At 42.3% G+C, this 104,922-nt stretch overlaps 1 protein-coding gene across 1 annotated transcript; it reads right to left on the bottom strand.

Annotated features, from left to right (window-relative positions):
• Positions 1-9,370: 9,370 nt before the first annotated feature.
• On the bottom strand, positions 9,371-96,411 carry TOP1 (DNA topoisomerase I). The gene is made up of 21 exons (XM_090286406.1): positions 96,119-96,411; positions 95,801-95,825; positions 64,387-64,489; positions 53,114-53,237; positions 51,863-51,918; positions 49,092-49,187; positions 48,030-48,105; positions 44,311-44,417; positions 37,447-37,562; positions 33,831-33,952; positions 32,804-32,926; positions 30,138-30,325; positions 29,721-29,865; positions 19,422-19,565; positions 18,304-18,489; positions 17,237-17,305; positions 16,576-16,690; positions 15,500-15,627; positions 12,006-12,100; positions 11,563-11,712; positions 9,371-10,656 (listed from the first exon to the last, which is right to left on the bottom strand). Exons 1-21 carry the CDS (start codon positions 96,149-96,151, stop codon positions 10,554-10,556), a joined length of 2,304 nt encoding a protein of 767 aa, XP_090142532.1. The 5' UTR covers positions 96,152-96,411; the 3' UTR covers positions 9,371-10,553.
• Positions 96,412-104,922: the final 8,511 nt, after the last annotated feature.

The raw sequence follows: 104,922 nt of genomic DNA, 5'->3' as shown, positions 1-104,922 counted from the left end.
TCTTCTAAGCTTTGGCTTACACGACCTGACTCCCCTTGTTTCCCTCCTTCCTCGCTGGCTACTGCCTTTCGACCTCAGAAGCTTATCTGCCTCTGGGCTGGGTCCTGAGCCAGTTCCCAAGACGACCTGACGTTTCACAGGGCTTCACACCCGCCCCACCCCCAGGGACCCGCAGCACGGGCTCTGGATCTGCCCTGCAGCCCCCTGCCTGCTCCCGTCCCCGGTGACCGCGGGCCTCTCGCTCCCTCCTCAAACCGCTCCTCCCACAGTCCCACTTTTTTAGAACAGGGCACTTAAATGTGAGGTGCTTGGGCTAAAACCCCTGGAGATACCTTGGATTCCTCTCTCTGCATCAACCTCACAGCAATTCACCAAGCTCCCTTCACTCGGCGCTTAAATATCTCCGCCCACCGGCAAGACCAGGACCGGTTTTTTCTCATCCAGGTTTTATCCTTTGTTCTTGCTTTCTTTAATCTTCAAAAGGAAATTAAATCATGACTCCTCACGTCCACCTCAAACCTTCCATGACTTCCCACTGCTCGGCCCCTTTCTCTCCCACTTCATCTCTCACCACCATCCCCTCACTCTGTTCTCCGGTCCCCAGGGCCTTTTTGTGGCTACAGGTGGACCTCGTTTTAGTGCTCGTGGCTTTTTTTGTGCATCACAGGGGGTGCGTTTTTTACAAACCCGAGGCAAGATTCTCCACCAGCAAAAAGATTACCACTCACTTGATCACGATACCGGTTTTATTATGGTTGTCTGGACCCAAACCCGCCAACATTTCTGAGACATGCCTGTATTTGAATAATTCACACTCTCTGTCTTCCTGAAGGTATTCTCCAGGTTCGCCCCTGCTGGCACAATCGCCCAAACCGAAGACTCCTGCGGTCACAGTGGAGCTGGTCAGACAGATTCTGAACCAGGCAGAGCAGGACAATTTACTGCATTTCAGAGGTGAGGGGCCCAGCGGAGCAGCCAGCAGATGCCAGAGATCCAGGTTTCCTGAAATTTGTGAGTGTGTAACTGTGTGCTCAGGCCACCTACCTGGCTGGGTGGTGACTAGTGTCTGGAGCTGCCTCTGATTTGGTCTTGCTGTAGTGGTAACTTGTGTGTGTGTGTTTATATGTTTTGATTTCCTCAAACGCAGCCCCTAAGAGGCTGAGGTCCAAGTCCCCTGTGCTAGGAGGCTCCAGCCACAGGAGGGATGGCGAAGTGGCTGAGATGGACTGCCATCTAGTGACAGGCCTTTAAAGTGGGAAGGAGGGAACTAAAGTTGACCTAATGCCTGGCCCAGTGCTGTAGCACTTACACATGTGGTCACACCTAGTCCTCATAATTACCCTCTAATCAGGGATTATGTCCCCAATTTTCTGATGAGGAAACTGAGATCCAGAGAAGTGCTGTAACTTGCCCCGAGGCCACATAACTAGCAAGTGGGGATTTGAATCCAAGCCGGTCTGACTGTGCATATTCTGCCTCAAAGAGAGCCACTCACTGGCTTAAGCAGGTCTTTGTCAGTGGGCACGGAGGCTAGCTGGTTAATCAGTGTGGGTGAAGGGAGGCCTTAGGTGTGGCTGGCCTGGGGCACGTGGAACTCACAAAACATGAGTGCTCATAAAGTGTGGCTTGGGCTGGCTTGGGTTTCAAGTGGTGCTGCCTTTGTCTGCATCCAGGTGGCATGAGCTGGGACAATGAGAAACCCAGTGCAAGCCCCCCAGGAGTTCACAGGCATTAAACAGATAAACACTCAAGTAAGGCAAATTGTGGTGAGAGCTGCAGAGGAAAGGAACGGAGAGCGAGGAGATAAACATTAGAGAGCCCTACTTCAGCTCTAGTAGACAAGAAATAGCTCTCTAGGACTCAGCAGAGGCCCAGAGGATGTGAGTAGACAGCCAGATGAATTATCAGGAATTGGCTGGAGGAAAGTATGTACTTTGCAGGCAGTGGTAACAGCATGTGCAAAGGCCCTATGGCCAGAAAGAGCTTAGGGAATGTAGGAATAGAAAGAAGGCCAGAGTTTACAAACTGTGGCAGCGCATTTGGGGTGATGAGGTAAGGAAGGCAGGTGGGGGCTGAGTGGGGCCTCTTCCTGCCCATCTGATCTTGTCCATTTTTCTCGGGGGACCCCTCTTAAGGCCTGCAGCCCTCCTTGAGCTTCTTGCATCAACTTGGGCAGCCTGTGTGCTGTGATGCACTTTTAAAATACTTTTTTCTCTTTTCTGAAGCTTCCCAATATGCATCCCATGCCTCCTTGCTTTTGACTGTCTTTTTGCCTCTGGGACCGGGCCCCTAGGGACCAACAGGAGCTCATATTTTCAGTCGGCTGCCAAGCCCTTCATCGGGAAACAGGGCCCCATTTCCTCCTGGGACTTCTGAGTGAGCATCCCAGGCCTCAGGTGCTTCCTTCTACCAAAGGAGGTTCAGGAAAATCAGGACGCACAAAGGGTGCAGCTGGGATGGGCTCCCCCTAGCTCAGCATATATATGGGTATGTGGGTGTCACTGGCAGTGTGTGCGGCTGCACTGGATGGGAGGGAGCAGCCCAGCACCCACACAAGGCACATGCCGATGACATCAGTCAGGCTGGTCCTGCTTGGGCCTATTTCTGCCAATACTCATGCCTCAACATGCCCTGGCCCACGTCAGTACCTGTGCCTGAAGCCTGGGGAGGAGTCTCAGCCCACATGACCTGCTGGCCCTGGGGCCTGTCCTCACAGGTATTCAGGTACCAAAACACTTGGAACAGCATGTAGCATATAGTAGACCTAATATAACTGCTTTACTCACATTGGCTCCTTTACTCCTCATTGTAGCACTGAGGTAAGTGCTCTTATTCATTCTATGGATGAAAAAGTGAGGTATAGAGAGATCACGGGACATGTTCATGGACACACAGTTAAGGTGGCAGAGATGGGATTCCAACCCAGAGAGCCTGGCTCGAGTTAATGCCGTGTTACCTTCCATGTAGGTAGGTATGAACATTTTATTGTGTATCCTCACCCCTTCCCATAACACCCATACCTAATGGGTTTTCTGTTCTTTAGTTATTTGGTTAAATGTCACAAGTTGGTTCCTTGGGAAGCAGACTCTACAGAGGTTAGTGCGCAGTATGTTTATTAGGGAGTACCCTTGGTTGGGATCAGCACTGTGGGAGGAGGCGGCACAGGGAGAAGCTAAGCTGTGATGTAAGCCAGTCCCCAGGGAGCCCCCACCTCAATCAGCTGTAGCGAGAGGCCTGTCCTGGGAAGGGCACCACCCCAGCCACTAAGGTGACCTTCGGGGGCCGACAGCTCTCCTAGCAGTTGGGGCTACAAGTACTTCCTTGAAGGGGAACTGGGGGGCACACATCACTATGCCGACCCCAAATCTATTCTTTTCCAGTCCTTGTTTAGAGTACTTAAAAACAAAAGACAAAAACACTGTCGTACAGAAATGGGATTTGCAGTTATAAAAGGAGGTTAATATGGGTTAACATAGCTACTATGATTAAGAGTCAGATGTGGCGAGCTTCCTGGTAGCCAAAGCAAAAACTTTCTATTCTGATAACTGATGAAAAATTATCCTGGGGCTCAATTATAAAAGAACTTTCTCATATGGACACTTACTTGATTGAAATAATGGAGAATGTTCTCAACAAATTAACAGCAAATGCTGACAGTTTATTTGTTCCTGGTAATAACCTTGAGTGTATATATAAGGTATTATATAAAAGTATAGTTCAGTGAAGCTCCTTCCACAATTGAAGGTAAGCAGATTTATAGATTGACGATATTTAATTTGATCCATACATAGAACTTCATCCCCTTTCTTTAAACTATTCTTTAATTTTGACTCAGTAGTTTCTTATGTTAGACATCTAACCAGCCGTTCTCAAGTGTTTCTGAGCCAGCCAGCCTGCACCTCAGCATCCAGTTAGTACTGAGTAAGAATTCACTGCAGTGCACCTTGAGCTCCACCCCACAACCTTCAGTCTGGGCTCCTTGACCTCTAGCCCCCAATATCTATGCCTCCAACTTAGTCGTTGGGCCTCACACTTCTTATGTGATGTCCTCCTGCTTGACTCTTCACCTGGGAGGTACTCTCAGCTCCTTGAGAGCCTCGTGTTTCCTATCAGTCAGGGCAAAAGAAGGCCTGGCCCTGCCGCTCCCAGCGACTGCTGCCTTCTCTTTGCTGAGGGGTCTGTATGCGGGGACCCAGAGAGGCGGGAGAGCTGGGCTCCAGATGTACCTTCTTCTGGAAGGTGGCAGGGATTACATAATTGCTTCACTGAAGGAAAAGAAGGTTGAGCCCTTGTTAGCAACTGGCCCAGGCCAGGGCAGACCCATTTTTCCCACAAATACTCCTGATGCCTCCTCTGTAGCAATAACACAGCAGAGATGAATCAGACCAAGTTCCCACTCCGGTAGTGGATACAGAAATACCAAGAGAGGACAATTCAGTGTGATAAGGGCCCCTGGAGCCCTGAGAAGGGACACCAGACCTTACGTAGACCATTGGTGGCTGTGGGGAGGGAGGAAAGAGAGAGACGGGGTACTGTGTGCTTGAAAACACAGCAGGTCCAAATAAGGGGATCATTCACTTTTGCAATGTCAATCTGGGTATTCTATGGCTTTTTTTGCAACTAAAATATAAACATTTTTAGAGATTCATGATTCAAATGCTCACATATAACAGTCTATTTAGTTACATGTACACATTATAAATCACATATTATTTGAAACAATACATTAATTTATGAATATCGATTTTTCCCACTCTTACCTTTGCAGTAATGTTCAAACTCTTTACATGAACTTTGATTTCTTTGTAGAAATCACCGGGGCCACTTTTTGAGTTATCTAATTTCTGCAAGCACATTCACTGCCTTCCACATTGTCTGAGAGAAAGCACTTTTGAAAAACCAAGTTTATTGAGGAATAATTCACATAGAATTAAAGGCACTCATATTAAGGGTAAAGTGTGGTGAGCTTTGACCAATGGAAACCACCCAGTTGAGATATAGAACATTTCCCTCAGCCCCAAATGTCCCCTGGTGCCCCTTTGCAGTCAGTCTCCCCTGCCCCCATCTGGCAATCACTAATCTATATGATACTTTCCATTACCACAGATTAGTTTTGCCTGCTCTAGAATTTCATATCAATGAAATCATTAGCATACGCACCATTGTGTCTAAGTTCAGCATAATGTTTTTGAGATTCATTCACGCTGCTGCAGAGGATACTTTTTGAATCAGTATGTGATGCTATCACTGGAAATTTTAACCTAAGCATGAATACCTTTTCTGTGTAACATTAAAACAGGTTTCTTTTCCATTCTCCGATAGCTATATATTAGTATTCAATGGGCCAGGAGACCCACAGACCCCTTCCATAATGTTTTGACACAAATCTTAACTCTATAATATTACCCATAAATACTTGAGTTTTTCTAAGAGCCTTTTAAAAAACATATAAAGAACTACAGTACTATTATCAAACCTAAAAAAAAATCAATACCATAGTGCTATTTAAAGGGATCATTAACAGGCCTGTTTACATGTAATACTTAGAATTGTGAGAAATAACTAAGTCTGTGGTACATTTCTTTGCCTCCTTGTTTGTTGATTTTGTCAGGGGACTACTTATAATCATCTAAAACCAGCTTGACTGAGGTCATTTCAGGGTAATGTGTTTTCTCCAAAAAGTGCTTTTTGGTTCAAAACAAGTTTAGAGAGCATCCCATTGTATGAAGGATTTTGTAAGAACCAAAACATAAGTAAACTCTTTTCTCAGAAGAAAAATTAGTTTACGTTTCCTGTGGGGAAATACATGTACTTGGTGTATATTATTTAGGTGACTTCAGTCACCGGTTTACCGGGTGGGGAAGTGAGAGCGTGGAGTGGAGGAGGACGGCTACCCTTCCGGCCCGTGGAGCATGTGTAGGTACTGAGCTCAGGCCAAGACTTGAGGTTGTGTAGCCCACGGGCCTCACTGCAGAGCTGTGCCTGGCACTCGGGAAAGGGGTCCAGGCTGGGGTCAGAGGTACGGGCACCGTCACGTTCAGGTGTGGATGCAGTTGGGCTGAGGGAGCAGCAGCGGCCTGAGAGCGGAGGAATAAAAGCAGAAGGTGGCGTGGAAGCCACAGAGAAGCGCTTTAAGGAGGGAGCGGTCCTGTATTGTATGACTCCATGTCTGTGAGGTGTCCCGTAAAGACGATTTATAGAGAATGTGCATTTGTGAAGGTCGAGGGGGTAGGAGGGGTGTGAGGGATCCGACTGGGTGGATGATGTTCAAAACTGACTTATGGCGATGGTTGCACCACTCAGTAGTTACTGAAAATTACCATGCCTGTTTCAGTAGGTAGGTTTTATATATAAAACATACTTCAATAGAGCTGTAAAAAAGAAGAGGTCACTGTCCAGTGCCACAAAGAGCTTAAGCAGGATGCAGAGCCCATTGACTGGTTTGGTCCCTCATTCATGGGTGCATTTGGTCAGGATGGAGGGAGAGTCGGGGGCAAGATGGGGCAGAAGCTAGCTGCCGTGGGTGGGGGAGTGACACGGCTGTGTCCTCAAGTACACGTTCCAGGGCCTTGTTTGTGAAATGAAGAGGGGAGGAGGAGGTGGCCAGGAAGGGCTGGGAGCTGTGCTTTCTTTTTGCACGTTTTAAATGTGTAAGAGGCCTCAGGGAGCCCTGGCAGAGAGAACTGACAAGGCCTGTGGCCTCTGTGTGAGGGCTGAGGTGGCGGGAAGAGCCACGGCAGCGCTGAGCTGTCCCGCATGGGAAGTGGTGCATGGAGGCAGTCTCCTTTGCCCACAGCTGGACTCGAGCATCACAGGAAGGCCTGACAGGAAGGAGTTGTCAGACCCTGCCCATCTGGCCTCTCCTGGACATGGCTGGGAGGAGGGAACCAACCAGCGGGTGAGTAGGCGGGGGTGGGGGGGGTGTCTCCTGACTCCATGCTCAAGCATCCTTCAGGGCCCTCGCCTGCCTGCCCAGCCTCTTCCCTCATGCCCAGCGGCCAGTCAGCTTCCCACCCTCTGGCTTCCTCTCCGGGACCTGGTGCCGCCATCCAGGACACACCCTCCACAGTCATTCTGCATAACATCTGTGTAGTTGACTTGCACCTGCTCTCAGAGGTCCTGCAGAAAGGTCCTCGCTGGAAAAGGTAGGCCCATATTCCTGCTTATTAGTAAAATCTCCTGCCTGCAACGCCTGTCCCTGATTCCTAGTTGTGGACCAAGTTTGTGCCCTACTTGTGGCAGGTCTTGCTCAAGTCCCAAACTTGTGGTCCACTTTGTCACCCACCCACCAACCATAAAGCTTACCAGCTGGGCGCTGGAAGACCCTCTGTTGCTATTTCTTACCCTCAGTGGCCTAGCTACACCACCACAGAATCCATTCAGAAATACCTGGCTGCAACCTCTTGTTCCAAAGCCATGATGTCAATATAACCGCCTTTATTCCCTGGGGTGAATGCTACCTCCCTCACTGGCCAATGAAATGCAAGCTGCCAAAAACGACGCCCTCCAGGATTGCCTGCAGTGGACTCAGTCCATGCCCAGCTCCCAGCCCCAGGGAGTTCAGAGACCATCAAGGAGATGGCTCTTTCCAGAACACTCGTGCACATGCAGGCAAGTTAGAGGGCCTCCAGCTAAGCGACCAATTCTGACCACTCTAGCCTTCCTGCTCCGTTTGACCAGAGATCTCACTCTTCACCCTGAATGTCAGACTTAGCTGTAACCTAAGGATGAGGAAAGACACAATTTTTGTAGTGTCCCTGACCAGCCTGGGTGCCAGAGCACGGGGAAGTGGTCACAAATCACTCTATCAACCAGTCAATGCAGGGAGGAGTTGGCATTCTACCTGGGAGAGGGCTGCTGGGATCCGGTGTCCTGACTGGCTTAGCGCCATCGATTCCTGCCATCCTGAATGTTAAGCACAGCCACACAAGCAAACCCAAAGAAGCTCCCTACTGCTTTCTGGCCAGCACACATGGAAAGCACTCCTGAAATCTGCTTCCCAAGGGGGACCCAAAAAACCCTAGATATTGATTAAGAATTGTGTATTATTCTTACATGTATAAACTTCAGTCATCTTCAAAGTACTCACCATTTGATGCAATACACTTAAGAGACATTTTATCCACTGCTCCAAAGTTTTTGAACTCATTTTGATGCCTTTTAGTGCTTAAATGCTGTTTTTTGTTTCACCTCTTCCACATCGTTAAAACATTTTGAGAACTTTTTCATCATCCAGGGAAACAAAAAATTGCTCAGGATGAGATCAAGTGAATAGGGAGGGCGGGGCATGCCATTTTGGGTCAAAAACTACTGACTGCTGAACACTCAGTGTGGTGTGGGCAGGTGTGCTTGTAAATCACCTATCATGAAATGAACAAATGCATTCAAAGAGTCTTCAAAAGAGTTCACTGAAGCCGAATGCAGCCTCTCACAATGCCAGCTGGTGCAGATACAGATGGGTTCCTAAAACACTCACTGAGCAGGGGGAAACCTGTACTACAAGGGCCCACCCTCCAGAAGATAATTTTTGGTGGTGGTGGGGGGCCCGCTCACACACGTGCTCCATAAACATGACCCACACTAGGCTTCTGTTGGGTTGGCCAAAAAGTTCTTTTGGTTTTTTTTTTCTGTAAGATGGCTCTAGTAGTGCTGAGCTGTCTTGAACTTCCTTCAAAAAATTTTGTTAGATTGTATTGTGACAGCTGTCATATCAGTGTGCATTTAAAAAAATTATCAAAATTGAACTTTTGTGTAGCCATTTTAATACTGAAGATCCAAGAAAATAAGCAACATTTTTGGTATATTATGCCTTATTATTTCAAGAAAGGTAAAAATGCAACTGAAATGCAAACAAAGATTTGTGCAGTGTATGGAGAAGGTGCTGATTGAATGTGTCAAAAGTGGTTTGTGAAGTTTCGTGCTGCAGATTTCTCACTGGACGATGCTCCAGTCAAGTAGGCCAGTTGAAGTTGACAGCGATCAAACTGAGACATTAACTGAGAACAATCAATTAAGTGTGTCAGGAGATAGCCAATGTACTCAAAATATCCAAATCAATAGTTACTGGTGAAAATGAAAAATCTTATTTTACAGAAAAAACTAAACAGACTTTTTGGCCAACCCACTAATACAGTGCCTGCACCCCATCTGTTCCTGTAGGTTCTCTGCACCTTCCCTCACTGCCTGGGCCTGCCTTTATCTAAGGGTGTGGGCTTCAGCTCCCTGTGACCCACACCCAGGGCAGCAGGACTCCTGGGGAGGGAGCCATCCTTGCTGACCTGAGCAGCCAGACCACATTCCAAGCCAAGTCCCAGCCCCAGAGCCACACTCTGGCCTGGGGCTCTGGGTAACAAAGAGACGGACACTTAAGTTTCTGTTAGGTTGTAGGAATTTATTTTAAATAACCTACAGTTGATTAAAAGGGAGTTCATGATAAAAATAGAAGATACTTGAGGAAAGATGTGGGAAATGGACTCTGCACACACACTAAACTAACAATGCCTCTAAAACTAATGATTATAGCAAAAAAATGTTTTCACATTAAAATTCTGCTTTTTATGTTTTTTTCCCATTTTTTACACAATTACAAAAGAAAAAATAATAGCCCTAAAATCTTGATTATTTTTCTTTTTTGGACCAAATACTCATTTTCCTCTAGATTTATTGACCTGTGGAACTTTTATACAATAAAATCTTTCAAGTGAAAGACAGGTTTAAAATGAAAAAAGATGGCTATCTAAGAGGGTACAGAAAATGCTCAGAACAAAGATGATGGGAAAATGGTTTCAGTCACTGATTATTTCATTATCCTTAGACTCACTCACCCCTCATTCCCCCCAACCCCAATCTACACGATCTTTAAGATCAAGAAAAATGTTTAAATATTTTAAAATAATTAAAAAGAAATAAAAATTCACATTTAAAAAGGAACACTCAAGTCAGGAAATATTTTCCCATCATGCTTTTCTGTGAATAGGTGTCTGAACCAAAACACTGCCAATGTCACAACTGCTTCAAGTTTAATGAAAATTGATTCCCATGACAATATTGACGACTCTTAACAGGTGCGCTGGGTTTTTGTTCTACTTAATTTTAAATTCCTGAAATGGGGGAAAGGGGAGGGAGTTTAGGAATTCATTTCTATTAAAATATAGAAGTTATTGCAAAACCCTAACTGTAAAAACGCACCAATATAATCGGACTTCGCATACAGTAGCTAAGAGAATCCAAATGCTTCAGTGAAACAATGAATTTGCCTGGCAGAACTCTGACAAATTCCCATCCACTTGCCCTCTTGAAAATAAAAACAAAATTCAAAACAAATCATACAGCTAGAATTTTGATATCTGAAATATTTTTAAATAAGTTGTCCATAGGACAACTGGCTCAGCTCTCCCTTATAATATCTTCAGGTTTATCTTTTCTCAAAGATGTTGGTTTGTTAAGACTTGCAGCCTCTCCCTCAGGTGCAAGGGCAAGCGAGGCTCACAGTTTATCCATCTTCCCCAAAGCACACTGTCCCTTTTTCACAGAATGCGGCTCCTTGAGGCTGGCTAGAACTCGTAGTCCTCGTCAGCCATGTCGATGGCCCAGGCGAATTTCTCCCGCTGGGTTTTATTGTAGATTTTCTCAATTGGGACCCCCCACTTCTTGCACCTGCAAACAAGGGAGAAAAAGGAGGATTAGTGTCTCGGGGAGCGATGGCCCAGACCTGGGGCCAGGGGCTTGACATGCTGCCTTCTCCTTCACCTCCATCTGGAAAGAATGAGGATTCAGGTGCTCAACTCATTTAACCTCGACAATGACCTCTAAAGTAGGTGCCACTACAGATGCACAAATGGAAAAGGTACAAATGAAAAGACTTAAAGACAGAACGGATATGTTCTCATGTAGCTGAAAACTGAACTCACGCAGTCTAGCTCTAAAGTCCACAGTGCCTTTCAAGATAACCAATCCCCTGGGACCAAACAGGCCACAAAGAGTAGAGAGGGCACAAGAGGGGTGTGGGAACCTTGGCCCAGAGGAGCAGGTGTCACAGGGGATGATGATTCCTCCACTTAGGCCCAGAACTTAGCAACTCAAGGTAACAAGTATCTTCAACAAGCTACTTTAAGATTTTTAAAAATAAGTGTGTGTGTGTGTGTGTGTGTGTGTGTGTGTGGTGGGGGACAGGAAAAGTGGGCAAACAAATTTATCTGCCTTTGTTCCTATTTTTTTTTTCCTTGTTCCTACCTTTCTTCCTTCACTTGTAAAAACAATTAAAACGTTTTGTTAAAGTGAAGGGCTCTTTTATATTTTCCCTTCAATGTGGGCAAAGAGTTTCCATTCCTGTCCTGAAGTTCCAAAGGCATGGGGACTGCACTTGCCTTTTAAAAACAGACATAAACACGCTTAAAGGTAGCGTAACAGCACTGACCACTGAGGACCACACAGAATGTCCCAGTGCCTTTGTAGCGCGCACGTCCAAGTTCTGGCAGAGGTGTCCCAGAGGACTGGAAGTGCGCAGCGCTCTCACGACCCTGCCACCCTCCTCGAGCCAGCAGTAAAGGGCTCAGTGCTTACCAAGCCACTGAGATCCTTGGGTCCAGGTAATTGAGCTTGGAGGTTCCCAAAGCAATCTGTTTATTCTCCTCTCTGTCTGTGGCTTGAACTTCAAGCTTCATCAACTGTTCCTCCAGTCTCTGCACAGCCTTCTTCTTTGACTCAACCACCCTGGAAGAATGGAGGTCATCAGGAACAGGCCTGCCCTCTGGACAAGAACACTGACTGCACCACCACCCTGCCACTGAGAGGGCAGTAAAAGCAGAACTTCCCAAGACAGAGATTTCCAAAAGACATCACTGAGAAACCCTGGAAGTGTGGAGCCCCGGGGGACCTGGCTGGTGCTGCACACGGCTTTCTCTCCGCTCCCCCAGCTTTACACACCAGCAGCACATACGTCCTGGCTGGTACTGCACACGCCTTTCTCTCAGCCACCCCCAGCTCTGCACACCAGTGGCACATACTTCCTGGTCTTGGCATCCTTCATGACCTTGGCATCGGCTTTAGCACTTTTCAGGTCTCTCCGAGCATCTGCTAGCTGTTCCTTCTTGGCATCAATCTGGGTGGGGAAGAACATCAGTCAGTTTTAAGAATTAAAAAAGCCCAGAGAGACTAAAAGAACAGCTACATTAGAGAAGATGAAGCCTGGATGTTGTCACCACCAGGCAGGCCATCTCTGTTGGTAGCCTGCCAGGTAAAACACCCAGGAGTAGCTTCGTGAAAGCAGAGTAGGTGCACAGGGACTGCTGAATTCAAATGCTCTTTGTCCATTTAGTGACCCATCAAGAAATAAGCATTCCATAGACAGAGATCCAGGGCCCCATTAAGCCAGATGCTTGGGGAAAAGAAGCCGCTGGGACTGGGAATGTGGGTGCTAATCTTTCAGAGATCACTTTGGCTTTAGACACCTAAGAGGGCTATAGATGAGAACTGTTCATCAAATGGAACCTGTGCCAAGCTATAGCCTTCATTCCAAGAACAGTACAGGAGATATTCTTTATGTAACTGAGACAGAATCCTTCATCTACTGAGCCCAGCTCACTCCTCAGATTCTCCCAGCACTCTGGAAGGAGCTGCCAGCTTCTCAAGAAAAAAGGGTACATGAAGAGAATATCCAAGGGTCTTAAAAAAGGGCAATTAAAAGGTCAACCAGTCTGTTCCAAGCTGATACATGGCATGCCTGTCTTTGGCATTCTGTTTTCAAAAGGAGACAGGGTTGAGATGGGAAGAAAATTAAGTCTTCCTCAGAAACAGAAATTTGAAAACATTTAAGCTGTGGGGCTCTTTTTCCAGAAGAATCTCATGGAGTTGCAGCCTTCCTCGCTGACAGAGCCCTCGAAGCACCTTTTGAGAACCTAAGTCTTCTCTAGGAGTTCCTGTCTGGGGATGGCAGCAGGCCACACCATGGAACTAGAGCCCAAACCTGGGAGCTTCCACTGCTGAACACAGTGGGAACCCCAGACCTGCTCACCTTGATAGCCTGTGAGGTCAAGGGAACCTCTGCAGAGTATACACATGCCTGAGTCACACACACTGGGCTGTTGCTCTCAGCCTAGAATTGTCTGTTAGATACACACACAGCCCCAGATTGGAAACAGAGGCTACTATTGTGAGGCGATCATTAAGTGCATTTTACTAGGAATGGCTTACTTCCAATGCTTATGTTGTCCAAAGGCAAGCTGAAGGGATTGCTTTCTATACACAAAAGCATCAGACACCACGAGCCAGATTTTTCTTAGGCTAGAAATGCAACACACCACAAACTTTTAACCATTTCTGCGAATGCTAAATTTGCAGGTTATGTCAAGTTCTCTCCACGCATCAAAGACTTCATTGATTCACTTGGCAAACGGGTGTGTTTGCTCTGTGGGCACACAGGAGAGGGTCCCTGGCTTGGAGGGCTCGTCTGGCAGGCAGCCTGGGCTGCCCAGACAGTGGTTCCAGAGTGAAGTCGACAAAAGACCTCCTCATGCTCCAGGAGGGATCTGCTGAGTTAGGTAAACAACACCTGAATATTCATGCTTTTATTTCTGGCTCAGAACAACATGAGGAGAGTAAATGATAACAGGCGACCGCCATTTAACAGAGTGGCAGCAAATGGGAGCTGCTGGAAGGACGGCCTGCAGGGTTCTTTGCCTGCCAACCGTACAGACTTGAGAGCTCTATGGACATGTATTCATTTACTGTGGCACTGGTAGGCTGTACGTATCTTTTGACCCAGATGTACTACTCCTAGGTATTTATCTTGAATGTATTTCAACAGAATGAATTTTTCCCCCCAACAGAATGAAATTTCAACATGTGCCTGAAAATGTGTGTGTGGTCTCATTCTATAGCAGCTTTTAAACTCGTCCTGGTACAGAATTCTGCGAATGTGGATGAAAAAGAATCACATCTGTAATCTCATTAACCTCTAGTTGAAATTCATTACTTCTTCAATTATGTGGGCAACAAAACTATAGTGATACCAATATTAACTATGATTTTATCAGCAATAGATAATACAGATATTTTCATATCATAATATTGCAGAAATATTAAAGTACCATTTATATTAATTACTACCTTGAAATTTATAGAGGTTATTAGAACTACCTTAAGATCTTAGTAAGTTAATAAGGAAGCACATTTATTACTACATCATACTTTAAAATATATTTGGCAAGTATATTTTAATGTATCTGTTCTGCAATGAATACTGTAAATTTTCATTGTGGGTTAATATCAGGTTGGCCAAAAATTTCATTTACTTTTTTTCTGTACAATAGCTCTAGCAGTGCTTGAACTTCATTCAAAACAATTTTGTTAGATTGTATTGTGACAACTGTCATACCAGCATGCATTAAAAACAAAACAAAACATCAAAATTGGTAAATTTTTGTGCAGCCATTTAAAAATTGAAGATGGAAGAAAATACCCAACATTTTCAGTATATTATATGCTTTATTATTTCAAGAAAGGTAAAAATGTGACTGAAACAGAAAAAAAGAATTGTACAGTACATGTAGAAGGTGCTGTGACTGATCGAATGTGTCAAAAGTGGCTTGCGAGGTTTCATAGTACTATTGACATTTTGGCCAAATCAGTTCTTTGCTGTAGGGCTGTCTCATGCATTGGAAGATGTTTATTTAGCAGCACCTCTGGCCTCTATCCACCAGAAGCCAACAGCAGGAGATAGCTAACATACTCAGAATATCCAAATCAATAAAGTTATTGGTGAAAATGAAAAATGTGCCTTTTATTTTACGAAAAAAAGTCACGAACTTTTTAGCCAACCCAATATGTTAGAATGGATTAGGTCTGTTAGCCACTGCTCACACACAAATGCTCATCAAATGTTAAGTGTCTTGTAGCTTAAAAGCTCAGTACCAGGCAGAGTAGAGGGAGGAAAAGAGGCACATCTATTTATACATCAGTTTCTCCCTATTATTCAAAAGATGTTTGATGAAGAACTACATAAAATATGATTATTGTGGAATGTGTAAAAATAAAAATAGTTGTGCTAGAATTGGGGGAAAATGAAATATCACTTTTTCATTCTCTTTTCAATTTGAAACAATCTAATTTGGAAATAGTTTTATTTCTGGGTTTGGCAAGGATCTATGAAGACTCTATATCCATTATCTTCTTATATAATAAGGACGACAATCAGCAATATTTCCAAGGGGGCATATCAAACTCAGCTTTTCAAAATGGCCAGTGCAGACCTTCTGTCCAGAGAGTGAACACCTGAACAACGGGCACCTGATATTCAGTATCTTGATCAGGGGTAACTACTATCACAGTTCCATTTGTTTAGCTTTATCGTGGCCCTTTCTTCCAGAACAGACTCAACACTGGCCTTCTCATATCCCTGCTTGGAAGGCTGGATTGTAAATGCCTCTCGTTTTCAGATGATCAGCCCACAGCAGACACCGTGTTCTTCATTTGGCTACCCTACCAGCCAGCTCCAAGATACCTTAGTTTGCAAGTTCATCATGGACTTCTCAAAAGTTTTTGGTGGTGCCCTCTGATGGTTACAAAGAATTGCAACAGCTCGGTTGGCACGGTTATAAGATAGGATCTTCGCGGGGATGTTTTCATCCGCTGTAAAGAAAGCAACGTGACAGTAAACAAGAGTCAGTCTGTACAAGAGAGAGCACACCACGTGCCTCCTCAGTGCTTCATCCTCGTGATTCTACTGCCCCGCATGTCACTCAGAGGATCAATTCAAGTTTCCCCAAGCCACAGGCCAAAATCTGAGAGTCAACACTCATCTGCTCGCTGCAGTGCCTGCCTCTGCAACCTGCCCACCCAATGTAACCTGGAGAAAATAGGGACTTGGGACAGAGGAGGATAAGACAAAGGGACTGTGAGCTCTGCGTTTTAAAACCCTGAAGGCAATATATTTTAAAAAATGAAATAAAAAGTCAAGGAATGTTCTTACTTGTGTCATTCTTTATCCTGCCCTAAAACACTGACCTTCCATACACCCATGTTTGGTTTTTCTGGCTCATATTCTAAAGCCATTTGACCTATTTATAGAGGACAATGGGAATTTAGCAGTAACCGGGCCCCAGGAAAAAAGGTTGCAGATCTTGGTGATACCTTCTGCAGCTGTTTAGAATACTACCTACTCTTAAGGGGAAAAAATGACAGAAACCTCAAGGAAAGAATTTGCTCTACTATTTTTTAGTAACCATGACAACTTTACTCTCTCCAATTTAACAGAGCATTACAGCACTATGTCTTCCCTCTGTGAGCTTTTAAATGACATACATTTTATAGAACAGAAAATGCAGGCATTTTCAAAGCAGATAGAAAGCCCCTGTCAGCATTCTATAAAGTGAATCCAGAAGCTGGGATACAAATGGGGAAATAGCACTGGTTTTATGTTTATACAAACTACGCCTTTGCTTTCTATTAGAGGTGTGCAGGGGAAGTTTGCAGTCACAATGTTAAGGAGAAAAAGTGGAACAGATCTAGGACTTAGCAGAACAAGGACATGGACTTTCTCTGTGGGGTGTGGGCCCTGTGTGGCCAAGCAGTACTTACGGGCTGTGAGCTCTTTTAGCTGCTGCTGTAACGTGATGGAGGCGTTGTATGTACGGAACACCTTGGCTGTCAAGCCCTCCATGAGATCCTGAAGATGCTTATTTAAAATAGCAGTCTGGATGAGAAAAAGCAACAAAGAGGATGTCAGGATTGACGGAGAAGCCATACAACCCTGCCCCTGATGGCAAGCTCCAGGACACCGATGCCCGTGTGATCACAACCTCGCCACGCTCACTGCTCTGCCAGAGGGAAGCTGGGAAGAGGGAAGAGAATTCCAGGACACGGGGTTGCATGATACCTCCCTGAGAAGTACTTCAATCTTAAGCAGGCTAATAAAGCACATTTGTCCTTCCCTGTTAACATCTTCCCTCATCAGTTATCAAGGTCAGGCCTTGGGTCTCCGGCGGAGACGGCTGGCATCTAGCCAAGGGAAGGGAAGGGAAGGCTTTGCAGGAATCAGAGGAGAAAGGCAGGGCTGGTCTACCTGTCTTAGGGTTTTGGCCCTGGATTCTCCGTGTGCTGAGGGAAGAAGAGCACATCGGATGCCTCAGGACAAGCTGAAGGAGAGACCCCGAGTCAGCCCCAGGCACACCTCTCCTTTAGGAGCGTGTGAGGCTGTGGCTGGGCCCCCCCTTCAACCCGGTGCACTCTGGCCACTCACATTGAGTCTGTCGAAAAGATCGTCCTCAGGCTGCTTGTTCTCCATAAATAACTGTAAGTTCTTAAAAACCTAAAAGAAATAAGCAGAGCCTGATTATTATTTTTAAAACCTGTATTTTGGAAACAATTGCAACCTGAAGCACAAGGAACACCCACATCCTTTACCCAGATGCACCTATCATTAACATATGACCTGGCTCACCAGCGGTGCAGTGTGCTTGTCTGCTCACATTTTCTCTCTCCACAGGTGTGTATGTACTAATTACTTGCTCTGAACCATCAGTAAGTAGATCCTTACACAGGGTAGAGATTCCCTGCGTACACAGTACTTACCAACTTCCTAAGTTTGCATTGATACCTACTTTCAGCTAATCTATTGTCCATATTCCAATTTTATCAGCTGACCTAGTGATGTCCTCTGCCCCACGCCAGTGTGGAATCTAATCTAAGCCCAGGCATTACGTTTGTCAGGTTTCCTTCGCTTTGTTTCATCTGGAGTGTTTCCACAAGCCAGCAAAGCTGAAGTACTCATTTAACATCAGACTAAAGGGCTGGATTATGGGGCCCTATACTCTATAGGTCTCTGATTCAAGCCCAATCTTTTGGGGGGACCACTGAATTGCAATACCCTCTTCAGCTACAAGTTCAGAGATCTGAGGAGCAAAGGGCTACCTTTTCATTCAGTCAGGAACTGGGGAGAAAGTGAGGAAAGCTACAAATGACAGATGTGCACATGACCAGGGATTATGGAAATACAGTTAAATCGTTACAACAACGTGGTGGATTAAATCTTAAGTTGTCTGTTGTGAGGGCAAACCTCCACAGTGTCCTCTGTTGAATACTGCTATGCAAGATGGCCCTCATTCTCAGCAAGGCAGCACCAGTGCTGGAGGTGAGGGCAGGGACTAAAAGGAGGCACACAGGACACCAAAGAATACCTCTCCCCTCTCTTTCAAGTCATTTTTTTCTAGTGCCCAGCAAAGCAGAGCACACAAAAAGCACTCAACAAATGCTTGCTGAATGAATGGATAAGATGGATGGATGGAAAAGGAGGCCACATTAACTTACTCGTTTCTCAACAGGGACTTTGTTGTAGTATCTGATTGAGTCTTTCCCGAGGAAGTCGAACTCGACCACGTATTCCTGGCCGTCCAACTCTGGGTGCAGGTTGATGTGCTCCACGCGAAGCGAGCAGCAGCCCACAGTGTCCGCTGTCTCCCCCTCCTCCTTCTCATTGCCCGCTCTCAGAGCAAGCTGCCAGGGAGGGGAGAGAGAGAAGGAAAAAACAAGATGAGCATAAATGAAGAAACTTCAATCTTGTACAATCTCTAGGAAACCAAACTCAGAAGCCTCCCAATTCCCCTTGGGAACAGAGCATTAGTCTGCAAGGCCTGAGAAGTCTGGATTCTGCACCATTGCTCCTTCCCCTATGAAATTAAGTATAGAGAGCCATGGGGACACTGAACTTCCCTATAAATCCAACCTTCTCTTTACTCTGTCTTCTCAAGTGGGAATGGAGGAAAGAAACCTTTTTTCTTTTTTTTAAAGCAGCACTGAGGGAGTGTTTCTAATCTTGGCCATTAGACTCAAAAAGCTAGTCTCTTAATTTTGCTCAATTTTTGAGACAACTCAGAATTTGTACTCAAATATAAGCAATGCAAAACTGGTAGAAAAACATGAAATCTTTTTCTCCTAAATACTGCAAACTGATCTCCAGAGTAGTCTTTCAAACTATACTTGTGGTCTATTAGCAGACTGTTAAACCAATTTTAAGCGTTATAATCTTTTTTAAACATGAAACAAACAAACAAAATCAGAATTCACTTCTTATAGAAAGGCTAAAGTATTATTTTGTGTAACTTGTTTTTCACTTACCACGGGCATAAATATATTTGTGTGCTGGGTTGTGATGTCAAATCATTTCTGGTGGCTCATAGAAACAGTTTGAAAATGTCACAGTATTTCTGGCACATTCAGACTCAGGCAAACCCTCCTGATCAGGCAGACTGTATTCGGACATCAGCAGATGCTGACTGACCCTCTCCCCACTTCCACCTTCCCCGCTGGACCAGACATTGAGTCCGGGCTGCTACCACCTCTCCAGTACTTAGCACGGGGCCCAGAGGAGTAAACGCTCCTGACGTTTTTGTGAAGCTGAACACGATGTGGCAGGCACACACACTCACCTTGTCAATGAAGTACAGGGCCACAGCTCTCTGCCGGACTTTCATCTCTTTGGACTTCCAGTCTTCTCGATACTGGTTCCGGATCTTGTCCACACACTTCTTCAGCCGCCGAGCGGTCTCATATTTCTGCCAGTCTTTCTCACCCTGCAAAGACCCAATTCCAAAGGATTGCTTAGGGTGAGGTAAAGACAGACTGTAAGTATCCAAGTTCAGCGCTCTGAACCAAAGGGAAGGAACTTGAGCTTGAGCACGGTAGAAGAAGGGTACTGGAGAGAGATTTTAGGGCATTTAACCCAGTGAGCGATCATGCTGTCCCGCTTCACGGTAAAGCACAACGGCTCCTGCAGGATGACTAAGAAGGCCTCTGGCTTTCAGCCTGTAAAATGTTTATGTTCTTGGGAAAAGCCCACATGGCATGTCCCAAAAACTGACTTCTGTCAGCACAAAGGGTATAGAGATCCCCATCACAGTTTACCGCTGAATCTGTGACCCAAAAGCAGTTTCCTGCCAGAGCTGATTCTCATTAAATTCAAGAAACCATTTACAGTCTGATGGAAGAAATTGTCAAGGATTACATGTAATTACAAAGGAACACAATGATTTCTAGGAACAGGCATAATTGTTCACCATTTTCTAACTTCTGCATTTAAAAGTATTCTTGGTTAGACTGAGGAAACAACATTCCTGGGAAGCCTTTTCTTTTTAAACATCAGAGCTTTTTGTGGAAGGTTTTAAGGTTGAATTCTAAGCCAATTAAAGGTTTTTAAGAGTGTGAAAAGACTGACTATAATCAATAGTGACGGAAGATTGCTGCCAGCAAGTACTAATAGTATTATGACGTGAGAAAGGTTAAGGAAGAAAAAACATATCCAAGGTATCTAAGAGGGCCGAGGAGTATTGTAAGGCCTGAAGAGACTATATGACATGAACACAGGGATGAAATTTAAGAACCAAGAATCTCTGCCCGTAATTGCTCCACCCCACATCAAAAAGTGGGGCAGTAAGTCTCCTGATGTATGCCCGGTTCCTGCCTGTGACGCAGACACGTGGTCCTTGAGGCATAAGAACTATGGGTAAGGTAACTTGTGCTCTGAGCGTGAAGGGGTGTCGGGTACATGGAACGAGAAACGTCTTCTACTTCTAACGAACGCTCAGAAATGACAGCTTACCCAGGTAAGCTAAGGAGTCACCAGCACTCTCCCACAGCTGTGCGTGGACTAAGTTACATGTGCTTGTTTGGCTATAAAACAAAGAGGTACAGTAACTACATGTTATAGGTAGTAGTTTGGTAATACAGAAGAAATATCTAAGTTCTATTTCCTGACAATGGGAAGCTGAAAATTTCTCCCTGATTTTCCTAAGTGCATTCTGACACTGAAGAGTGAATAAGAAAAGGTGTGGTACAAGCTGTCCTTATGTACAAGTCGGTAACACATCTCCACGGCGTTACACTTGCACGAGACTGGATCCAAAAGGCTCGTCTTCAACAACACCGTCCCCAACCTTTTTGGCACCAGAGACCAGTTTCGTGGAAGACAATTTTTCCACTGACGGGGGCGAGGGAGATGGTTTCGGGATGATTCAAGCACATTACGCTCCAGCTCAGCTCCTGCTGTGCAGCCCGGTTCCTAACAGGCCCGGACAGGTACTGGTCCGCGGCCCAGAGGCTGGGGCACACAGGCCTACCAAAGCCCGACTCTGACTCTTCCAAGTCCTGTAGAACTTATTTCCTCAGTCCCTTAGTCGTGCCACTGAAACAAGGTTTAGAAAGCCCAACAAATAATTCATTCACAGAGATCACAAGACCCACTTTTCTTCATGTGCTGGTTGGGCTCCCGGCACCGGATCAAGGATTCTCTCAAACGAGAACACAGAGATGAGGTGGAGGAAGAAGCTACCGTGTCTACAGAGGTCTGGCAGGGGAGGGCAGGCCTCCAGGGAGTATGTTTATCCTTGCTGCCTTCAGTTTCCCTGAACAGAATCCAGAGGAAACTGCACTACACAGTATTTTTAGAATACTTCTAGAAAATAATATATTTGTTCTGGTCTTTCAAGCAAGGTCTTTACCAAAACCACCTCAGTAAAACATGGTGACCACTGCAGAGGGGCTGCCTTTAGCCCCCTTTCCTCTTCCCCTACTCATCAACCCTCAGTAATGGACAAGAATCCAATTTGACTAGTTGTACAAAACATTCTTTGGGTAACTTTTTTATTTTAAACTAGTGGGCCCACCCCATTTTCTTTCTCCTTCATAACTGCTTACCCATTAAGCACAGTGGGTCAGTGGGTACCAGAGCTGGATTCAGGAGAGCAAAGTGGGAGGTGAGCGAATCCTGTTCACTAATCCTTTCTTAGAGATTTGTACTGGGCAAAGATGATATTTACCAATATTTCTTAAGAGGCTCTTTCTTTACTTCTCACTTGGTAAACCCTATGTGAGTTTGCCACTGTATAGAGCACCAAAGAAAGAGTGAATGGCTTTCTGAACTGCAAACATGTTATCATTTAAACAAAAGACACAACGAACTGGTCCTATATATTCATACCATGTTTAAAGATAAAATACAACCACCTGTCTATCTGTCCCCATTTAAAAATATATTTATCCTTTTTTTTATTGATTTATAGGGAATTTATATTTTTTTTATTCAAATCCTTTTCCAGATATAAGTAGTGTTTCCTTCCAATCCTTTCTACTCACCTTTTATTTGAATAAATCTTTAAAAGCTTTTATGTTATACATATTTAAGTGCACAGTTTAATCAGTTTTGGTCCATTATACCTACCCATCATGACAGAATATTTTTAGTCATTCCAGTAAGTTCCCTCATGCCTCTTTCCAGTTAATCACCAAATAAGCAACTACTGATCCTCTGATTTGATTGCTATAATCATACATTAGTTTTCCCTACTCTATAATATTATATAAATGGCATCATACATACAGTACAGACTCTTATGCCTGGCTTCTCAATGTGTTTTTAAGATTCACCTGTGTTGCTGCATTTATTGCAGATCACGCCTTTTAATTGCTGGTAACACCCTAAGGCTATCCTTAATGTGCTGGACTATACCACAATGTGTTTACCTGTTATGCTGATGGACCCCTGAGAAGTTTTCAGGTTGGGACTCTGAGGAATACAGCGGTGCTGTGAAATTCTTGTGCGAGTGTTTTGTGGACTTACGCTTTCACTTCACTGGGGGCAAAAGTACCTAGAACTGAAATGAGTATCTCATTGTGGCTTAAATATGAATGATCGCAGGACAATCTTTTTAGTACCTGGAACACATTTACTGTGGCTCTCAAAAGCCCTGACCCTTCCAATGACCTATGAGGCTGGAAGCAGTATAACCCTGGATACGAATGCACGTAAGGCAGTCCAAGCTCCAGAGCAAGGACAGGACACATCAGAAGGACAACATACTTGAGCTCTTTTTACCCTCAACTCACCAAATGTCAAAAACCAGTTAAATCACATTATGCTTGAGCTAAATTTCTTGACGAAGCAGAGGTGGAGTAGAACGGTACAATAATAATATATGGGGGAAATGAATGAGTAAAATACAGACACAAGACCCAGCAAAGAATCTCAGACTAGAAGAAATCTCTGAAGGCTGAGCAGAAAGATGCAGAACAAAGCCCCATGATGTTAGCCTCTCATAAATTGGACCCAATGTCCTCCAGGAAGTAAAATCACCAATTTCTAAGCCTTCACAGTCTAATACAAAAACTTATTTTTATAGATGTTTGGGTCAGATCAGGTCAGTGGACTCATGCTTTAATCATCCATAGCAAGAGAAGTGCTCCATGCAGGAAGGAGACCTGCAGCCAGAGGCTGTGGTAGCTCGGGCTGAGATGGGCTGGAAGACTCCCTCTGAGACAGGAGGAGTGAGCAGAGAGGTGGACAGCAAAGAGGAGAGAAAGGGAATGATACACAGACCAACACCACCTCTCAGTCAAAAGGGTTTACAAACAGAACAAGGAAAATGGCTTAGAAAAGCTGCAAAACAACTAGGACCTGAAGTCACTTCAAGTAACATTTTAAAGAACAATCTAACAAAGACTTTCGAGTAAATATATTTAATATATATAAAAAGATATAACACCCACTAAAAAGCACATTAAATAATAATAAAAAAAAACAGAAATGAAATGAAATAAAATCAGGTAGATATGAAATAAAAATAATCAGAAATCGTGAAAGCAAAATAGTGACAAAATAAATTACAGACCGGATAAACTTTAGCTTGAATAAAATCAAAGAGAATTAGTGAACTGGAAGTGAGTCCTAGAGAACTACCCCCAAATGAAGACCAGACCTAAAAAAATAAAGAATATGAAAATGTAGTTTAAAAAAATTTGTAGATTGAGAAGCTTCAATATTCATCTAATATGAATTCTAAAAGGAGCAGATGGAAGGAAGGGCCTAGGGGCTATGGAAGAAATAATGGCTGAGTTTTCTAGAATAAAGATATGACTATACTTAGATACAGCATAGTGAAACCACAAAGCACCAATAATAAAGGCACATTCTTTATTTAAAGATAGTCATGAGGATGAAAATAAATTTTCGGGTAAACAAAAGGAGAATATGCCAGGCATGGATCCCCACTAAAGAAACGGTAAAGGGTGTATTTCAACAACAAAAAGTAAACCCAGTGGGAAGGTACTGAGTGTAGAAATTAATCAAATATTTGTCAACTAAAAAAACGATGGGAGTTTTATGGATTCATGTGGTTGTTTGTTTTGTTTTTAAATAAAAAGTAGCCTTGGCCAGGTGGCTCAGCTGATTGGAGCATCATCCTGCACACTGAAAGGTTGTGGGTTTAATTCCCAGTCAGGCACATACCTAGGTTGCAGGTTCGATCCCCAGTCGGGACACATATGGGATGCAACCAATCAATTTCTCTCTCTCTCTCAAAAATTAATAAAAACATATCCTTAGGTGATGATTTGAAAAAATAATAATAAAGTATAACTTAAGCAAAAGAAATATGAGGCATAAGAACTAGAAATAAAGAGTTAAGACTTAGAGGATGTTCCTGTGTCAATGTCTTAGAATAAAGTCAGGCCCTGGTCAGTTAGCACAGTAAGTTAGTGTCATTCCCATATGTCAAGGTTGAGGGTTCAATTCCCTGGTCAGAGCACATACATGTATCAACCAATGAATGCATAAACAAGTGGAATAACAAACTGTAGTTTCTCCCTGCTCACCCCAACTTCTCTTTCTTTAAAAAACAAAAACAATAACAATAAATAAAAAACAATATTTATCTCTCACATTGATGTATCTCTCCCTCCCTTCCTCTCTCTCTAAACATATCCTAGGGTAAGGATTTAAAAAAATAAAACCCAACTCTTGACCTCTGACTTCCAGTCAAGATGGAGGTGTAGGCAGACATGCTGCATTTCCCTCCACAACTAAGAAGGAATACACCTACTTCGAAACTAAAAATAAGAAGTTGGAGCTGCATGCAAATCCAATAAACAAAGATATAAAGAAGAAATAGTCATCCAGACAGGTACGAGGGGTAGAGGGAATACAGTGTGGAGGTGGCAGCAGAGGCGGCAACAGTGGCTGTGGCAGGCTGGCAGAAAGCACAGTCACACATTTTAAAAAGTAGGGAGGGTCACCTGGGGAGCGCTCCCAGCACCAGACCAGACCATGCAGCTCATGGCTCCAGCGCTGGGAAAATAAAGCCTCATTGCTTCTGACTGTGAAAACCAGTGGGGGTTGGGGCAGAGGAAGAAACTGCTGGACTCTCAGCAGAGTCCACCTGTTTAGAGGGTCCCCACGGTCCTAGAACATCCGCAAACTTACCCACTCTGGGAACCATGGCCAGGGCAACAGCTAGAGGGGTGCCAGGCCCATATGGGAAGTGGCAGAAATGCCTAGAAAAGGGGTGAATGCTGAGCAAGTGGCATTGTTCCTTCTCAGTCCCCTCCCCCACATATAGCATTCACAACGTGGAGAAACAGGTTGCCCTGTTCCAACAAATACCTAAGGCTCCACCCCTTACAATGTAACAGGTGCAACAGCTCCACCTAAGACACAGAGGCAAACACAGGAGCCTGTCAAGTTGAGGAGACAGAGACGTACAGCCCAAAAGAGGGAACAGATAAAGGTTCCAGTAGGAGAACTAAGTGATACAGAGATAGCCAACACAACAGATGAGGAGACAGCCAACCTAACAGGTGCAGAGTTCCAAACACTGGTGATAAAGATGCTCACAGGCTTGACAGATATACTTAAGTATGACAAATGCATAAGGGAAGATGTGAAGGGTAGGCTAAATGAAACAAAGAAAAATCCACACAAAACCATTGGTGAAGAGAATAGGGTTCAAATCAATGATTTGGAACATAAGGAAGAAAAAAAACAGTCAACCAGTACAGAACGAGGCAGCAAGAATTAAAAAAAAAAAAAAAAAAAGTCTTAGAAACCCCTGGGACAACTTTAAATGTGCCGACATCTGAATCATAGGGGTGCCAGAAGGAGAAGAGGAAGAGCAAGAAATTGAAAACTTACGTGAAAAAATAATGAAAGAAAACTTCTCAAATTTGGCAAAGGAAATGAACATAAAAGTCCAGGAAGCACAGAGTCCCAAACAAGCTAGACCCAAAGAGGACCACACCAAAACACATAATTAAAATGCCAAAGGCGAAAGATAATCTTAAAAGTAGTAAGAAAAGAGTTACCTACAAAGGGATTCCTATAAGACTATCAGCTGACTTCTCAAAAGAAACTTTGCAGGCAAGAAGGGACTGACAAAAGTATTCAAACTGATGAAAAGCAAGGCCCTACAACCAAGATGACTCTATCCAGCAAAGCTATCATTTAGAATGGAAGGGCAGATAAAGTGCTTCCCAGACAAGGTAAAGTTAAAGGAGTTCATCGTCACCAAGCCCTTATCATATGAAATGTTAAAGGGACTTATTTAAGAAAAAGAGGATCAAAACTATGAACATTAAAATGGCAACAAATTCACAACTATCAACAACAGAACCTAAAAAAATAAAAACAAACTAAGCAAACAACCAGAACAGGAACAGAATCATAGGTGTGGGGATCATCTGGAGGGTTATCAGCTGGGAGGGGGAAGGGGGAGAAATGGGGAAATGGTGCAGGGACTAAGAAGCATAATTGGTAGGTACAAAATAAGGGGAAGTTAATAATATAGCAAAGGGTGAAGCCAAAGAACTTATATGCATGGCCCATGGACATGAACTAAGGGGGGTGGGATTGCTGGAAGGAAGTGGGGTATTGGATGGAGGAGAGCAAAGGGAAAAAATATTGGGACTACTGTCATTATCAACAATATACACTTAAAAAATCTCAGGTCTTCATTGGAACTTGACAAATTCATCTCAAAATTAATATGAAACAGCAAAGGGCTAAGAATAACCAAGACAATGTTGAAGAATGAGATGAAGGAAACTTGTTCCACTCAATAGTAAAACTTTACAAAGCTATAGTAGTTAAGACAGTATGCACATAATGAATAAATGAATGAAATAAATTAAAACAGGACGGAGCTCAGAAACAGTGAGACATATATGTACAAATTTGATATATGACAGAGGGGGTAATACAACTAAATACTTCTGGGACAACCGGTTATTCATCTGAAAAACATACTAGATCTCAACCTCATACCATATATGAAAATACATCCTTGTGGATTAAAGACCAAAATATAAAAAGCAAAGCTTTAGAAGTGTTGGCAGTTACGGAAAAGGAACTTGTATGCCCTGCTGTGGGAATGGTGGTATGTAACCTGGCTCAAGTACTTCAGAGAACAACTTGGATATGTAAAGACTCTTTGAGGGAAATTTTCATCCATATAAACAAGGAAAATGTGTTTATTTTAGCACAGTTTGTAACTGCAAAAGATTAGAAACAACTTGAATGTCTGACAAGTGAAGTTTTCTGTGTAATAGGATACTGTGTAGGAAACAAAAATGGCGAGATTAGAATGTAGGTCAAAATAATAAAATCTCAAAACCAAAGCTGGGTGAAATAAACAAGTTTCAGAATGATCTTAATAACATACCTATTTTAAAGTTAAACCTTATAAAACAATATGACGTATTATTTATGCACACATATACTGCAAAAAAAAAAAAACCACGAGAATGAAAACATTAAAATTCATTACAGTGATCTCCAGGGAAGGAGATAAATGTTACACAGGGGTTTCAGCTGTTAATCAAAATAACTTTTTATGAAATGAAGGAGTTCAACAGGACATGATGTCAAGGTCAGACAAATCCAGATGGTGGGCATGAATGTTCACTATATTATCTGTTCTTGTATATTTGAAATATTTTATTAAAAACAAAACATGAAATGCTTAAATCTTTCTATTTTATCTAAAAAAAGAACGCTTCTCATGCTGGTTGTGCAGTTAAAAACTATTCAAAGCACCACCAAACCCAGGCCCCTGAGGATCTCACTGCTTTGCCGAGTGCGAAAGAGCCAAGGAGAACTGATATAGAAAGCTGAAGGAACCACACTTCCATTTCTGTCAACCGTACCACTTGCCAAGCCTTTCACTATCTTCTTGATTCTTAGGATCCCAACCCAGCTGACTTGAGCTGGCCACGCTGTCCTGGGTGTAAGGTTCCGGGCAGAGCCTACATCTGGGTAACGTCTACGTTCAGTACTGTTAACCACCACCCAGAAACCTGCACAAATCCCTGGGGTGCCTAGACATTGTCTGCAATGAACTGGTTGGCTCTCTGCCCTTGAGGTATTCCACCTGGTTTTCTAACAAGGACCACAATGCTCAGAGACTCTCCCACAACCCCCTCCAGTCCTGTCTGAAGAGTGCACAGGGTGCATATCTCAGGGATCAGGTCGCCTCCCTCCGTCCCCACTGCCACCGTCTTGTTTGGGTCACCACCACCACCACTTCCTGCCTGGAGTACCACAAGAGCCTCCTGCTGGTCTCCCTGCTTCTTATTTGTGTCTAATCCAGTCTCCACAGAGCAGCTGGCAGGATGATCATTTATGTCACAAGTTTCTAAAACAAAAATCTGGTATATTCACCCTCTTTTAAACCTAGTGGCCTCCTATTGGATTTAGAATATAAAAAAATTTTACAAAAATGTTCTAAAGATCTGGCCTAAATCCTTCTCTATCCTCTCCTGAATTCCCTTCACGAAGCTGTTTCTGTTCTTAACTGCGGGGAATAACAGATTTACTTATCTAAAGCTTTTAACATTTACCTTTCCTCTAATATAACTGAATCCTTACCTTGTGGTATTTCAGAGGGGAATACAACAGGTTTCTTTACATGGGTTGACTTTTGCTCACCATGAGGGTTCTCTTTCTGATTCTATACTTACTCTAAACTAGAATTTTTGAGATGAAGAAAACATATAGATGGGCAGTTTTCATTAGAACACAGGACTGACTATAAGCTAGAAAACATGCAGTTTAGTCTCACGAAGACACATAGCCTTTTGAGCTGAGGCTTTACTATTTTAACAAATGTTTAATGGCCTACAAAGATTAAGAAGGTCTTCAGTCCCGGTCCCCTGCATGTGAACAGTCAACGTCTATAAAGAGCCAATTCCTTGCCTGCTTTCTCATGGAGATCATCTCTCTTTTAGGCTGCTGTTCACATTTCCCCAGCGTATCTCAGGCAGGAAGTTTGTGGGACCCTCCTAAGTGGGGTACGCCTGGTGGCTAACAAGAACTGACTGCCCTTCCAAAAGTTTTCTCCTTTCAATGACAGCACTGATAAATAACAACACGTGGGTGTACAGCGTTCGTGACGTGTTTTCATATGCATTACCCCATATGGCCCCGGTGGAACCTACCCAGATGAAACCTTGGGAAGTCAGAGTACGTAAGATTTTATAACTTCTGGATTCACAGCAATTACGTCCCCTTCCTCAGAGCCAGGAAAGGTGAGGAAGAGGAAATATACATTTATTTACCATATTCTTCATCACATTCTGAGCACTGGATAGTAAGCAGTGTGAAGGCAGAGACTGCAAATGTCTTGTTTACCAATAAAATTCCTAGTGTCAGCCATATCTGTGCCAGGCGCATATTGGGATTCCAGCAAATATTTGTGAACGAGTAAGATTACAGTGCGATGCAGAAAACAGATACATCTTAGGAAGGTCACCGGATAATGCTAACCATGAAAGTACTTGCCTTCTTTTTGTGTGTGTGTGTGGGGGGGTTAATTTGTCAAAGTGACTCTAGAGGCCGAGAACACTACATTTCAACAATAAGAGACGAGCAGCCCCACTCACCAGGGCAGCCCTGAGCCGCCCCTTACCTTGATTCGTGAACTGGGGTTCAACATGATGTATTTAATGGAACCTTGGATGTTCTCTGTCCAGGAGACGAGCCAAGTAACCTTGTTATCATGTCGGACTTCTTTCCATTTATGTCCTGGAGGGGGAGAAGGGATCTTGGAATCTCTGTGGAAATAACCAAAGAGGAGGGCAGTGAAATGAGGAGAGGCGAGGAACAGCTTCCCCTTTCAGGACCTGATGTGGATAAATGTGCTGAGCTTCTCTGTTCAAGCTTCCTCCTCACCAGTCAATACATGAAAAACACTTGGAGATCTACTCACGGAGATACTGTGCTGCCCTAATCAGTTCTCTGTAATGTGGGAAATGTGCCCAACTACTAAGAACAAAGGAAGCCCCTACTTCATTTCTGGCCCAAAGGGTGAATGAACTGGGCTCACTTGCTACAGTTGATGATTATATCCTCGGGCATGATCCGTCTCTTCAGCATGCCCATCTTGGGGTGGTTGCCACGGCCACGGAAAAGCCCAGGTGGTTCTATCTTGAAGTTGGCAATCCTCTCTTTGTGGTTATCCATAACACAGAAGCCATACTCTTTTAGTAATTTTTCATTCTCCTCTTTGATTTTCTGGAACACAGCAAGGAAGTACTCAAAATGGGTTCAAATGGCTGTTCTCTACACATATATTATTATTATTATTTTATTTTAGAGAGATAAGGGAAGGAGAAAGAGTGGGAGAGAAACATCGATGTACGAGAGAAACATCGACTGGTTGCCTTTCACACGCCCCCAACCGGGGACCTGGCCCACAACCCACGCATGTGCCCTACTGGGAATTGAACCAGCAACTCTTTGGTTTGCAGGCCAGCACTCAATCCACTGAGCCACACCAGCCAGGACTCGACTCATATATTCTTATCTTCGTGTGAGAACAGGTCAAGGTAAAGAAAAAGTCTAAAAATTACTAAGAAATGAATTCAGGTAAGAGAAAACCTCTAACAGTGTTTTCAAACTTAAATACAATTCAAGTCCCATGAAGATCTACCTATAAGTATTTACTTCAATTATAAATTCAAAACTGATTACCTTGTCTTTAAAGATAGCGTATTCCCTCACTTATCGCGGGTATTACGTTCTAGACACCCCCGCAAGAGGTGAAAACCCACGAAGTAGGAACCTTACAGTTATTTTAGTATTTATATATATTATAAGGCTTTATAAACCCTTCCCACACACTTATAAACCATTCCCAGTCCCTTATTAACCTTTTCCACACTTTTATAAACACTACTTATGTTCTTAAACATATTCTACACTCTTAAACTTACGTAACTTTAACAACATACATATACAGTACCGCAAAATCCCATGATATAGTGAAAAATCCGCGATAAATAATTAAATGTAATATTTTTAAAAATCCCGCGATACAGTGAGGCCGCGATAAGTGAACTGTGATAAAGAGAGGGACTACTGTATATGTTTATAAATATTTTTAAATGCAACTTTAACAATAACACTGTTTTATTGAGTAGGGTTGAAGTGGGGGCTGGAGAAGTGTCTCCATGACAGGGCCTCAGAAGCAGCAACCAATGTTCTCTAACAGGTTCCAGGGACATGGGGTTGAACAGCCTTTCGCATGGATTCTCAAGCTCAAACCAACCTGTTATGGACTCTCTCCTAGGTATGTGGTTAGGGACACCATGGCCCCTGCCCCAGCAAGGCGAGAGAAAGGCTTTGAAGCCTCCTGACCCTCTGCAGCTTCTTCATTCATTATTATCCTTAGCAATTCAATTTAACTAAGTCCTGCTGCCCTGTGGTGGAACCAGATTCAGAATTAGCTGGAAGCAGGTGTCCTTGGCAGGAGCTCTGAAACCTCCCTATCTTTGAATCAACATTCCAAGAACAAAACACCAAAGTGGTTTTTAACTTTAGAAACACCACTGAAGTGAGTAATAAACCAAACTTCACTCATCTGGAATACTGAGGAGAAGGCTAAACCAACACTGAAAAGTCTGATGCAGCTACCATTCTTAGAGTAACTCATCATTTTAAACCTACAGGTCAAACAGGCACCATCAAACAATGAACTGCAGAAATACAATGGCCTAAATTATAGAAAGATGCAAGTCTTTTAAAATACTGAAACTACAGGGCTTTGAAGTGCAAAGAATTTCTTAAATTCTTAACTTCTGGACCTCCAATTTGAAAAAAATGAAACTTCAGCTTGCACTCTAGATCAGACGTTGGTAAACCTTTTCTGGATAGAAAATACTTTAGCCTTGAGGTCCACAAGATCTCTGTTGCAACTTCTCAACTGTCACATGGATGTACCCATAGGTAACACATAAATAAGTAGATGTGGTTATGTTCCAATAAAACTTAAAAAAAAAAATTATTTATTTGTTTTATTTTATTGTTTAGAGAGAAGGGAAAGGAGAAAGAGAGGGAGAGAAACATCACTGTGTGGTTGCCTCTCACTTGCGCTCCTAACTGGGGACCTGACATGCAACCTAGTCATGTGCCCTGACTGGGAATCGAACCAGTGACACTTGGCTCCACTGACCCACAGCAGCCACGGCCAATAAAACTTTTTTATAAAGACAAGCAGCCTATAGTTTGCCTACTGATGCTCTGAAAGAAAATGACATCCCAGCTGGATACCGAAAAGATTCTTTAGGAAAAAGGTTGGTCAAGGCGGAAAGATGGATATAAATGAGCATTGCTAGATTCTAGTGTAAATAGATCGAAGAAGAGGGAGGTACATGACCAATAGTATTTTCTCTGTCATAACTCTCTAGTATCCAGAAGCCACAGTGGGGCAGATCTGTCCATCCTTAAACACTACGTTATTGGACTGACTGGTTTTCTGGTCGGCAGCACCGAAGTTCCTATACTGAGACATTAAACAAAGTGCTTATTCACAGCGTTCAGTCTACACAAAACCCTGAAGAAAATTTAGAGTCCATTACATTGAGAACCCTAAATCTTCAGTACAGAGCCATGTGTTGAGTAAGAAAGTCAAAGCTGTTTTATAAGAACCAAGAAGAAAATGGGATGAACTAATCATTATTCCAAACTCCTATGGAGGCTTAAAAATTGTACCAGTTTCTCTTCCTTGCTCATCTGTTTCCGAGCTTCGGTCTGGGCTTTGAAATACTGGCTCATCTGGTTAAAATCACATTTGCTTAGGTTGGTGATAATATTCTTCTCTTCATTAGTCATTTCCTAGTCAGAAGAAAAGAGGGAGATAGAAGAAGAAGGTAAATACACTAATAAGCCCTCAAGCTTCCTTGTAATTATAGCAAAGCACCCTTTTTTCAGTCAAAGGTATTAATAGGTAAGATAATCTAAATTAGTAGGTTTTGAAAAAAAGAAATATAATTTTATTACTTCCTTTTGTTATAAAATATGTATTTGATATAAAAATGTTTAAAATAAGTTATCATTGAAAAAGGTAGCTCTCACGTAGTGTCTTGAATTCCTTGGCAAATCACCACACTCCCCCAGATCTATGAATACCACAGGTGGATAAACAGGAAAATGTCGTTTATTTTAGTAACAAGAGAAATATTCCCATACTCAGTCGCTCTCTTAGAAACATTACTCTTGCTCTGTTCACTTAATAAACCTTATTTCCGGAACTACTCAGAATGTAAACTTCAGCTTAGCCTCTGTCTGCATTATCCACATTGAGAATAACAAGAATGTTTAGAATCACCTCGGCAAATACAAGATATGTGGCTTTAAGAGCAGAAAGTACCTAAAGCAAATAAGCAAGAATCCAAGAGGGACTGGGACACCACACTGACATCTCTCTGCAAGAGCAGACAGAGCACAGCCCCACAGAGAGGAACTCTCCCTTTTCAACTGGAGCTGAGACTTCCTGTTTGGCCTAATCTAATAAACTCCCTCCTACAGCCGTATGACAGCTGCGAGGAAAGAAATGTAAGCATTCTCGCTGGACAGAAACCCTATATAACATAGTAAATGAGCAGGAAAAGAGTACCTTTAACATAATACAAATCATAAACTCAAATTTTCTACCTGGGGATTTGTTGTAAAATTACAGTTTATTACTTAGTAGTTGATCAATATTTTTTGCAAGGTGCTAGAATATTAGTACATATACCTTTCTCCAGTCTTTAAAGAAATTTTTCCTAAATATTTCCTTAGTAGTATATTCATGGTCGAGCATTTTTGCAAAGAACGTAGCTACTTCTTCTGCTTTGGGGCTCAGCTTCATGACTTTACCTAGAAAAAAAAAGTGGTTCCAAAAATATAAGGTATAGTATTCATGTTCTGAGTATAAACACTGAGCTCTGGAGAAATCTGCTTTAATAACGGTTTACCTGCCCAACGTATATAAAGGTCTGGTGACACATGGTAACAGCAACAAATACAATATTCTGATTTCTATCTACTTATGTAACTGTCCCTTCTCTTTAGCAGATATTTACCTGGGTCATTCTCTGGAGACTATTTCAGTAAATTGTTCCCAGGTGCCTGCTCAGGACAGGGATGACCTGGGGGAGGCCCAGTCACTCTTCCTTTTCCTTTCAGCAAGCAGGGTCCTTTACACCTCTTCAATGGTTTTTAAAAATCAAATCCTCAGAGGACTCCTGCCACTGCTAAACTAAGCAGCTTCTGTTCAAGAAGGGGAGGAAAGGATAGGGCAGGGAGTGGAAGAAAGGAATTGTGGGGAAAAGAAATAGGCATCTTTCTTCTTTAAGGTTAGGTGGGTGGAATATGAATAAAAAGTATATATCCATAGCAGGCAAGCCCAGATATCCCATATGAAAAGCCTAAGTAAGATCTTCCTCTACAACCTTGCTCCTCAAAGTGTGGCTCACAGACCAACAGCTTTGACATCAAGTGGAAGTCTGTTAGAAATGCAGAATCTCAGGCCCCACCCAGACCTGCTGAATCAGCAGGTGCATTTTAACAAGCCCCACGTGGCTTGTGTGCACACCCAAGTTTGAGACACATTGCCCTGGAACATGGGCACTGGGAGGCTGCCTCATTCGGGGAACCAGGACCCCTCCAGACAAAACGGATGACTGGGTCCTCGGCATAGTATGCATGTCGGGTAAAAGCCTTTCTCAAGGAGTCCTGATGCTACACAGCATTCAGTAAATCTGAATGGGGCCTTGGGGTTTTGTGTACCTTAAGTAGTTAATAAAGGAAAAGTACTTGGGAGTTTAATCTACTTTTCAAATACAGTACTTTTAACAGTACCGTTAGGGCCCATTTCCATTAATTTCTTGAAAATCCAACTTTACAATACCATCCATGGCATAATAATTTGGCTATATTAAAAACAGGTTAAATAATATACCACTGCCTTGTTATTACACAGGTACTAGTAATTCATCAAGGATTTTCACATTTATTACAGAAAACTAAAACTTAACCAGAAATCCAGCTCATTTCAAAACTCAGAAGACATCTTATCTCACAGATGGGAGGTTACTGTCCCTGACTGTAGGGATGTAGGGGTGTAAGGCACTGCCATGGTCCACAGCAAGAACCAGCTTGGAAGCCACATAACTTAAAGGGCCAACAGGTGGCGCTGCTTCCCCCTTAAACGCGAAGAGGGCAAGGGATGAGGATGAGCTGCTGGCTTGCAAGGCCCTTCTGCATTTCGGCAGAACTCCCTGATTCAGGTCTGAACCACAGTTGCCAGTAAAGTTGTAACATGCTTCTAATGTAAAGGAAACCATTAAATCACTAAGAATAAAATAAATAAAATAAAATAAATGGCAAGAAAGAATGTGAACTGTTTTCAGGTCTGTTTGGTATTTTCTTTTAAATGGAGACTCATCGGGCAATTTTACTGAATTCTGTCCCAACAGAGGAAGCAATTTTGACAGCTCCTGTTTTAGATGAGCCGTCAAAAGGTGAAATCACAACTCCCAGCAGCAGCGGGGGGGAGGATGACTCGAAGGTTCCCGGCAATGGTAGTGCTTTGTGCGAAAGGCTGACCTCCAGAAAGAAGAAACTGCTGAGTCAGAGCTGAAAACTGGAGATTCTCAGAGGCAATTCACTGCTTCAGCCAGCCCGTGCCCCACCTTGCTGGCAGATTCTAAAGGAGCCTGAGAATTCTCTTCCCTAGAGAGTAGGCAGGACTTACAGAACCAATTTGAACTAGTGAGACAAATGCGACTTCCTGACTTGCTGCAGAGTGGGAGCTTACATAATCAAAGGAAATCAATTCCAGAGGAAAGACTGAGAAAACACTATAGCCTTGGAGCTGGAGCTCCTATCCTGTGATGGAGGACGGGGCAAGAATGGGGGAAGGGACTATGGCGGCCAGTTCAGGCTGTGGCTTCCAATCTTGAGAAGAGAAACCTAAACACTAGGGAATCTAGATTCCCCTCAAATCACTTTGAACCTCAAGAGTGAGGCTTGACCACTTGACCTTTCTAAAGCTCTCAGTAACCCCAGACTAGTGCTACAGAATAACTGTACTTCATGATTGTCTTCATCAAGGTCCTAGACTCTTTCTTTTCTTAATGGAGTTAAGGCTTTGAGTCACACTGAAAAGTCTCCAGAAATGACCCCCTGTGAGGGCGGAGAGAACTTTGTCCTGTGCTCCCCAGTGAACACAGGCCAGAATGTTTATCCGGTGCAAGCAATTGTCACTGAGGCTATGCAGCCCTGCTAGAAACACCATGAGATCAAGGATTCATCAAGACTGACCACTGCTGGGTCTCGGTATCTGAACACACACAGTGAATGAACAGAGTTTAAAAAAAACTATTCCAGTTTGTCATTCAGTGTAAACTATCACCTTGACCTAAGAGCACCGTGGCCCTGAGGCTACTGCTGGTGGACGGAGGTGCACCGGAACTGAGTGTTCACCACTGATCTTTCAGCAGTTCTGTGGAGCGTTTCTCAAAGTTTGGTCAGCAGACCAGTTGCTTCAGAAGCACCCAATACCACTCCACACCTATTAAATGGGCTCAGATCCACCTGGGGTTAAGCGTGTAAAAGTTTGAAGAATAATGCTGCAGCCACTGCTGGACAGAAATCTTGGAATGAGGGAAATCAGTTGAGCATTACTATCTGCATACTGCTACACGGCCAGTAGGAGGAGTGTCAAAGACTACTCTCAAATTCTTCAACCCAAGGACAGTATATGATAGTTAATGGACAATTCTGAAGGTTCTCTGAGAACTAGGCAGGGCATGTCTTCGAAGCAGCTCTGAGACTGGACTGCACATACAGCAAAGGCACAGTGTCCTGCTATGCTGAGTGAGTGACAGACACAGAAAAGCCCTACCTAGAGGCTGATGGCAATCCTCAACCAAACACTAGTATTATTTCTAGTGATGAGTAGCTTGTCAAATGTGCATTATATTGCTAAAATAAAACATTATTATTCCAGTAAGGCTTTTCTAATAATTCTTACAAAGAGTAGCTCCTTAGAAATCAAGTTCAGATAAAAAAAGCATTTAGTCTGTGGATCCAGTACTATGAGTTATGTAGAGGAACTGTTTGGAGACCATGTAGCTAAGACGTTAACAGCCCCTTTCTTACGGCACCTTTTCAGCAGGAAATAGGTCTTTGAGAGTTAAGTAAGTAAGTACCTTATGACCCTTCCCCCAAACCATATGATGACAATAAAACAAAATGAAATAAACAAAAAGGATTACACAGCACAGAATCCTCCCTAGCTTTCTATTCCTAAAATAGAATCAGATTCTTTTCTAGGCCAAGAAATGGACAACCTTGTAACAACTCACCATCATAGTAAAACTTGACACTCTCTGGAAGAGGCTCATATGGTGGAGCAAATACAGGACCTTTATGTTCTAGGAATTTCCACTTGATGCCCTCAGGATAACGCTCTTCTTCCCACCTTTAGAAGACAAGGTACAATCTCACTTAGTGATCACTTTACCTACTAATAGAGGTTATCACCTATTAAATGCCAAAATCATTATCTCTTCAATTGACTGATGCTTTAGAATGACTCAGAACCCCATGTTCAAGGCCTGGATCAAAATGACCAGCGTCTTTCACAACAAATAAGATGAAATGGACAGAAATACATGTCAACAGTTTGTTTCAAAGATATTGCATACAAGAGGTCATCGTCACTCAAGGAGCTCAGCAACAAGTGGGGCTATGGAAATGACAACAGTTGTGCTATCACAATGGTGTAACAGCAAACCACAATGGAACATGTGACATTTATGCTGTTGATACATAAGAAAAGGCCTCCTGGGAGTGATGCCAGTTGAAGGTATAGAGGAAAACAACCCTATGAGAAAGTACATAACGGAACAGAAGACTGGGAAATTATAGTTCAGTTGAGTTATATTGAGTTTATGGTATTTATTGGTTATCCAGAGCTACCTAGCAGACAATGATAAGTGAATATAAATTTCAGTAGAAAGAGCTTTTAAAAAACCTTTTTATTTTAAAAATCATCAAATACAGAAAAACAAAGAATGATACACAGAACACCACATACCATCACCTATATACAAAATTGTTATTATGCTAAATTTCCTTTCCCCAAATCATTCAAAGTAAATTGCAGCTATAATACCTCACCCATAAACATTTCAGCAAACACCTCTATAAAAATAAAAATATTCTCTCTGTTAGCTATAAAACAATTATCACATGTAACAAAATTAATAATTCCCTGGTAGCATTCTAATACCCAGACCATATTACAAACTTTCCAATTATATCCAAAATATACTTAATAAACTCAAATCTAATTAAGGACTATACACTGCAGTTGACTGACATTTCAAAGTCTTTCTTTCTCTAGAATTAGGCAGACTGTCTCGCCACCACCACCAACTTGTTCTTTTTAAGAGTCAGTCATCTGTCCTGGAGAGATTTAAAACTTCACAGATTTTAATCTTCACTTAAAATAAAAAGCCCTACGGTTCTGCAGAATCATTCCAAAGGCCAATTATCTACACTCTATTACATGTACTTCACATTATCTTCCAATTCCAATGTTTTAAATAAAGTTCAGAAACATCAAATAAAAATAACATGTATCAAACTGCGTGCTATAACAATAGTATACTATAAAATCAGAATAAATATATACAGTCAAATCATTTTTGACAGGGTGCCAAGATCATTCAATGGAAAGAGGACAGTGTTTCCAACAAATGGTTTTGTGAAGACTGGATTTATACGTGCAAAAGAATGAAGCTGGGCTCTTCTTTTAAACTATTTACAAGAATAAGCTCAGAATGAATCAAAGGCCCAAACATAAGAGCTAAAATTATAAAACTCTTTTAAAAAAAATAAGGAAAAGGCTTTAGAACACTGGATTCAGCAATGCCTTCTTAGCTATGACACCAAAAATACAGGCAACAAGAGAAAAATTAAATTGGGACTATAAAATTTAAAACTGTGCATCAACCGAAGAGGAAAAAAGCAATCCATGGAATGCTTTGCAAATATTGTGATAAGGGGTTAATACCCAGAATATATGAAGAACCACAAATTCAACAACAAAAAATAACCCATTTAAAAAATAGGCAAAGGACTTGAATAGACATTTATCCAAAGATACACAAATGACCAATGAACATCTGGAAAAAAGCTCAACATCACCTATAATTAGGAAAATTTAAGTCACACCCACCAAGATGGCTATTATTAAAAACAAAAACAAACTAGAAATAAGTGTTGACGAGGATGTGGAGAAACTGACGCTCCTGTGCCCTGTTGGTGGGAATACAGACGGGTACAGCTGCCGTGGAAAACAGCATGGCAGGGCCACAAGAGTAAACACGGATCTACTAAACGATCCAGCAATGTCATTACGAGGGATTATGACCCAAAGAACTGAAAGCCGGTATTCACACAAATACGGGTACACTAATGATCACGGCAGCACTATTCACAACCACCAAAAGGTACAAACTAAAGTAGATGAATGGATGAACAAAATGTGGTCTATCATTCAGCTGCATAAAGGAAGGACTGTCTGACACGTACAATATGGATGAACCTCGAAGACACTATGCTCAGTGAAACAAGTGCGTCACAAAAGGGGAGATGCTGTTATGGTTCCACTTGTATAAGGTACCCGGGAAACCACACTCACAGAGACAGAAAGCGGAACGGTGGAAAAGAACACAGAGGAAGGGTAGGATGAGGAAGAGTGATTTTCCATAGCGTTTCCAGTTTTTAAGGTGAAGAGAGTTGTGGAGATGGATGGTGGCGATGGGCACACAACGTGGACGTACTTAATGCCACCACTTCACTGAAACTTGAAAATGGTTAAGATGGTAAGTTTTATGTTATTTTACCACAATTAAAGATAATTTGAAAAAATAAACCTCAAGGTCACGATAGTAATACAAAGATATTAGAAAGAACATTAAACATCCTCTATGACCAACCTGCCACTTAACAGCTATGAAACTGGCAGGATCTCCCTACTAGACGCTGGCATAAAAAGGCCTAGATGCAAGCCCTGGCTGGTGTGGCTCAGTTGGTTGGTGTGTGATCCCAGAAACCGAATGGTCTCAAGTTCGAGTCCTGGTCAGGGCACATGCCTAGGTTATAAATTCAGTCCCTGGTTGGGGCACGTGCAGTTGGGGTGCATGTGAGAGGCAACCTATCAATACTTTTCTCTCCCTCATTTTCCCTCCTTTCCCCTCTCTCTAAAATCAGTAAACATGTCTTCGGGTGAGGGTTTTTATTAAAAAAAGGCCTGGCCCTGACCAGTGTGGCTTTGTTGGTTGGTGTCGTCCAGCAAATTGAAAGGTCACTGGTCCACTTTCTGGTCAGGGCACATGCTGGGGGTTGTAGGTTCGGTACCTGTCAAGGCGTCTATGAGAGGCAACTGATTGATGTTCATTTCTCACACTGATGTTTATCACTCTCTTTCTCCCTCCCTTGTCAGACAGACAGATAGATAGATAGATAGATAGATAGATAGATAAAAATAATAATTTTAAGAAGGCCTAGATGCAGGAACCCATTCAAACCCGAGTCTATTCTTCTCTAAATCAGTTTAAACAGAACATATCTCCCAACAGGGTGATATCATTGGATCAACAGCTCTCCCTGTACAAATGTCTCTGACAGTACTGTTGCCCGTTTAGGCCCCCATCAATGGTTCACAACAGAATTAAAACAAACAAACAAACACGCAGACATCAAAATGACTCCTCTATGGCTGGCTTGACTTACTAACTCAAGTTAGGTATAAATTTGACAATAAAATGTGCTTGGATAAAGGAAAGTGGGAAAGTGCTAGAAATGTGTGTACGACAGGAGAGTAAACATCCACAGACTCTCTGAAATCAAATTCCCTTGCAGTTAACAAACACCCCACAGTATACATTGTAAAATGCACATTTAATTTTTAAAATTTTGGAAATAAAGGTCACATGCCACAGCTTTCTGGAAGCTAATCTATGAAATCAAGGACAGTTTCTCTGGATTGAGGAGAATGTCAATTCATATTTCATTAATTTCTTATCACTCTTATTCATTATAGTCGAGTCCTGGTCTTTCAACACAAATTCCCTACATTATAATCCTTTGAGTCATTTTGCTAAAAAAAAAAGACTCAAAACCCCACTTAAAGTCACCCCTAACACCAGCAACAAACTAGTCTCAAGGTCTTTTGGGAAAGAGTCACCTGTATAGCATAAACATGGGCCCGATGTTCTAACAGGTCAGCCCTGACACAAAAGTGTACTTGACTGGAGGACCAGCTGAAACCCTATACAGCTACACTGGGCACCAGTTAAAATAGGGGGATCTGGGTTAAATAGATTTTCGTGGAACTAAGCCTGAGCATACTGCTGGCACTTGTAACATTGCTTCTGTGGGGAAAACATGATACAGTGAAGAAACCCAGAGGGATCGCTACCATTTCCCCATCCCCACCATTACCAAAGAGAGGGAGATAGAGATCAGAGTTCACTTTTGGCAGGATAAACAAGTCTGCAGACTCTGGGGGGAGCAAAAGATCTATACATTGGCCAAACTAGTCAAGTGCGTAATTCTTTTAGTGAAACAGCAAGAGGAACAGTACAAAATGAGAGCATCTGCCATTCAAGTTCCCTGACTACACTGTCAACGGCTGTCACTGAGGACGGGATCATCGTCTTGAGAGTGTAAAAGGCATCCAACGGTGACAGAGGAAAGGGCAAGTTCTCAGCTAAGAGGCCCATCATTCCTGTCCTCTACTTCTAAAATGTACACTGTACCCCGAAGCACTGTGCTTAACAATCAGACCTGAAAGCACAGAGGCTCCAGCAAAGACTGCTTAACCCCACAGCAACCACCCTCAGTTAAAGACTAACCAGTCCCACTTAAACAAAAAACAAAACAACAAAACAAAGGTCAGTCTCTCAGAATTAATGTGTAGCAACACCAATAAGGACTTCAACCACAGAAGTAAAATCAGGCTACTAGACCCTTCCAGGGTACCTAATTTCACACACATACAAGGCTAGGCCAGGAAAAAAAGAGGACTTCAGGGCCCAGCAAGAGCCAAGGCTACAAAGGAAGGGGGAAGACAGTCCAGAGCTGGTGATGGACAAGGCAACAAACTTGTTCATTCAAAAGAACACAAACCCCGGCTGGGTAGCTCAGGTGGTTAGAGCATCAGCCTGATACGCCAAGGTTGCAGCTTCGCTCTCCAGTCAGAGCACATACAAGAAGCTACCAATGGCCCTGGCTGGTGTGGCTCAGTGCACTGAAAGCCAGCCTGTGAACCAAAAGGTCACAGGTTCAATTCCCAGTTAGGGTACAAGCCTGGGCTGCAGGCTGGTCCCAGTTGGGGGCATGAGAGGCAACCGATAGATGAGAGCTAACTAATCGATGTATCTCTTGCACATTGATGTTTCTCTCCCTCTTTCTCACTCCTTTCCCTTCGCTCTAAAGATAATTATTTTTTTAAAAAGCAACCAATGAATGCATCAGGTGGAACAACAAATCAATGTTTCTCTAAGATCAATTAAAAACAAAACGAAACAAAAAAACAAACAAAACAGAGCTCCCACCATAGAACCTGGAGCAACAACAGATGAGTTACTAACCATTCTCACAACTCCCAATAATAACCCCTGATTTACACAATTACTTCATCTAAAAAACAAAAACAAAAACAAAAAACACTCATTTTATCAAAGGTCATAAAAACCTTTCAATATTCTATCACTGAAAAACTTCAATTAGTTCCAGAGAAAAAAAATGAAATAAAATGAAAAAAGTAAAAATACATCTTTTGTTTTCTGACCCTGGTCTCTGGAAAAGCCCAGGATTCCTTGGCTCTCTGGTCTTTGCCTACACTTTCCTTTAACCCCAGGTACGGTCACACCAACAATGCCAGTTCCACGGCTGTGCTGGGCACTTGCGCCACTGCAGCTCCGCTCCTCCCTGGTCACTGATCTTCCCCACTTTCCTCAGGTGCTGGGGAGACTGTTTTTCTAAATTATAAATCCACAGGGCAAATGCTACCCAACTACGAATAGTGGTTGCCTCGAAGCTGGAAGGGAAAAATGGGAACGGGAGGGAAAGAAAACTGTCATTTTTCCCTAACTTCTATACCTCTGGATCATTCGAATTTTTAAACATAGATATTAATCATGTATTACTGGTGTAGTGGTGAAATAATATAAAGTTTTAGGTAAAATCAGTATTAGAAAAAAAATGCATGCTTATCTCAAAATTTTAAACACCAAAATTTATTAAGTAGAAAATAAAATTTCCCACCTAAATGCACTTTTCAGAAGTAACCTCTGTTATTGCTAAATTGTGTGACTCTGCTCCACAGAGAAGGAAGATGCCTGTTTTCTCACAATCGAAACCCTAGATGTTCTGATACTTATTAATCTTTTCCAATCTAAGAGACATTAAATAGAAAGATGTATCATTTATTATTTTTCTTTGTGCCTTTAATACTTGTGAGGTTGATCATGTTTTAAGATGTTTACTAATCATTTATTTTCTTTAATGAATTGTCTGTTCCTCACTTTCATCTTATCACTCCTTTCATATTTGTTTTAAAAGATCTTCTTTTCCATATTAGAAATCTCAGCTCTATGCATCGTAAGTATTCTCCCGTAAGATTTTTTTTTTTACTGGCATGCGTGCGTTCGCCATATAGAAGATTTAACTCTGATGTACCAAATTTATTAATCTTTTCCTTATGGCTCTGGTTATACATATGTCATGCTGCAAAGGGATTTTGCTATTCTACAATTGTAAAAATATTCACCAATATTTTCTTGGAGAGATTTTTTTTTTTTTTAAAACAGGCAGTTTTCTCAAAATTATTTATGGAATAATGTATCTTACTTAAAATAATCCCCCAGTGTTTTGAATGCAATGTTCTTCACATGCTCAATTCCTATATATGTGTAGGTCTACCTCTGTAGTACATTCTGTTTAACAGGCTGGGACCTAGTTTTGAGATCCAATAGGAGCTAGTTAATACTTTCACTAGGACCTGGGAAACTTATTGCAAACTGTTATTCTAGAAAGGTTCTTTTAAGTACTTCCCTCCTCCCTCAAATATCAGGGTATTTTTAGTAACTCGACATTATTGCTTAATTAGGTTGTGGAATCAAAGAGCTGACATTTTAACCCAGTGCTGTTACCATTTCCACTTCTGCTCCTCTTCCTTCTTCGGCTTCTTTTTCTTGCTATCTGGCTCAGGAACTTTTTTATCTTTATCTTTACTCTTGGGTTTTTTCAATTTACCGTCCTACAAAGAAACATGGTGAGAAAGCACTTAAACAAGGACTAGTTGCATTTCTACAAGTAGTTTGGGGCCCATTAGGAAGAAAAACTGGAATCCTGGACATCAGAACTAGAGATATTCTGAGGTTCAATCCTCCCTATTTGACAGATGAATAACAAATGTGCTCGTGCTTTTCTCTAGAGCAGTAGTTCGCAAAACTCCCTGACAAATAATTCCTCAAGAAAGCAGGTAAAAAAGCGCTCATTCTGCAGAGAAAGGGCCTGGGAGACTGTATTTGCTTTAACCTCAGGTAAGTGTGGGAAAGTGCTGCCGCTGTACAGAGTAGCCCATGTATCGTCCTCACTTGTTTTTAAATCTACTCATCCTTAAACTTCTTCTAACACTACCAAATAATGGCTATGTGAGGCTTTCTCTTAGACGCTTAATATACACTCTGAAAGGAAATTCCTCGCTGAATCTAGTGGGGAACTTTCTATCACTGTTGTTTGCATACAGTCACAAACCAGTAAGCAAGTATTTGGGAGGTCCTAGAATGATTACTGCTTCTCACGGTGGTATTTCTTTGTGGCTCTGACCTTAGATGAGCTGTCACAATGGCACAGAAAGAGAGCATCAAACATAAACAAAATCAATTCACCAATACAGGAGATAAATCTCAAAACATACACACACCTAGGCAAAAATGTGTTATTCAACAGGTGGGGGTCCCACTCAAGAGAACTGAAACTCTTCTGAAGATATTTTCCTTCATTCTGACTACTCAGGATAACTAATCTTTATTCGACAAGTTTTATATAGCTATGAAAGGTGGTTTTGAGTTATGTTGAACTCAATCACAGAATTGCAGAGCTTGAAAGAGCTTTATAGACAGTTTGGTTTGGCCCCTTCCAGTTACATTCAAGGAAACTCTGAAATCAGAGGTTTTATTACTTCCTCCAAGTCACATCACTGGTATTGACCATGATGGAAGCCCAAGTTTACCAGAAAAATAAAACAATGTGACTCATGGGAATGACTGGAACATACAAACATTCCAGGACTAGCTGATAGGATGGCAGCTAAGAAAAACTCAGGATCTATAAGTAAATGACCTTTGGGTACAACAAAGAGGAAAGACTACAATACCACACATTGAAAAATAGGAGTGGAGAATATAAATGTATAAGCATGTTTGTGCAGAGAAAGTACTGGAGGATCACATTAATTCGAGAGAATGTTTACTGTTGAGGCTGAAACACACCACAGGAAAGGGAAATGTTTTTCAGTAAGACAGTCTCTGACTGGCTTCTGAACAGGCCTGCAGATGGTTCCATCAGGAAACTACTGGCTACACTGTGTATTTTCAGACCTTAAAATGGGATAATCAGTCACTGAGAGACTGCGGAACAATTCCCAGAAATGAAAAACACACAGCCAGCGAGTGAGGTTTAATGACCAATCTCACCATCTGGGGTCCTTGCCACAATTAAGACTGTATTAATTCAGTCTTTCAGCCTGAACTTTTTTTTCTCCCCCTGTAGAGAGAGTGCTGAATGGAACAATTAAAAAAAGAGCAGAGGAGTTGACTGTTCTTTTTTTCAAATGGCCTAACAGTTATGACTAACCTCTTCCAAGCTCCAGGAAAGGTATTACAGTAGTCCCTCTCTATTTCGCAATTCACTTACCACGGCCTCACTGTATCGTGGGATTTTAAAAAATATTATATTTAATGATTTATCGTGGATTTTTTGCTGTATCACGGGATTTTGTGGTACTGTATACGTATGTTGTTAAAGTAACATACGTTTAAGAGTGTAGAGTATGTTTAAGAACATAAGTAGTGTTTATATAAGTGTGGAAAAGGTTAATAAGGGAGTGGAAAGGTTAATAAGGGACTGGGAATGGTTTATAAGTGTGTGGGAAGGGTTTATAAAGCCTTAAAATATATATAAATACTAAAATAAATGTGAGGTTCCTACTTCGCAGATTTTCACATGTCACGGGGGTGGGGGGGGTGTCTAGAACGTAATACCAGCAATAAGTGAGGGAATACTGTATTGTACGTAAAGGCAACATAAACATAAAGGTGATCTAGAAAGCATGGAGAGCTCAGCTCTACATTTCTTTATTGACTAGTCTGATGATCTACATGAAAGTAGAGGGACTGACTACCATAATCACTACTCAACACTTCACTATTAATTTTTTGAGTTGGTTCTCATAAACTTGAACTTCTGCCAAGACCAGATCGTCAGAAAAACAACAATTCCCTAAATTCAGGACCCAATCATCTCTCTAGGACTCACCTACTCATTAATATTCTTAATACAATTTCATTCAAGACACTTCTTATGGAGTTAAAGGATTAGCAAAGCCCCCCAGGAGGCTAGATAAACAGCTGTTGTGCTGGCTCATGGGATCAAACCCCAACTTTGTCACTTAGTAGCTGTGTGACCTTAGGCAAATGATTTGACCTCTCTATACTCCAATTTCTGCATCTGTAAAATGCAGATAATAGTAGCAATATTTGTCTCTTAAGGGTTGATCTATGGATTAAATGAAATGATACATGTAAAGTGTTAAGAATAGTGCCTGGCACACAGTAAGCACCTATTACATTAAATTTTAATTATTACTATTAATCTTATGCCATGATAGATTACCCTCTTAAGACTCACTGCCCCTCACTACGACTGTCTGTCGCTACTGGTGCCACTTCAATCTATTGTCTTTATGCTTGTGAGTCCACTTTGCCCAAGGCAGTGGACTAACCTCAAATGCAGCATAAGACTTAAAAAATCACTCAACCCCCTTCTCTTAGGGGAGCGCAGGATTAAGACCCCTGTGAATTTCTGGCCTGTTTTACTTGAATTACTTGCTAACAACTCTCCAGTATAAGAAATAGGAAGTGTCAAAAGGAGGAACCATATTATTATATGTAAATCTACCACAAGCATCAAACAGAACCCTTAGAAAAGTACTTGAATCGAACTGAGATTTTCAAGGAAGGCTTATAAATCAGGAGAAGCAGGGAGAAGAGCGTGTGTCCCTCACACAGGGGATGTGCACTGCGTGGGCGGCAGAAAGCCCTGAAGCACAGAAGAACCATGCAGAGAAGAAACACAGGAGGTCAGTGTGACGGGAGCAAAGCAAACTAGGGAGGAGACACACGATGAAGAGCGGCACAAGATGTGGGGGCCAGACTGGGCAGAGCTGGGGTATAGCTCGGATTTCATCCTGCGTCCCAGCAGCACCCGTTAAGGGGTGTTCAGAAGGAACGGCTGCCCAAAGTGAGGGATGAGCAAGCTGTTAGATAGGAGAGTGCACTAACAACATTCTTAGGGAGGACTCTTCTGGACTGGAAGGCAGATACAATTTCTTGTTTCCATGTCCTCTGTGTGGGAAGAGGGCGGGGTCTCTCTAAGAGCCGCATTTGGCAGCCCGGCTATGGGCAGACACCCAGGAAGCCCAGGAGAGATCGTCACGCTAACAGTGCCACAGCCACTGTACACGGGTGAGTTTTCTGCTACAGCAGACCAGTTAAATCCCTAAAACCCATTTGCCTTCCAAAGTTATTTTATGGAAAACTCCCTACTCCAAACTCAAGCCCCAGAGGGCCTAAGTCTCTTTACTAACCTCTTCTTCCTCTAGTTTTCGTTTCTTCTCTTTCTTGGTATCTTCTGTTTTAATTTTCTTAGGTTTATAATCAGCACTAGAAAGGGGAACATGAATATGCAGTTAACACAACGGTGACTCAGCAGTTCTCAGCAACAGGATTAGGACCCCCTGACTGCTTCTGGGGGCTTCTGGGGCAGGCGTGGTTGATATCTTTCTTGGCTGAGCATGCTAGTCAAGAATGGGACAGAAGAAGAAGGCCAGACCAAAGCCCAGTGGTTACAGCCCTACAGAGTACAAAACAAACGACTTTCTCCTGCATGCAGGCCTGGGAGGGAAGTGGAATGCAGGGACATACAAACACACAGAGGACGCCACCAGAAGATGGAAATCTGGGACCCTACAGTGCAGGAATGGCGGCCACAAAGTAACGGCTGGCTCCAAGGGGCAGGAAAGAAATGGTGTATGACTTCTGAATGAACACAAATGAGCTGAGTATTTCCCTGCTCCCTTTCCACCCACCACTTTCCACCATAAATCCTCTGTAATAAGCTATACAAGATTGAAAATAATGAATAGAATTTAACCTCACTGACTGACACTGAGTAAGAGGTACATGTAAGCCTCAAATAACTGCTGTAATTAAGAACAATTTTATTATTTTCCTATACAGTGAAACTTCACTTAGGATGTACTGACAGGCACAGATCCTAGGAGAAATTGTTTTACCAGGGAAAACTCATCTGTCGTTAAGTGATGATAAACTTAAGGTAACTTAAAGAATTTAAACATTCTTCGTGAATTCTGTTTCATGTGAAATTCCTACAATATGCATTACCTTTTTAATAACAAAAATGGAAATATGTAGTCTCCCTTTAAGCCCCAGGTACACTACCTATTTTCCTGGAGAACCCTACTTCTCATAATTCCGGGAGAAATCAAGTCACCCAGCCCATTCATCACAGATTCCAAAGGAGTAAAAGTCAGTGCAGTTTTTCTGCGTATCGCAGAGACTTACAGCACATGTAATTCTTTAAAGAATTCCTTTTTGTTTTCAAAGTCAAAGTAATAAGAAATACTCACTCATCCTCATCTCGAGGTCTCTTTAATGGCTTTATATCGTCTTTAGGAGAAGCAAAATAGCCATCATCTTCAGGTTCATCTTTAATTCGCGGCGGACTAAAAAGAAAAACCTTGTCAGTTAATGAGTGCTGGGACATCCACATGAAGGAACCCGAAGGAGGGCAAGCTATCGCACTGAGAAGCAGCCAACAGAAGGACGACCACACACATTTGTACATGCTGATCACAAAGGTTGTGCACGGCACGTTTTCTCACTCAGTTCTCACTCTAACCCTGTGAGGCAGACAGCACTGTCCTCATTTTACAGAAGAACAGGCGTATTCACGGTTCGGAATCAGGACTCCTCACAGTAAGTCAGTTTTCCTTCCCGCTACATCTCGGCTGCGTTTGCCGGCATGACCCAAACCACAACAGGAACAAACTTAAATTGAATTGTTTCCTCACTTCACATGAAGCATACACTTTGTTTCTGACCCCAGGAATGATCCAAACTGATTATTCTAGAGGTCCAAAAGCTGAAATAGGTTTTACAAGGAAAGGAATAAAAATTTATTTCCCAAACTTGGCCCTAAGGAAAATAACCTTAGTTACATGGGAAAATAACCAAGCTGACATTACACACAAGGGCACATGCTAAATGAGACATGAGAGACGCCCAGGAGAAACTCAATTCATTCTAAGCCAAATCTAGTCTTTGTCCAATGTCCTCCTTAGATTTATTTACTTGATACACAGAAGAGTGCCTTGCTTTAACTTTATTAAAATTTTTCCTTCCGAATATAAGAAGATAATTCTCTTAGCCCTGGCCAGGTGGTTCAGTTGGTTGAAGCATCATCCTGCACACCAAAAGGTATCACAATCAATCCCTGGTCAGGGCACATACCTAGGTTGCAGGTTCGAACCCCAGTCAGGGTGCACACAGGAGGCAACCGATCAATATTTCTCTCTCACATAGATGTTTCTTTCTCTCTCTCTCTCTCTCTCTCAGATCAATAAACATATCCTCCAATGAGGATAAAAAAAAAAAAAAAAAAAAAAGATACTTCTGTTAGACAACTATCTTGAACCGAAAAGAGGAAGGAAGAGGTGAAAAACGACAGGACCAACAATCCCCATAGCCCTCGGACGTCTCCCGTCCTGGCCCATCTCATCAGAACGGCACCGCCGACAGCCAGAAGCACTCCCAGAGCTAAATCAGTCAGTACAGGGAACGGTCTCTGGACACGACGCTTCCCATCTCTGAGAGGCCCAAGGGACAAGCTCACAGACTCAGCTGCAAAGGGAAGTCAGGAGTGTCACAGGGTTTTACAAGGAGACACCCCTCCCCCTCAAGCTGCCTGGGTCTTTGCTTACAACAGAACTAGATGTTTACAGAAACCGGCTTTCCTTCCTTATCTGCACACTCCCCAAACGCCAGTCCCTACAGCTGTCTCCCCCACACCACAAAAATGAGTAACATAGACCCAAGGGTGCAAAATCTCCCAAAGCTTTGTGCCAGAAAGAAAGGAACACCACCATTTACCCAACCAGTAAATGCTAGACCCTATTATTGTTGCAGGTGAAGTAAGAAGACATGCAAAGTGTTACTAGGCCTGAAGATGCTCTAAAACAATTGATCAGAAACCTGGGTTCCACCCGGGGAAGCATCTGAATTCTCTGCAACGATACACAGGCGAGCTAGCAGGCAGCCCAGCAAAGCGCATGGAGAGCCCCTGCCTCAAAGCGTGTGCTCCGAACTGTCTAACCCAGAAGGCCTGAAACCGAACCCAGGACTACACCAAGTCCAAAGAGTCTATTCATTTCTTAGTATTAGTTTAATAAAAATCCCAGGCAGTCAGTCTCCTGGCAGAAAATAGTCTCCCTGTGCTCAGTCACTTTATCTAAGAAATCAGATTGTCTAGGGTAGACTCCAGTGAATTTTATTACCCAGCATTCCTAGAGCAGTTACAAAACACGCCTGAAGAGGGCTCTGGCTTCTCCTAATCTCCGGGACCTGGAGAACATGGCATAGTTTTCAAAAATGTTCTCAAACGAAACTGAAAGTTCAGTTTCAAGGAAGCAAAACTTTCAAAACACTCTGTCCTAGTCAAGAATGCAAACACTTCCAACAATTCCTAGTAAATCCATTCTGTCATTTTGTGGAGCTGAGGGAGAACATATGACCATAAACTTCTGGTTTTTTGAGACTAGAGGGGACTCTCAGGCTTATTTTGAGAAGTTGAGGCTGATGAGGAAAACAGAATCGTAATAGCAAAAATAGCACAGGAAAAGTGACCTCTAAACTATGTGTACTTTCCTTTCCTTCCAGAAAAGATACATATTTCTACTCAAATTTACTCCTTTCCCTAAAATGTAGGTCAAGTAAGAGTCTACAGTTGAGCCTCAGACTATTACTAATAATTACTACTGAGTATGACGTTTCTTTTTGGGATGATGAAAATGTTCGCAAATCAGGTAGTGGGGAGGATGTGCAACCTTGTGAATACACTAAAAGCCAACCAACTGTACACTTTTAAAAGGTGAGTTTTATGGTATGTAAATTATATCTCAATTTTTAAAAACTTCTTCCTGGCAACCTTCTCCACTCAAAATAACTTCTGGGCAATGTGCTGCTCAGTCTCACTGAATGGCACTCCAGAAACGCTCACGCTGGCTCAGTCCAAGTCCCCTCCCTGCCAACTCCCTCAGTGACCTGGAGGTGGCCAGGTCAGCGTGCCCGGGGCAAGCTCAGCAGCAGGACACCGATGAGGGGACGACGCAGGGAGCCTCACCTCGAGAAGCCGTTTTCCTTCTCCTTCTTTATCTTTGCATCCCCAGAGGCTCTCATCTGAAAGGTAAGACAGCAGGAACTGATCGGCATCTTGAAAGGACCACGTGTGAAGAAGCCTCTTTTATTTGGAGATATTTGGCCTCAACTCTTGGGGCATTGGGATCCCTGAGTGACTCTTCTTGTTGAGAGGGTGAACTGGAAGTTTTCCTATTTTTCTAGGACTCATTTTTAGAATTCGTCAGGGTGAGTTTTCCAATTCACTGAGAAAAGTTTCCCTTCAAAAGGGTAGCTTTTTATCTTTAAATTATGGCAGGTCCCCACCCTCAGCAAATACCCTCCATCTCTCAAGGATTTGCCCTTGGCAGTGCAGAAGAAATAAAAGCAAAACAAAACAAAAAGAAACAGTCTGTTTTCTGCAAAAGTATGCTCACAATCCTCTCCTTCAACTTTCCATTTTTTCACCTGTCAGACTCTTAGGTCTTTCAAAAACCTTCACACATACATACACAAAGGGATGGGGACACGGACGAATATATCTATACAGAGTATCTCAGGAAGAATAGAAAAAGAGTCTAGTGGCTGCAGGGATAAAAGGGAGATGTATTTTTCACCAAATTCCCTATTTCACATTCTCTGAGTTTACCAAATACAAATGTTACATTTTCAAAAACTAAAATGAAAGCAAAATTTTTTAAAAGTCAGTGCCCAGCACTCCTCATCGGCAGCCAGAGGAGCCCGGCCATTCTGAGAAGGCTGTACTAGCCATGCTGGCATCAAAAGTCAGAAGAGGCACCAGCATCACCAAATTTTCACTCAAGAAGAATCTTCAGGGTGTGGCAGGGGAGAGCAACGGGGGAAAAATGGGACAACTGTAAAAGAACAACAATTAAAAAAAAAAAATCTTCATTCAAGAAAGAACATAACATTAAGCCTCTTCCCTCTAAGAGAGAATTCATTTTCCCCATGAAAGAAAACTGACATTTCCAGAAACACTACATCTTTGATGTATCCATTTGCCATATAAAATAATGATATGAATAGATATGATACTGTAAATACAGTGGCAAAAGGCTTTGGTTTTCATAATTTAAGAAGACTATGGTTGACTCTAAAGTCTACTGACAAAGACCTTTTCCCTCAAAGGCCAAGGGATCTACTGTGCATTGAAGGTACTTTCGTACTTGTTTTAAAAAGTAAACAAAATGAAAAGTTGGTCCCACATCTCTTGCTCCCTGACAGGAAAGTTCTGTACCTTTTCCTCCTTTCGTTTTTCCTTGTCTCTGTCTTTATGTTTGTCTTTATGTTTTTCTGAACTTCCATCTTTGTGTTTGGTTTTCTCCTTCTCTTTGTGTTTCTTTTCAGAATCTTTATGTTCACTGTGAAAAATAAGACACAAGGGTTAGCCCAGAGCAGGGACCACAAGGGTTCATTTCACAAGATCAACTCACAAGATACCGTAAGATAACATGAACCATGGAAACTTACAATGCTTTAAATAAACAGTCCTGACAGAAGGTTCAAGAAGAGGCTTTTGTCTACACGAGTCTTTATCCTGTTTGATGTTTTTATTTTTTCAAAGGAGCAAAGAAACCAAATAGAGAAACACAGCCATCCTAAACAAACCAGGACACTTTTTTTCAAGTGTAAGAATATATAGCAGACTCCACTGTACTTCTACAACATCCTACCAGCAAAAAACGAAAATGAAAACTTCAACTTGGGCATTCACATCATCATGGACCATTCACCGAGACTGCGCTAGGTGGCTCTGTGCCAGACGTGAGACATATCACACATGGAGCCATGCCAGGGCTCTGGTGCGGTGAGCAGCTCAGCACTGTGGATGTTTCCTGCTTGATTTCACTCGGAAAAGTCAGCTACTGCTGGATGGAATTTATAAATCCTGCTTGGTCCTTTCCTCACAGTAAGGAAAGACTCATCTAAAAGCAAAGGCATGTCCTGTGCTCGAGGTTTAAAAGCCTTGTTTTTAAAAGGGTTTGTGGACACACTGGTAGCACTGTAAAAATGCATTGTTCCTCTGGAAAACAAAGTATGACATTCAAAGCAAGAGCCATTAAAATGTTCACACCCTGAGATCTAGCTCCTGGATATTTCCCTTTGGGAAATAACATTACACAAAGATGTTCATTTTGATCCTTCCCGTACCAAGAAGCAAACAAAAATAAATAAGCCACCCAAAACCTAGATACAAGTTAGTGAGTAACAAGAGGAAGAAACTGTGATATACTAAATTAGGTAACTTATATGCTATAATGTACAAGTCCTACAAGTATACATAGAAAATGTTTATGACAAATGGCAAAAGAGGAGTAAAGCTGTCTCTCTGTAATCGAGGGGGGCTGGTTCCAGGAACACCACCTCCTCCCAGCGCAGACACCAAAATCTGTGCATGCTCAAGTCCCTTATATAAAATGGTACAGAACAAAGCATACGCATATAAAATGACTGCACCTACATAAAAACATGCATGTGGACAAAGACTAAAGAGGCAATAAGCAAAAATCACATGCTGTAGTTAAGGTGCCAGAACACTGGGTGACTGTTTTCTTCAGTGCATCCAGCAGATGGTTTAGGAACGTTGCTCACATCAGCAATATATTCCACAAGGTAACAAAAAGAAGCTTGAATTCAAGTGCTAGGAACTGGGGAGGAGGGGGGAGGAGTCCATCCCAGACGCAGAACAGCTGACAGGGACAGTCAGGCCTAGGGCAGCATTGGCTCTTCCCTTTCCACCAAACTGCATTTCCCATCTGTCACATTTAACACCTTCAACCCACAAAAAAAGATTTTACCAGCAGTGAGCTCATTAAGCTTTGTCCATCCCATGGAGTCTGTCTAAAAAGATCTGCCCAGCACACTTGGCTACACTGGAGGCCAGAGATGGATAAACAAATGATAGCGGCCAGTTAGGTGAGAGCCACAGGACCGGGGTCAGGAGAGCATCTGCTATCACATACATCTCTGCACACAAAGGGAGCCCCAGCTGAATACAGGGGTTTGGGCAATAAGCAGCCAGAGAATAGAGAAACTAGAAGAAACAGGACTACAGGTGAGGGAAAAGCCAGGAACTGTGGGGGGGGGGGGGGGTCCATTATCCCTTGTTTATATACTGTTCCCTCATTAGGTTATTAAGAGGTGCCGCACACTGAAATTACAAGTTCCTACATGAGCACACTTTTCTTTTGAACCCACGAGGGCTGAGCCCAGCTTCAGCCCTAGCTGGAGGCACATGCGACCAAGATTTCCCACCACGCTCTTCATTCTCAGCATCAGTAGGATGTCGCTCTCTACCCAATGCATTTTCTTAATGTTTTTTCCAAAATGTAATGTTTTATCAAAGAGTTACTTTCCTTTGTACAAAAATGGCTCTCATTGCATAGTACTCCAGCTTTAGAATGACAAAATAGCAAAGTTGTCAAAACTGCAACTGATCCTTCAAGAGCTTACATGTGGTTTTGATATTACCATCAAAATGTATGCTAATATCACTACTCCATTATACAACCATTGTAGTTTTAGTTGGTTTTTAACATTAACTAGAAGTATTAATGGTCATCTACACAAGTTTTGCCTACAAGCAAAAAAATATGGAACAACTATATCCATAATACTGATGAATAAATATACCCTCCCAAAGAAAGAGAGAGAAAAAAAAAACATTTCTAAGCAAACAGTATGCTCCCTTAGGATGATTTAGAAACAGAGAAGCCAGTGGTTCAGTCTTATGTATAAGTGTTAGAAAGAAGCAAAGTTAAGATTTAAACTCAGCATTTCCACCTCCAAGTTCAGATCGTCTCCCACTAAATCTATGCCTTTACAATTCCATGAAATTGATACCTACAACTTAAGGCAGACCGGAGTTAGAGACAAATGCACGGCCAATCTGAGATTTGATATTAAGGCGAAAACTTTATTGTACCATCAAGTAGAAACTTTCTAGGGGGGATCCTGGATAACTGAAATGATAAAACCTTTGGGATCACTGCTCCTCCTTTTGTCTTTGTAAAATGGCTGATTCAGGAATCTCAGTTTAGAAAACTCCATCCTCCTTTCTGTTCCACCTCCCCCCCCTTGTTCTCTTTCTCAATGAAAGCAATTCTTAGCACATTAGTCTATTTCACTACAAAACTGGCTTCCTGGCCTTGTGGCACTCCCAGCAGGGGCCATCTGTAGGTGCAGCACACAGCCCTCCAGTGTTCAGCTCTGTGGCTCATTATCATCCCAACTGAGGTAAGGGAAAAGAGGTCCACAAATAACAAGGAAATAAGACAGAACCCAGGCTGCCCTACAGAAGTGAAAAAGTCAAAGATACTTCCTCTGCCTACTAACCAGAGGGAAATCTACTCAGGAAATTCAAAGTTCCTGCTAGAGTAGTAACCCCTTTGTAGGTCATAATTAATCACAAAGACCAGAATCAGATGAAACTATCAACTTGACTTCCCAAGCGGAGCTCTCTCCCAATGTTTCAATGTAAGAGAGCAGGTTTGGATTTTTATATTAAGTGAGCTCTGGTGATTCGGAGTTAGGAACATCTTGTGGTCCACACGACATTCCACTGGGAACTGTTAGAAACCCGAGTTTGTAGGCCCTGGCAGGCCTCTGAACACAATGCTAACATCCACCTACCTACTTGTCAGGTGCTGTTCCTGTCCCTGCCTCCAGAAGGAGAGCAGACAGGACTGGAGTCCTGCTCCTCATCCATAACCCCTACGTGGCAGAAGTGCTGGCAAAGGGCAAATGCACCTGGGGGACAAAGTCCTGTGATACAGACGCATGTCTAAGGCTGTGCCATAGCAATCAGAAGCAGGATCTAGCTAGTGGTAGGAAATGGGGCCAGTCTGGGATCAGTTAAACTGACTCATCATCATACAGGTTTTCCTACCATGTACTTCTTTTTCCAAAATGTTTACAACTAGTTTGACCCTTATGGGGACTTAAAAGCAGCACCTTTCCCACTGACAGATGATGGAAATTCGGACCAGCGCAGAAGAGGAGTTCGTGTGCAGACTGCCTGTTTTAAGAGATGTTACACTTCTCTTTATACTGATCCCACTACTTTTTCATACACACTGCCAAAGTCACAAGAAAGGGCTTTAAATACTGGGCAGTTCAGAGGCTGTAGAACAGGTGAGTGAGATACTGAAAAAACTTCAGTGGGGCTGAATAAGAAAAAGAAACCGGAAGAGCCCTGGCTTCTGTGGCTCAGTGGATTGAGCGTCGGCCTGCGAGCCAAGTGTTGCTGGTTCGGTTCCCAGTCAGGGCACATGACTGGGTTGCACGTCAGGTCCCCAGTTGAGGGCGCGAGTGAGAGGCAACCACACAGTGATGTTTCTCTCCCTCTCTTTCTCCTTTCCCCTCTCTCTAAAAATAAATAAATTAGTTAATTAATTAATTAAAAAAAATAAAAAAAAAAAAAAAAAAGAAACTGGGAGAAAGGCTTAAAACGGATGATATAAGGAGCAAAAAGATCTGAAGAACAAATCCACTTCAAGAACGACTTTGGTCTGGGGTACACTGAAGGCCAAAACACAGGCAGCTCCAGACCCTCCGAAATGGTCCCACTTTGGGATGAAGTGGGAGTTTCACCATCAAGCAACCTGAGAGAGAAACCCCCCAATTAGTGGCTATGTACACATGCTGACTCCCTGGGGCGCAGGGTTCACATCTGTCCGGGGACAGACCCACCACACCAGCAGCACGGACAAGCACGAGTCCACACCAAAGAGGACACGCGAGACAGTCAAAGCCGCCCCTCCAGCGCTCATGTTCGCCCTATGCTTCAATGAGCTGAATTCCACGATGGAGAAAAGTAACCGACACTATTTTTAAAGTGATGATGGTGAAACCTTTGGTCCGTGACCCTGGTTGGAGCTGAGCAGACAAATTCGACCAGGGTTCCTCTAAGGAACTCAGGCAGAAAGGTGGAAGCAGGCAGATGCCAGGAGGGAAAAGTACTTTCTTTCTGCCCAGGGATGACATTTGCTGCCTATTTAGAAAACAAAACCAAACCAAAAAAAGCCTGTGTCTGATATTCTGGAAGGGGGATGTTGGCTATGGGAAACCATTTACATCTGTTGAAGAAAACAAACAAAAATAGCTTGTCCATTATCACCAATAAAAGTATTTAACAGATACTTGAATACCACTAAGTGCTTGGCACTCTCCTAAGCAGTTTAACCCCCTTAATAGAACTGAGACAAGCTGTAGTGGCTCCATTTTACAGATGTGGAAATGGAGACGTGGGAGGTAAGGTTCAATAACTCACCATACAGCACAACTAATGAGAGATAAGCAGGATGTGAACTCGGGCTGTTGGGCTCCAGAGCGGACCGCTGTCACCATTCTTCCCGAACAAAGCAAAAACGAAGCCCTGCTGGGGGCGGAAGGAGCCTCTTTTGTCTCCTGAGCTGAGGACTCGGGCCACCACTGGCTAAGGGAGCAGACTCACCCCAGCTACCGGTTACTGCAGAGAACAAAGCCCACCCTGCAGGCTGCAGTCAGCAGGCCTAGGGGAGAGCCTCCAGAGCGCAAGCTGTGGAAGGAGGAAATCCACAGCCTCTTCAAGAAGAGCAGACAATTACAGCTTAAATGTTTGCTAAATAAAAAATCCTAAGTAAATTCAAAAGTTGCCTCTGGGAAAAGAACACAGCAGAAGGACTCTGGGAAATAAAGATCTCTTAATGCTTCTCACTTAATGCTCAAAATCACAAGAATTATTGGAATGCTGAATTGAATGGAATCTCAGAAATTATTTCATCCTTTGCTGGCAGGCCAGAGAGAATAAAGGGACGTGCCCAAAGCCATACTTATTCTGAACTGCGATTCCTCCCCTCTCTCAAAGTTCCTTACCTCTATGAATAGGCTAAACAGCCACCCAGTTATCCACACCAGGAGCCCTTTTTCTTAGACCCTTTGTGCCATTTGTGACTAAATTCTTTATCTCCCTTTCTCAACTATTTTCAATGGCTTGTTGCTCCCTTCAGAATCAAAACCCCAATTTTTTTTTATGTCCCAACTTCCTGAAATAGCTTTTACTAGTTTTGCCCCAAGTCACTTTTCTGGCCTCCGTTTCTATTCACCCCATCCTGTTCATCCCAGCATCCTCCCAACTGGAGTCTTCCCACAGCAAAGGACATTACACAATACTTCCACGTTTTGTTTATGCTTTTCTCATAGTCTGAAATGTCCCTCTTTCTAGCCATCACCTTCCTTTGTCAAGATGTTAACCATCTTTCAGTGGCTAGCTCAAATGTTGTTTCCACCATGAAATCTTAGAAAAAAAAAAATTTAGGTCATTATAATAGGGCTAGATATAACTGAAATCTAGGACTCCAAAATAGATATTATCGATAAGTAACTACTAAATTAGATTCAACTACCAACACTGACGGCTCCAGTTTATCTGGATGACAGTCACCAGGCTTTGTGGGAATCAACATTTCAACTGTTTTACATGTTATTGTTTCCCAGCGCATTCTCCTCCAACAAACCTGAACACTTGCCTGGGCCAGTACTACTCTCAACACTTGACCAAAATGGAAAATGAGACCCAGAAGTTGAACGGCTTGGATTAAGGACACACAGCTAGTCGATGGCACACTCTGGCCTCTCCAGCTCTGTATTCGTGTGCTTCCCACCACAGCGCCCTGACTCCCGTGGGAATGGCAGTGGCACTCAGTTTCCTCATCTCTCAACTCTCCAGCCTCCTTCTCTACTTACCAATGTTAATTAACTGTCTATTTCCCCCAAGCAGGCTGATACGGGGATGTATAGATAAATAAAGGGCTTCAGCAAACAGCCCCCCCCCAAAAAAACAAACAAACAAAACAAACAAAAAAAAAAAAAACCCTGATTACTTTCAGAAAACTCTCCCCTAATCTGAGAACCAGCTGCATAACTTGCAGTACATTTTCCTAAGACCCTACACTGTCTCAGTTCTACCTCAGGTAGAATCTGGAACTGAAGGGGAAGCAGGACCCAAAAGCACCCTTCCTGTCAGACGTTTCTCACGCTGACTGCGTGGATGAGCACTGCCAACGTGGCTGGAAGAGCACTTGTGGACTATTTCACAGCAGTGCTTTCCTGGCTGCCCTGGCTTTCCACAAACTTGTCACTCCAGCCTAAGCGCCAGGTTTGAAGCTGGCAAGTGAGGCTTAACGTCACAAACCCAGCAGGAGGAATCTTGTTTTTCACACATGTGATAGTCCTTTATTTTCTAAAACCAACCCTCCCCTCCCCAAGGGCTTTTAATAATGTTGTTTACAGAAGAGGTCAAATATTAAAGATAATTTATGGCTAAGAATGCAACCTTTCAAAGAAATATCTGGTGAGGTTCTACAAGGCCAGTAATTCCTTAGCATCTAGTAAGAGTATTCCTTGTTTTCTTAAGGGGATTTATGTACCTTCTACAAGGATCTAGAGTGCTAAATAGTAATGCTAACAGAAAGAAGCAGTGTCAGAGATAAACAGAACTTATTTCTATTTGACTTCGGTATAAACTCTTCCTGTGATGTTACAAACCAAATAGGAGACAAGAGATAAGGTTTTCATAGGGTCAGAATTTAATGAAATTAATACAACCAGTGCCAAAAACTTTAGAGATCTGGGGCCCAGAGTGAAAGAGGCAGTGCCTGAAATGTTCCGGCATTTTAAACCCTAAGCTGCCTATGACATGCATATGAGAAAGAGGTGCTTGTATTTAAACACAGATAGTTTACCTATACAACTAACCTTCCCTAGGAAGGGAGTTTGTTTTCATGTGTGTGTGTGTGTGTGTGTGTGTGTTTGTGTTTACTGGAAGGAATGCTGTAGTGAAAGAAAAAACATGAGAAGACTCAGAAGCCCTGGTCTCATCCTTGTCCTGCTACCCTGCCGCCCTGTGACTCTGCACACGTCACCTCAGACTTCTGTACATACAAAGAGATAAGATGGAATAATCTTTAATACCCTCCCCCCCATTTTGCAGAAATATCCCGAGGGGTAGGTGCACATCCCATTCTCTCAGCAAAAAGACTGGTTTCCCATTCTCTGACACTCCAGGTATGCGGTACACATTACTGTGCAGGAAAAAGATGTCTCCTGGATCTGGGACCTTGGCATGGCCCAAGGAGAAATGATTGATGTTAATACCTAGCAGAGAAGGAAGGAACATCGAAATACATCTGCTAGCAAAGTGCTGGAATAAAGTGAAGCATTTTCAAACAGAACATGCTAAATCTTAATTATTCTGGGCTTCAGAGGTAACTAAACAAGCTTTGAGGTTTCCTAATCTGCTACAGAAGAAAAATTAAGAAACCCAAAACTACTTGAAAGATCAGACGTCACTTAAAAAGGGAACACAGTGTACAGGATTTTAATGGACTATAACCAAGACACTTCCTTTGTTGCAAAAAGGTAGTGTGTAAATAGAGGTCAACTAGGAAGTATTTAGAAGTCTGCTTACAACACATCTGCTTAAGCGATCTTCAAGTTAGTCATTCACAGGTGAATGAGAGATCCAGGGATAGATTTAGTCACATGTAAACAGAAAACTCAGGCCAGGTTTTTCCAATGCCTCTTGGCAAACAGGTTATTAGTTTCTTAAGCATTTTGATTATAAATGAAGGAAATAAGAAAATATTAAAAGGCACAAAATTGCACAGAATCCTTGAATTTGCCTATGCTATAATCTTGGGAAGGTATGCTATGATTGATACATACAATATCTACTGCATTTGGAGAGCTTTTATGCTTCCTAACTCCCATATGGTCCCCTCTGAAGCAAGTATTAATATAAGGAAACTGAGGAAGATGAGGAAGCTGGGTTAAGAAAGGTTCTTTAAGCCAGCCAAGATCACACGAGACCAAAGCAGACGGACCAGGACAAGAGGCCTTCTCCTAGAAAGAGGTAATTAAGCTACTATGGATTTTTTAAAGAAAAGTAACAAAAAAATCACATCCTTTATTTTTAAAAAGAAGAATCTGGTAATAAAGGGCAGACCTAAACTTCTGTCCCAAAGACTTTCATGCCACTTCTACCTAACCTTTTCTTCTACCACAACTGTAAGTCATGGCTGGTAAAGTAAATGTACCAGAGAAGAAGGAATCCATTTTTAAAAGTTTATGTTTTCAATATTAACCTCTATCTCTTAAAAGTCTTTTTTGGACAAATTTCTGGTAACATGAAAATTATCACTTCTTCAACTGATCTATAAGCGTTTTTCTCAGACCATAAAGTTCTTCATGGTCAAAGATTACCTCATTTTCTTGGCAAAGCATAAACATGGCAGGCAGGATAAAACTACTTGTTTGACACGACCCAGCAGTTCTTCTCCTGAATACTCACGCAAAAACACTGAAAGCAGAGACTCAGACAAACGCTTGTACACTCACGTTCACAGCAGCATCAGTCACAAAAGTCAAAAGGTAAAAAACAACCCAAGTGTGCGTTAACAGATGACTGGATTTTTTAAATTTTTATAATTTTTATTTGTATTTATTTGCATCACACTGACTACAGTTGCCAGGAAGCAAGATCTCAAATGCTCCCAATGAATGGATTTTTAAAATATGGTACAGACATACAATGGAATATTATTCTGCCGTAAAAATGAATAGAATTCTGATACGCAACAGCATGGATGAACCTTGAAAACATTATGCTAAGGGAAATAAGCCAGGCCCAAAAAAACAAGTATTTTATGATTCCACTTATATGAAGTACCTAGAATAGACGAATTCATAGAGCAGAATAGAAGTTGCCAATAATGGGGTAAGAGAATGGGGAGGTGTTGTTTAATGGGGGTCAGAGATCATTTGGGAGGATGAAAAGCTCTGGAGACGGACACTAGTGATGGCTGTATGACACTGTGAATGTGCTTAATGTCACTTCAAACGGCAAGTTTTATGTTATATATGTTTCACCACAAATACACAAAAAACTTGTCTGAAATTTAGGAAGGGCACAGGGAACTGCCGTGTAGAAGACTGTGAACATGTGAGAAGATGACAGGAGACAGTAACTGGCGTACCGATAGGTCGTCCACTCACTCAATAAAGGTGTACTGTCACCTACTAAGCCCTGAGGACATAAAATGAATGCAACAGACCCCTACTCTGCTCCAAGGAACCGTGAGAGTCTAGGAGATGCATGTAAACCAAGTTTGGATTCACCTACTGAGATTCAAGTCACTAGAGTAATGAAAACGGAAACTGGATGATCATGTGTTAAGAAATGAGTAGTGAGAGGGGAGGGAAAAAGACCACAGACATGGTATGTGATTTGCGAAGAAACATTCCCACTGAAGAAAAGTAATCTGGTTATTTTAATGGTTCAAAAAGACTTATTCATAAAAAAACAGAAAGCAACTCTCACTCTAACTTGTCTACTAGAGACAATAAGCCAATAATGAAGTATAATTGACCCTTGAACAATGAGGAGGTTAGGGGTGCCAACTCCCCACCCCATGCACGGTCAAAAATCCACCTATAACTTTTGACCCCCCAGAAATTTAACTAATAGCCTACTGCTCACCGGAAGCCCTACTGATAACATAAACAATCAATTAACACGTATTTCGTATGTTATATGTATTATATACCGTATTCATACAATCAAGTAAGCCAGAGGAAAAGGAAGTGTTATAAAGAAAATACATTTACAGTACTTATTGAAAAAAATCTGCAGTTCAAACTCAAGTTGCTCAAGAGTCAAGGGTAGTTCTAAGAGAACCTGGGCTGGAGGCACTTGTTCTAATGGATGATTGATCTTCATGTAAATTCCTTTCTAACAAAACTTAGGCCACTGTGGACATACCATATGGCTTTCTCACCAACTGCCTTTAACCCAAAACAGAAACCTAAGTCCTCATTTTCAACAAGCAGCACTGCACCGAAAGAAAAAAGCGAGGGGAGCAAATGAACAAGAAAACGTCTTTCTGAGACCTGACTCCCAGAGGGCAGCACTGCTGAGTTTCGTTTACATTGGTGGTCATCGGTTTCTGTGGGAGCTGAGCCCCTCTGATAACCTGAGGAAAATGAGGGATGCCCTCTCCCGGAGAATCTCCTGTACCCAGTCTTTTGCCTGTGATTTCAGAGGCGCACAGACAATGAAGTCCAAGTGAAACAATTTTAATTCATGACCTTGAAAGTACAGAAAGAAGAAAAAAGTATATCATGTTTCTAATCCAGTCACCTTTTATCAAGGCAAGCACTCTAAACAACTGATTAAATGCCATCATATTACAATAAGTCCATAGCTGACTTGCTTAAAAATTACACTTCAATGAGGGATATACTGAAAGAAAATGAGCCATACTTACTTTACACATCCTGATCTGAACAACGGCATCACCAGTAAGGCCTGAATTATCATGGCCATCCTGGGAGTAACTCGAATCCAATACACTCTCTGCTTACTTTGCTATCCAGGCTGTGTACCTGTGGCTCAAGTTAAGGCCTATTCTAGGTGAGCCAAGCCACAGCCAACCCACTGCGGAACGAAGGGGTTGCTGGTTCAACCCTTACCTGTTGCTATGCTTGGACTTTTCTCGGTCCTTCTCCTTGTCTTTCTTGTGCTCTTTATGCCGGTGTTCCCGATCTTTGTGTTTATCTTTGTGTTTATGAGAATCTGCAACCATAAGAGATGAATCAGTTAAGAGGAGTCATGAGCTATCTCCTGCCCACCTACCTTGACAAGCTGGTCAAGAAACCCAATGACAGGATTCAAATGGCATGTATGACACATGTCTTGTTTTTAGGGGCAGGGTAATAGGCTGCCTTGTCTGGGCTGTTTTGTGAAATCTTTCTTGGAAGAGTCCATTGGAAGGAAAGATTTCACAAAGCAGGCCTGACAAGGCAGCCCATTACCCTGCCCCTAAAAACAAGATGTGTTACAAACATGCAGGCAGGAAGGGGAGACAATTCTACAAGAAAAGGAAGCAACAGTTTGGCATTCTTCTCCTAGGTCTGATACTATTAAGACTAAGCTATAAATGATACAAAGGAATAAATCTGAACACTGACTCTCAAGATTAAACAGTTCTCTATGTAACATCTGGAAAATCCAAACCTCAAGAGATGTTTTAAATCAACCTTAATGAAGTATATAGTTTCTGTATATAGTTTCAAAGACAGTGTGATATACCCCTAACAAAAATATGCACAAGAATACCCCCCACAATCAGGATTTAGAACAAGTCCTGGCTGGATAGCTCAGCTGGCTAGAGCATCATTCTGATACACCAAGACTCCGGGTCTGATCTCAATTCAGGGCACACACAAAGAAGCAACCAACAAATGCATAAATAAGTGGAACAAATAAATGTTTCTCTCTCTCTCTAAAATAAATTAAAAAAAACAACTTAGAGCAATACCACCACCCTAGAAAGTTTCCCTTATGCCAGTTCCCAACCTATCCCCATCTTCCACACTCAATCCGAAGCAACCACTGATCTAGCAGCACTATGAATTAAGATTTGTCTAGATTACTAGACAAATTACTAGAATTTCATATGAATGAAACCAGATAGGATTTACTCTTTTGTGTCTGACTTCTTTCCTCAGCATATTTTTGACATTCATTTATGTTGCCGGATGTATCAGTAGTTGGTTAGATTTTACTGCTGAGTGGTGGTATCCTATCGTATGGATATACTGCAATTTATTTATCCATTCATCAGTTGATGGACATGCAAGGTATTTCCAGACATTAGTTGTTCTGAATAAACCTACTATGAACACTCATATACAAATCTTTCTATAGACATGTTTTCATTTCTCTTGGGTGTACCCACAGTATGGCTATTACTGGGTCAAATGGTAAGTGTATGCTTAACTTATAGGCAACTGACAAACTGCATTCCACAGTGGTTCTACCATCATACATTCCTACCAACAATGCATCAGAGTTCCAAATGCTACGAAATCTCACTGACACCCAGTATTATCAGTTTTTAACTTTAAGCATTCTAGCAGATGTGTAGTGGTTATCTCACCGTGGTTTTAATCCAAGTTTCCTAATTAAATGATGAGTGTCTTCTCATGTGTTTATTGGTCACTCATATATCTTCTCTGATGTAGTAGCTCTTCAAATCTTTCCCTCAGTTTAAAAATATTTGTTTGCCTTGTTATTACTGAGTTATAAGAGTTCTTTATACATTCTGATTGTAATTTTGTTGTTAGATTTATGTGTTATGAGCACCCTTTTTTCTAGGAGTTGTAGAGAGGTAAGGACAGACAGGGCACATTTTTTCATCTATAAAGATGTCCAGTTTTCTATCACCATTTTTTGAAAAGATAGTCCTTTCCCAGTGAATTGCTTTGACCTCTTTACAGAAAATGAAGTGACCATATAATAAAAGGTCTATTTCTGAACTCTATTCTACCCTTACATGGACAGTATCTTCACAGTAAGGTTCTTTTTCATAGTAAGTCTTGAAATCAGATAATATTAAGAATTGGGTTGGCCAAAAGTCTGGATGGTTTTTTCCACAAAATAAAAGACATGTTTTTTATTTTCACCAATAACTTTATTGATTTGAATATTTTGAGTATGCTGGCAATCTCCCGCTATTGGCTTCTAGTGGGTAGAGGCCAAGGGTGCTGCTAAACATCTTCCAATGCATGAGACAGCCTCGCAGCAAAGAATTATTTGGCCTAAATGTCAATAGTACCAAGAAACTTCGCAAACCACGTCTGACACATTCGATCAGTCACAGCACCTTCTCCAGATACTGCACAGATCTTTTTTTACATTTCAGTTGCGTTTTTACCTTTCTTAAAATAACAAAGCATAATACACCAAAAATATTATTTTTTCCATCTTCAATATTAAAATGGCTGCACATTCACCAATGTTGATGTTTTTTTAAAAATGCATGCTCATGTGACAGCTGTCACAATATCACAATACAATCTAACAAAATTGTTACAAATGAAGTTAAAGACAACTAAGTCCTACCAGAGCCATCGCGTGAAAAAAACTAAACAGACTTTTTGACCAACCCAATATTTTAGCTTTATTCTTTTTCAACATAGTTTTGCCTATTCTATGTCTTCTGAATTTCGTTCAGTTTTAGATTGTTAATTTCTTTTTAAAAAGAAGAAAGGAAGGAAGAAAGGAGGGAGGGAGAAAAGGCCAGCTGGGAATTGTTGTTCATAGAACATTTGGGAAACATTCTCATGTCTTTTAATCCATGAACATAGTTATCTTTCTCCACTTAAGTTAGTGAATCTAAAAATTTTAGCATATATTAGAATTAACTCAAGGGGCTACTAAAAATGAGGTTCACTGGGATCAGGTCACACTAAAGTTGCATATTCATCAGTTGGAAGTTTATGTCTGCAACACATGTGTGGTAATTTTAAATATGACCAACAGATTCTTCGATGCTCCTCCGTTCAAGAGATAATGACCCAATTTCTTGTTGAATATGGACTGGGCTTAAAGAGTCTCTCCTAAAAAGGACTTAAGTGCAACTGTTGGTATTAACTTCTGACACCAGGTCACGGAAAGCACTGGATCTTTCTCCTTGCTCTAAGAGAGGCCACCTGCCATACTGTCGGGAACTTACGCAGCCCTGTGGAGAAGCCCATGTGGCAGGGAACTGAAACTTACTGACAACAACCATGTGGCTGAACCATCTTGGCGGAGGTCCCCAGTCCCAGTTAAGTCTTTAGATAACTGCGACCTCACAAAGACCCTGAGCTGAAACCACCCAGCTAAGCTGCTTCTGGATTCCTGGCTCACAGAAACTGAGCGAGAAAACAAATTTGTTGTTTTAAGCTGTTGCATTTTGAGGTAACATGTTTCGTAGGAATAGCTACCTAATAATGTATGGGCAATGTGTGTGTTCATCCCATTCCTCACAAAAGGAGGCAAAGCCGCATTTGGCATAATCCATTCAAATGATCTATTCTGTGCCAGGCCCTATGGGAACAGAAATTTACATGACCATACCCCTACCTATAAGAATTTCTCACCTCACAGAGATGGGAAACATAAGGTCATATGGTACAGAAGTAGAACTTGAACTCAATGTTCTATGCAGATGCAGAGAGGACTCCCAACTTCTAGAAGTCTCAACTCTAAAACTTTAAAATGCTGAGTCAATCTAATATACAAAGTTGGTGGCCCCCATTACTTGATGGTAATAAAACCTCCCAAGTACTTCTGCTCCAAACTAAGTGCTTACGGTTAACATCATAACAATGAAAAACATGCCACCGGCAGTACAACCTGGAATGAAGCCTGTGTTGTTTGATTTTGTTTATTGACCATATTTAACAAAAAAGAAACAGAATGTTATGATCTGCTATTGTGGCCCAAGGGTATGGCAGGGACATTTAAAAAAAAAATTAATCTTGTGTATAATTCAACACAAAAACAAACATGTATAAAAAAAGACTAGAGACAAACTACAATGTTAAAAGTAGTTAGTTACCCTTGGGTGGTGAATTTATGAGCAACATGATTTCTTGTGTATGTGTTTTGTCTTTTTTTACAATCTTTTTCCCACGTGAATCACTTTTATAATAAAAAAGTTATTTTTTAATTACCATGTTTTAATAATTTACTTTGACAATATTGGTGTACACAAGAAAAAAAGTAGTTCACTTCACTAAAAGGCACTAAATTTAAAGAATACGGAAACTAAGTAAAAGAAAAATTGAAAGTACAGTATTCTCTCACTTATCATGGTATTACGTACCAGACCCCCCCCCCCCGTGAAGTAGGAACCTTACATTTATTCTGCACTTTTAAACCTATGTAACTTTAACATATGTATACAGTACCACAAAATCCCACGATATAGCAAAAAATCCGCGATAAATAATTAAATATATTTTTAAAAATCCTGCAATACAGTGAGGCCGCGATAAGTGAACCATGATACAGAGAGGGACTACTGTAATTCCAGGTAGGTTTCAGATAACCAGTCTGCCAATAACATTCTTTTTAAATGCACAAAACTTTAAAATGGATTTTAAAGCAAGGTGTCAAGTAACCGCTAATCTAAACATGCAAAGTCAAAGTGTATAATAAGAAACTTAACCCTACAAATAATCCATTAATACAAATAAGACCTGAGTCAAAGATCTAAACCCCAAGTGTCCCTAATTTAAAAAGAAGTTATTACATGTCTAGTACATATTCAAACTGTGATATATGTGCCATGACAGATACCAGAAAGTATAATATGTAACTTTTTTCAAGTGTCTGAATGTATAGTTACACATGGCAGCAGGCTGGGCCTTCTCAGGATAAATAAGAGGGGAGGCAAAACAGAATGGGGTGCCTCTTGAACACCAAAGTGTGTAAACAGTCCCTGGCTGGGTATCTTAGTGGGTTAGAGGGACATCCCAACACGTCAACATTGCAGATTCAATCCCTAGTCAGGGCACTTACAAGAACCAACCAATGAATGCGTAAATATGTAGAACAACAAATCAATGTTTCTCTTTCTTTCTTTCAAATCAATAGATTAAAAACAAAATTAAGTGTGTAAACAAATGATATTATTGACTGTTAGGGAAACTGTAAAGATGATCTGCACGAGTAAACTGACAGATAAATAATCTCTGAAGATGCATAAGGAAGTACTTCCAAGTAAATGATGCCTGGAATATGCTTTAAACTACCCTCAAGTAGAAGAACAAATGGGGGAAGCCCTGGCCGATGTGGCTCAGTTGGTTGGAGCACTGTCTAGTACACCAAAAAGGTTGGGGGTTCTATCCCACACTGGGGGCAAAATGACGTTTTTCTCTCACATCAATATTTCTTTCTCTCTCCCTCCCTCCCTTCTTTCCTCTCTCTCTAAAAGCAATGAAAAAATGTCCTCAGATGAAAATTTTAAAATATGAGAGTGGGGAGAGATATGGAGATGGATGAAACAAGATTGGCAAAAGGCTGAGTTACTGAAGTGGACAGATATGGCAGGTACACAGGCATTCATTATACTGCTCTTTCTACTGCTATATATGAGGTCTGTCCGGAAGAAGTCCAACCATTGTTAATATAATGAGAATGGTTTGCTCGACATCAATGTAACCTGGCAGCCAAGGAGAGTGGGCTGGAATGCGCATGCGTGAACAATGATGACTTCACTGTACTAGTCGGCGGGGGTGGTAGAAACCATTGAGCGGAGCAATGAATCCGCATCAAATTTTGCATTAAGCTTGAACATTCCTCCGTGGAAACTATTCATATGATTCAGAATGCTGCAGCTATGGGCAACTGGTGATTAGCAGCTTCATCATGACAATGCACCCACTCGTGCATCATGTTTCATGCAGTATTTTGGCGAAACATCAGATCACCCAGATAACTCAGTCCCTAAGGCCCAGGTTTGGCACCCTGTGACTTCTGGCTTTTCCCAAAACTAAATCACCTTTGAAAGGGAAGAGATTTCAGACCCTCGATGATATGATGGGGCAGCTGATTGCAATTGGGAGAGCTCTGTGAGTCCCAAGGTGCCTACTTTGAAGTGCACTGCAGTGTCCCTGTCCTATGTACAATGTTTCCTGTATCTTTTTTAATAGATGTCTCTTTTTCATATGACATGGCTGCACAGGCCTCATATGCTTGAAGCTCTTCATAATAAAAAGTTTGTTTCTTCCCTCACAATCCCTTATTTTTTCTTATTATATAAAAAAAAATCAAGGAGTAGACTAGCCTAATCCAAGAGAGGATTTGTGTTAAGGAGCAGTAAGAGATCAAACTAACCCAAGAATCAGGGTGTCCTGCTCTAAGGATAACAGGGAGCCATTTCAAGCAGAAAAGGAACAAAATAGACGAGATCGGGTGCGTTCAGGGTCATATGGCCATAGACAGAAAAGGAACAAAATAAAAGCCATACTTAAGGAAGATTAACTGAAGGAGAGTGTGAGTAGAAAGATAAGGCAGAGTAACTAGACAGGGGTTTTTGAAGCAGTTGATAAAAAAGCGACAGTAGAGGGTCTGCAAAGAAAGGGAGAGATACAAAAGCACATTGAGGCATGTGGAATGAGCGCTCAGCTCCAGGAACTCACTGGCTGTGTGTAATAAACAGACACAGGAGAAGAGTCAAAGACTCAGACTTTGAGTCCCCCGACTAGAACGGAGTGTCTCTGAAGACACAGGAAAGCTGTGCAGACAAAAGTGGGGAGAAGGAAAAAGACTAGAGAAATGATGAAACTAACTGAAGTCATATTGTATTCAAGGTAACAGTGGGGTATCTGACTAAAGATGTGGGTCAGAAAAGAATCCTATAAGTGAAAAAGAGAAGCCAATAAAGGCATATTGATCTATATCCCTCACAGTGAAAGTTTGTAGTCAGCTTACTAAAGCCCTTGAAGATTACTTTTAGTACGCACCCTATCCCCTTAACTGAAATTCATCTAACAATAGATACTGTGAAAATGTTTTGGAGAAAGGATCTTGCCACTTCAACTCTTGTTTAAATGCAAAAAGAACTGTGTTGAACTTGACTGACATTTAGAAATGAAAGATGCAAACCACTGCATACCAAATCACCAGAAAACCTCATTCATTGTGAATTCAGGCCACCTATTAACTGACTGATAACAATTGTTTCAAACTTCAGCTTTAAAAACTTCAGGATGAAGATGGGGGGGGCACGACTGGGGACAACACTGGAAATGAGGCAGCTTTGAGAAGACAGAAGACAGGTTGTAACTAATTCCTTTCATTCTAACTTCATTGAAGTTCTCCACAGGACAGATAAGTAAATGAATAGGCAGCATAGCAATCAACGTCTTTTGTACTGTTATCTAAAGTGTTTCTTGAGGTTAACAGAGATTTTACGTAAAGAGACTTCCAAACGATAAAAGAGGAAAAGTAGCAGTGTCTTGCTTCATTGCTGGAATAGTTGCTAGCCAACATTATCCAAAGACTTGATGGTGAACACACAAAAGAAAAGGAATCCTTTTACCACTGAATTCAGAATTATATTCTGAGGTCTCGTTCAGTTCACAAACATTTAAAATATATTCTTAAGTCCAGAGCACCCTGCTTAAAGACTTGTAATACACCGACTCTGCCCTTAAGGAATTTATAATCCTTGAAGGTTGTAATTAAGATAGGAACCCAAACAGCCAGGGTGCAAGGCAGGCCAGAGAAAAAGGGCACTAACTTAGGTGCCAGGAGCACGCCAGAGTACTTAGCATGGTCCCATTCCATCTTTTCACCGCTCTCATGAGAAGGAAATGTCATCCCCATTGCACAGAAGATAACAGTAAGAGCCACGCGGTACTTAGTGTGTACTCTGCACAAGGGAGGGCACTTTCTGTAACACCTCTAGTTTTCACAACTCTCCAGGCGGTACCTATGTCATCAAATCTAAGATACATTTTGCTTCTTAACATCTCTGAAAAGGTGCTGTATAGTTCATATAGTCCCCATGGAGGGGGAATTTAAAAATATCTAAAAAAACTAATTTACTTACTCTCTTTTTTGACCCAGCAGTTCATATCTAGGAATTTAACTTTAAGATACACTACCAAGGCAGAACACTTAAGCTGGTTTGTGTATACACAAAGGCAGAGAAATTAAGTCAGCAGAAGACATCTTTTTTAGACTTGCTGGAATGAATTAGAATTCCTTTCCCACCCCCCAAATTCTCAAATGTCAAATGACTGACGTTAAAATAAGTGTTTTTATTGCATCATGATGCTCCTATATTTAGAAACTACAAAAAACTTTTTATGGAGGTAACAGACATTTTCCCAAATGTTTATACATGAAACATGTGGATATCATTACCTCCACCTCTTACAAGACGGCAGAATTTCTACCTTTCTGCCCCGCTATTTCTCAGCAAGGGTAGTAAGGCAGTAGGACTGCTTAATTTACGGACGTTTTGAAAAAAGTCTTAAGAGTAAAAAAAATTAATCTGGATTAACTGCTTCCTTTGTTTCCAAGGGAAAAGTAATATAATGAGGGAAAACAGCGTGATTCCACCAGAGAACAAAAAATAGAGCCTCGATCTAAGAGGGCAGCGAGGAGCCAACACAGACTCCCTGGAGGAGACAGCGTCTGAGCTAAGTCTTACTAAAGGTTAAGAGGCAGTCAGCAAAGCAGAGGAAGGAGAAAGGCATTCTTGGCACATGAGCCATAAAAATCAACTCTCTATCTATCATCACTATTGTTGCTGAAAAATTGATCTTGTCATGACTGAGCAAAATTAAGTGAGATCTACTTCCTGCCAGCTGGGAAGTGGTAGAGTCGGGTTTTGTCAGGGGCATATTAAAAAATGAAATCCCAGAGCTATGGAGTATTTGCCTCGCTAAAGGCATGCATCCCCAAAGCAGTTTCTTTAAAAAGATACAGATAAACTCATGTTTCTTGTAGCTTTCAAGTCCTAATCCTCTGCTTAGATAGAAGAGAAATAAAACACCTAGGAATAAGAAACTTCAGTATCAAATAACTCCAGTAAAATTTGATGCAACCGTTACCAAGTCCCTGAAAGTTGGCATAATCCCAGTATGACAATGAAGCTGCAGGTCTGGAAACCAGGTACAGAGTCAGCCCCAAGAAGCCACCAAAATCAGTGTCAAATCAGGCATAAGATGAAGAGGAGAGCTCACTCCCCACAGGGGAACCAGACACATACACAAAAGTAAAGGAAATCAAATCCATAAGACACTTAGTTAAATATGTTAAAAAATGATGTGGTTTATTTAGCACAAAAGTCTACAGCTAAACCCTAGCGCCGATCAGAGGCATCACAGAGGAGCACAGAATACTAGAAGGGACTTCTGAACGAAGCCTACTGGTTCAACTGAGGGAAAACGATCTGATTCAAGTCCTTTTCTACCACCTGCTGTATGACCTTGGGTAAAAGTCACTGACTGGGTCTGTAAGAAGGCAGTATAGGTCAGTGGTTGAAAATTCCAAGTCTCTGTTCTTCATTGATTTGATAACTGTGACCTCTCATTGATTAAGAAATGAACTCATGAGGAAATATTTAAGTGACCTTAAAGAATTTTATTTCAAAAGTCAAATTCTTTGTGTATGGTTGTATAATTCCTAATTCCCACAAAATGACAAACATGCTGACAATTGTCAATGAAGTACAATTATTACTGAATCCTCTTCATGATTAATTTACATGGGACCAAACTGAGCCTACCCAATCACTCCAAATAACTTAGGGGTCATGCTCTCTATATGTGCATTTAAGGCAGCAGCCATGCCAATTCACCCTGCCTGACCAGCCAACGATGGGTAAAAGGCTGCCCGTTTTCTTTCCTGTGCACCGACCCCCAAAAGAAAAGCACTTGTGAAGAAAAAAGTACAATGAAACTTCAGCCTGCTCTAACAATCCTATACTCAGAAGCCTAACAAAACCTACAGGTTTTAAGGGAAGCGCTGATGACCAGCTCACGCCCCCAGGTAGAAAGCCACTTGCATTAGTTTAGCTGCAATCAGTGGGTGGCTAACACCCAGGGTCTCTAACGCAATCACAATCCAACCTAAGTATAAACATTTACACTTTCTTAAGAGAGACAGGGGAAGGAATGGCAAAGATTACTGATCACTTTATCAACTATTCTATGATCTTAAGGCATTTTGCCACTCCACTATTCTTCTAAATGTGTTTTAGGGGAAATCAGATCAGAGCAAGAGAGAAGAGTCCTTTGCTTTCTTATTAACAAAGGCAGGGAGGCAGAGTTTCCCAGTGCAAAGGAGGGGCTCTTTGCCAGGTTTTGAGTCAGACCTCTTTACACTGACATTTGACAGCCATCAAATTGTATGTGGAGGATGGGGAATAGAATTATTCAACCAAAGCTGCCTTTCTGAAAGAGGCACTCATAATACAACTTTGTCAAAGATAACTCCTGCTAAGCTCTCACACACAAATATACAACCAGTGCGTTAGGAAAGTGAACACAGGGGCCATTTGGATGAAAACCCTGGGTAAAGAAATTAATTTTCTAAAGATAACACCTGCTCATTATTGAATCACCTCTACTGGGATAAATGTTTGCACCTTCTCCTTCCTCCCTGACCTTCAACCCATGGATAACACATCCCCAGAAGCTGGAGTTTACACAGTATCAACATTTCTCCTCCACACTGTACACTTTAAAAGAAGACTGTTTTTGTCTCGGACAGATAACAAGCTGGTCTTGGTGATAAAGACTGGCATCCGGGAGTGTGGTCAGTATCAGGGGTGTGCAAATCTCCCCAGGAACTTAATGCCAAACTAAAAGCAGTCAGGAAGGCTAAAAGCCTTTAACTGGAAGGGGGATGGGTTGAGGAGGTGAAAGAATTCTCCCCTTCCCTCACCCCCTATACAGCTGTCTAAACTCAGACTTTACCAAGGTTGGACCACGTGGCATCCAGGAAACCCAGTCCGTGATCCATCTTAATGGTGGCTGGCTTTAATTGTAGCCCATTGAAGAGTAAGAGCCCTTATCACTATTTTACAGCAATTCTCACTGAGAACATTTCCAGAATTCCAGGACAGAGTTAATAGCCTTTCAAAATAAGCAGGACAGAGGCTAATTCAGCTAAAAACTCAAAGAGCTCCAGAATTTAAAAGAAAAATGCTGGGAGAACTCAGCTCTTAAATTAAAAATTAAAAAGGACATTAAAACTCAAGAATGAGAGAAGGAACTAGTAACATCTCCAATTTTTAAAGTTCAAATTATCATCTGTTCTCCCCAAATGTATACAAGGCCTTTTGTCATGGACGAACCTGTTCATTATTGAAACCAATGGGGTTCACCCATTAGGGACCTAGTACTCTCAAGCTAATAAAACAATACAAATAAAAACCTCTAGCTGAGAAGATGACATCTGGAACTATAAACTAATTTCTTCACTCCTTAAGGAAGTTGGGGTTCACAACATTCATTCAAATATTTGCCGAGTGCCACATCTCTGCCCTCATGAATTCCCATAAAAGCACTGATGCCCACGCCACAGCAGCGGCTGTCCACTGAGTACCTCTGAAAAAAGAGAGGGAAAAGAGGGGCTCTCCCATAACTGCCCAAGTTTTCTTGGACTTGGCCCCCCATTAAGCTCCAGAATCAGACTTTAATGTTGCAGTTAGAAAAGACCTTCATAAGAACTTATGAAGTCGAAGAAAGGGTCAAACTTAAGCACATAAAGCTTGTCAATGATTTTGCAAAGTGGTTAAGTCCTTCTCCTCAATATTCGATGCTTGGTTAAATTTCAACATCAGAAACTTAGAAGCACATTGCATTAAAAGACGCAGAGTTGCTCAGATAGATGCCCAGCATTTTCAATTTTGTTTTTATCAGCTCTGGAGCACAATTTCAAATTTCTCAAACCTGTGACATTTTCCAAAGTGCCTACATATTCAGAAGAAATGCCACAAACTGACTTAAAAACACTTGAGGACCTCCCTTGGTTCTTAAACATCAGCAACTCCATGAGATGTCCTGGGGGCCTTGCCATGCAAAAGACAGCACCTGCAGCGGCCCAGTTGTCTGCTTTAGGCCTCAGTCCCACACACACACACAAAAGGGTTAAATGGTCAGAGGATGTTTTCTCTTCCAGTCCACTTAAATTTCTTTGGCTCCTTTTATGCTTTTACAACACTACAATTACCTTAATCTTTCCTTTTCAGCCCCTTCCGGTCTGTGTACCCTATTTTAACTTACTTTACAACCTTCTCTCCCATCCCATTCCTTCCATTGTTCTCTTTAAATTCAAGTTCATCTTCCTTTCTTCCTTTGGTTCTCATTGTCAGGGATCTATTAATTTTTTTTTAATTTTATTTTTTAATTCAGACTGACATGATGGGGCCACCAAACTGTCTTCAAAAACATTAAGTACAAGGTTTTCTGAGCTGAAATTTCTAGACACGATCAGAGGACAGAACAAGATGCTCACTATTAATAATTCTGCCAAGAACTAACTGACACATTTTAAAGTCAATTCCACTTTCTAACAGTAAAAAGATAACATCCTTAGAGCAACTCCAAGTCTTTTATGTAATGTCCTGATGAGCTTCTAGGTTGTTCATTTCCTTGCTCTGGTCTGAGTTTTCTAATCTGTTAAATGAGCTCTGTTGGCCCTTTACACCTCCAATCACAAGAATTCTATGACCTTTAAACATTTAGTTCAAATGGATTAAGGTAAAAAGAAAAAATTTTAATGCTTAAGAGCAGTGGTTCTCAAACATTTCTTTGTACAGGACCCGAGACTTACGTGTATTTTACTGTAAGTTCCCAGGTTACTATAGTCTACGTTGCCCAGAATCCTATTTTGAAAAACCCTGCCTTGTTGTAATAGCCACCTGCAATAATAAATATGCTACTGATTTTATTTTAATGTTTCTATTTCAATTATGTCTCTCTGTTCTTTAAAAGGTAGGCACAAGGTGCTGAGTCGGTCAGTTTCTGAGGATTTTATCTCTAACTTACAGCTGAGAATACCGAGTCCCTACAACTGAGAAAGAAAGAGGCTGTTTTCACCCATTCTCCCAGCCCCTACTTCAGAGAAGCGAGAGCTACATGTGGGGGGACACAGCTACCCCAGCGTAGGTAAGGAAGAGGGTAGTCAGGCTCTTTAGAACAGAAATTGTGTTTGTTGTTTGGGGATCAGAGGGCAGAGCCGCGCTTAGAGAGAAACCGTTGAGTCCTGCTAGTGGATCTCAGTTGGGAAAATGACTAGAAAAAAGATGGATTAAGGCTTAATGAAGCTGCGAGCTCACACTAAACTTTGACACTTGGCTCACAGATTCTTTTGGGAGCTAGAGGCTACCAGGTAATATGAGTCCTGTGAGCTCCCTGTGATACACACAGGAACCACTCAGTCAGGTAAGCAACACGCACTACTTCCCATTCCAAGCGTCAGCAAATTTTTCAGTAAAGGGACAGGTGGTAAACAGTTTAGGCTTTGCAGCCTAGGTGTGCTCCTTTGCAGGTACTCAGCTCTGCCCCGGGGCAGGATGGCAGCCGCAGTTTATAGGTAAACAAATGAGCACAGCGGCATTCCACCAAAACTTGATTTATGGACATGGGAATTTGAATTTCACATCATTTTCCTGTGTCATGAAATAATCTTCTTTTTAAAAGTTGAGGTATAACTGATATATAACATTCTATTAGTGCCAGGTATATTTAATAGTCTTCTTCCGATTTCCCCCCCAACCAGTAAAAAATATAAAAACCGTCCTTAGTCCATGGGCTATACAAAAGAAGGCATTGTTTACTGAACGCTCTGCTAATTAAGAGTGACTGGAAACTATCCCCCGCACCGCCTGTAGACAGAGATGCCTTTCTCCGCTCGGTGTGAGTGAAAAACATCCTCCCTGCTTTACCTACAAGGTTAAAAATCTCCTCCTGCTCTGCAGAACTGGAGAAAATAAGTCATATGAATGAGAACTCTGAAGGGGAGGCCAGTACTGAACCCACCGCTAATTCTGCTTCTTAAGTTTGTTATTTATCCCCCTTGAAGTGGAAACAACATCATACTTGTTCGCATGCTGCTAACCACCTCCGAAGAAATTCCTTAGTAAATATGCCGACTTCTGAGATCCCTCTAAAATGGGGGATGGGGGGGGGGGGTTCTAGTTAATCCTTGGTTAAAAAAAGATTCTTTTTCTTGAGTACTCAGATAAAGAGAAGTTTTACTGATTTCTGGAATAACTGGCTCTAAGCACAAGCTGAACTGCTAAAAAATAAATTATTCAGTGGTCTTCGCTGCACAGGCGGGCAAGCTTTCCTTAAGAGGGAAAGGATTACACATTAAAGGACAGCAGAGCCTACCAGTCAGTGACAGTAGTCTGGGAAGAACCCACTGTAAACGAAGTGAGTGCTCTATGCAAGGACAGCCTTCAGTCTGATAGTACATTGGCAGCAGCTCCATTACAGCCCAGACTTCCCAGGAAGCAACTGAGTCACCTAGACCCCCCTGACCCTATTTTCTGTCACATTTAAGAACTCAGTCTGTGGCATCAGAGAGGCCTAGATTAGCCTCACAGCTCTGTGGGTTACTCAAAAACTACACAGCCTTGAGCCTCAGTTTCTTCAAAGATAAAGTGGAGACAGTAAATGTTTTCATCATCAGCTACTGCATCCCTATTCCATTTCTTCTTCCAACCCCAAAAATAACTGATCATAATTTGAAGCTAAAGCTGGAGGAAACTGAATCTGCTCCTGGTCTTTAAGCAATTTACTCAAGGTGCTGAGACCTCATATGTCCACTATGTCCGTGGCCCTCACAGTGGCCAAGGATACAGTCTCACTTTGTTCCATCAGACTACTACTAACTGTGGGCCAGGTTACTTATAAGTAAGATGCAGCCTTATGAGCATGCAGATGAGAGGAAGACCCCCCCACCCCCTGCTATGGGGTATAAAAGCAGAGGTCTGACCTGCTTTTACTATCAGCAACACCTTGGGTGAAGCAATGTCTTGAGTGCTATCTGCTTGCCTGCACAACCTTAGATTCTCTATCATTTATAGTCAGACATTCATTTATTAGTAAGTACAATTTAACGAATACTTATTTAACTTCTTGTTACAGCAACATGTTTAAAACCTGCAATTTCAAATGAAGTTGTAGGCTAATACCAACCATTTTAAAGGCTAAAGGTATATATAAATGTAAGTTAATCTATTTTGTCTTCTACAAAATAGACATGACTTACCTCACGGGGTTGGAGACAAAATGAGAATTTATTCAATCCAAAGGGCCTTAAATGCTCATCTTGTGTAGTATGAAAGGGGCCAAGTAAAGTGAAGAACTGTCTGAGCTGCCAACTGCTTTGGTAAACATGACCCAACTTCCCAGTCATAAACCCTCTTAGAATGTGACCCAGGCTGAGGCAACATACGCATGAGAAGGAAGGCGTATTCAAACTCGCACACACCAAATTTACATCTGTTCTGAATTCTTTAGTTCCAAGAGCCCCAGCCACCCATACTCCATGCAAAATCTAAACCTGAATATCTTTGCTCCGACCTAAATTTCCTCTAGAGCTGTACAGTCCATTATGGCAGCCACTAGCCACATGTAGCTTTTTTAATCTTAATAAAACAGAATTTAGAAATTAAGCTCTTTAGCCACACTAGCCACATTTCAAGGGCTCAACAGTCTCATGTTGCTAGCAGCTGCCATATGGGGACACCACAGATACAGGACATTCCCATCATGACAGAAAGTTCCATAGTCAGTGAAAGTTCTAGTCCAATCAGTGCTGCCTGGAAAGCATCTTGGCCCTGACCAGGTGGCTCAGTTGGTTGGAGCGTCATCCTGTACACCAAAAAGGCTGCAGATTTGATTCCCAATCAGGGTGCATTCCGGAGGCAACCGATCGAGGTTTCTCTCTCATACTGATGATTCTTTCTCTCTCAAATCAATAAACATATCCACGAGTGAGGATTTTTAAAAAAGAGAGAGAGGAAGAAAGAAAAGTGTCTTGGGTCCAGGTCAACATCTTCCTTTTACTGGTAGGAAGGATGAGGTATAACGCAGTGCGATTTGCTCTGCTCACAGCTGACAAAATCAGACTGAGACCTCCTTTGTCCTGAACTCCTTGCCTAACATTTTCCACTCCAGACCCAACTGTCCTGCTGGAACCCAAAGGCCTTTTGCCTACATGGCAAGGCACGACAAACTATGTAGTCCCCTGAGGCCCGCCAGAAGTCTGCCTGGCTAACGGAAGATGGTTTAACTTTGGATAGTGGGGCAGGCACACGATGAAATGTACAGATCATGTATCACAGAAATGTACACTTGAAACCTATGTGATCCTATTAACCAATGTCACCCCAATAAATATGTTTTTAAGATTTTATTTTATGTGTTTTTAGAGAGAGGGGGAGGGAGGGAGAAAGAGAGGGAGTGAAACATCAATGTGTGTTTGCCTCTCACAGGCCACCAACTAGGGGCTTCGTCTGCAACCCAGGCATGTGTCCTGACTGGGAATCGAACTGGCAACCCTTTGGTTCTCAAGCCAGCACTCAATCCACTGAGCCACACCAGCCAGGGCAATAAACTAAAAAAAAAAAAAAAAAAAAAAAAAGAAGGGGGGGGGTTCCCTGATTAAAGTGACCATCTCAAAAGCAGACCACTGCTGCACAGAGCCTCTGGAGACCGAGCCTTGAGGAGTGCTGCCCAGAGAGCGTTTCAACGGTGTGAGTCCACCAAGGCAGAAGTCGACCCTAGATAGAGCAATTATTTTAAGCTTCAGGAGTGTGGCAAACAAATCCCATCTTACTAACTCATCTCAGTTCTCTAATATAAGACAAAGCTGGAATTTTTTACTCGTGCCCCCAAAAGTGATTAAGAGAGGCATCTGCATTTCGTATACTCCTCTGCAGTGAGTCACAAGGACATCCTTGCACTGAAATGCTTCTTCTTTCCCAGGAGGCAGGATTTAAAAAGGAAAAAGGACTTGTCTAACCTGAAAAAATGTACCTTCTCAGGCCAGCTCAATTAGGACAAGTCCATTCCTGCTGGCTTGCACTCCTCTGCTTCTATTCAGTGAGCCCTTAGTGCCTGCGGAGCAATGAAAATGAGTACAGACCTTCTGTCTGTGCCACACAGGAGTCCACAGCCCGGCCTAGGCCTCCAAACGCGCCCAGTCCACAGCCTGTCCGGCCATGAAGGTGTCAAGTGTGCCGAGTGTTGCTTCACACATCCTACTACTACACGTCAATCACGGGGCCTTCGCTGTGAAGAGTATCACTCCTGACAGTGCTGGAAATGCGCAGGACGGCCGCTGGACGACCAGCTGCAGCGAGACCCCGCTGAAACACATGTATGCTTTCTAGAAGCCTTTCTTGTGCTAATTACGTCACTGGCTCCCTTTTATGCTCCAGAAGATCCTCCTCCCATTATGAATTACTCCAACTTCATAATTATAAGGGAGTACAAGTACTGAACAACTATGGCGGCCCAGCTATCGGTCTTGTGAAAAAACAAGGAACACTGCTTAAGAGACTGAATCACTATAAAAACTAGGTCCTGGCATCATATAAATGTCATTACTAGTTTATTTTATTCAGTCAACTTATCTTATTCTTGTCACTTATTTGACTTCAGGGAAATAGTAGTACCAGGTACTAAGTGCTCTTCTGCATGACTCAGAGGTAGCTATTATCCTTACTTTTACAGATGACAAAACTAAGATCAGAATTGTGACTTGCTCAAGGCCACCTAGCTAACAAGAGCTGAACCCAAGTTTATCTAACTCCAAAGTCTGTATTGCACTGGTAAGCATGTGGACTTTGTCAACTGTCTTTCATTCCTCCTACAAGTGTGAAGCTCGACAGGAGAAAGTGAACTTCAAATCTTACTCTTCTCCATTGGTTCTGAAACTGTAATGTGCATCAGGCCCCCCTGCCTGTTAAAATCTAGGTGGCTGAGTCTGGGTGAGGCTCAAGAGTTTGCATTTCCAGCAAGTTCTCAGACAAAGCTAGTGCTACTGATCAGGAAACCACGCTTTAAGAACCTCGGCTCTATTAGAATCCTCCCATTTCAATCACTGCCATCAGCGGCTTAAAGACTCCTAATTTAATCTGAAAGTAGTGACCTCCAAAGATGAGATCCTCAGCATTCCACTAAGCTATGCTAATACTGCCTCCTCTGACCTTCCAAAGTCCTGCCTTAACCATCCTAGGAGTATTACCATGAAAACAACCTCTCACTTTGTGCTCCGTTCAGTCACCAATCCTAGAAGATGACATCAGAATCAAATAAGGGCTTGTTAAAGGAGCAGGATTGCGACAAGACACATACTAAAACAGTGGCAAAGGCAGTTAACTATCACTGTTATTTAGGTAAATGCTCATTGAAAGACAGAAGACATTTAAATTAGAGAAGGATAAGGCTCAAGCTTTAATAAACATATTTTGGAGAACATCTTTCTGATCTTTTTAAAAAAATCCTGTAAGCTTAACAGCTCAACCAATGGAATACCTTAATCAAATGATGCAAAACGCACATCTTTGCCATTATGACAACAGAGCCCAGAAGTTCTCCAAAGGGGATTTGTGGGTCACCTGTAGTAATCAGATCATTTGGGACTGTAAAAGATATATTTTAAATGCAGATTTCTCAGTACACTTCATTACAGAACCAACTTGGAGGCACAGAATTAGGGATATGTATTTTTACTAAACACTCCCAGGTGATTCTCATACACGTTAGCTGGAGAACAGGGAAAATTTAGTAGAAAGCTTTCAATGTTTCTGACTTTATCTTTCATCAGCTGTGAGCTAGGAGGGAGGGGGTTCCCATTTCACAACATTTATCAAAAGCATCTGCATTGACCATATAGGATGACATAGCCCCCTTGCCCACTACCTAGTAAAGTAAGCAAACATGTACATTTCTCCAGCCTACAACGAAAAACTGGAACAGGACATGGACTCAGTGAAAAGCGGTCTCTTCGACTTAGGGGTCAGTGGTGACCGCAAACAGACTTCACTGGAAAGGAAACAGTATCTATGACTATGCCTTGAATACTAAAACAGGCTCTGAGATGTTCCTAACCCTCACGGAGCTTACAATACTTACTGCCTTCCTAAAAATAGGTAGTAAAATGGAGAAGTACTGGGTATACTTACTTAAACCCAACAGGCATTGCCAGGGCAAAAAGGAACACCTGAACAGAACAAAACAGGACCGTAGAGTTGTGGGAAAAGAACAGACACTGAACTTTATTTCCAGTAAACAAGGTTGCTGGAGAAGGCCATTAAAAAAAAGCCACGTTTTCATCAAAAGTACTTAGCAAAGTATCTTCACTTTTGCACAACAGCGCCTACCAGCACGCATACTTACATATGTGCAATCAGTATGGATCCTGCTGGATATTATTCTAGTCTTACTTATGCAAACACTGTTACTATGTCAGCAGTCACTTACAGACACGTTTCATTACATAGCATTATAACTTTAAAACTATTTCCCCCAAAATTCGAGCTCAACACACACTATCTGACATCTAAATTCTGGAGGTTAGGTCCAGTCCTAAAGGAGTTCTATAGTATTTTCAGGACTATAAGGAGAAAGTTTTTAATTTCATTTGCCCAACTAGAATCGATTTCGCCACAGAGAAAACAAGCATACTTCTGTTAACAGACAGCTTTCCAGACACTCTGAGATTAGGGGGGTGCTAACATCTCTAAAGGATTATAAAGTTCTGCTGAAGTGCCTGTTTGATATCATACTGCCTTCAAGGGAGGAAGTTAAGTTGATTTTTAAGGGATAAAAAGGAATAACCATCATGAAACTATCACCAGCTCAGCCTCCACTGATCCTACCCCACACGCCCAGGACGTCTGTGCTGCTAAGGGAGCTGCTCACTAGGAGAACTGGCCGAGTTGGGGTGTCTGGCCTCGGACAGCTTCTTGTTTGGAAGCATAACAAGCCAGCAGTCACAAACTAGTCAATTTGTGTTCATTCTCTTTTTTGTCTCCTTGTGGGTTAACTGGAACCATGAAAAATTAAGAAACAGATCCTGCGGTACAAGCCATTAATTTCTCAAGAGGCTCCTGTTTCTTTATTTCTGATGTTAAATAGCAAGAACTACTGATGCTACATCCATTCCTGCGAAAACCCACTGACTGTTTAAGGATAAGGCACAGTAAGTCCCACCATGAGACTCAATCACTCTTCTAGTATTCATATCACTGTAAGTAATACCAGTCACTATGTACTGTGACCTTTCCCGAGTTTAACAGCTTTAGTGTATTGCCCATATCAAGACACTGCATAATTAGGAAGGAGTAACAACCGTAACACAAATTGTTTCATAAAATTAGTTTCCCAGGAGTTTAAATACTGAGTCTAATCTCTAAGTTTGTTCCTCAAATTTACAAAGATGGTGATTTCACGCTCTTGTCTACATTTCTAGTCACTAACAAATCTACCTGTTCAGGGAAACCTGAAAACTACTATTCTAAAATTTATTCAATACAAGTGTTTGATACAAAAAGATACTGAGAAACAAATTTACAGAACTTGAAACTATTCTTCTATTGCAGGTGAAGAGGTTGAATGACCTTATAGGTATCCTATTTTTTTAAAAAACCTAACATTTTGTAGAACAGTTACGAGTTTGAATATCTTTGTAAATATAAGGACCTGTTTCCAATTTTTTTTTAAGAAAAAAAACAAACTAGTATTAGGAATAAATGGCGATATCACTCTCACTAATAGCAAAGCCATTAACTGCTGGAAAGTACAATACGTTCTCCCCATTCACCCTGGTATGACAGGAGCCTTTGTACTGAGCTCCAATGAAAACTATGGAAATCTCAATGAAGAAAGTGACTGTACTAACTTCAAAGAGTTCAGAGAGCCATATGGGTTTCTCTTGTTTATCTGTGTCTAGTCATTACTGGGATTTATTTTCTGAAAGTTTGAATTAATGAATATAGCAACTTCAATTTTCCATTTGCAATGAAATGTAAAATTCTTAGCTTTCTAAGTAAGCTATAAATATTGCACCATCCCAAATGCAAAGGGGGGAAAGTTATTCACTGACAAAGATTCTTAAACTGTAATTTAACTTATGAGTAAAAAGTGGTTTGTACAGGGCCACAAAGTCAAGGCAGCAGGATCATATTCAAGGCTCCCTAGCGACCTTCCCCTTTGGGTAAAATCTGACAATCCCTGAACTAGAAGAAATTAAATAAATTTCCTTTGTACAAAAGACCAATGAAACAATCTCTGAAAGGGTTTTTTTAAGGACTGGCAAGGAACTAAAAATTATGTTCTAAGCTTTACCTTTTCTGAAGTGATCCTCACATGCTCTTTAATCTTCAACCCTGTGAGAGGTTAAGGGTTAGACCTAGTTCACAGGATGAGAACTAAGGCTCGAAGATTAACTTCCCCTTGACTCAGAGCCTCTGTGCTTTCCACTATGTCATGGTTGCCTGATTTGGGGCAGGGGGAAGACAGACGCCCCCCCTTCAATCCCCTGAGAACTATTCCTATTCTGTATCAGAGAAAAATAATACAAAACAAAGAGGCCAAAGTTTTGAAGACTTTCGAATCCAATCCTATCTCGGACATTCACACACTGAGGACAATATCTCGTCGGCAGCCGTCCGTCTCGAGAGACGATGGTGTAGCTTCTTAAGAGTCTATCTGCACTGCCGAGAATGGCTGTGCAGTCCGACTCAGGAGTGACACGGTATCTGTCTCCTCCCATGTTGAATCGACATCTTACGATGACGCTGGAGTGTCCTCTCCAGTGAAGCTGAAGCTACAGAGCCTGGGCAGGGTGATATGGAGGGTCTGCTGTTGCCCATGCAGCAGACCCCCCCTCTCTTCGCAGCTGAAGGGTCCAAGGGAAAGACGGAGTCAATACAGCTTGGCTTCAGGTGCGCCGCAGGAGTTGCCGGCGTTGACTACAACGTCAAACCGCCTTAGGGACTCCGGCTCCGGATTTTCTGTTGGGGTTTACTCCCTTAGCCTTTCCCCTGAAGAGGTATGCCGCAAGGCAGCGGAGGTTTTTTGGAGTCAGAGTTTTCCTTCTCTGATGTGCCCTGACTGGAAGATCGAACCAGCGACACTTAGCTCGCAGGCCGACGCTCAATCCACTGAGCCAAACCAGCCAGGGGCACTGAGGACAATATAGCCATGTAGTATGAATAAATATTCACTTTCCTACAGGTTTTTTTCCATATACTTTAAGAACCATGCATTCCTGAGATGATTATCTTTTGAAGACTTTATCTTTGAAGACTCTTTAAAATTAGACCCTATTCTGTAGTTTCTGTCCTACAAAATTAATTTCTTTGGCCTACCTTTAATTGAATATTAATTTTGAAGTCTGCTGTGGTGATGCTTTGCTGATAATCCCTTTGATCAATGGTGTAAGATCTCTACTAAGATGCACTTGACTTAATCTAAGGGACATTAGTGGACATACCCCTAACTCACTGTGGTTTATTTTCTTTACGCAGCACTTCCAAAAGAGCAAATGCAAGGCAATAATGAACATTAGCTAGAGTTATGAGCCATTACTGAAACTTCTGACTAAATTTTTTAAAAAAACCTTTTTTTGTGAAATCTCCCAAATGCTTAAACTAATGCACAACTGTTAACATGGAGTTTATTACTTAAATTCTCATATCTACCTAAGCTTTATTATTTAAGGGGTTCTTGTTGCAAAGAATTACTATTTCACAGGAAGTAGCGTCGGTCACATCAAGCAACCACCTGGATAAATAAAAAATTAAGGTCCCTCAGGTGCTTTGAGTCTCCTCAGTTTAAAATGTTTTGGGGAGCCCAGCCAGTGTGGCTCAGTTGGTTAAAGCATCATTCCGTAAACCAAAAGGCTGCGGTTTCGATTCCCAGTCAGGGCACATGCTTAGGCTGTGTGTTCAGGGCCTCACTGGGGCACATTGAGAGGCAACTGATCAATGTTTCTCTTCTCTCACATGTATGTTTCTTCCCTGACCCCCACCCCCGCCCCCCTCTCTAAAATCACTGTGTGTCCCCAGGTGAAGATTAAAAAAAAAATGTTTTGGGGAGAAGTAAAACAACGACCTTAGAAAAAACATGCTGACACAAGACACACTAAGTTTTGTGGTTAAAAAAATAAATCACAAATAATGATCTTGGCATTTCATTTATTAAATGCATCTAAAAGGTAATGGTCTGGGTATCTTTTATAGAAAATCCATAGTTGTATTAAAGGGCTGAAAAATTAGCCACATCAATGTACTTCTTTTATTTCTAAGCCTGCCTTCTCTCTATCTGAAAAAAGTCCTTTTAGCAATGACCACCTTGCCTCAGACTCATTCTTAGAAAAGTAGTCACCTAGACATATTGGATTGGCCAAAAAGTCCATTATGTTTTTCCATATGATGGCTCCAGTAGTGCTTAGTGGTCTTTAACTTCATTCAAAACAATTTTGTTAATTGTATTGTGACAGCTGTCATATCAGCATGCATTTAAAAAAAAAACTTATCAAAATTGGTGAATTTTTGTGCAGTTATTGTAATATTGAGATGGAAGAAAATAACCAACATTTTTGGCATATTATGCTTTATTATTTCAAGAAAAGTAAAAATGCAACTAAAATGCAAAAAAAGATTTGTGCTGTGACTGACTGAACGTGTCAAAAGCGGCTTGCGACATTTCTTGGTACCACTGACATTTTGGTCAAATAATTCTTTGCTGTGGGGCTGTCTTATGCGTTGGAAGATGTTTAGCAGCACCCCTGGCCTCTACCCACTAGAAGCCAATAGCAGAAAATAGCTGACATAATCAAAATATCCAAATCAATAAAGTTATTGGTGAAAATGAAAAATGTGTCTTTATTTTACGGAAAAAATCACATGGACTTTTTGGCCAACCCAATAGATACACCACCTCTTTTTTTACAGTGATTACTTGATAGTCAGCAGAGATCAGTGCAGACTATGCAGTTCAGTTAGATAAAGCATCAGCCAATTCTCGTTATATGCTACTGTTAACTCTGTAAATGTCAGAAAGACTGAAAACATTACCAGGGAACAGCAATGAAGGAAAGAGTCATCAACGTCACTACTTCAAACCTGACATACAAAATCAAGATCCATTTCAGAGTATGTAGAAGCTGTCTGACCAGTTTAAATTTTAAAATGTGAGCAGAGAGGCACGTTCATATACTCATTTAATTCTCAACAGTCTGTGAAAAACAGAAATATCATCCTTGTTTACTCATGACAAAACAAGGCACAGTGGCCAGGACAAGTTTCATTGTAAGAAACTAGATTTGTAGAATCTAGATTTTTCTAATTTCTACTCCAATTTTCTATTTTACCACAGCTGCTCCAGAGTATCTCTTCATCACTTATATCCTTCAGTATCAATCTATTTCCAGCCTTAACACCAAAGCATCTCTTGAAGACCTAACATTTCAGGTGCAAGGGGTCTAAGCAGATAATTAAGGGCAGGCTGTGATTACGATATCAGTATCAGAAGCTTACAAATTACAGCCTGAGGGGGATTTTGGGCATCTGAAAGGCAGAATACTACCAAAGAGGGGTGGTGAGAAGGTGTACAAGATGAAAATTTTTCCTTTCTTGGTCTCTGGTTCTACCACAAACGCATGCAATCTGTACTACTTGCATTAAATTCAGATTCAATGAATACAAAAACGTGGTGCTTACTAAGCTCTCAAAATTAGCTCCCTTCCTCTCACTTCCCCTTCTGCTGCTGTACAAGAGCTAACTATTATTGTACAAAGAAATAAAGGGTTATAGGAGTTGGGTAAAGTAAGGGGTCTTAGCCAATGAGATCCCCTAACCCATGGATACTGACACCTGCTAGAAAAGTCTTCTGCCCAACCAGTATTTTGCCTATGAAGTTTTATGGGTCTGGGTATTCATATATGATAGTTAAGATTAAAATGTGGACTTTTACTAAGCAGCAAAGGGATGCATCTCTAGTGTATTCTGCTGTAAGACTAAACTTCAATTTAAAACCTTTTTTTTTTTTTTTTTGTAAACTTCAAACAAAGATATTTCTTCCAATAAGTCTCCCAAGCATCTATCTTTGCTAGGTTGTGCTAAGAAAAATACAAAAAATATTGGGTCTAAGGCTTGGTGGATTTGTTTTTGTTCTTAAAATACATACAGGAAAACATCAGAATACCCAGGAACCTTATTAAACTGGTTCTCAACAACCGAGACAAGAGAAGTCAAGTCCACAATACCGCTGATTGCTTTAACACCTTCTGTTGTTGCTCATCTAGGTGTGTCTCAGAAATGCTAATGAACTGAGTTCTTTGGTTCCTTAAATCCACAGAAACAATTAACTTCAAAGGCTCAACCAGGAATTAACAGCTTGGTAAAGATGCACCCTGCCCCAAATCTAATGAGGAGGGCAGAAGGGAGATGTAATAAAAATATTTGCTATATATACATTTCAGAAAAAAATTTCAAAAACAGTATACATAAGGTAAAGGTAGCAGGGAGATAACTGCGTGGATCTAAAAACTTAAAGACAGTAAATTAAAAATGAATACCTACCAAAAAAAAATTTACAGCTTAAACTGCCTAGCTCCCCTGGAGTTTCTTTCTTTACTGAAGTTTAGAGACCTAAATGACAGATAAAGACACTTAATAAAGATTTTGATCATGGGTGGTCTAGCTTGATAATATTACAACCTATAAACCAAAGATATACTCAAGATAATCAGCAAAGTCACTTCTCTCCCAGTTTGAAAAATAGAATCTCTTGAACATACAGAATAAAAGTCATGTTAAACAATATTTATTTGCTATTAAATCATTTCAGCAAGCTAGTAGTCATTTCCTGTAACACTACCAAAAACACCATTAATATCTAACAGATATTCCACTATAAACTATAAAGCTTTCTCCACCTAACACAGCTGAGGCTACCACCGCCCCCCCCCCCCCCCCCCCCAGTTCCCAAGCCCCGTGCTATCGACACAGAGCACACTGCGCACACCTAGACAGGCAGGTTGTAGGCAAGGGCAGGGATTGGCAAAATGCTTTATTATTCCATGCCATTTGCCTCTATTTTAGATTCCCTACTTCAGCTACTGACCTGGAGCAGCGGGGATGGAAGGCTGCTTCTCAAACTTCCGATTCACCAGTGATGGAAACAGAAGAGAGACCTGTTCCAATAATTACTGCTCAAAGTTTAAACGCAATTGAAAGCTTCCTTTAAACCAGTGGTTCTCAACCTTCCTAATGCCGCGACCCTTTAATACAGTTCCTCATGTTGTGGTGACCCCCAACCATAAAATTATTTTCATTGCTACTTCATAACTGTAATTTTGCTACTGTTATGAACTGTAATGTAAATATCTGATATGCAGGATGTATTTTCATTGTTACAAATTGAACATAATTAAAGCATAGTGATTCATCACAAAAACAATATGTAATTATATATGTGTTTTCCAATGGTCTTAGGCGACCCCTGTGAAAGGCTCATTTGACCACCAAAGGGGTCACGACCCACAGGTTGAGAACCGCTGCTTTAAACACAATACCTCATTCACATCTTAAGGACCAGTTAGGAACTTCTCCCATCCCAAACTCTTGACCTTAAGAAGCCAAATTCTCAACTGTTGGCCCAATGCCTTTACTGCGATATTTAAGGGGCAGCTAGGTAATCTAAACCACAAGACACAGAAAAGTCACTCAATTCTCTTCCACCTCCAAATGCAATGAAGTGATTATATTTTACCTTTCAAGAGAGTTTTTAAATTCGGGGTCCCACATCAAATACTTATTTGAATCATTTCCATAGCCTCATTCAAATGTAAATAATTACAATTGCATCCTCTTGTCCAAGTGAAACTAAAGCTTTACTGGCACTCAACATAGATTCATATGGAAAGGATGCCGTCCCTCACCAACACAACACTACTGAGGGAACAAACAAGTTGAGGAAAACCAGTTTTATTTTGCAAAGTATGGCAGAAGTTGTTAAAGACCTGTAATATACACATTCATTTCACACCCAATTAACATGAAATAATCTCAGTATAACCTGAAGGCCCCTAACATGAAATAACACCCAGAAAGTCCGACACAATCATTTCCCATACCATTAGCTGGAGAGGAAAACTGTTACCATAAAATACAGCACAGAGCTTTCGCTAACATATTTACAGACTCGAAAGGCAGACATTTTTGCACACACACACTCCTGCACATGCTGAAAACTAACAATAAAACCCAACAGCTTAATTTCGGAATATAAGCTTTAAGACGTTAAGAATCTCTGGCACTGTATAATCTATAAGTGAATACTAATCACTAAGACCCAGAACAAATTAATAAACCCCTTTTTCAAACTCTCACAATTCCCCATTTTTATGCTGATGTTAAAGTAAAAATGTCAGACTCAATTCTTTTTTTGTTACTTTTGGTTAAAATGAGATCTGGGGACTGGTCCTGGGTTCCTATTTTCCATTTTACTTTACTTACCAAAGAAAAGTATGCGTTGTAGACAGCATTATCTAGTGTTCACCTTTCAAACCATGAGGTATTTCGGATTCCTTAACTAACTCCTGAATTTCCTTGTTTTACCAGGAATATCCGAATCTAAAATCCGTCTCTGAGTTCTGATACGCTGGTAATATAAAAAGCACACGTGGAGAGGCAATTTTGTTTTCTATCTAAGTATGGTGGAAGAGTCTACAGCAGCTTGCTCAATTTGAAAAGGTGCCCCAAGGAATCTCTGGCTGGCCACAGTGAGGAAAAACAACACTGGGGCCCAGTGCTTAAGTGTTTTTGGACTAAGTAGGAAGATGTGCCAGATTTCATTTGAAAGTGCCCTGAGTTTACAGTTTTTTTTAAATATGAAGGGACTTTTCAGGTAGCCACATCATCAGCCTTCCCATCCCCCACCCCAATCTGCACCCAACGGCACAGAAGTACAACTATCTGTTAACATCAGAAACAATTTATATTTCTATTCCCCTATCCAATTCGAATCCATTAAATTAACTAGAATCCACACAAAATGGTATCCAACTAAAACCCCATATAACATTTCTCAGAATAATCACTGATGGAATCCTGCATTATACTTTGCTCATTCAGGGAAGGGAAGAACCCCACAACTCCAAAACAGTTAGGCAAAAACTTCAAGTCCTTGAACTGCAAAAGGATCGCTACCCCCTAACCTGATGTTACCATTATCAACCCTACTGACAGCAGGGCAGTCTGCACAATCTTGTAATAATGACTCAGTCCCACTACAGTAAGTGCTACCAATACTTAGAAAGGAAGTCTTCTCATTTAGGGAAAAAGAGATTATAGTTTCTGCTTCTGAACTCCCAGCTCACAGTCAATATTTTAAATATAAATACATTTCACAGACAACAGATTTTCCCAGCAGTTGAGTATCGGCCAGAATGTTCTAAATTCCATAAGAACAGTGAACAGTTCTAACTATTGTAAAGAATGATTAAGAAGTATAAATTGATTGGTACAAAACAAACAGGTGGATGTTAAGAATAGTATAGGAAATGTGAAGCCAAAGAACTTATATGCACAACCCATGGACATGAACTAAGTGGGGGTTGGTGGAGGGAATGGGAGTACCGGGCGGAGGGTGGGGAGGGGGTGAAAAACTGAGACAACTGTAATAGCATAATCAATAAAATAATTTTTTAAAAAAGAATGAGCTCCAAAGGGCAAAAATCTTTTAGAAATTAGGGGATGAGGGCAGGCAAAATGAGGGATGTTTGTTTTAATATTATCAATTTGCCCAATTAATCTGTAAGATGGGTTTAAGTTAGGTCCACTTAAAATCAAGCTTAAGCAAACTCTTAATACAAAGTCCAATAATGACATGGCTGAGCATAATTAAACAGATTTTTATTTTTTCAAAACTATTATAGTTACATAAATCAATGACTAATTACAAGTGCGTTACTTACTAGAGCAAGCACACAGTTACTAATTCTACATCTTTCTTCTCACACTATTTACAAAGATAATCACTCCAGGGTCAGACCCTTAGGGAGGGGGGGAGGCAGTTAAAGTGCTTTTTCTCTTGAAAAAGCAGGTTCAGATTTAAAAGTAAGCCAATGACAAACTATCAGATTCTTCCCTCTTGCCCTTTTCAGCTCTGTGAGAAAAGTAGAGATGTACAGCTTCTGACAGAATCATACCAGAATCACATATGTAGCACAGCAACTAAGCTTTGGAGTCCCCAAATCACTGCCCCTCGGCAAGCTGGTAAAGCAGTCTAAGGCTCAATTTCCTCATCTGTAAAAGGGAGATGATAGTACCTAACTAATCTGAGGATTAAATTAGATGATCCATGCAAAGAGGTGAAATTCATGCCTGGCAGACAGGAAGTATTCAATAAATATCAGCAATGATTGTTATTAACAAGTGAACAAACACATTCTGTAAGTCAATATAACCAATTTACTTCAGCCTATATAAACACCGCACTAAAAATCAATAACCTACTCAGCCTACAATCGTTCACATATTCAAAATTTCCTTTGTATAATTTAGGTGACAACTATATTAACTTTCTGAGAAGGGACTAAACTCTGTTTCACTACTAAATATATTACCTACTTAGCCCAGTCTGAAAGCCAAAAGAAAACACTTTTTCTGTATCAAGATGCCACCTTCCTCTAAGAGGAGTTAAAAGGACTTCTTACATCCTCACCTACCACATCCTTTCTTTGCTCCCACATCCCAAAGAAACATATTTACACTCTTGGCAGTTTTCTGAAGTGTAGGGGCCTCATTGCCCTCCTTTAAAATCCTGACAGGTTGGTGAAACATGGTTAAGAAATACTCCAGCCCCCAACACTCAGTATCTATCTAGCCTTGCATAACACCTGGCTCAGAAGTCACCTGCTGAGAAACCTTCCCCACCCCCAGACAAAATTGGGTCCCCTGGTCTCCCAGAGCATTTTCGGTATACATATGCCCTTGCGCCTACCTTGTAATTAACTAATTATGTCTCCCCCAATAGACTGGACTAAGGGCAAGAGTAGCGTTGTGGCTGAAGGTTCAGCTCTAGCATTAAGCACAGTGCTTGGCACATATTAGGTGCTCAAGAAATGCTACACTTGAACGTAACCAGATTATCTCCCGACAGAGTACCATCTCTTGCTGGATGCCCCACTTCAAAATCTGAACATAAGGCTGCTCTCAGTAGAGCAGGCTAACATGAGGGACTGCTGATTACAACATCAGAAAAGCTACTCATCAGCTTCTCCCATTGGAGAGGTTCCCGGAACCAAAACTCAATTGAACAGGATTATGTACCAACAGAATCAGTGGGGATTCCCAGCACATCACAGAGGGAACCTTCTCTCTCACTAGGATTGCTGAAAAGCTCAAAGAGTGAGCCTTTTATAAGGGGGGTTGGTGGGGGGATCTTCACTGGATAACTAAAGTGGAAATATTCAAAGAATAAATGCCTTGATTTGGCTAAACTGGGTTCAAAAACATAAAGATCTGGAAAAAGCAAGTCACTATGGATTTCTGAAAAAAAGCAGCTTTTGAAAAAGAATGAACAGGAAGCAGGGGTGGGTGATGGCCACTCTTTGTTTCAATAAATAAAATCCTTTTTTCTTTTCCCATGGTCCAAAAGAAAGAACCGATACACCAGGACCACGATGAGATGCTCAACAACCTTTCCCCTTGACAAGTACGCTAAACTGCATTTCTAAAAAAGCACTGCCTTAGGAACCTCAGCCACACTGAAAAGTTCTCGTCAACAACACTTTAATTTTTCCAAATAAATCAGTATGCCGGAGTCCAGCATTTACACTGGATGGCCCACAGAGAACTCCCAAAGTTTTTGAAGGGAGGTGCTACTACCTTTGCAAACAACCCAACTTGGGAAAAACAATCTCAAAATACTAAGAACTCCACAAAGGGTAGCTTTAATTTTAGAGCCATAATTCCTATCATAAACATCTCACGAAAAAAAAAAAAAAATCAACAGTTGCCAAAGGATAGCTTTCATTCTGGAAGCAGAAAGGGAATAACCCCCAAAATAAAGTTCTCTTTGGAAAAAATAGTAACAATTCAGTCTGCCACCCTTCCCTCCCTGGTGAGGTCTGTGATTTATATGGCTTTGCTCTGCAGAAAGCTCTTTCTGGGCAGCTCAAGGAAGGAGCCGAGGGAGGGAGAGAAAGACACACAAGGCACAGAAAGGAGAGGAGAGAAAAAGAAAATGGCGCAGAGACTAAGTCCCGACTGTCGACAAGGCGACTTTCCCGGGAGAAATCCGGGCGCGGAAAGGGTGCCCCAGGGTCGGCGGCAGGCGACACGGGGTCTCCGTTGTCCCCTCTTGGGAGGACCGCGATCTGGGGGGGCTGGGATCTCGGGAAATGGGGTCTAGAGGCGGCCCGATGGGAACAATGGGGCCGGTGAGCGAGGAGCCGGGACTTAGTCTCTGGGACGCCATGTCTGTCCTCTGGCCGGGCGCGGGGTAGGTGGCGGGCGACTGGGGAACCCGGGGTCGGGGCGGGGGGCAAACTCACCATTCAATCGGAAATCCGCATCGATCTGGAGAGAGAAAAGGAGGAAATATGAAACAACAGGCACATTAACCCCACGGGCGGCAAGCGTGCGCGGCCGGGGGCCTAACCCACCCTGCGCCCCCAGGGATTGGGGCCCCGGGAACAGCCCGATGGGGCAACCATCCCCCCCAAACTATAACTTCGGGGCTTTCGTCCAGGGCCTAGGGATCGGATTTCCTCTGGTCGGCTGCTCCTGGCCGGGGGCTCCGGCCTGTCAAAGCGACAGGGTCGGCGCCGGGGTCGCGGGGTCCGAGGCGGGGCCGTGAGGTCGGGCTGTACCTGGGAATCGTTGTGCAAATGGTCCCCACTCATTTCGGCCGGAGCGGCGAGCGCGGCTGACGGCAAGGAGTGCGAGTAGACGCAAACGGTCGGGACCGGCCTGTTCGGGCGGACAGGGGCTCCCGGTGGCTCCCGAAGGCGCGGGTAAGCGGCGGCGGGGTGGCGGCAGGTCTGACACCCCCAGAACCGCTGAGGCGGCGACAGCGGCGGTGAGCCTTACAGACTGCCGGGCAGGCAGAGAGAGCGGACCCCAGCAGTTGTGTAACAGCCTAAGTTCGCATTTCGGCTCACTGCGCCTGCGCGGCCGCTTTTAAACGGGACGTCAGCGACGTCAGAGACTCACGGAAAGAGGCTGAGGGTTGCGGGGGCCGCCCCCTCGCGTTACCAAAGAAGGACCGGGCTTTTCATCGCAAGCCCCGCCCTTAGCCCACGCGCGACGCTATGATTTGCATAAGGAGCCGACTCCTCCCACGGCCGCCCACCCTGAGCAACCTACCCTTCCTCTCCCAGAGTCTTTTCTCGGAACCCCGTCCCCTTTGCTAAGCAGTGCGCAGGCGCAGCCTGGACACCGCCTCCGGTCCCGAGCCGGCTGCGAGGCCACGTGGTGGGCCTTTAAAGACCGCGGCGGGACCGCACCAGGCCGGGGTGGAGCTGGCCAACCGATGCTGCGTCTCCTCGGCGGCAGGGGTCCCTGGAGCTCTCACGACTGCTCCCTCGCTCACTAACCAGACCCCCCCACCCCCAGGCCTCCCGGCGGGAGGAGCCCCCGCCCCAGCCTTTGTCCAGACTTTCCAACTTCTGTATTATTTCATGCCCACGTCTTAAAATTTAATTTCACAGCCAACCAAAGGTCTGGTTCAGCTCGTTTTCAGTTGGGTGCATGTATCCCTGGGTCCCAAGAGGCCTAATTTTTTTCGTTCACTCTACATACATTTGAGCAAATACTGTGAGCCAGGAATTGTGCTGAGAAAGGGGTGGCAGGCGCAAGAGACCAGGAGGAACCAGACCTGGGGGAAACAGGACCCGGCTGTGACTGCCCCAGGTTCACTAGCACCCCGTGGGTCAGAGGAGAGCGGAGCTGCCATTTATGGAACGTCTACTGTGTACTCCGCTCTGAATATACACACTAGCTTTGTGAAGTGTTTGTTTTACTAAAGCTAAACTATGTCAGAGATAAGTGACTTACCTGACATCTACACTTGGTTACCTCGAAAGCTTCTCCAGGGTTGAACTCACCATCTCCTCCTCCACCCAGCTAGAAAAACCCCACCCTGGACATCCTCTTTTCTGTGACTTTTAATTAGTCCAGCTGATTGCATTTCTTTATTCCATCTACTTCTCTCCCCTGCCCACACATCTGTCCAGTAGGCATTATCTCTTGCTTGTATTATCAAAATAGACTCCTAAAAGAGGTGCCTGCTTCCGTTCTGGCTCTCTCATAAACTGCTCACCTACAGTAGCCAAAGTGATATTTTCAATTCGGAGATCTAACCATCTCATCTCCTTCCCACAATACTTCCCATCACTCTTAATATAAAGTTCAAAATTCTTAAAGTAGCTGCCAAAACCCTGCATAACCTGCATGATTCAAGTGGGACCTTTGTGAATTTTGTCATATCTATTACCACTTCTGCAATTATTACTTAATATTTAAGTTGGTACCCTTCTTTATTTACCTTCATCCTGAAGAATAATACCTGTGAAACCATAATGTCTATGATACCATTTACAAGTAAATATAAAAAGTGTTCACCCATGGACCATTGAAATCATTTCTATCACACCTACTGGTAAATAGTTTGGGATTAATTCTTGTGAATGCTTCAAAGCTAAACCCTAATGTCATTTTCTCAAAGTGACCCTCTACCCCATTACTCTCTATTTCCCTCTTCCCCAGCCATATCAAGTGCCCTTCAGTGTCCTTTTCATTTGCAACATTTATCACAGTCGTTAATAAGTTACTAACGGGGGGCAATTAATGATTTTATGTCTATTTCCCCTATTGAAGGGTGAGGTTCTATCTTGCTTAGCACTCAATCCTTAGCACCCAGCAACAGAGCCTATAGAAGAGATGTGTAATCAACAATTGAATGAAAAAAGAGAAAAGAAGGCCCTGATAGAGTTCAGGGCCTAGGTTCTTAATATATCCCCTGAGGACCTATTTAATTCCTGTTCCTGTACCTCTAAATAAATTCCCCCCTGTTGTTTGATGGAGCTCTGATGGGTCACTAAGAGCAAAAGCTCTAAGTGATGCAGTCCTGGCCTGCACTTGATTCCTGAGCACTCTATTTCCCCTTTGGCCCCCTGGGACCCCCCCATGTTATGGCACCTGGACACCTCCTGGCATTTTGACCTTGGATGCTGGCACAGTCTCAGTTTTGCCAGTTTGGGGGCAGCAATGTCTTCTGGCAGTTCTCCTTGCTTGTGGTGCCCTGCCTAAAGACCTGTTGCCCTTTTGAGATTTGGACACCCTCAGAAAAGAACCTGCTTGACACCCTGGAAAGGAGATTCAGGCTGGCAATCCCAGAAACACCCTTTTTCTGCTGGTAATTAAACAGCGCAGCAAAGATTGAGATTTGTAAAATAAAAATAAGAGAACCAACAGGAAATTTGAGTCATGGAATGAGAGGACAGGCAAAAGGATGCAGGAGCCTGGCCATGTAGCTCAGGGCAAGGAGTGGAGTGCACTTTCACACACCTCTGTCTTCCTGCCTGAAGACGTCCTTTCTGCGATGAGGACTTTTATTCATTCAACCGATATCCCCTAAGGAATGAGAGAGTAAGAACTATTGTGGTGGTTAGATACTATACTAAGCCCTGGGGATATAGATATGAATAAGACCTAATCATCATTTTGGAGGAGTTCCTAGGCTGATAACAAGATAGACATTCCCCAACTATTGCCATAAGGTACAAGGAATAACAGGCAAGACATGGCCAGCCACCAGCTGCTATGGGAACACTGGGGTGGAGTAGGCACATCCAACTCACCAATGGTGGTACTGGGGGCAATATTAGGAAAGGCTTCCAGTTTGATGCCATTCTTGAAAGATGAAGGGCTGACCTTGGAAGAGAAGGGAAGGCATTGCAGGGAGAAGAGCATCCTATGCAAAGGCAGAGTCAGAGTCATGGATAGCTTTGGTCATGACAGAGCAGAGGGAAATTTCCAGAAGCTGGGAAAATGGAGAGGCCTCCCCAATGACAGCCAGCTACTGCAGGGTGAGCTATGTCAGGAGTTTGAGCAGGCTTGAGAACAACCATAGATTGGAGACAGTTCTGCAGAGCTGACACTGGAGATGGGAGGATTACTCAGGAGGCCCATGGAGACCGTGGCAAGTGTTTCAGAGGCATCATTAACCATGGAATGGCTGTGAGGACTCAGACTGTGAAGGGGACGGAGGATATTGGCCTGTGTCCAGGGTACAGCCCAAGGAGATGTATGACAGCGGCTCTCTCTGAATCTCCCTCTCACAGGGTATGCTGCTGGGACATTGTGTCGCTGCTCAGACCCAGCTGCCTCCATCTCCAGAACCAGTGGGCAGGAGAAGCAAAGAGGCAGGAACCGGAGTGCCAAGAAAATACTGGAAAAATTGGGGAGGGAGAGAGAAACCCCAAGCTCACCCAGCATGACTCTCCAAGAAAATAGAACAGAAGGGGCAGCCTCACTTAATAACCAGCAGGTGAGAGCTTAGCTGAAATCAGGTTTTAAAAGTATCTACCTCAAGCCCTGGCTGGTGTGGCTCAGTGGATTGAGCACTGGCCTGTGAACCAAAGGGTCGTTGGTTCGATTCTTGGTTGGGGCACATGCCTGGGTTGTGGGCTGGGTCCCCAGTTGGGGGCTCGTGGGAGGCAGCCACACATTGATGTTTCTCTGCCTCTCTTTCTCCCTCCCTCCTCCTCTCTCTAAAAATAAATAAATAAAATCTTAAAAAATAAGTAAATAAAAATATCTACCTTCTCATGCCTCCAACAAGCCCCTCCCACCAAGTCCTCAACCCCATCCTATCCACCTTCCCAGAACCTGGCTCACTCCAGCATCTTCTCTTCCTGCTGCATAGCAACTTCAGTTGCTTCCTCTCCCAATTTGCCTCTTGACCTTGTTAAAAATAACAACTCACATTAATTGATTCCTTACCCATGTGCTCTGCCCTATGCTAAGTGCTTCATCTACATTATCTCTCACTAACCATATGAAGCAGCTACTACTTCTACCATTTTACAGACCTGAAACCTGAAGCTTAAGGATATTCACTTGCCCAAACTTGCCCCAAATCACACAGTTATTGAGTGGTGGTGCTATGATTTGAACCCAAGTAGTCTGACTATGGAGTCCAGTCTCTGAGTCCCTGTACTGCCTCCCAAATTGTCCTTAGGCCAGTTTCCCTCACCTTGTTTGAAATATTGGGAAAGGATAGTCCATGCTTGCTGCCTTTTCTGCCTTATTTTCCACCCCTTAAACACTGTTGATGTGACTTCCATTCTAATTGGAGACTGCCCAGTTTCCAAACAGGGTAGCCTTATTCTCCTGGACCTTTCTGCTGTACATTGAACAATGAGGAGGGACTGGCTTGTGAAAGAGAAGGGAAGGCATTGCAGATGTGGATGGCACATTCTTTGAGTCCTTTGCATTTGGCTCAGATGACTGTAAACTCTCTTGGTTTTCCTCCTACCTCCACAAACGCCATTTTTCTGCCTCCTCCTCTTGTCCCAGCAGAATGTAAATATTCCCAAAGCTCCTGTCATCAGCCTTCTCTCTACACACCCTCCTCTAGGAGGCTTTATGGATTCTATATTAACGTCTGTAGATAGCTTCTCAAAAGGATGTCTCTACACTTGACTTCTTTTTGGAGCTACAGAATCTGCCTATTGTAGGTGTCCACTTGATGGCCACCATAGCCCTCTGCTCCTGAGTTCAACTTTTCCCCTGCACCTATCTTTCTCTTCTATGGTCCCTGCTTGGTAAATGACTCTGTACTTACTTCCAGTCATGCAGGCGCAAAGCCTAGGAGCCTCTTGAGTTGACGCTACCCTCCATATCCCATTGTGACTACTACCTCTGGGAGTCTGCCAAGACCTACTTCTGTAATTGTTTCTCTTTTCCCCATGGTTCTCACTGCACCAATTCTGAGCCAGGTGCCATGCCTGGTGCTAAGGATTCAGCCATGAAGTCAACAGACAAGGTGCCCACACTCAAAGGCCTAGTGTCAAGGGAGACAAGAATAAGTAATTGTCACTTATTATGATAAAGTACAGTGTGTTTGCTATAGGAGCTCTTTAGAGGTGACGCCAGAATGGAGGAGTCCAACAAGGCTTCCTAGTGGAAATAACATTTAAACTAAGGCCTGAAAATGGGAACAGAAGTTAGCCAGGATAGGGAAGATAAAGAAGGCAAACAAGGGAGATGAGCACTAGAGGCGGAGGACAAGGACTTGAAAATTGGGTAGAGTATGGTTCATTGGAGGAACTACTAGTAATTCACTATGGCTGAGGGTGAGAGCATGAATAGGGATAATGAGGGTTGAGGCTGGAAGGATAAGCAAGGCCCAATTCATTCAGTGTCTTTTGGTTAATGAGTTTGGAATTTATCCTGAGACTGATGGGGAGCCACCGGTGAGTTTTGAGCAATGAAGGAACATAATATGCATTTTAGTAAATATTACCTGCAATGTAGAAAACGGATTTGAGGTAGTCAAGCCTAGAGGCTAGTTAGAGCCCAGTTAAAAAGGTTGATGTCATCTAGGCAAAGATAATGGTGATGATGGGTGGCCCTGATTGGCAGAAATGTGAGGATGGAGAACAGTGTATGCATTTGAGGGATATTCATGACATGGTGTTAATGTATTAGTGATTGATTATATATGTCAGAGAAAGGAAGAGGGGAGGAACCAAGGACATGGATGGAAATGCCATTCACAAAGGAGGGAACACTTGGGGATGACCCAGACTGGTCTGGGAGAAAGATGATGAGTTCAGCTTTGAAGTGTCTGAGGATTAGCCAAGTCAATTTATCTAGTTGGCGGTTGTATACACAGGTTTGGAGCTCAGGAGAGTGACTGGAAGTTGTTGGTATCCAGGGGTACCTGAAGTAATTAGACACGATGAGGTCATCTGGGAAGGCCTGGAAAGAAAGCCTTATTTTAGGGATGGGCCTGAGTTGGGAAGCAAATAGACAGGAAGAAGCAGAGGACAGCAGGTTTAGACAAGTTGTTCAAAGGTTTAGGTGTAAACAAGAGGAGAAACATAAAGCAGTAACTGGAATACCCTGGGGTTCAGAGAGTTTTTGTTTGTTTGCTTGCTTATTTGTTTGTTCTATGATGAACAAGACATGTTAATAAGAGGCCCTGTTAATTTCTAGTTCGGGGCATTTTGGATCATCCTAACCCCCCTGACAAAGTGCTAGCACAATGGGCTGATATCCCAGGAATTCCAGCTAAGGAGAAAAGTCCCTTTGGAGAAGACACTCCTCCTCCCCTCTGAGATGCCACAGGCTGCTTCACACCTCACCTCCAGGGTGAGGACTGACACAGAGAACTCGTTTTTCAGGATGGCATATCCAGGGATATTCTCCCAAAGGGCAGAGGCCAGCCCTACAGAATCTGTCTCTGCCTTTGCAGGATTCAGCCTCAGGTGCCTGGGAAGGAATTCAGCAGAACAGACACCGGCTCTGATGATGAGCCAGAGAAAGACACCCAGAGCCAGGTGGGGGGAGTTCCACCTCCAATTCTGCAATGTGGTTAAGTCCCACTAACATTTTCTGATGCCTTTTTGGTGCCAGGCCCTGGTAGTAACACTGTGATGAATTGCACAGGGCCTCCACCTGGAGGAACCCACAGTCCAGGAGAGGAGACAGACAAGCAAACCATCAATTATAAGACTCAGCCTGGCGAACCAGGCAGTCTCTTCCTCTGAAGCCCATCCTCAGGGGGTTGACAGCAGAAAGCTGAAGGCTTCAAATCCTCCTCCAAACCCACAGCTTGGCCCTCCTGTTATTTTGTGATAATGGCAGGACAATTTATGTTAAATTGATTTTTTTTTCCTTCTATAGAATTTTTCATTCTTTGTGAGCATATGCATTCAGAACAGGGTGACAGAACATTGAAACAAATATTCACATGAAACTTTATAGAATGTCCACATGTAGCCTTGGAATCCTCCAATTAAAAGCAGGTGAGGCCACCATTGCTGGATGTTGGAGAGCTTCTGGGTTCAGTCCTCAGATCTCTTCTCTTTGTTCTCTTAATTCAACATCTCATCCACTCTTGTGGCTTTAAATACCCATTACATACTGAGGAGTCCCAAGTTTAATCTATAAACCATCTGAGACTTGTATATCCACCCACCTACCCAACATAGCTATTTGGATTTCGAATGGGCTTCTTAAACACACTACTTCAAACCATCTTCTGTCTTTCTTCCCAAACATCCCACTTTACCCTTGGTTTTCCTTATCACAATTCGTAGCTCAGGCCAAGCCTCAGAGTCATCCTTTTTGTTTTTTTTTCCAGAGTCATCCTTGATTCTTTCTCTCACTTGCCTACTCCTCATATCCAATCCGCCAGCACATCCTTTGGACACCGCCTGCCAATATCTGGATGCTAAACGTGATCACCATTCCCTCTGCTCCTACTTTAGCGCAAGTCTCCATCATCTCCACTTGCCTTAATGCCGGAGCCTCCCAATTGACACTTGCTGTTTTCATGCTTGTCTTCCCGTGGGACATCCTCAGAACAAGTGACCCTTTGAAAGTATGAGACCTTGTTATTCCTCCTCTCAAACCTCTGCAGTGGCTCCCATCTCACTCAGGGAAAATATTAAGGTCCTCATAATGGCCCCTGAGGTTCCACCTGCCTTCCCCCATCCCTGGTTCCCCAACTTCACCTGCTAATGTGCCCCACCTCCATCAATCCTCTCCAGCCACCACCACACACCACTCACCCTCCAGCCTCAGCCCCCTTTGCCTTCGAGGGCGTTTCTGCCTAGAATGTCCTCCCCAGCCCCCACCTCCACGGCCCACTTTCTCACCACTTTCAGATCCTTCCTAAAATATCTCCCTCTCAGTGACACTGTTTCTGACCACTCTATTTAAAATCACAAACTCCCCTCATCAACTCCCCACCTTTCAGTCCTGCTTTGCCTGTTTCCAAGGACCTTTTCAGTATTTAGTCACAAAGTACTGAACATTTAACTTGTTTACTGTTTCTGTTCCTCCTGCTAGACTATAAGCTTGATGAAGGCAGGGATTTCTTTAAAAATCTGTTTAATTTAATGCTGAATTTCCAGCATCTATAGCAATGCCTGCACACATAGGAGGCTCAATGAATACTTTTCTGAATATAATAATGGGCTGCAGTGAGCTCCTCCTAATATCTGTTAGCAGGGGCCTGGAATGTGCCAGGAAACTCTTTATAGTGAGTGATGCTACAGATGAGACTGAAGATTGGAGGAGTATGAGTGCCCTTCCTCTCTGTTCCCATGGTAACCAGTGCAGTCCTTATCATTCTGCACCATCATCGTCCATTTCCCCAACTAGATGCAAGACTTTTGAGCTCAAGAACCACCTCTTACTCATGTGGCATCTCCATCACCCAATAGAAAACTGGGCATATAGTTAGTGCTTAAGAAATATTTGCTGCATGAAAAAAAAAAAAAATGAATGAAATGCCCAAGTCAGGATACAAATTCACAATCATTAAATAGCAAAGTTTCTACCTCCTCCCACTCCACCCCAAGATGTCCCTGAGACAGTCACAGAACAACAGTTATTAGTTTCTCCCCCGCCCTCCAGCTCCCTGGAAGAGTGTCTT

This window comes from Furipterus horrens, unplaced genomic scaffold (genome assembly GCF_987537825.1).
Source record: "Furipterus horrens unplaced genomic scaffold, mFurHor1.1.pri manual_scaffold_8, whole genome shotgun sequence".
In the NCBI taxonomy this organism is placed as follows: Eukaryota; Metazoa; Chordata; class Mammalia; order Chiroptera; family Furipteridae; genus Furipterus; species Furipterus horrens.
The sequence above is the reverse complement of the archived record's forward strand: the minus strand, read 5'-3'. Positions and strand labels throughout refer to the sequence as shown.

What these genes read in the sequence shown, in the direction of transcription:
- TOP1 (XM_090286406.1), bottom strand. Translation starts at nt 96,151, where the DNA reads ATGAGTGGGGACCATTTGCACAACGATTCCCAG. An exon ending in ATAATCATCAACTGTAGCAA is followed by an intron (nt 29,866 to 30,137) that starts GTGAGCCCAGTT and finishes TTATTTCCACAG; the next exon opens with AGATTCCAAGATCCCTTCTC. An exon ending in ATCTTTTCGACAGACTCAAT is followed by an intron (nt 16,691 to 17,236) that starts GTGAGTGGCCAG and finishes TTTCTCATCCAG; the next exon opens with ACTGCTATTTTAAATAAGCA.